This window comes from Myotis nattereri, assembly GCF_964212035.1.
Source record: "Myotis nattereri genome assembly, chromosome: 3".
In the NCBI taxonomy this organism is placed as follows: domain Eukaryota; kingdom Metazoa; phylum Chordata; class Mammalia; order Chiroptera; family Vespertilionidae; genus Myotis; species Myotis nattereri.
The window spans coordinates 3564763-3706615 of NC_138077.1; the positions used below are offsets into that span (position 1 = coordinate 3564763).

The 141853-nt window shown below is 51.6% G+C and overlaps 3 protein-coding genes across 3 annotated transcripts; 2 read left to right on the forward strand and 1 right to left on the reverse strand.

Annotated features, from left to right (window-relative positions):
- Positions 1-280: 280 nt before the first annotated feature.
- On the forward strand, positions 281-49031 carry MORC3 (MORC family CW-type zinc finger 3). Its single transcript, XM_081086437.1, has 17 exons — positions 281-412; positions 16862-16934; positions 17936-18068; positions 18978-19192; positions 19730-19877; positions 21588-21735; positions 25374-25502; positions 25713-25832; positions 28816-28913; positions 34918-35022; positions 37031-37153; positions 37258-37332; positions 38488-38533; positions 39957-40114; positions 43851-44748; positions 45818-45975; positions 47553-49031. The coding sequence occupies exons 1-17, from the start codon at positions 374-376 to the stop codon at positions 47704-47706; spliced, it is 2820 nt and encodes a 939-aa protein (XP_080942563.1). The 5' UTR covers positions 281-373; the 3' UTR covers positions 47707-49031.
- Positions 49032-53954: 4923 nt separating this feature from the next.
- Positions 53955-76977, forward strand: CHAF1B (chromatin assembly factor 1 subunit B; the record flags this gene model as incomplete). Its single annotated transcript, XM_081088092.1, has 13 exons — positions 53955-54080; positions 54744-54876; positions 58108-58225; positions 58566-58669; positions 65183-65279; positions 67151-67235; positions 69356-69449; positions 70583-70652; positions 70970-71061; positions 72416-72569; positions 72745-73167; positions 74777-74865; positions 75599-76977. 13 exons carry the CDS (start codon positions 53955-53957, stop codon positions 75730-75732), a joined length of 1719 nt encoding a protein of 572 aa, XP_080944218.1. The 3' UTR covers positions 75733-76977.
- A 13321-nt stretch (positions 76978-90298) lies between these two features.
- On the reverse strand, positions 90299-91009 carry CLDN14 (claudin 14; the record flags this gene model as incomplete). The annotated part of the gene is made up of 1 exon (XM_081085723.1): positions 90299-91009. One exon carries the CDS (start codon positions 91007-91009, stop codon positions 90299-90301), a length of 711 nt encoding a protein of 236 aa, XP_080941849.1.
- Positions 91010-141853: the final 50844 nt, after the last annotated feature.

Sequence of the window (141853 nt, forward strand, 5' to 3'; positions counted from 1 at the left end):
GCAAAGTCTTCATTTCGTGACTAAGCCTTCAAGTCACGTGGACACTGGCGGGCACGGAAGGGCTCTCTGTGCAATTCGGGTCTGGCGGGTCAAGGCCTTGGGTGCATCCCGAGGGCCACCAGCGCCCATCGCGCCGGGCTTCGAGCTCAGGCCCCTCCAGCCTCCAGGTCCGGGTCACGCCCGCCCGCCTTCCCCGCCCGCCGGTTCCTCTTTCCCGCACTCAGCGCGCCGGTGCCCGCGGGCGGAAGTGCGTGGGCGGGACGCCCGCCGCCCCGCCCCGGAAGTGGGCGGACCCCGCGCGCTCACCGCCGTCCCCGCGGCTTCCCTCCCAGTCGCGCTGCGGCGGAGGCCGGCCCAGGCTGTGCAGCTCAAGATGGCGGCGCCGTGTCCCAGCGGGATCCGCCTCAGCGCGGTGAGCAGCGCGAGGGGTGGAGCGGCCGCGTCCCAGGAGGGCGGGCGGGCGGGCGAGGGGGGGCCGCAGTGGGCGGTGGCGACTCGTCGGCCCGGCGGCTGGGGCCGCGCCAGGGTCGGGGGACGGGGCCGGCGTCTCGGTCCCGCCGGCGGAGCGCTCGGCGGCGGGCAGGGCCCGGCCGGCGCGTCCCGGGCTGCGTCCCGCGTCCGCCGGGTTAGGTTTCTGTTTTGCGCCCGAGGCTCTGGGGCGGGTCCGGCCGCGGCCCCACCTCCCGGCTCGGCCCTGGCGGGCTGGCCGCGGTGTCCAACGGCGAGGCCCCGGCGGCCGACTCGCCCGCCCCGGATCGCGGGGCCCCCGACCCTGCCCGGCCGGCGGCCCGCGGGCCCTGAGGGTGGGGGACGGGGACGGGGACGGCGGGCTGCGGGCGAGGGACGGGGACGGCGGGCCGCGGCCAGAAACGCCGGCGGCCTGGACCTCCTGGCGGCGCCGGAGCGAGTCTTCCCGACGCGGTGGGATTCCTCGCTTCCCCGCAGGGCAGCCCCGGGGCCGAGGCCCAGGCCATCCCGCCGCTCCTCCTCCTCCTGCCCCGGCCCCTGCGGCGCGTCTGTTTTGGGCTCTTGAAACCCTGCAGCGTTTTCTGCGTCCGGGAGTCGAGATCGCAGGGAGCGGCCACACACTGTGAATTGAAATTTCACTTCCTAAAACGTGGGCGTGGCTTTCCTACCTGCTTATCCCCCCAAAAAAGTTGGGGGTATTTTTTACGCCGACGGGGGCCTCCTGCTAAGAGGCTGCGGGCGGCCGGACGATGGCTGCCCCGGCCCCTCTCCGTCCAGGGCTGGCGCGGCCGCAGCCAGGGCCCCGCGCCCCCCTCTCCGCCACCCTCTGCGCGGCCCTGGCATCGCCCGGCCCGGTGCCGGGGGAAGTGGCATCTTTGCATCTCCTTGACTGCTGGTGAAGTGGAAAGTTTTCATGTTTCACTTTTTGGTTGTTTTTGAAAAAGAACTTTCCTTTGCCAGTTGTCCTGTTTCCTTTTTCATTTCTTCCTTTTTTTTCCTTTTTCTTTTTTATTTGGGGGGTGGGTGGGTGGGTGAGGTGGGGGGGGGTTAATCTATTGATTCCAAAGCGTTCTTTACATGTTCCTTTGGTTACATAACTGGCTTACTGTATGCGGTAGCACTGACTTGTGCGCCTGTAGAGAGAAACTTTATTCTTTCTTCCGATTGGCTTTGGACTTTATTTGCTAGTTGTTCATCCCACACCTGGGGGAATCCGGGCAGATTCGACTGCTTTGCAGTTAGCCTCAGGTAGTGTATAAGTCTGATCTCATCGAGTTTAACATCCGTGACTCAGTGAATTGTCCCACCCCACCCCACCCCACCCTCTTAACGAATGGAGCCAAATTCAGGCCCAGAAACCTGTGATGGGGGAAAGCAGCGAGCGAGCTGGTTTTTCCCGTGTGTGCACTTGGGTTCTCTCCCCTCTCCTCCCGTGTGTGTAGCTGTGTCTGCCCTTCAAGATTGAGGTAAGGAAGAAAGCAGAGATACAGGTCAAAACCGCCTTCAGAGGCCCCTATTGTTGCCGGCTGTCTGGGCGAAGCAGCTGTCCACGTGCTAATTCTCTCTTTTGTGCGTAATATGGGCTGTTTGGAGCCTCACTGATGGGGAGTCTCCCATCTGCAGCTTCTGGACTGCCTCCACCCGCCTTGTTGCTTTAGGACGGGAATTGGCAAACTACAGCTTATGGGCCAAATCCAGCCTGCCACCTGTTTTTGTGTGGCCCAAGAGCTAAGAGTGATTCGTAAACCGTTACCAAAAAAATACAATAAAATAAAAAAGAATATTTCATACTGTATAAAAGTTGCGTGAAATGGACATTTCAGTTCCCATTCGTAAGTCTCATTGGCATATAGCCATCTTCATTCATTTATGTCTAGCTCTCAAAGGCTTGCATTAGGAGAGGGTCTCATGCCCAAACCGGTTTGGCTCAGTGGATAGAGCGTCGGCCTCCGGACTGAAAGGTCCCCGGTTTGATTCCGGTCAAGGGCATGTACCTGGGTTGCGGGCACATCCCCAGTGGGGAGTGTGCAAGAGGCAGCTGATCGATGTTTCTCTCTCATCGATGTTTCTAACTCTCTATCTCTCTCCCTTCCTCTCTGTAAAAAATCAATAAAATATATTTTTTTTAAAAAAGGAGAGGGTCTCGGAATATGTCAGAAGCCCTGAGGCACAGAGGGTGAACCATAATGTATTCAGATCTTTAGAAAAATCACTTAGTAATTTAGGAGAGCCTGGAATGGAATGTGGAGTGACAAGGACTTACTGAAATATTTGCCTTTTGCTTCCCTATTTCTAAGTAAAATGCTTATTCCATTTTGTTGTTTTCCAGAAATCCAGCTGTGTGTTTAGTTGACACACTTTTCATCTCCCATCCTTCCCATGCTCGTATGTCTCTTTCTTTGGTTGAATTACTGTATGATTTATCACTCTTGTTATTGTTCACTAATGAATCAGCCAGAAATAGGGTCGTGCATTCTTTGCTTGTACAGCTTTTTGTTTTCCCTGAAGTTAATAATTGATTTGTATTAGTTTGCTTAGTTTTCTCTGTATTGATTGATCGATCACTTTTTCATTCAAACTTTCAGAGAACTGAGAAATCTCTTCTAGGTGTGGTCAAGGCACCCCAATATTTTGTCAGTTTTATTGGTTCAGCTGTGATTTGGGGACTTCCCTTTACCATTTTCTAGAAATTTCCTTCCCCTTTTTGTTGTGTCTGCCTCCTCCATATTCCTTTTTTGAGGTTTTCTCCCTTGGTGAGCACAGTATCTTAGTGACAGAGAGCAAGGGGCTCTGGAGCCACCTGCCTGAGTCCAAATCCTGACTGACAACTGGAAAATGACCCTGGGCAAGTTACGTCAGTTAACCTCTTTGTGCTTGAGTTTCCAGTCTGAAGTGTGGGAAAAATAATCTTACTCTCCTCGTAGTGTCATTTTAAAAATTATGTGAGCTGCCAGGCCGGTGTTGCTCAGTGGTTGAGTGTTGTCGCCTGGACCAAGAGATCCCAGGTTCAGTTCCCAGTTGGGGCACATCACATGCCTGGCTTTCGTGCTCAATCCCCAGCAGGGCGGGTGCAGGAGGCAGCTGATTCATGTTAATGCCACAATGTTTCTCTCCCCTTATCCCTCTAAAAACAAAAATAAGAAAAAAAAGAAAATTAAGTGAGTACATGTATATAAAGGGCATGTGCATGCTGTACTCAGACAATATTGCTTTTTGAAATTTGAATATATATTTTTTATTGATTTTTAAAGAGGAAAGGAGAGGGAGAGCTAGAAACATCAATGATGAGAGAGAATCATTGATTGGCTGCCTCCTGCACACCTCACACTGGGGATCGAGCCTGCAACCTGGGCATGTGCCCTGACTGGGTATTGAATTTGACTCCTGGTTTATAGGTTGATGTTCAACCACTGAGCCATGCAGTATTTGCTATTTTGTTACTGGTAGTGGTGGAGCCAATCCATCCTTCCAAAAACAAGTTTCCTAAGAACAGAGTGCATGGGAAGAAAAAAAATGTTTTTGAGGTTAAAAACAACAACTTTATTGTTGAGAATTTTACAGATGCCTCCCGTTATTCCTTTCATTGCTTCCTTCCACCTTGTTCCTGCCCCACCCCAGGCATTTACCACCCTATTGACTGTGTCCATAGGTAACGCATATTCTATATAATAAAAGCCTAATATGCAAATTGTCCCCTTGGGCGGTCATTCGACTGGGAGTTCAACCGCTCGCTATGACGCGTGCTGACCACCAGAGGGGTGGTGCAAAGCATGGTGGGCGTTAGCGACAAGGCGCTGGTAGCGGGTGGCAGTGGAGGCACTGCTGGCCCCAATGGGCCCCAATGAGAGTGGGACCGTGGTGGGATGGTGGAGCAGGTGAGTGGGCGGTGCCAGGCCAAGGTGGGTGCAAGCGGGGGCCCGATCCCCGCAGGCCACCCCAAGGGACCCCACCCATGCACAGTGCACACCTGGCCTTTAGTATGCATATAAGTGCTTTGTTTAATTTCTCCCTGCCCTCCCTCCAAGATTCATCAATCTGTTCCATGTTTCCATGCTTCTGGTTCTATTTTATTCATCAGTTTATTTTTTCATTTATTTTGACTTTTAGATTGAATTGTTGATACGTATTTATTGCAATTTTGTTCATATTTCTTTTTCTTCCTCTTCCTCCCCCTCCTCCTCTCCTTAAAGAATACCCTTCAACATTTCATGTAATTCTGGTTTGGTGTGGATGAATTCCTTTAGCTTTTTCTTGTCTGTGAAGCTCTTTATCTGACCTTCAACTCTAAATGAGAGGTTTGCTGTGTAGAATAATCTTGGGTGTAGGTCCGTGCTATTTATCACTTTTGAGTATTTCTTGCCACTCCCTTCTGGCCTGCAAAGTTTCTGTTGAAAAATCTGACAGTCTTTTGGGTACTCCCTTGTAACTAACTGACTGCTTTTCTTTTGCTACTTTTAAGATTCTGTCTTTTGTCCTTGGCATTTTAATTATGATATGTGTTGGTGTGGGCCTCTCTGGGTTACTCTTGTTTGGGACCTTCTGTGCTTCCTGGACTTGTAAGTCTGTTTCTTTCACCAGGTAGGGGAAGTTTTCTGTCATTATTTCTTCCAATAAGTCTTCAATATCTTTCTCTTCTCGTTCTGGCACTCCCATAATATGAATGTTGTTACACTTAAAGTTGTCTCAGAGGCTCCTTATACTACCTTCAAATTTTTGGATTCTTTTTTCTTTTTAAAATATATTTTATTGGTTTTAGAGAGGAAGGGAGAGAGAGATGGAAATATCAGTGATGAGAGAGAATCACTGATTGGCTGCCTCCTGCACGCCCCCTACTGGGGATCTAGCTGGCAACCCAGGCACTTGCCTCTGGCGGGAATCGAACCTGGGACCCTTCAGTCTGTAGGCGGATGCTCTGTCCACTGAGCCAAACCAGGTAGGGCTGGATTGTTTTTTGCTTGCTTATATTTGTTGGTTTGATTCTCGAAATCCTTTACTGTTGAATCTATGGAAATTATTCTTTATTTCAGTTAGTGTGTGCTTAATTTCTGACTGGTCCTTTTTTATGTCTTTGACATTCTCACTAAGATTCTTGATAGTCTTCCTAAGTTCCTTGAAGCTCTTATTAAGATCCTTGAGCATCCTGGCCATTGTTTTAACTCCGTATCCAGTAGTTTGCTTGTTTCTGTTTCTTTCATTTGTGACATGTTTGTGCATTTTGGCTGCTTCCCTATGTGTGTTTCTGTGTATTAAGAAGAGCTGCTATGTCTTCTTGAGTTGGTAGAGTGGCCTTGTGTAGTAGGTGTCTTGTAGGGCCCAGCAGCTCAGCCTCCCCAGTCACTTGAGCTGGACACTTGAGGTGTGCCCCTGTGTGGGCTGTGTGCTGGGCCTTGATTGCTGTTTGCCTCTTTGGGAGGAATCGACCTCCCGGCCAATTGGCTATGAGGACCAGCTGGAACTACAGTGGAAGAGCAGCTCTGCAGGAGACAACCAAGTGGAGCAGCAGGCCTTGCTTCAATGGGGCTCTGGTGCTCACTGAATCTGCCCCTTGAGTGTGTTGCTTGTGGATGTGTAGAGTGGTAATCTGCTATGGTCTGAAGCTGTCCATTAAGTGCAGTGACTCTGGGGCCTCCCGGCATGTGCAAAGTCAGCCACTGGCTGGGGCCACCCAACAGGAGCTACAGAGAGGTCTGCAGAGGCTGCTACTTGTATTAGGCTTGTTAAGTGCCCAGGCAAGGCAGGCTGGTGCTAGTGCTGGGTCTTGAGTCTATTATTGATAGGTTTGGGGCATGCTGTTTGTTTGAGAGATTTTAGCAGTCTGAAGCCTGAGCGAGGACAGGCCTTTCATAGGGAAAAGCTGCTATAGTCGCCTTGGATGGGGCTGCATATTGGATGGGGTGGGGTCTCAGGGAATCACTAGACCAGAGTGAATATTGTGATCCAGGCTAATGGGGATTCAGGTATGGCTGCCGGTCAGCTGTGCAAAGGGGGAGGTTTCAGCATAGGAACAGTCATCCCTGTTTGTAAGAAAGCTGCTCCTGAGTTCTTACCCTGATGCTAGACAATCCAGTTCCTCCCTGAATGTCCCTGATTCCTTTCAAGCCACTGTCCCAATTCTGGAGCTCAGAGGTAGCGAGTTCATGTAAGTTCATGCATCAGCCCTTTAAGAGGAACACCTGGGTCTCCAGCAGCCCCTGTCACTCAGTCACAATCACCACTAGTTTTTACAGCCCAAAGTTAGGGGGACTTCTTTTCCCAGCTCGGAAGGCTGGGGGGCTGGTGTGGGGCTGGGACCCATGTGCTTCATGGGCAGGGGAAGAGGGTACTCCGCAGCAGAGATATCCCTCCCAATTAAAAAATGACACACATGGGTGTCAGACCAGCCAGTTCCATGCCTTTGCCCCTCCTACCAGTCTCGATATACAGTGGGGCCTTGACTTACGAGTGTCCCGACTAACAAGTTTTTTGAGATACGAGCTGTCTCTCGGCCGATTTTTTGCTTTGAGTTGCGAGCTAAAATTCGGGTTATGAGCCAGCTTTAGATACCCCACCGCTAGTTGGCGCAGCGAACGTCACAGTGAACGCCACAACATCAGCCCAGCATCCTGTCTCACTTGTTCACTTTAAGCGATTTGACATACGAATAATTTGAGTTACGAGCTCTGTCATGGAACGAATTAAACTCGTAAGTCAAGGCCCCACTGTACTTTCTTCTTTACTTCTGTAGTTGTAAGACTTCCATTTAGCCAGCTTTCAGGTAGTTCTGAATGCTGGTTGTTCTGTATTTCAGTTGTAATTTTGATGTGGTTGTGGGAGACTGTGAGTACCGGCATTTGCCTAGGCTGCCATCAAGAAAATATTCTAATGTCTGCTGATGATTAGCCTTCTGCTTATATTTCTAAGTGAGACACTATCAAAAGGTGACTGAAAAATGATCATACCTGAGTAGAGTTAGCCCTTTGGTGGGCTTCAGTGTTGGGTGATCAGATAGGAAGGAGCCAACTTTTTGTTGGGGCACTCTATGTCAGTATCTATAGACACTACAAAATGGAAATGTTAGACTATACAATAAGTATGTTTAAAATAAAAAATTTTTTTTACAATTTTTAAAAAGTGAGAACAATAACAAAATCATATCCAGAAAGTACAACTGTAAAAGAAGCCAGTAGAACTTTTAGAAGTCATTCTGTTTTCTGGAGAGGACCTTTACATTTAGTCTCCTGCTCCTGATGGCTAGCCTTCCTGGAAGCTAAGCAGGGGAAAAGAGATAGAAGTACCACATTGATCATTTTGTTGGCTTGGTTTTTATTTGTTTACTATTGTGGTAAAATACACATAACAAAATTTGCCATCTTAACCATTTTTAAGTTTACAGTTCAGTAGTGTTAAGTACATTCACATTATTGTGCAACCAGTCTCCAAAATTCTCTCTATCTTGCAAAAATTAACCTCTTCTATCTGCTACAAAATGACTCTCTGTTCCCCTTTTCCTCAGCCCCTGACAACCACCATTCTACTTGCTGTGAATTTGACTACTTTAGGAACCTCATATAAATGGAATCATAAGTATTTGACTTTTTGTGATTGGCTTATTTAACTCAGCTTTTGTGAATAGTGCTGCTATGAACATGGGTGTACAAATACCTTTTTAAGACTCTGCTTTCAGTATTTTTCAATATATTCTCAAAAATGGAATTGCTGGATTATATGGTAATCCTATATTCAATTTTTTGAGGACCCTCCATAGTGGCTGCACCATTTTATGTTCCCTCAAAGAGTGCACAGGAGTTTGTTTCTCCACATCCTCCGCAGCACTTATGTTCTGATTTTGTTGTGTTTGTTAAGAGTACTTAGTTTTTTTTTTTGTTTGTTTGTTTTTTTTTAAAATATATTTTATTGATTTCTTACAGAGAGGAAGGGAGAGAGATAGAGAGTCAGAAACATCGATGAGAGAGAAACATCGATCAGCTGCCTCCTGCACATCCCCTACTGGGGATGTGCCCGCAACCCAGGTACATGCCCTTGACCGGAATCGAACCCGGGACCCTTCAGTCCGCAGGCCGACGCTCTATCCACTGAGCCAAACCGGTTTCGGCAAGAGTACTTAGTTTTTTACTTTTGTGTTTTCACTTTCCATTTCCCAAGTGATTAGTGTGCTGTGAGCATCTTTTCACCTGTGCTTAGTGGCCATTTGTATCCCATCTTTGGAGAAATAGCCATCCAAGTCCTTTCTTTGTTTTTTTAAATTAGTTTGTTAGTTTTGTTGTTGAGAAGTAGTTCTTTATATATTCTGGATTTTAATCCCTTATTAGATACTTGAGCAAGTCAGCAAACAGTCCAGATATTTTATCCCATTCTTTAGGTTGTTTTTTCCACTGTTGATTTTGTCCTTTGATATACATGAAACGGAATTTTTGGACTGGAACTCGGATTCTCTGTTCGCCAGAGTCAAAGAATGAATCCTCGGACAGAGAATAGTATAGCAAAGGTGGAGACTTACTGAAGAACAAGTACAGACTCCCCCATGGGGGGAGGGAAAGAGTCCCACAGAATGGACTCCCACGTGGGGAGGGGGAAAAGGGTCCCACCGACTTCCTGTTTCCATGGTTTATAAAGGCTGTAGTTTCTGTGTCCTGATATCCCCTCTGATTGGCCCCTACCCCCCTTTTTGGTTTGGTCACTATAGCAACTCTTGAACTCAAAGGTCAACCACTTGGGACAGTGATGCCCTCCTTCCTCATTGTTCTTTTCTTTCTGGGCTTTCTTCCTTCTTTATTTTGTAAATATTGACCTTTTAGGCTACTTCCAGCTTCTTTGTCTTATGTACTAGTAAATGCAACTGTTGCTTTCTTGTGTTATGGAGATATACCTGTTGCTGCTTCCTTGTCTTATGGAAATTAATGGCACCGGGCTTCCTTGTGTTATGGAAATATACCTTCTCCCAGTCTGTAGCCCTATGATTTTTCCATGGACCCCAATTCTAAAAATTCCCTGCATAAGCCTGCATATATTCCCCTAAAATTCCTGTTTCATACATAGTACAGTCTAATTTATTTTTTCCACTTGCCTCCTGTGCTTTGGTGGTGTATCCAAGAAATCATTGCCAAATCCATTGTCATGAAACTCCCCCCCCCCCCCCCCCCATTCCTTCTAAGTTTTATAATTTAAGCTCTGATGTTTAGGTCTTTGATCAGTTTTGAGTTAACTTTTGTATATGGTGTAAGGCAATGATGGTGAACCTATGACACGCGAACTCATTTTTTTGGTTGATTTTTCTTTCTTAAATGGGATTTAAATATATAAAATAAATATCAAAAATATAAATCTTTGTTTTACTATGTTTGCAAATATCAAAAAATTTCTATATGTGACACGGCACCAGAGTTAAGTTAGGGTTTTTCAAAATGCTGACACGCCGAGCTCAAAAGATTCGCCATCACTGGTGTAAGGAAGGGTACAAATAACTTCATTCTTTTGCATGTGGATATTCTGCTTCCCGCCTATATTTGTTGAAAAGATTTCTTTTCCTCCCCCCAGTGAAATGATCATTAAAATTTTTAGGAAAATCATTTGACTATATGTGTGTGTGTGTGTGTGTGTGTGTGTGTGTGTGTGTGTATGAAGGTTTATTTTTGGGCTTTTTGCTGACTTGCTCTTAACATCTGTTTTGAGTTGTGCCTGAGCCTGCCATCATCAATTTCTCCAGAGGACACACTCCAGTCTTTTACAAGGTTGCCTAGGGTAGTTGCAAGGCTGCTCAGGGTACAAGAAGGATCTCAGGGAATCTTAACTGATTCTTGTGAAGACTTTCAACCTATCTTGTTTTCAGATAGCCTCTAGTACAGTGGTTCTCAACCTTCCTAATGCCATGACCCTTTAATACAGTTCCTCATGTTGTGGTGACCCCCAACCATAAAATTATTTGTTGCTACTTCATAACTGTAATTTTGCTACTGTTATGAATTATAATGTAAATATCTGATATGCAGGATGTATTTTCTTTTTTTTTAATTGTTTTATTGCTTAAAGTATTAGAGTATTATATATGTCTCCTTTTTTTTTCTCCCCTTGACCCTCCCCTAGCCTCCATGCCCCCCAGTGTCTTGTGTCCATTGATTATCCTCGTATGCATGCATACAAGTCCTTTGGTTGATCTCTTCTTACTCTGCCCCCCACCCCTCAACCCTCCCCAGCCTTCCTGCTGTAGTTTGACAGTCTGTTCGATGTTGCTCTGCCTCTGTATCTGTTTTTACTCATCAGTTTATAATGGTATTAATTATCCATAAATGAGTGAGATCATGTGGTATTCTTTCATTGACTGACTTATTTCACTTAGCATAATGCTCTCCAGTTCCATCCATGCTGTCGCAAATGGTAAGAATTCCTTCTTTTTTTTTTTTTTTTAATAATTGAGATTTAAAAAAATATATATTTTATTGATTTTTTATAGAGAGGAAGGGAGAGGGATAGAGAGTTAGAAACATCAATCAGCTGCCTCCTGCACACCCCCCACTGGGGATGTGCCTGCAACCAAGGTACATGCCCTTGACTGGAATCGAACCCGCTACCCTTAAGTCCGCAGGCCGACGCTCTATCCACTGAGCCAAACCGGTTTCGGCCACTTGATGTCTTTTGATTGGAGCATTTAGTCCATTTATGTTTAAAGTTGTTATTGAAAGGTACTTGTTTGTAGCCATTTCTATTTTTTGTGCCTGTTTTCTTTCTTAGCTTTTTATTTCTTCTTTTTACACCAGTCCCTTTAGCATTGCTGGCTTGGTGGTGATAAACTCCCTTAACCTTTTTTTGTCTGTGAAGCTTCTTATTTCCCCTTCAATTTTGAATGATAGCCTTGCTGGATAGAGTATTCTTGAATTCAGTCCTTTGCTTTGCATCACTTTGTAAATTTCCGTCCATTCTTTTCTGGCCTGATGTGTTTCTGTTGAGAAATCATTTGACAATCTAATGGGAGATCCCTTGTATGTAACTTTCTGTCTCTTTCTTGCAGCCTTTAAGATTCTCTCTTTGTCCTGAACATTTGCCATGGTAATTATGATGTGTGTTGGCGTGGGTCTTTTCGGGTTCATCTTGTTTGGGATTCTCTGTGGTTGTGTGACTTTTTTCTTCCCCACCTCAGGGAAGTTTTCTGATATTATTTCTTCCAATAGGTTTTCTAACCCTTGCTCCTCTTTCTGTTGCTCTGGCACCCCTATTATTCATAAGTTGTTTTGTTTCATGCTGTCCCATAGCTCCCTTAGGCTCTCCTCCTGTCTTTTCATTATTTTCTCCAATTGCAGTTCAGTTTGGGTGTGTTTTATTTCCCTGTCTTCTAATTCTCTAATTCGGTCCTCTGCTTCTTCTAGTCTACTGTTGAAACTTTCAATGGTGTTTTTTATTGCAGCTATATCACTCTTCATTTCTTCTTGGTTCTTACATATGTTATTGATTTTTTTTCATCCCTTACATAAGTTGTTGATTTTTTTCCTCCATCTGGTTTATGCACTCTAGGACCCTTAATATGAATTCTTTTTCTGATATGTTGCATGCTTCTGTTTCACTTAGCTGCTTTTCTGGCGAGTCCTCCTCTTCTTTCTTTTGGGGGTTTCTTTGTCTACCCATCTTTGATCTCACTGACAGATCTAGATGTTGAGTGGTTCAGTGGCTGCTCCTTGGGTGGCTGTTGCTCCTCGGGCTGCGGTTGCTCCTCAGGCGGTTGTCGTTGTAGTAGTTGCTCCTCAGTTGGCAACATCTCCTCTGGTGGGTGCTGTTCACAGCCATGGTGGCTCCTCTGGCTGGTGCGGGGAGGCTTCTCACACAGCTGCTGTTCCTCAGACAGAGGGTGTGCTGATCACAAGGCTGCTGTTCCTTGGATGGAGGCGGGCTACACGCAGCTGCTGTTCCTTGAACTGGGGTGGACTCCTCACGTGGCTGCTGTTCCTTGAATGGGGGCTGGCTGCACGCTGCTGTTGTTCCTCTGGTGTGGTGGGCTGCTTGTGGGGCTACTGCTCCTTGGACTTGGACAGGTTGATTGCAAGCCTGCTCCTCCTTGAATGGGGGTGGGCTGCTTGCACGGCTGCTGCTCTTTGGACTGAAGTGAGCTGCACGCGTCGCTGCTCCTCCTCTCCAGGTATCTGGTTATGTGGCTTGCTCTCTAGCACTTTAGCCAGACAGGATAAAATTCACCTTAACAAGACATGACTCAAGGGGAACAAAGCATGAATGTACTCACGACACCGATAACCCCTATGTAAGTGACCACCTGAGAAAAGAGAATTAGGGGAGAGAAAAGAGAGTACAAATGATATCTAAGAGAGAGAGGAAAAAAAAAAGGAAAAAAAAAAGGAGAGAAAAGAAAAAGGAAAATACATATATATACACACACACACACACACACACACACACACGGAGAAAACACCACAGAACCAATAGATAAACCAAACAAATACAAACACCAAACACCCAGTAAAGAGGGTGGGGGCAGAATCTGTAGAGGATATATTTTCATTCTTACAAATTGAACATAATTAGAGCATAGTGATCAATCACAAAAACAATATGTAATTATATATTTAATATGTGTTTTCCGATGGTCTTAGGCAACCTCTGTGAAAGGGTCATTCAACCCCCATAGGGGTCGCGACCCCCAGGTTGAGAACCACTGCTCTAGTACCTTTGATTCTGAAGGCACCAAAGTCTAATTCCTAAGTTTTCTAAGGTTCTTTCAAGGTTCCTGGCCTTCTTCTTTTTGGGTTTCTTATCTCCTGCTTCAGATTTTTCTCTTTCCAGGTTATTAAGTCAGTTAAGATTTCTAATTTCCAAACTACTGACTTTTGTCTACTATTAATTCATTTTGTTCTTCTGGGTTTATGTTTTTTTTCTCCTTCATTAGAGAGCAGATTCAGGACAGAGAGAGGTAAATGCTTTCTGTGTGTTCAGGTTTGTGTGTTTAAAAGTTGTATATTTAAATTATTTAGCCCAGCTGATGTTGCTCAGGGGTTGAGCATTGCCCATGTACCAAGAGTTCATCGGTTCAATTTCCAGTCAGGGTGAATGCCCGGGTTGCTGGCTTGATTCTCCAATAGGGGGAGTGCAGGAGTCAGCTGATCAATGATGTTTCTCTCTCATTGATGTTTCTACCTCTCTATCCCTCTTCCTTTCTCCCTAAAAATCAATACAAATATAAAAAAAATTATTTCAAGTTTGTGACTATTGATTTAAAAAGAAATCTGTGATCTTCATAGCATCTCATTTATGTGTGCGCGTGTGCACACCTTTTTTGGAAATCACTTTTTAAATGTCTAGTGATCTAAAGGGATATCTATGTTGTAGGGTGATGTCTTTTACCTAGTACTTAGAGGGGTGGGTGTCACATTTTCTCCTGGTGGATTGAAGTGTTATTTTAGATGTTGTACCAGATATTCCACAAATAACGACCTGGGGGGTCCTGTGCTGCCTGGTTGGGGCCATGTCTGCAAAGTAATTCTGCAGGTTTTGTAAGCTGGGCTGCTCTACAACCAGGCACGCAGTTGAAGGCCTGCCTCTTTTTGCACATCTTCATGTTATACTTTTTTTTTTTTAATACCTAGAGACCAGACCAAAACAGACAAACTTTGCATTAGGCAGATTCCCTCCTTCCTGTCTCCTTTTATTGAGGGGGTGGGAGGCTCAGTGTGTGCTTCTCTTCTGCCAAATCTACCCCAGAGTCGCCATTAAAACCGAAACCCTGTGTTTCCTTAAGCACCTCAATCTAACCTCCAGTGCATCTCCATTTTAAAATTTTAGTTTTGTTCATAATCTTACCTTCTTTACTTGAGATCCTTGAGGGTTTTCCTTATTTTTACAACTTAGTGGTGCCTTTAAAGGAATACTTTTTTTTTTTTTAATTCCAGAGAGGAAGGGAGAGGGAGAGAGAAACATCCATGATGAGAGAGAATCATGGATCAGGTGCCTTCTGCACGCCTCCTACTGGGGATTCAGCCCACAACCTGGGCATGTGCCCTGACCAGGAATTGAACCTGGGACCCTTAAATCCAAGGGCTGACTCTCTATCCACTGAGCCAAACTGGTCAGGGTTTAAAGGAATACATTTTTAAAACACTTATAATACTTATGTTCTAGATATTCTAAGCATTTACAAATAGTAAGTTATTTAATTCTTCTTAACAATCTTGTAAGCTGATACTGTTAACCTCATTTTTACAACTTGAGGCACAGAGGTTAAGTTTACTGCCCAGGATCATACACTTAATACATTCCACATCATGGTCTGCGTGTTAAACTGCGGCTTTGGCTGTTCAAGTGGTTTTCTTTCCAGTTAGTATCAAAAATAGTTGAAAACAATTGCTGTGTTTCAGTACCCAAAAACCAACTCTTTAACATTCATTGTTTCTCACTGATGCTTTCTTTGCTTTGCTCTCCTGGGACTCTTCTCAGTAACCATTTGTACTGTGTCAGTTTGGAGCCTGTGTATACGATGAAGTCCTTAAATGAAATTTGACATTCCTACCGTCCCACTATGCCATACATCTAAAATCAAAGAGTATTGCAACATGGGCCCAAATACCACATTGCTAACTCCAGATTTCATACCTGACAGAAATGCATGAAATAGAGGCAAACCCTAAGGGTTCATGGTGGTTGATTAATCATTTTCTTCTTTGGAAGCTAAAGGTTCTATACCCTAATGCCATGTCCCATAGTAAGATGTAGAAAGGTGGAGCAATATGCCATTGAAAAATAATAAATTGTAGAATGACAATTGAGCAGGAAGCGGGGGACTGTGAGTGCTGGCGCATTCTCAGGTAGGTTAATTGGAGAAGAGGCTTCTTGTGCAAGATGGAAGTCTGGACATTGATTTTCATGAAGGGCTCTCTGTGATGTGTGCTTTCAAAAGTCTGATTGCTTATATCCCTCATTGCATGGATGCATGCTACAGCAAATCCAAATTACACAGCCTCCAGCTGGAATACCATTTCTCACATGTGTACTTCAACCTAATGCTGGACGAGTTCTTGGGGATTATCCAAAACCTAGTGTGGACAGAGAAAGGCAGACCTCTCTCTGACACCTTGTGGCCGATTTAATTTATAATCGAATCACATTTCTAGGGCTCTTCATAGGAAACACTTGAAGTGCCTTCTTTTTTCCCTTAAATATGATAGAATCTGTTCACAATGAATGCATAAAGTCCTCCTTGCATGAAAAGTCTCTGCATGTTGAAGTATTCAAGCCTCAGCCTTTTAAAGCATTTGTGCGTGTTTATACATTTGATATTTACATTACTCAGCCATGTAGAGATCCCTATTCGTGAGGTTGATTGGCATATTCTTTCATACTTTACTAATGTGAATTAAATCAAACATAAAATCATTGGAAGTCAAGAAGGTTTGTTGCATTTGAACATTGTTTAAAGGATTTATAGATGTACCTGGTACACTACTGCCATAGTACTATGATGACTTTTCAAGAGACCACCAGAAAAGCTGTTGATTAAAAAGCAAAGCTAAGTTTATTAGGTCTAAGGGCCCTAAGTAGAAAACACCCCGTTGACACAGCCTTAGTTGTGTCACAGTAGCGAGAGTAGGGAGCGTTGGCTGGGTGATTTTGAGGTAGGTCTTGCAAGGTTGGTAACTCTGGGATTAGGCAATTTATGATGTCATGACTTTGGATTGGTGGATATTAGAGGGCAAGGGTTTTGAGGAAAGTCTTGATGAGTAAACTTGATGATTAACAGACTTATCTTCCAGGAATCTTATCTTCTAGGTAATATTTTTCAGGTATATCCTGAAAGAAGCAGCTAAGTTATTTTTACTGGGACTCAGTGTTTAATGAAAGGACAGAAAATTACACTGGTTTTGTTAAACAAACAAAAAATTCTCATGGCCGAAAGCTTTTCTAAAAGAAAGGGTTTGTTGAGCCAAATGCCAGCTAGAAAAGGTCTAGGCCCTGGGGCAGGAAGTCTAAATCACCAGCAGCAGGCCAGGTGGAGAAGGCGGACCTGTCACAGTCCTGGAGGTGATGGGCGCTATGTTTTGGGAAAGACAGATGCAAGTTGTTTTGAAAGAATTTACATTGGCTACAGATAAAAGGGTGGGGTGGGAAAGGTGGGGCCAGTCCCGGGGGGCGTGCACAGCTGTAAGGAAGAGATGCTGACCGCTTGCGATTGGTTGTGGGAAACGGTCCTGAAAGTTCATGCATTCGAATGCTGTGGGGTCTGGCGGTCACTGTAGAAGTTGATGCGAATGCGAGCTGTCTGTTGTGAGTTGGCCCACAGGTCCTGACTGGTTACTTTCACTCTCTTGCTCACTGTATTTTATTAGAACCTCAGAATTTTTCTCTCAGTTTCTGTTCCTAAAAGTAAGACCTGAATTAATTTACATGACTCATGGGTTTTTTCCAGCTTTGCCCGAAGTTTTTACATACCAATTCTACTAGTCACACTTGGCCATTCAGTGCAGTTGCTGAATTAATAGGTATGTAAAATTTTCATATGTAACCTATTACTTGCAATTGAAGTTTTAAAAAAACTTTTCATTGAAAAATATTACATAAGTGTGCTTTATTAAAAACAACAAATATATCTTGAATAATAACACTATGGGTAAAAGTTACCTAGCATGACAGTTACTCAAATGGATGTCAGATTAGTCAGATTAATCACTGTTCAACTTTCCTATACTATTATTGTGAAAGTATTTTAATTCACTAAGTTCATAAAGCATTTATGTTGAAAATATTTTTATTCTGATTATAAAATAACTAGATCTATAACAAAAATAGTAATATGTTTTTAATAGTTGGGAAGGATATTTTCCCCAATGATTTTTAGAGAGAGTGGAAGGGTTGGGGAGAGACAGAGAGACAGAAACTTGAGTGTGAGAGAGGGGGAATCAAGCCTGCAACGGAGATATGTGCCCTTGTCTGGAATTTAACCCGAAACCCTTCAGCCATAGGCCAATGCTCTAACTACTGAGCAAAACCAGCTAGGTCTGGTATCATAGTTTTTTAGCAAAAAGAACACCATTTGGGGCCTGTGGTTTTCTTTTTAACTATTGAAAAGAGACACAATTTGAAGAACGCGGCAGAACGTAAACCTTTATCTGTGCTTAGCAGAAAAAGTGTCCCTTCTATATCTGCTCTAGTGCTAGCTGACACCAGCTCTTAGCTTCCCTGTGATATATGGCCAGGCTGGTCTTTGGGCAGAAGGCCTTCCCTTGATTATCTCTGTAGGAAGTGATTCCACTTGCTCTCTGAATGGAGGGCTTCAGAAAGAGTTAATTCTGTAATAGCCATGAGCGATATATAGCAGGGTACAATGTTGTAGTTTTATGTTTTTAAATCTCACAAGTTCTTAACATTTCAACTTTTTAAATGTCCTTAAAATATGTTATTCTGTTGCTTGTTAAAAGATTGTTCTGAACTAGTTGCGTTTTTAAAAATGCAAACACAAAATTTCTCAAATTTTGTTTCTCAGATAATGCATACGATCCCGATGTGAATGCTAAACAGATATGGATTGACAAAACAGTGATAAATAGGCACATATGCTTAACGTTCACTGATAATGGGAATGGTATGACTTCAGACAAATTACATAAAATGCTAAGGTATGTGAAAGTGTCACACTTCTTAAAATCATTGCTTTTACCTAGTTCAAGGGTTTCATGTGTTGTATTCTTGCCCATAGTTTTTGTTTTTTAAGAACTCGCAGTGTGCTCTATTCTCTTAAGTTTTCCTTCATTTCTACTGTTAGGTTATTAGGCAATCCCTACCATTTTTCTCATCATTCCCCTCATGTCCGACTTAATCTAGAATTCCACCGTTTATAGAGCTATAGCACATTGGTGTCAGTTATTTATACTTTAGGGTAAATTAGTTTTAACCAGTATTTCCAATGAAACTTACCACTTTGGGAGGGGACGGTAATTTTAAAGGGATCCTTTAGAGGATGAGGAAGCAGCATAAAAGAGTCAAGGGCTTTGGGTTCTAGGGTCACAGTATTGGATGTCAGTATGAAGCCAAATGCCCCTGAAATGGAAACGAAAATACTTAGCACAGGTGCAGGGTAGAGGGAGAATTTGGTAGTAGAGGTCTTACTGTTCCTCAAATACTCCTTATGCTGCCAAAAAGTCAAGGCCACCCCATCAGTAACCATACTACCAAGTCTTGGTGAGAACAAGAGAGTCAACCACACCTACAGGAGAGATTTCAGGGGGTGCAATTTCAAGGGCCCAGGGATCCGAATTATAACTTGGCCATTTGCCAGCATGTGCCAGGCCACATGCTCCTGTTTGGCGTGTGTGATCCTTAAACACCCCTATGATGTAGACTGCGTTTCCTTCATTTCAGAGATCGGAAAACATGCCAAGGCAGATTAGCAGTTACTTGCCCAAGATTATAGATCTAGAAAGGATGAGGCCAGCATACAAAACTAGGCTCTTTACCTATTATAGTTTTTGAATTAAAAACATGAAGATTATACATATTTATTTTTAAAATCTTTCTTTTCTTTTTAGCTTTGGCTTCAGTGACAAAGTCACCGTGAATGGTCATGTCCCAGTTGGATTGTATGGGAATGGTTTCAAGTCAGGTTCTATGCGTTTGGGTAAAGATGCAATTGTTTTTACCAAAAATGGAGAAACCATGAGTGTGGGCCTCTTGTCTCAGACCTACTTGGAAGCCATACAAGCAGAACATGTTGTTGTTCCAATAGTGGCCTTCAACCAACACCATATCCTTTGGATTTTGAAATAGAAGTGATGTAGAAACTCTGAAGAAATAATGTGAACCATTCTATCCTTTTGCCTTCCTCCATTTTCTTCTATTCTAGCTCCTATTCCTGTCCCTGCCTCTACCTTATGTCTGTGGCTAAGTGTTGTCCCCCTGTTCTCTGCTGGAATTTTGCCATGGAAGTCCTTAGCTGTTAGGCAGTTGCATTTCATGTTGAGCTTCTGTACCCTTCCTCTTTATTTCAGACTTACTGTGCTCTAGTGAGACGTGGTCTGGCTTGAAAATTTCACTAATTACCATGACAAATAAGATATGTTTAGGAAAATATCCTCTGTATAACCACATTTCAAATATTGGAACCATTACATTAGTTAGGGGTAATAAACTTGCTCATACTTCATCCTGGGTATTCATTTGAATTTAGACTGCCACTTTAAAACTTAGGAAATAATTTAGGAAGTAGTTTTTCTGTTGTTTGAATTGGTTTTCATATCGCACTTGTGGAAAATACGTTATTGGTCTTTAACTTATGATATACGTCAGATGATTAATTTAGCGGAATCAGAGGCAAGCCTGGCTGCAATTCTGAAGCATTCTCTGTTTCCCACGGAGCAGAGTTTACTAGCAGAGCTGGATGCTATCATAGGGAAGAAGGGGACGAGGATCATCATTTGGAACCTTAGGAGGTAAGTATAGACCACTGAAAGTTGTTAACCATTGAGGAGGTAAAGTGCATGTGCAGGAGTGATTGTATGACATTCATCCCTGGATTGTACAGAGTAGAAGTGCATTGGAAGGGGCTTATTTTTTGGTTCAGTTCATGATTTCTTTTCCAAGGGTGTTTTATTGAGGCCACTTTAGCTTCAATTTTAAATAGTTTCATATTAAAAATAAATTTCCTAGCCTTGAGGTTTAGTCTCTATAGCACTCTATTCTTACTGTTATTCACCCTCTCCTCAAAACAAATAAATGAGACAATAGAAACCCAGCTATTAAAAGAGAAATCTTTGTCCATTTAATCCATTACTTAAAGCTAAGCATGACTTAGCATCTGGTGAGAAAAAATATTGATGAGACTTGTGTTGCTGAAATTGTAATTTTTTGTCCTTGTAGTGAGAATAAGAACCTTTACAAATAAAAGTTTTTAAAGGTTAGGATGAATATGTAATATTGAGATATCTAACACATATAGAACCAGAGGAATAAAGCACAAATAATGGTGAACTAAAAATATGTTAAATCTTGTGCTTTTCTGACCTCCTGTATTCCCTTTTTTTCTTTTTTCTTTTTCTTCCCTGTACCTCCCCACGTTTTTTTTTTTTTTTCATTTTAAACTTTCTTATTTTAAGATGATTGCAATTCATGTTCAATTGTAAGAATAATGACAGATCTCATGCATCACTTACCTAGTTTCCTCCAATGGGAACATCTCGCAAAACTGTAGACACTGTTACAGGCATTATACAGGATATTTTTATTACTACAGGGGTTTCCTCAAGTTGCCCTGTTATGTCCACAGCCGTTCTCTCCTTCATCCTCGGCGACCTCTAATTCTCCTTATCTATAGCTTTGTCATTTCAAGCATGTTGATAAAAGGAATCATAGTGTGAAACCACTTATTTCTTTCATTCAGCATAAATCTCTGGAGATTCATGCAGGTTCTTGTGTGGCAGTAGTTTGCTTCCTTTTTCTTGCTGAGTAGTAGCCCATGTGGAGGGAGCACAGGGTGTCTAACCAGGCACCTGTTGAAGGCCATCTGGGTTGTTTACAGATGTTGGCCATTACAGATAAGCTCTAGACCAGTGGTTCTCAACCTGTGGGTCGCGACCCCTTTGGTGGTCGAACGACCCTTTCACAGGGGTCGCCTAAGACCATCCTGCATATCAGATATTTACATGATGATTCATAACAGTAGCAACATTACAGTTATGAAGTAGCAACGAAAATAATTTTATGGTTGGGTCACAACATGAGGGACTGTATTTAAAGGGCCAGAAGGTTGGGAACCACTGCTCTAGACCTTCCTGGACAGATTTTTGCGGGAATATAGTCTGCGTTTTCTACAGGGAACGACCAGCAGTGTGTAATTGACGGGTCATAGGGAGTTGCATGTTTAGTTTTTTAGGACACGGCCAGAATGTTTTTCAAAGTAGCTCCACCATTTGACCTTCCCACTAGCAATGTGTGTGAATAAAGGTTTTATTTATTTTTTTATTTTCTTAGATTCCTCTTCTTTCATTTTATTTCTTGCTTCCCCCCCCCCCCCCCCCCACACACACACACCACTATAGTGCCTACCGTGTAAGTAGGTGTTTTGTTTGGTTAAGTAGTAGTATTTCCTTGCTTATCTTGTTATGAAGTTAAAATTTTGTTCCTTCAAAAAATTAATTTTACAGCTATAAAAGTGCAACAGAGTTTGATTTTGAGAAGGATAAATATGACATCAGAATTCCAGAAGATTTAGATGAGATAACAGGGAAGAAAGGGTACAAGAAACAAGAGAGGATGGACCAAATTGCCCCAGAAAGCGACTATTCCCTGAGGGTATGTATCCAGGCCCCGTAGAAGTGAGAAAAGCATCAAATAGTGGAAGATACGTTGCGCACTTGTTACAAATGCTACCATTGATTCTGAATGCAATATCTCAGACATGTGCCAACATGAGCACACTGGTGGTTTTATTTGCTTATAAATAATTTTTAATTGTGAAGTCATCAGGTCTAACAGTGTTTGTCAGTCTCTCACTATGTAGTTAAATTATTTAAATTGGATATAATGGAATAAGTATCCTATCTAATAAAAGACAAAAAGGGTAATCGACCATACCTTCGCTACACTTCCCATTGGCTAATCAGAGCGATATGCAAATTAACCGCCAACCAAGATGGTGGCCGGCAGCCACGCAGCTGAAGTGAGCAGGAGGCTTGCTTGCTCCAGTGATGGAGGAAGCCAAGGTTCCCCACCTGCTGAGGCCTGGCTCTGAGCTCTGAAAGCAACTAAGTTTCAATTATAGAAGCTAAACAAACCCCAGAATAAAAAGAAAAAAAGGAGAGGCTGGAAGCTTCAGTCGCTGGCCAGCCTGAAAACGGCCCTCAGCCCCTCACCCAGACTGGCCAGGCACCTCAATGGGGACCCCCACCCTAAAGGGGGTGTGGCCAGCCTGAAAACAGCCATCAGCCCCTCATCCAGGCTGGCCAGGCACCCCAGTGGGGACCCCCACCCTGAAAGGGGTGTGACCAGCTGCAGACAGGCATCAGCCCGTCATCCAGGCTGGCCAGGCACCCAAGCAGGACCCCCACCCTGATCCGGGACACCCTTCAGGGCAAATCAGCCAGCCCTCACCCGTGCACCAGGCCTCTATCCTGGATAGTAAAAGGGTAATATGCAAACTGATCCTAACAGCAGGAAGACTGGGAATGACTGGTCACTATGACACACACTGACCACTAGGGGGCAGACGCTCAATGCAAGAGCTGCCCTCTGGTGGTCAGTGTGCTTCCACATGGGGGAGCTCTGTTCAGCCACAAGCCAGGCTGACGGCTGTCAGTACAGCGATGGTGGTGGGAACCTCTCCTGCCTCCTCAGCAGCGCTAAGGATGTCTGACTGCAGCTTAGGCCTGCTCCCCGCTGGCAAGTGAACATCCTCCGAGGAATCCCAGACTGCGAGAGGGATGTCTGATTGCCAGCTTAGGCCCAATCCCCCGGGGAGCAGGCCTAAGCCAGCAGGTGGTCATACCCTGAGGGGTCCCGGACTGCGAGAGGGCACAGGCCTGGCTGAGGGACCCTCCCCCCCCATGCACAAATTTTTGTGCACTGGGCCTCTAGTATCCTATAATGGCCATATTGATTAATCAATCAAAAATACAAAATTCAGAGTTTCATTTTTATAAAATTTAAAATACTCTAGAATACACACACATCTTAAAACAATAAATTATGTATAGACTAGAGATAATGTACATTAATATAATTTTGTGATACATATATCTGAAAAATGATCTGAGAAATGGTTATGTTTTTGAGATTGAGGAAATTAATATTTCAGTATAACAATCCTATATAATAAAAGCCTAATATGCAAGTTGACAGACTGGCGGAACGACCGGCCGCTATGACGCACACTGACCACCAGGGGGGAGTCGCTCAATGCAGGACCTTCCCTCAGCCCGGCTAAGGCGGGTGCCAGTGGGGGCCCCCTGATCGCCTCACTGGTCGCCCTGCAGAGGGAGGTGACTGGCGGGGGGGGGGGGCGCGGAGCTGGCGAGCGGGTGGTGCCAGGCCAGCCCAGGTGGGTGCCAGAGGGAACCCCCTGATCGACCCATCGTTTGCCCCGAAGATTGGCCCTCATCGCTGGCCAGTTTTAGGGATCCTACCTGTGCACAGATTTCGTGCACCGGGCCTTTAGTATATTGATACAATAAGTTAAAGTTTCTTAGTCACTGTAATAAGATACATCAAATTGTTCCCTTTATTTTTGTGCTGCAGTGATTCCATAACTCCAAGTTGAAGGATCCATTGGACGTTTGTGGGGAGCCGAAACCCTATATCGGCTCCCCACAGACGTTTACAAGTTTATCATATAGCTTTTCGTTAATTAAAAGGGCAGCGATAACTATTATTTTATATACCACAATGTGTTCTTGAAGTATCTCCTAATGGTTAAGAAAATCTTGCTAAAATATGAAGTGTCTATAGGCAGCCAGAGCAGATGGTATGGTTTTAGTGTATCACGAGTACAATGTTTTAAAATATCATTAATGAATTTTATAAATGACAGAACACCACTAATTTTGAAATCAGGAGACGGGAAAAAAGTAAGCCCTGACTGGTGTGGCTCAGTTGGAGTGGCATCCTGTGCACTATTCACCATCCCATTCCTGGTCAGGACACATACCTAGGTGCAGGTTTGATCCCTAGTTGGGGAGAGTATGAGAGGTAACTGATTGGTGTATCTCTCTCACATTGAAGTCTCTCTCTTTCTCTTTGTCCCTCTCTAAAAATCAAATTTTAAAAAGAGTAAGAAAAAGTTCAAATTTTAGTTTTACGTTGAACCTTTGGTCTGTCCTTGACTTCATTTCTTTTGGAGATTTCTGGTACCTTGGAGGTAGACACACAAGAGCATATTTTAAACATTTTTAGGATGCAAAACTTGTCAAGGTTCTAAAATAAACTTTTATGCATTAAGAATTTAGAACACATTTAGTTGACTACTGATTGTTACAGCCCACTTTATTTTTTATTTTTATTTTTTAAATATACTTTATTGATTTCAGGGAGAAGGAGGGAGAGACAGAGAGAGATAGAAACATCAATGATGAGAGAGAATCATTGTTTGGCTGCCTCCTGCATGCCCCCTACTGGAGGTTGAGCCCACAACCTGGGCATTTGCCCTTGACTGGAATTGAACCCGTGACCCTTCAGTCTGTAGGCTGATACTCTATCCACTGAGCCAGACCAGCTGGGGCTACAATTCACTTTTGAAAAAGTACTATGCTTGTCTATTCTGTATGTTGGTTTATTATTTACAACTAGAGGCCCAATGCACGATATTCGTGCATGGGTAGGTTGCCTGGCCGGTGATCTGGGATGATCTGTGGGGTGATGGGGGGGGGGGCGCCCTGCTGGCACCTGCCTTGGCTGGCCTGGGGCCTGTAGGCTAGGGGCAGCTCCTGAGTTGAGCGTCTGCCCCCTGGTGGTCAGTGTGCATCATAGTGTTCGTCATTCTGTTGTGCAGTTGATTTGCATATTAGGCTTTTATTATATCGGATTTTTCCTTTTCAAACTTGGAACTGTCCCTTTCATTATGTTTATTTTTGTCTAAATAAAACTTGTTGTTTTTAAAACTATAACCATATATGTAGTTGACAGAAGAGTCAGAAAATGTACATGTATACATTTTTAAAAATTGATGTGAGATCATACCATACATCCTGTTTTGTAACTTTTTCACTTAACATATCAACATAGGTCAATAGATTGTTTTCTGCAAATCATTTTTACCGGCTATAATACACTGAGTATTTTTAGTGAAAAGTATATATAGTGCATATTATTTTACTGAAGAGTTAATGGTCCTTTAGGAAGTAAGGTGGCAGCTGCTTTTTAAATGCATGTGTAAGTCGTGTTGAACAAATCTATAGATAATTATTTCAAAAAAAACATAGTGTTTGGTGTCTTTTCAGGCTTACTGCAGTATATTATATCTAAAGCCAAGAATGCAGATCATCTTACGTGGACAGAAAGTGAAGACACAACTAGTCTCGAAGAGTCTTGCTTACATTGAACATGATGTTTATCGACCAAAATTTTTAGTATCCTTTGTTTTCCTTTTTATGGTGTCGTATAGAGCTGTTTTAGTTGTGTGCTCCCCACCACTTTTCCTCCTCTTCTCCTCATACTGATTCTGAACTTGTCTAACTGTGCCCTTTTTTTTGTACTTTGGGACTCAATAATTAATGAAATAGAAAGGATGACTCCAAGGGAGGAAGGTGGTGTGTTCAGAATTTTCCTTAACATTTAAGACGAAAACAGTGAAAATTACTTTTGGATTCAACTGCAAAAATAAAGAACATTATGGGATAATGATGTATCATAAAAACAGACTCATCAAAGCTTATGAAAAAGTTGGATATCAGTTAAAGGTAAGCAGGAAATGTCTTTCATAAGTTAGGATAACTTATTGGGTCAGATGTGAAATTGTACACTTTCTGCCTAATGACTTAAATGTCAGTGTTTTAATAGCGTTGGTATGGCTTTTGAACTTAGAATGCTGTGATATTAATTTCTGATTTGATCCTAAGTAATGTTATGAGGGGGACAGAATATTGTGTCTCTGTTTTACAGATGAGGAAACGGGCTAAGTAACATGCCCTAGACCTAACCATGCAGATCTTTTGATGCATTTGGATCTGGATCCCTGCTTACTTCCTGCTGGAATGAAATTGGTTGCTTTTAACTAGTGCTGACTCAATAACCTGAAAATCAGTCTCTGGTAGGTGATTTACTTTTTTGGAGTTAGTTCCTAAATAAAATAGAGCCTTCCTCCTAAGCCATAGCCATTGTAGAGTTCAGTTTAGGGCGATGGACATTGTCCCATGTCGTTCTGTTTATCCTTTACCTGTTTTCACAGAAAGGTGTGTTGTTGTTTTTGGTGTGTGTGTGACTTCAGTGATCAATTCGGAAAGTCATTTTTTTAAAGGTTTTAAGTCTAGACATGTTTTGTTCTCTAATTCTATGACTTTCATTTTCAGTTTCTATTTCATTCTGAATTCTTTGTAAAATTATGTGAACTCTACATAGTATGATAGTATGGGTTTAACTTGAATGTTATTCAACGGGTGTGTCTCTGTATTACATATTTTCATGGCACAAGCTCAGAATTTTTATAAAAGTAAATGAATGTCGGTCTCTTTATATCCACTAAGTTTCTGAATTTTACTGGTAATTGGAAATGCATTTTTGCTAATAGGCCTTAGTTACCAAGTGCTTTGGGATTCAAAAGAAATAATAGTATTTGCCACAGAATGTAAATTCTTTTTATCATTTACCACTTACGAATTTGACTTAAGAGACATAGCCCTTTTCCCACCCAGTTAAATTTGCATATGTGTAATTTCTGATTATGCTTGACCCTGTACAAAATAAGCTTTAACACCAACTTTTATTTTACTTTATTTCTTTAAAAAAAAAATATTTTATTGATTTTTTTTTTTTTTTAGGGAGAGTGATAGAGAGTTAGAAACATCGATTAGAGAGAAACATAAATCAGCTGCCTCCTGCACACCCCCTACTGGGGATGTGCCTGCAACCAAGGTACATGCCCTTGACTGGAGTCAAACCTGGGACCCTTTAGTCTGCAGGCTGATGCTCTATCCACTGAGCCAAACTGGTTAGGGCAGCGGTTCTCAACCTGTGGGTTGCGACCCCTTTGGGGGTCGAATGACCTTTTCACAGGGGTCGCCTAAGACCATCCTGCATATCAGATATATATATTACGATTCATAACAGTAGCAACATTACAGTTATGAAGTAGCAACGAAAATAATTTTATGGTTGGGTCACAACATGAGGAATTGTATTTAAAGGGCCAGAAGGTTGAGAACCACTGGGTTAGGGCTACAACCAACTTTTACTTTTTTTTTTTTTTTTTTTTACCAGATGATGGATTGGACCTAGTATTTGCATTGTGTGGATTTAGTAAACATGATTAAGTAGGTATCAGATAGCGGTATGATTTCCCATGCTGGATCTCAGCATAGAGAGATGATCAGACATGGAAATCAGAGAAGGCTTCTTGGAGAAAGTGGTGGTTGACATGAGTCTCTGTTGACTCCTGTGTTGGAAGTCTGGCAGCAGCTTTCCAAGCAGGGAAAGTATCTTCAGAGGAAGGAAAGAAAGGTTCTGAGACGATGTCATCACTAAGGGAGTAATTTGCTGTGCCTGCATTAGTTGACAAGTGGGAAACAGAGTAATGGGGGAGAGAGGAAGATGAGGCTGGAACTAAGGTGAAACGAACTACAGATTGAAGGGTACTGTGGTTTACAAGTGTGGGAGAGTAGAACCACTGATGGTTCTTCATTGAGTAGGATTATGCTTAGATTTATATGGCTTCATCTACAGGGTGGGGCAGTACTAGGTGTACAGTTGTTCATCTGGAAAATAATACAGTAAGTCATAAGTAATTCATAAATAATATAAAAATAAACTGTTTCTTATACTAACAACTATAAACCTACTTTTGTACCACCCTTATTATATTTATGAAAATTTTCATTTTGTAAATTATATTTTCTTTCACTTTGTAAGTGAACTTGGAAGTAAACTACAATCATGCCCGACTGGCATTGCTCAGTGGTTGAGTGTTGACTTATGAACCAGGAGGTCACAGTTCAATTCCCTGTCAGGACACGTGCCTGGGTTGTGGGCTCGATCCCCAGTGGGGGGTTATGCAGGAGGCAGCCAATCAGTGATTCTCTTTCATCATTGATGCTTTTCTCTCTCTCTCCCTCCCTCTCTGAAATCAATAAAAATGTATTAAAAAAAGTAAACTACAATCATGAACAAAATATACCTGATAATCACACATAGATAATCAGAATATGACTTGTGCTTTGAGTTCAGTATTTTAGTTAGAGTAAAAATTAAAAAATAATTTTTACTGATGTAGATTTTTATTTCATTGCCATTAACAACTGCATCTGTAACTTTGGATACATGAGTTTTTAATTTTTAAAATGCTAACTTTAAATAAACATATGGAATATTAAGTGCCGGAGCCTTTGCTTAGGCTGTGGATATAGAAATGACTCAGTTGTGGTTTCTACTGGCTAAGCAGTTGCATCCCAGCAGAGGTGGTCTTTTTTCCTTTGTATAAAATTGGGGATGATAACACTTGTCTAAATGAATACTTGACAACAGTGGATATGGTTTTGGAGGAAGGCTCTAATATACATAGGAATTAACTCCCAGAAAAGTGAATTACCTACCTGACAATGTTTTTCAGGCTAAATTTCATGAGATAAAATTTAGGAAAATATTTGGTACAAATTATAAATCTTTATGGAGGGTAATTATATTGGGCATCATGTCTTATGCTTAAAATGCCAATTTCATTTTCTTTTCCAGGCAAACAACATGGGTGTTGGAGTAGTGGGAATTATAGAATGTAATTTCCTAAAGCCAACTCATAATAAGCAAGATTTCGACTATACTAATGAGTACAGGTGTGTTACCTATTTAACTTTTTGCCTTTTTATATTGTATTTTGGAAATGCTTTCATAACTTTTTCTTAAGGATTTTTTTAAGTCTACGGATGTTTTTACATTGTGGGACATTAAGAAAATGGGTAGGTGAAAGGTTTGCACAGAAGACACATTTAACCGTTGTCTTTCATCCTAGAAATTGTGTCCTACAAATAGAAATATATCCTCCCATCTTTACTAATGAAATATTTCTGAGAGTCCCAGAATTTGTGGCCATTAATGTTAGTTGTAAAGTAGGGCAGCACAAACTGTCCTCATAGGCATATGTTCTGGAGTAGGATGCAAATGTCATGTAAATATTGTGGCAAAGACAAATGCCATTGGCCCTCCCCTCAAATAAAGAAAAAAAAATGAAACAGAAAATGGAAGGAAATAATAAAGGTAACAGCAAAATCAGTGAATTAAGAACCACAGATAATATAGAAAATAAATATATCACTCAGAGTTCAATCCTGAGACAGCTAACCCTGCTATCTGAACAGGGGTAATTTAATACAAGGAATTGTTAACTATGTCAGCATAAGACAAGTTCAAACCTAAAGAGAATGTTGGTAAGTTTGTTTGAGCCAACTGTGGACAGTTACCAGGAAGCAAAATCTCAGGATTGAGAAAATGCTCCAGAGAAGGGCAGTTTTGTACCTTATTTTGTACATTGCACTCTGAGGAGACTGGAGAAAGCAAAGGGGGAGGCGGGGAATGTCTGGGATGGATAACAGGTAGAAGGAATGGACTTGATGCATTTACCTTTGTGGGTGCAGGATAGGTAACAGTCAACAGTTAACACTAACAGTAACAAGGAGGGCTCTGTGGTCTCTGCTCTGGTGCAGTGATAGTGCCCTGAGGGGTCCAGGAAATAGGAAATTACTTGACATTCCAAAGGTATGTTATCCTATTTACAAAAAGACAATAGACAGGCTCCATTAAGGGTAAAGATCCACCTTTGTCAAGGAAGGTACTGGCCTAGGACACGACTACCTGCCATGACTAGTTTTTAGTTGGGGCTTTTTAATTTCAGATCTTCCTGTGTGGTTACTTTTGGTGTGTGATTTTATAAGGCTGCCATGCAGGCCTCCCCTGAGCTTTTCAGGTTTAGTGTGTAGCCCCCTTTTTTCGTCCACATCTAGAACAGTAGAAGGTGATTTCTAAAGGGGTAAAAGATAAAAAAAGAGGAACTGAAAGCCTCTAGGTTGAAAAAGAGGAAACAGTCAAGGAATTAGGAGAAGGCCCCCACCCCCTGAAGCCAGAGGTTCTGATCTCTCTGTAGAGGTTATGAGAAACATCGCAACCAGCCACCTGCTTGACCACTGCTGGCCTGTCCTGGGCCTGCTGTCACCAGGGCTGTGGTGGGCTGGAGCCGGTTTGTGAAGATGTGACTCTGCTGGAACCCGGGCCTGCTAGGACTGGTCTCCTGCCCAGGGCAGAGCGAGGTCAGGGCACCCCGGAGCTTCCCTCGAAGCTGCTGGTCCCAGCCAGGTGAGCACTGGAGCTCTGGAAGCTGCTGCACCTGGCAGGCCCCTCGCCGCTAGCCCAGCTAACATGGCTCCGGCTGGCAAAGGGCACACGCTCACAGGCCCGAGCTCTAACAGCATGGAACTGAGCAGGGAAGACTGGCTTTGAGCTGAGGGACAATAAACTGATAGTGACATAATAAAAAAGCTCGAAGTGTGTTCTTTGATAAGATTAATAGTCTGTGAGTATCTGGTAAGATTAAGGGATTAAGGCAGTAAAGGAGAAAACAGCAATTGTCAGTATCAGAAATGGAATAGAGGACAATACTCTAGGTCTACAGACACAAAAAGCATTATGAAGGGGATAGCATAATCTTTCACCAGTTTAGATGATATGAACACATTCCTGTGAAATTAAATCAATTTTTTGAAAACTTATTACATATTAAATTCAAAGATTTAGGAAAGGGGCACCCAGTCCTTTATAAACTTGCAGAACTTTGCTAGTGAACTTATGAATATGTTACAAGAGAAGAAATTGATGTCAGTCTTTCCTTATCCTATCTAATAATAGACAAACATGGCAATTGACCGTACCTTTGCTATGCCTCCCATTGGCTAATCAGTGTGATATGCAAATTAACCACCAACAAAGATGGCGGCTAATTTGCGTACTGGAGGCAGGACGGGACAGCGCGGAGCCACCATCCAGGCCCCCGTTTGCGGCCCCAGAAGCCCCAGAAGCCGCCTGATACGGTAGTAACTCTATTAGTAAGCACTCTGAAAGTCAGTGGCATAAATGCACCAATTAAAAGACAGATTATGAGGGTGAATCAAAAACAAAACCCACTTTAAATATAAAGACACATATAGATTAAAAGTAAATGAATTAAGCTGCAGCTTGCTTTGCTCAGTGGATAGAGCATTAGCCCTGAAGGGTCCCAGGTTCGATTCCAGTCAAGGGCATGTACCTCAGTCGCTGGCTTGGTCCCCAGTCCCTATCAGAGTATGTGCAGGAGGCAACCAATCAATGTGTCTGTCCCTTTCCCTTCACTCTCTCTAAAATTCAATGGAAAAATATCCTTGGGTGAAGATTAACAAAAACAAAGTAAATGAATTAAGTAACATTAAAGAGATTATAAGAAAAATATATTCCAAATTTTGTTAGTTGTATAATGGTTATGTTTAAATTATTAACACCTAAGAAATTGGGTGAAGGGTACATGTAATATGCTGTAGTATTTTATAGTTTTTTTTTACATGTATGAGATTATTTCAAATTAAAATATTAAAAAATTAAAAATTAATAAAATATTAATTGAAATGTATCTGCATTACATGAAAAATCTAATTGCTTCTAGGATAACTTATTAAATTGTGCTAAAATTTACAAGGGTTCAATTAAAAAATATCTTAATTCTAAGTGCAATTATAAGCACTTATCTGAAAATAAAAATTTAAAGAAGTGAATTTAAAGAAGGGATTAGCCAAAGAAAATATATGCACAACCCATGGACACAGACAACAGTATGGTGATGGCCAGCGAGAAGTGGGGGGGGGGCAAGAGCTGGGTAAAGGGGGCAAAAGGGGGGAAATAGGGACATCCTATATAATCCTATATAATAATAATAATAAAAGGCTAATATGCACATTGACTGAACGGCAGAATGACCGGTTGCTATGATGCGCACTGGCCACCAGGGGGCAGACGTTCAATGCAGGAGCTTCCCCCTGGTGGTCAGTGCACTTCCATATGGGGACTGGCACTCAGCCAGAAGCTGGCTCATGGCTGGCCAGCGCAGTGGTGGTGGCAGGAGCCTCTCCCACCTCCGTGGCAGCACTAAGAATGTCCAACTAACGGTTTAGACCCGATCCCTTGGGGGCCTAAGCCTTTAGTCGGACATCCCCTGAGTGCTCCCTGGCTGCCAGAAGGATGTCTGACTGCAAGCTTAGGCCCGATCCCTCCAGGGAGTGGGCCTAAGTCGACAGGTGGACATCCCCCAAGGGGTCCTGGACTGCGAATGGGTGCAGACCGGGCTGAGGGGGATCCCCCCACCCCGAGTGCACAAATTTTTGTGCACCGGGCCTCTAGTCAAGATATAAAAATCTTAATAACAAATCCCATCCGCTGAAATGTAAAAAGTATGATACATTTAACCCAAGTGGATGTATTGCTAGATGCCACGGGTGGTTTTTAATATTCAAAATTCAATGTTACTCATCACACTGATGCTAAAAAAGAAAACTCCGATAGCTATTTTCATAGGTACAGAAAAATCAATTGATAAAACCACACCCATTTGTGATTTAGAAAAAGGAACATTTACAAAACCATTAACAGAAAGGGCATAGTAACAGTAGTTATTTACAAATAATAGTACAGAGTATTTACAGGAAGAGCAGGCATCATTTCTAGTGGTGAATAATCAATAGCTACTCCCCCATCCCCCCGGAGTGAGAGTGAGATAAAGACATCAGTTATGTACAATTGTTTTAGAGGAAACCAATAAGGCAAGAAAAAGAAATGAAAGTTAGGAGGGTTGGGAAGGAATAAATAAAACTTTTCTGCAGATGATAATATGTAGAAAGTCCAAAATTATCTGTAATTGGAATTAATAAAGGAACAAGTGATATGTATTCTAAAGTTGCTGGGTAAGAAGTATTCAGAAATCATTGTGTACTAGCAACAGGTAAACAACATGATATTTTAAAAAAAATCAGTAAGATCATCATAAAAAGATGATCCTACTTTAGAGGAAATCAAATACACAAAGACCTCGACACACTGAAAACCACAAAATATTGTGGAGTGAAATTTAAGACTTAAGTAAGTAGGTATACTACGTTCAAGAATTGGAACACTGGGTATTATGAAATGTCAGTTTTTCTCCAAAATAATTAAATGCAATTTCAGTTTTATAAAGAACCAAAAAACCCAGCAGGTGTGTTTGTGTGTTGATATATTGATAGGCTTAATCTAAACTTTAAGTTGACCATTAGAAGACTGAAAACAGTTAAGACAGGCATTAAAGAACAACAAAGCAAGAAGACTCACACTACTAAATAACACTTAGAAAGCCATAGTAGCTAAGAAAGCGGGTGTTAATGAAAGGGTAGATAGTCCAGTGAAATGGAGTAGAGAAGTCAAAAAACAACCCCCACTTTCATACAGATGGTCATCTGCTGTGGCAAAGGTTGCATTTGAGTGTAGTAAGAATGATCATCTTTCCAAAAGAGACCAGTTCAGTTGGCTGGCTGTACAGATAAAATGAACTTTAATTCCTGCCTCTCAAATGAAGAAGGCCAGTTCTTAGATGGATTGTAGACCTAAATGAGAACGGCAAAACCAAAATGGAAACAAGCATACTTTTATAATCTTTAGTTAGGCAGGTTTTTTAAACAAGATGCAAAAAGCTTCCATCGTAATGGGCAAAAGTGGATAAATATTTACAGTGAAGAAAACACAGCAAATGTTGGCAAGTTGTAGGGCAGTTGGAGCTCTCATTGTACATTGCTGCGGGATGTAAAACTGTTTGTTGATCATTTTTGAAAACTAATAGGCTGTGAAGTAAATGCCCACCCCATGACCCTGCAGTTCCTCTCCTAGGTATACTCTGAACAGAATTCGGTGCAGTCTCATGGACTGAGGAGTAGAGGTGATGAGAAAAAGAGACGAGGAAGAATTGTGCCTTTAGTCTTATTTATTTCAGTAGGTCCCATTGATTTTAACATCTTATTATGGGGCTTGGGGTGGTGAACACACAGTGCAATAAACACATGATGTATTATACCAGTGGTTCTCAACCTTCCTAATGCTGTGACCCTTTAATACAGTTCCTCATGTTGTGGTGACCCCCAGCCATAAAATTATTTTTGTTGCTACTTCATAACTGTAATTTTTCTACTGTTATGAATCGTAATGTAAATATCTGAAATGCAGGATGTATTTTCAGGAGTCATGACCCACAGGTTGAGAACCGCTGTATTATACAATTGTTCACCTGCAACCTATGTAATTTTAATAACCAATGTCACACCAATAAACTCAATTAAGAAAAGACATCTTACTGTGGGAGAAGTGCAAGTCTTTAATTGTGGGACAGAAGCTATTTGAAATAGACTTCCTGGGAATGATTGCATACTTTCATACACCAAAAGTGTGAGTTTGATTTGAATTGAAGCTTGGACAGTTGGAATTGAAATTCAGTGGTTCTCCCCATGATTGGTTGGCCGCATTCTTTCACAACAGGGGACCCAACGTATTACATTGTGTCTTCCTTCCTAGAGGACCCTCGCTCTGCACTCGTAACTTAAAAAAGTCCTTTCTACAAAATTGCTGTTACATTGAGTGTTTTTTATTAACTGTACTTTTAGGGGTCCTTCGTCCCTACTCCCTACCCACCCCCCCACCAGTGTTCACCTGATCATTGCTAGGTTGTGCTTTCTCTGTGTTTGACAAAGATTTAATCTTTATTATTATTTTTTTCTTAAATTGGTTTCATAATTTACTTTTCAGGCTTACAATACTAGCACTGGGAGATAAACTGAATGATTATTGGAATGAAATGAAAGTGAAGAAAAATGCAGAATATCCTCTAAATTTGCCTGTTGAAGATATACAGTAAGTGTGCATTAAAAAAGTTTACCCTCTCTACTATCAAGATGTAATATTGGAGGGTACATTGATTGTACAGTGTTTACAGTTGACTCTAACCCAAAGTAAGGACTAAATTCTATAATTTAGATCAGCATACCATAAAATGACTTGATGATAGGCCCTGGGGAGGTAAGCTCAGTTTGTTAGAGCTTTGTCCCTGTATGACAAGGTTTTCGGTTCTCTCCCCAGTCAGGGCACATTCAAGGGGCAATAGTGAATGCAGAAATAAGTGGAACAATGACATGTTTCCCTCCCACCCTTTCTCCCTCTCTGTCTTTCTAAAAATAAACATTTTAGAATAGTGAACTAATGAATATATACATTTATAGGTAGTCACAAAAGATGGATGAAACAGTTTTTACCCATGTGTTGTGTTATCATCTCATAAACCAGACTTGAGTTTGGAATCTAGTTTTGCTGCTTAAGTAACCAAGTGACATTGAATTTCTTACTTAGCCTCTTATAAGCTTCAATTTTTGCCTAGAATTGTAAGAATCCTATATATTAAAAGGGTAATATGCAAATTGATCCTAACAGCAGAACGACTGGGAATGACTAGTCACTATGGCACACTGTTACCACCATGGGGCAGGTGCTCAATGCAGGAGCTGCCCCCTAGTGGTCAGTGTGCTTCCACAGGGGGAGCTCTGCTCAGCCACAAGCCAGGCTGACGGCTGCCAGCACAGCAGTGGTGGTGGGAGCCTCTCCCGCCGCCTCAGCAGCGCTAAGGATGTCTGGCTGCAGCTTAGACCTGCTCCCCGCTGGCAAGAGAACATCCTCCGAGGAATCTCAGACTGCGAGAGGGCACAGGCCGGGCTGAGGGACTCCCCCCAAATGCACAAATTTTTGTGCACCAGGCCTCTAGTTAAAAGATATGATGCCTGACAAACGCTCAGAAACACACTGGCACATAGTAATAATGCTGTGCATGAGTACTGCTGTGTATTGTGTGTACCGATGGGAAGAAGTTCAAGATGTATAATGAAAAAACAAAGATACAACTCTGTATTAATTTCCCATTTATTTTGTGTGTGTCTCTATACACATGCAATAATGTCACCTCCTGAAATTGGTTTATATTTTCTTCGCAAACTTCTGGACTGTTTGAAGTCTCATATGACTGTAAATGCATTTTTTTTTAAACTATATTTAAAAAGTTACAGGCATTAAGGTGAAGTCTTCATATGTCAAATGAGTCTATATCAGTATATCAGGGGTGGGCAAACTTTTTGACTCGAGGGCCACAGTGGGTTCTTAAACTGGACCGGAGGGCCGGAACAAAAGCATGGATGGAGTGTTTGTGTGAACTAATATAAATTCAAAGTAAACATCATTACATAAAAGGGTACGGTCTTTTTTTTTTTTTAGTTTTATTCATTTCAAACCGCCCGGATTCGGCCCGTGGGCCGTAGTTTGCCCACGGCTGGTCTATATCAATTTTTTATAGGATCAGTGTAATTTTTAAATGATAAAAGTAAGGAAGTACTTTAAAACTGAAAGAATATATAAATTTTAAGTTCATAGATGGGCTATAATAGAGGATAAAAATGAAATACAATTATAAAAAATTGCTTAAACTGTAGTAATACAACTTGTCTGGTTTTCTGTACCCGGTGATTTATTTTGCTAATAAATATACTAGATTTGACATTGCAGGTACTAACTATAAATTTCAGAGCAAGATATTTGAAATATTTTAGGTTTGAGTTTTATTATCATGGAGCAAGTTTAATAGTATGCTATTAAATAATACATTTAAGTCATTTTGCTAAATTGGTCTGTATTTTTATCCTTTTGAAGGTAATCAAAATTGTTTTGGTTTAACTTGGTGTACACAATAATAGATGCTATAAGTTTTTAGGGATAGAATTAAATAATAGAGGCATTTTATGATGGAAATGATACAGATAAGCTAATGGAAGTGTATTTAGCATCCATGTTTCCATGCTAATACTTTGTTTTTTTATTATAGGAAACGTCCTGATCAGACGTGGGTTCAATGTGATTCCTGTCTAAAGTGGCGAAAGTTACCAGATGGGATAGATCAACTCCCAGAAAAATGGTATTGCTCCAATAACCCTGACCCACAGTTCAGGTACCAGATAGTTGGGAGTGTCCATTTTGGAAAGGAGGAAATCCTGTTCAAGGTGTATGACTAAGCACTGCTGACCTGTTCTTCACTGTGATTTTTCTGACTAGAAACTGTGATGTTCCAGAAGAACCTGAAGATGAGGATTTGGTGCATCCGACTTATGAAAAAACCTACAAAAAGAGGTGAGAGCGGCACTGATTTGCAGTGGGAAAATAATTAACACCCAAAACCTCAACAGTGATGTGTCTGCAGTATTTGCTGATTTGAACAGCAGTGGGGGTTAGGGGCGCCGACCAACCCCCCCACACCTTACTCCTGCTGTCAAAAATCTGCCTACAACTTAAGTGGCCTTCTGTGCACATGGTTGGTTGAATCTGCAGATGCGACACCCAGGGATACAGAAATCTGACTGTATTTCTGGAGAAAAAGTCCGAGTTTAGGAGTACCTGCACGGCTCTGACCCTTGTTCAGGGGTTGATTGTACAGCCACAAAGATTATGACCGAAGGAATGATTTTGTTGTGGGGTACATAACAGCAAGTGCTTTTTAAAAAAAGTTTATGCTGTGGATACCCGCTCTTTTTATCATTCCTGTTTATTGCTGCCCTATGTACAAGATAGTTAGCATACAGAATAGTTTGTCTTTTGGGGCCACACACAGATGCATCATAAGTGAATGCTACCCTGTATGAGCTTATAGTCTAACAGGGAAGGTGAGATGTGAATATTACCACTTAGAAGATAACAAGTACCATGCAAGGCACGATCTAGTCCTGTTGGGAAGGCCATAAGAAAGATCACTTCTGGCCCCAGGATGGAGAGGGCGACATGGATCAGGAAAATTCATGAAGGACATTTTTGTAAGAGGCCTTGAAGGGAGGATGAATGTACAGGGCACAATGATTTGTTGACTCAACTAGAGGAAATACGTGAGTGAGCATGTGGAAATGGAGGTGGGCTGGGGGCGCTAGGTAACGAGTGATGTGGGTCAGCCTTGGTGAACTTAGACTGATGTGCTGCACACGGAAGGCAGAGTTCACCAAGAACTTTCTGGAAGTTTTGATTTATGGAGCACGGTTTAAATCCAGCAGGACGGAGGTAGACAGACCAGTGGAGGCCTGTGTGGTACTCCCATTCCGAGGCCCGTAAACAGTGGGGAGGGCGGGCAAGCGGAGGCCCCGGGCCCGAGGGTGGAAGGGGTTCCCTGCCTCACGCACCACTGATTCCAGTGTGCACACCCAGGGACTTGGGAGTGAGATGGCAAGTCTCTTTGCAAGACAGAATTGAACAATAATGGCGAAGTAGATTTAAATACGTTTTTCATTTTTTTTTTTTAAGAGACAAGGACAAATACAGGATCAGACAGCTGGAAAGGCTCCCTCAGGTAATGAAGCCTCCCGTTTGATGGCTGGGCCTTATGTTGGGGAGGGAGTAATTTATCAAAAATTTGTTGTTGTTGTTAATCCTCACATGAGAATATTTTTCCCATTGATTTTTTTTTTTTTTTTTTACTGTAGTTGCCCGGGGGGTGGGGGGGGTGGGGGGGGTGGGGGGGGGATAGAAACATCGATTGGTTGCCTCACAGACCTTAAACCAGGCTCTTGACAGGTGATCGAACCCAAGACCCTTCAGTCCGAGGGCCGACTCTCTAACCACTGAGGCCAACCAGCTAGGGCACAGATATTTTTAAAGCTTAGGAGTTGCATACAAATGGAAGTGATCTTGTTCTTTCAGTTCACATATTTCTCTTTTCTTGTACCCCTCCTTGCCCTCTTTCCAACCCTGACTTCTTAACCCAACAACTTCAAACTGTCCCCCCCCCCCAATTTTTTTTTTTTAAAGAGAGGAAGGGAAAGGGAGATTGAAACATCACCAATGAGAGACAAACATTGATGGAACGATCACTTGACTGCATCCTGCACGCCTCCAACTGGGGATTGATCCCGAAACCCGGGCATGTGCCTTGACCAGGAATTGGCGACCTCTTGGGTTGATGCTCAACCACTGAGCCACACTGGCTGTGCTGAGCTGTTCAGTTTTATTATTTAGTTGGGCATCTTCTGCGGAAAGGCAGACATTCTTTTTAGAACCCTGTTGCTAGGCAGTCAAGGAAAAGTACGCAGGAACACCCAGGAGCTAGGTTCCAGTGCTAACCTGGACCGAAGCTGTGGGGTTCTCTCCCTCTTTGCTGAGCACTCTCCCTGCCCCTTTCTTTCTTTCTGATTGCTCACTGGTGTGAGGAGCCTGTTCTGAGTATGTGACAGGGGGTCCTACTTGTGTGGGAAGTTTTGGTCTGCTGCAGATGTGTGTGTTTGCTTATAATTATGTTGAAATGTTTTCTTGTATAAAGCTTAGGATTTGGGGTTGAGAACAGAACTCGTGGGGCGGTAAGAATAGTGGGCTTGTTTTTAAAGGCAGTATCTTTATGACTATTTTTAACTTATTTCTCTTAGAAAAAAGTTATTATATCTCGGTAAGTTCTATATATAGTACAGGGCCAAGAAATCTTTTCTGTAAAAGTCCTGATAGTAAATGTTTTGGGCTTTGTGGACTACATATAGTCTCTGTTGCATAGTTTTCATTTGTTTTGTTCACACCTTAAAAAACGTAAAACCATTCTTAGCTCACTCGCAGGATGGATGGGGCTCATTGGCCTATTGTATTTTGCTCCCTCGTGTAGCACAGGGAAGTTACAGGGTAGGATAGTTCTCAGCATCTTCTGAGTAAGGGAAAAGGGAAAATAATGTATTGTTTTGGGCCTTGCACATTAAAAGAATTCCTTTAAGAATTTTTTTCCCCTCCAACAGATTAATACTGAACTGTTGTTTTCAACAATCCCTTTGCCAAGTATTTCTCCCGTGAAGGACAGTGTTCCAAGAGGACATCTTTCAGAAGCAGCGAATACTTACGCAGCACGACTTGTAAACAACAGGGGTTCACCCCAGTCTGAGCCTGAGAGCAACAGGTCAGTGACAAAAATGTGCTTTCCATTGGGGGAGACAGTTAAACAGAGCCTTTCCTGGGCACTTGTAGGCACATCTAAGAAATTGTAGTTTAAGTGCATGTAAAAAGTCTACAGGACAAGTGACTGCTTATAGTATCCACATGTACTTATCCCATCCCACTTATGCCACCTATTTAAATCAAAAATATTAATTGTATTTATTGTGGAATTTGATCAAATTGTCACTTCTTTGAGATTTTCTATAGCATGAAATTTTCTGCTTTTTCTTTTTTTACTCCTTACCTGAGGATGTTTTTATTGATTTTCTTTTTCTTTTGAGAGAGAAAGGGGGGTTGGAAACATTGATGTGAGAGAGAAACGTCACTTGCTTGCCTCCCTTACTTGCCCTGACTGGGAATTGAACCTGCAAATTTTTGTTGTAAGGGGTGATGCTCCAACCAACTGAGCCACACTGGCCAGGGTGGTTTCTGCTTTTAGGATTATCAGTATCTAAGTAAAGGAAAAAAATAAAATAATTAACAGTATTCAGTGTAATAGAGGGCTAATATGCAAATTGTCCCCTCTACCTGGAGTTCAACCAGGGCGCGGGGCTGGCTAGCCAACCGCCTGCTGCCCCTACCCTGGCCTGCCCCGCCCCCGATCATCCCCTCCCCACCCCATCAAGTGCAATGGCCCCATCAACCCTGATCCGGGTGGGCCGCCCGGACCCCACCCCACCTGTGCACGAATCCGTGCACCAGGCCTCTAGTAATATTATAATGTCAAGTGTGACCTATACATTTTTAGCATAGCCCGGGACACTGTGTATTTTGGAGGAGTGGTTGGAGAAGGAAGGAAAGAAAGGGATGAGTGATAGTGGATTGAACGGTTAGTTCCAGCTCTTGACTGGAATGGCCCGGGAGGGCTTCGGGATGAGGTTGTACTTCGGTTGGTTCCTGAAAGCAGGACTGTGCACAGAGCCCATTCAGAGGGGATGGAATGACCAGGTGAGGAAAGATCCAGGTGAGGTGAGCGAACTGGTGGATCAGACCGACTACACTTATGTTTATTGTTGAAAGAGAAGCATTGGAACAAGGCTCTCTGAGATAATGAAGCCAGATTTTCCCAGAGGTTTTGTGACCTTCATTAAATTCTCCAAGGGATTTGTGACCTTAGGAAAGAGTAGAAATAGCTGCCTTTCTGCATATGTACATGGAGGACATGCTCTAAACAGTTTGCCCTTAACAGCCCACATTTAGGGGACTTCTTTTGGGGCTGGACTGCTACTTAACTAAAAACTTGTGTGAAGCCCTGGCTGGTTTGGCTCAGTGGATGGAGCGTCGGCCTGTGGACTGAAGGGTCCTGGGTTCGATTCCGGTCAGGGGCATGTACCTTGGTTGCGGGCACATCCCCAGTAGGAGGCGTGCAGGAGGCAGCTGATCGATGTTTCTCTCCCATTGATGTTTCTAATTCTCTATCCCTCTCCCTTCCTCTATGTACAAAAATTCAATAAAATATAATTTAAAAAAAACTTGTGTGAATTTTTTAAAACCAGTCTCCTTTGTATTCTTGGTTTTTCTTCATAAAGATGGTTCCAGACAAAGTAAGAAAAAGAAAAATCTGTAGTTTACAGAGAAAAAAATGATGGAATTTATTTTTAAAAGTGACTATCATTAAAATGGAAGCAAAGAATAGAAAGAAAATTTTCATTAATTTTAAAGCCTATACTCCTCAGATTCATAGAGTCAAAGTCTGTGGCAATGACAAAGTAGGTCTTGACAATGACAGGTTAGGAATAAGCCTGGTAAGAAAAATAATGGGGCAATGCCCTATCAACTGGTTAACTCCGGAGACCTCTGAACAGACTCAGAACTTGGAAACACCGGTTCTTCTGAAGGTGCGAACTAGGCCGAGAACAGGAGGCTTGTTTGCTCTCGTTGTGTCAGGAGGTGGGAAGGTGACCCTTCTGGAGCAGTGTTTTCTGCTGAAGGTGTCAGTGCGCCACTGTTTTGTACTGAGTGGTGAGAAATCCCTCTCCCTTCCTCCCCTCGCTGGGCTCCCGGGATAAAAGCTCTGGATGCGGAGTGTTTGAGTGCTCTTGAATCACAAGCCCAGCCCTCACTCTGCAGTAGAAAGAGATGGCCAAGGATCGCCATGTACAAACTGAGAGGGAGTGAAGAAACCATGTGACATTGACTGGGAGGTGGGTAGATGTTGGACAGGTAAGCCGCTTAGAAGGGAAGGATGAGCAGTTGGAAGGTAGAAAAAGAGATGGGAAGGTCAGCGTCTTAGTAGGGAATCTGAACACAAAGGGGAGGAAATAATGGGAGAAAGACTTCATTCCCCTCCGTACACAGCGTAATGTCTGGGAAGCACCATTCCAAGTAGCATCATGGAGGTTTTTTGTTTTTAAATATATTTCTTTATTGATTTCAGAGAGGAAGGGAGAGGGAGAGATAGAAACATCAATGATGAGAGGGAATCATTGATCCGCTGCCTCCTGCAGGCCTCCTGCTGGGGATCGAGCCCATAAACCCCGGCATGTGCCTTTGGCCAAAATCGAACCTGGGACTCTTCATTCTGCAGGCCGACGCTCTATTCACTGAGCCAAACCGGCTAGGGCATGTCATGGAGTTTTAGACATGGGGGAACAGAGCTGCTGGTAGGAGGAACAAAGTGCACAAAGGCAGGGTGAGACAGGCAGACACACTGAATGGTAGATGGAAATCAGCGATGCTTCTAAAGTTTTGAGAAAGTAACTTGCAACCTGAAAGTCTGTATGAAACCAAGCCAGTAAACACAAGAAGTAAATACATCATCATGATGCAAAATTTTACATTTTTTATGTCCTGTGTGTGCTTTCTCAAGATTTTATTAGAGTTTGTACCCCTTCGATAGAGAGTAAGCCAAGAAAGGAAGTTCTTTGTTTTTAATCCTCTTAGGATACTTTATTTATTTATTTTTTATTTCTGTGAGAGGAAGAGGGGGAAGAGATAGAAATATTGATGTCAGAAAGAAACATCGAGCCATTGCCTCCCGTATGCACCCCTACCAGGATCGTATCTGCCACCTAGGTACGTGCCCTGACTAGGAATCGAACCTTTCGGTGCATGGGATGATGTTCCAACCAACTGAGCCACCTGGCTGGGGCAGAAAATCTTTCTTAAATCAAGGAAACCTGAGGTCTGACACAGAAGGCCCAAACAGGAAACTAGTACAAATATCCCTTTAAGTGGCACAAAAAGTAATCAATTGGTGATAAATTCAGAGAAAGCTAAGGAAATGAAGAAAATGAGGCAATTTTTAATGAGGGAATATTGTTTTATATGAAAGGATAGGGCATACTGGTTTACTTAGTGGCTCACTTGACCACTGAATGTTGATACAGGTCATGATGGGCAGATGGGGATGGCAGTGCCACTCCCTGAGCTCTAGAATACAAAGGGCAGATCTGTGGTGGGTGGTGCATTCTGGGTTGGACATGGGTACCTTGAAATGCCCAGAGGACAGCAAGTGCAGAGATGTTGGCAGTGTACAGATCTGATACTTTAGACATCTCAGCAGTGTGTTCGCAGGTGTAGAGGAAGAACGTGTTCTGTACTCCGTTAACTCATTGGGTAGTACTGTGGAATAATATATCACTGCTTTAAAAAATCAGCATGAGTATTTCATCACATTTTAAGGTAGAGTAATTCAAAGCCATCTATTTTGTTCATATCTATATTTCATAACAATTTGCATGTAAAATCTTTTCCAGCATGAAACGGAGACTTCCTATTCGTTCCTCAATTTTGAATGCAAAGACTCCGAGATTGAGTAATCAAGCATTTGAAAATCCAGCTTCTAGAGAGGATGATGAAGATGTCATCATCTTAGAAGAGAACAGTACTCCCAAGCCTGCAATAGATCATCAGAATGTTGAAATGAAACCAGAACAGAGTCACATCGAGCAAAGTATGGGTGACATGCTTCAGGACGAGCCTATGGGTGACATTGAACCTTGTGACCAGACTAGTTCAACAGGAACCTTGCCATCCAGGTGTGATCAGGCAACTGCTGTGGCCACCCAGACTGAAGTCCCAGGTGTGGTGGTTAAAAAGGAAGAAACGATTGAAGATGACATCAATACAAGAAACGATACAGCTGCACTGCCATCCTGTGTGGAAGCTGAAGGGAAGCCACAGGAAATGCAGGAGACCTTTGATAAAGCTGTGGGTGATGCTGGGTGCCGGGTAAATGAACTGAGAAATGAGCTGCTGCTAGTTACCCAAGAAAAAGAAGATTATAAAAGACAATGTCATATGTTTACTGACCAAATCAGGCAGTTACAACAGAGGATACTGGAAATGAATGACAAATACGTGAAGAAGGAAACCTGCCATCAATCTACCGAAACCGATGCTGTGTATTTACTTGAAAGCATTAATGGCCAGTCTGAGAGTCTAGACCACGTGGCATCTCAGTACCGGCAAGCTCTGGACGAAATAGAAAGGCTGAAGAAACAGTGCAGCGCTTCGCAGCACGTGAAGCACGAATGCAGTCAGTGTTCCAATAGTGAGAGTAAAAGTGAGATGGACGAAATGGTCATGCAGCTGGATGATGTGTTTAGACAGCTGGACAAATGCACTGTCGAGAGGGACCAGTATAAAAGTGAGGTGAGTTCTATCACTCAGCTTCCTGGTGGTCATGGGAATCCAGGGCCATCTCGGCCTGAGACCACTGCCAGCTGCCGGATTGGAACACATCGCTTAGTACGAATTTCCGCTCATTGCATGTCACTGTCCTGGTTCTCCACTGAGGATTAGGCCTGGGGCATATGGAAATGTGTGGGGTAGTTTTGGTTCTTAAACTGTCTGGAGATAGATGGGCACTGCTGGGACTCAGCGGTGGTGGCTGGTCTGGTAATGTCCTGTAGTGCACAGGACATTGCTGGGTTCCTTTGCTTCACAGCGTGCAGTTGTGGTCTGAGCTGGCTTTTCAGGCCCAGCCATCATGTAGCTAACATTCCAAGCAGAAGGAAAGAGGAGGAGGCTGTTGCTGAAAGTTGTATATTCCATCTGTTGGGACTTAAGGTACCTGGCTAATGGGTGCCTTGGACCTGCAGACTGTTTGGGGGTTCTTTACTGAGGAAAAAGGAGATTTTAGGATCAGGAGCTAAGTAGTGGCCTCTGCACTGCCCCCAGGTCAAACTTGGTAGCTCCTTTTTAAAGAACATCTATTTTATGTATCATATTTACGTGGTGTTTGAACGGAGGGTTTTTCTCTGCTAAATAAAGTTTGGAAACAACAGTACTGCCTGCTCCTGGAGATACTGCTGACATAACTTCTGCTGACATAACTGCTCAGTCAGACTTTCATCTTCGTGTTACTGGTTTAGGAGCTAGATGTCATCGATCAAAGTCAGTCTAAGCTTCCTGTTATAACTTAGAGCGGGAAGTGTGCTCGAACAGAAGCCTCTGTGACATCAACGTCACGTAGGCATTTTAATCTTGGTTTCTGAGTTTTTAGGAAGCATATGTTTTTAGTAAGTTGTAATGGACATTTTGTTTCCTTTCAATGTAAAAAGGTGGAAAAATGAAATTAAACACTGAAAGCTATTGGGGGTTTTGTCTAATTTTTTTGGTGGTAATTTTCATCAAGCAGGTTTTCTACATTTCTTAGCTTAAATTTGTGCTTTGATATCAGTATTTCTAAATTTTATAGTAAATTTAATTTTCTTGTCAGGTTGAATTACTGCAAATAGAGAAATCACAGATTCGTTCACAGTGTGAAGAACTGAAAACTGAAATTGAACAATTAAAATCTGCAAGTCAACAAAGAGGAACAGATGTTTCAACTTCAAGTAACATCGAGGAGTCTGTAAATTATGCTGATGGGGAAAGGTAATTTCAGTTGAGGCACTTTGCTGCGCTCAGTTCTGGTTAGCGAGATACTAATTTGCTATCACACATCTAACAGCTACTCTAAGCAGCTATTGACTGCTGTGATCCCAACATGGTGATAGATAAGAGAGAAAAGGAGTGCATGTTATCACCCTTCCCTTCAGAGATGAACAGTTTAGGTTCAACTTATGTGAAATAGGAGTTCCGAAGGACTAGCTTGTGATTGGTCAGGGTGGTTTGGAATGTTTGATTTCTCTTACTTTTGTATTTGGCACCATTACTTTATGGTCTGCCATCCTCATTTTACTACTATGTGCCTTCCCCCATCTTAACTTTTAGGAAATGCCACCGTCATTAAAAATTGCCATAGTACAGGTGATTATTAGGAAGAAGTTCTGTGAAAATCAGAAAACAGCAAATGAATGATTACCCCCACCCTATCTCAGTCAGGTATAAAATGGAACTGGGTTTCCGTTTCGATTTGTTTTGTTTTTGAGAGTGGAGAAGTTAGGTGGGAGGGGGGACAGTGTTGGTGCTGTGTTGATGGTATACCATTCATAAATAAGACATGAAGGGCTAATATGATAGGACTTCAGAGCTAAAAGGTACCGTTGAGAAATAATCTACTACCCTCACTTGACCATCAATTATATTATTACTTTGTTTTCTAGCTTAAGTTTTTAAAGAACTTCACTGAGTCTGTTCGTGGAAATAGAAACAATAGAGTGCTGCACATGAGCATGGAGGGAAAGGGCTCAGGGAAAAGTCCCCACTGGTGTTTCTCAGACCACCCGCATCCATGTGCTGGTAGAAGTGCAGGTGGTTGGCCGCAGTGCAGTGTGATAAACTGCACACGGAAGCAGGATCCCAGATGCCTCTGGCGCACTAACCTCTGAGTGACTCATGATGTTTTATTTATTTATTTTGTAAGCCTCACCTGGGGATATTTTTTTCCATTGCTTGTAGAGAGAGTGGAAGGGAAGGGAGGGGGGAGGGGAGAGTGAAAGAGAGAGACATCGAAGTGAGACAGACACATTGGCTTCCTGTAAATGCATTTAAAAAATAGGTAGTCGGTGCTCTTCAGCATGAAGTCTTGCATTTTAAAAAGCCTTGTTTAACATTCATTAACCCAATGTTTTATGAGCGTCTTTGACCACAGAATCATTTCTCCTCTCACACAGCGATGATACCTCATAGAACATGTGTGAGGGAACAGTTCTGTCTACTTTCTTCAAAGGCAGCTGAAAGTCAGAGATGCACTCTTATTTTAGACCAGCCAGGCTTCTTACTGTATGTCACTGTTTTCTAGGTGATAAGTTATATATTTTACCAGTCCATGTTTTCTCCAGTCTCAAGTCAAAATTGTAAAAGTTGGAGCCAAAGAGCCACTAGTGTTATGAAACACTACTGACCGCCAATAGATACGTAATTATTACATTGCGTTATGAGTGATTAAATTAGCAGATTAATTTCCCCTAAAATATTAAGCCCTACATAGCTGTTAAATTGTATTGCAGTGTTCATCTAATAAACGTAATAGTTGTTTCTTTAAATAAGTGTAATATTTGTATTTGCAGCTTCAAACTGCGATCTCTCCGAGTTAATGTGGGACAACTGCTGGCCATGATTGTACCTGACCTCGATCTTCAGCAAGTGAATTATGATGTTGATGTCGTTGATGAGATTTTAGGACAAGTTGTCGAACAAATGAGTGAAATCAGTAGTTCTTAAAGTCTATATGATTCGATATAATAAAACTATTTGCTCAGTCCTTTTGGTTGTACAGCTTTCAAAATGTAAATAATTTTGTTTTATAGATATAATAGGTGACAGACTGAAGAACCATAATCTTTATCCTATGCATTCAAATGTGGCCACAAATGTGTGGACACATTATCACACTGTTTGAAATGCCTGTGAATCATTGATATTGAGCAGCTGAATAGCTAACTCATGTTTCTGTTTTAAAATGTAAATATTTGTAATTAAGTCTGCACATATTTTTTTATTGCCCTAAAGGACATAAGTGTTTTTCACCAAGAGGTTTTCAGGTTGCTCCTAACCTTTGTGCAATCTTTTCTGGTTTCCCAAAGTGTATTTTTATCTGAACCGAGTGAGGGCTGTGCCATACATAAATGCAAATGGAAATGCTACCTTTCATTTTCTTACAGAGAAGTTTAAATAGGCATTTGTAAAAAATGGATTAATACTCATGATAAGTTGTAAGTGAATTGAGCATTAACTTTCCTTTTCTATAAATGCTTATCTCCTGAAATATTTTTTTCCTGAAAATAAGGTAAGCAGAAACTCTCCATCCACTTTGCCGGGATATTTTCATGCTGAGATTGCCAATCATCGTTAAAGTGTTTTTATACAACAAGGAAATAATCTTTAGTATAAAAAATTATCAAGTATATTAACTGTGTGACCATGTTTACTTTTAAGCCCATTTTTGGCTGCTTAGCATGGAGTGGGCACAATAATTGCTAATATTTCTTTTAATGAAATTTCCTGTGCAGCCTTTTTTATAGGATCACTACAGGTTAAGTGAGTTGGGGAAGACAATCTTTCTCGAACAATACTGCATACCTTTCATTGTATTACGAACCTAAGTGTTCTATGTCCTGGAGTTAAGCAACAAATTGCCATATGATTATGGTATCACATGCCATTAAATTGCTTTTCTTGGTCCCTTGTTTTGTGCAATTTTAAAGAGATGACTTTCTATTAAGTTTAACTGTGTATATATAATTAATTTCCCACAACTAAAATGTGCATTATTTTTTCCAAAGTTTTATCATTGCTATTTATTTTTACTTTTTCTGAACATTCAATACATGTTCTTTTTTTGTATGTATGTTTAATTACATATCTGTCACATAGAATATAAAATTTTTACTGTACATTAAGTTCTAGAAAAAGCAAATAAATGAAGATTGTTTTATTTGCTTGATAAAGTAATTGAAAGTGTATTTTTGGTATGAAGCTGGTTTTCTGTCACAATTGTATCTGCCCCAAACTTAAAAGTTCTTATAATAAAATAAAAATATATATGATGGCTAATTCTTCAGATATTACTTTTAAAGAATTCTGTATTCAAATTATATTTTGAAAACTAAAATTGTGTTCACTAAGGACCCTAAAGTTGAGCACATTTTACTACAGTTCTGTTTGGAAGACCCGGCTGTTTCCGTAGACTCTGAGACTGAGCTCCTGCTGAGGGAGTGTAAGCATGAGTGCTTATGGTTACACTCGGGAAGGAACGCTTTCTGTGTCTAACCATCCAGTCTGAAGAAACTGTTTAAATGGCAGCAGTCTAAGTTTGTGAGTATTTATGTAGCCATTCTTTCTGGAATTTGCTATTTTTTCCTTTTGGTAAGCTATATTCTTGCAAAAAATATATTTTATGGATATTATTTGGCTTTTAATGGGGAAGTATTGGTATATTTTTCACCTTTTAAGAAAATACTGCTAAGATAGGGTTCTTTTGAAAATATGGCTAACAGGTTTTTGTGTTTTTTTTTTTTTAAATATATTTTATTGAGTTTTTACAGAGAGGAAAGGAGAGAGATAGAGAGTTAGAAACATCGATGAGAGAGAAACATCGACCAGCTGCCTCCTGCACACTCCCCACTGGGGATGTGCCCGCAACCCAGGTACATGCCCTTGACCGGAATCGAACCTGGGACCTTTCAGTCCGCAGGCCGACGCTCTATCCACTGAGCCAAACCGGTTTCGGCTTTTGTGTTTTTTTTTAACCGCTCCAGTCAATCAACAAAAGAGCGACTTTAGTGAGGCCTCAGGGTCACAGGAGTCAGGCAGAAGGCCGCCTGTGGGCTGTGGAGGTGGTTGGAGGGGCCTTACTCAGCCTTCTGGGGTGCAGGTTGTTGGTGTGGCCGCACTTCCTGAGGCGGTTAACAGCAGGGGGTTCAGGCGGGCGGGCGGAACACTTGCTGATCATTTTGTTGCAGTGGTACTTGTGCGCGAGCTAGTGGAGGGAGGCTCTGATGCTGGCACCCGCAGACGAGGCGCCAAGTGCAGGGTGGGCTCTGTGACTGTTGTCATCAGAGTTCGGCGGTCCTCCAGCTGTTTGCCCACGTGGATTTTAGCTTTGACATTCTCAGTGATGTCACTGGGCTCGACCTCAAGGACAGTGGCCTCACCAGTCAGGGCCTTCACAAAGATCTGCATCTCTGCGTTGGGGACGCTGCCTGGCTGCCTCATTGAAGAGAGAGAGGCTAACGAGTTTGACCGAGAGCAACGTGGACTCTCATGGCATATTTCCCATTTAGGTAGAGTTACCTACCTTTTTTGTTAAATTACATTTGTAAAAGGCTAGTGTAGGAGGGCAGTGTTGCTTATACTAATTAAAAACAGCATGAGAAGGTAGTCCACAATCCCAACAAAGACCCACTTTAGTCAGCTAAGGCTACAAAATCAGTGAAAGCTATGAGTTGACACAGCAGGCTGCAGTGGCGTGTCATGTAGATGTCCATCACCTGGGCCCCACGTTCCCGTGCAGAGGCTGCTGATGACGGCACATGGTCCAGATGCTTGATTCTTGCTGTCACACAGCCCATTAGGTCATTAGTTGTCATTGAGGAGTGATTAAGATGGCTTATACTGGTGGTTCGCACCCCCAGCGGCATATTAGAACCACCTGGGGAGTCCTGTAGACTCCCGGTCCAGGCTGCACCCCATATTAAGTCAGAGTCTTTGGGATTGGACCAGATATCAGTAGTTTTTAAGGCCTCCCAGTAAGCCATCAGAGCCAAGAACCATTCATTTGTACCCGACAGGACCATTTGCAAACGTTGAACGTGGGTGGTTCCTGAAACAAACTCGGGACCAGCGTGGCCACTTTCTCACTGGGATGTGTGAGGAGGGGAAGGGGGAACAGTCGGAACTGGAACAGAATGGTAGAGTGGAAAGACTTCCTCACCACCTCCCTAAGGGGTAACCACCATTGTGTTTTGTATGTCTTTCCAGAAAATAGTTGCACACATATAAATGCGTCCAGTTTATATTTAAGTTTTTATCTTTACATTAGATACATATTTGTATCAAATTCAAACAAATTGCTCCTAATGCTCATTTATTTCTCGTCCCTTGCAAGACATTATAAAAAAGGTTATGGGAATTAAAGACACCACACACACTTTTTCAAGTATGTCCAGAGTGTAAGTCCCAAATCTTTTAGAAGCCAATATATAAAGAACAAACCTCAATATTTGTTCGCAAAAGGATAAAGAGACCTGGTTGATTTCAGTGCCATGACATCCAGGGAGAAAGAGGAGGGGATGTGGGGGTGGGAGAGTCACCTGGGGGAGGCTTTCTTCCAGGCTGCACAGGGTAGCATTCCTTTTGCAAAATCCCTTGGCCTGCAAAACTTCCAGGCCATTGCCCACCCATCCTTTCCCATCACAGGTCCCACTGCTCCCACTCTGCTCTGTTGCCACTGTGATATTCTTTAGCGCGAGTCCTCACTTCCCAGCTGCTTACCCCAAACTCTACCACCTGAAGCCTTTAAATGCCCCTTCTCTTCAGACTTCCTTGGAGCCTTCACATCCGAAATAACCTTGTCCTTGGGACTGTAAGAATGAAAGAACAGAACAGGACTGATAGCTGTGTCCTTATCCCCTCTTCCAAGAAAAAGCCGCAGAATGTATCAGTTACTCGGCTTGTCCTTATCTCGGCCAATGGGAAAGCGGGGGAAACTAGCCCAAGGCTAAGAGTATGCTAGCCACCCCCCTGTCTGTGTAACCAGACCCTAGATGCACCCTGCCCTTGCGTCACTAGCCCCGGCCCTCACTCAACCAACCGGAATCGGCCAAATCAGTGGTCAGAGGGTGCCCCCACCCCCTGACCCCAAGCCCTATAAATTCTTTGTTGCCTTGGGACTCGGGCTCTCTCTTCAATCCAGTAATGGAGCGGGGGGTGGGGGGGTGGGGGGGTGGGGACCATGTCCCGGGCTTGAATAAGAGACTCTATGCTTTTGCATGGGACTCGGCTCCCTGGTGGTCTGTCTTGGGGGATCTTGAAATCTGGGCATAACAAGAGCACGTGGTTTCGTTCACTTATCTATTTAAATTTATCTCAGAGAGGAAGGGAGAGGGAGAAACATCAATGAGAGAGACTCATTGAAGGGCTGCCTCCTGCACGACCCCTACTGGGGGTCGAGCCCAAAACCCCTGCATGTGCCCTTGGACCGGAATCGAACCCAGGACCCTTCAGTCCGCGGGCCGAAGCTCTACCCACGGAACCAAACCAGCTAGGGCCACTTTACCTTTTTATTATAATTCCTTGCGTACATGACTACAGGATGTCGAGGACAGTCTTTTATTGATTGAAATTCTAGAGACCGAGACAGGGCCCGAGACAGGTTACAGCTCAAAAGCCCGCTGCCCCAGGGAAAGACGGGAGTCTTGGGCGGGTCTGGGAGGTCCGGTCCTGCAGGGCTGCTCCTTCCTCCTCTTACCGCCTGTGCGTTTCCCGAGGGTAGGCCTTGGCGTCAGCTTGCGGCCCAGCGTGGCCCATGTGCTGGGATGGTTGCTAGAAGAATGAACCCACAAGGGAAGAAGAGATGAACGAATGAATGGACGACTCGCTCAACCTCCCGCCGCGGGAGCGCTCCGCGGAGCCGGCGGGAGCTGGCCCTGATTGGACGGCTCCGCGGCGCAGGGCCACCACGCTCGGCGCCCGGGGGGCGGGGCGCCCTGCAGCCCCTCCCACGGGGGCGGGGCCTGTGGCGCGCGGGAAGCGGAGCGCGCGCTGGAGCCGCTGAATGACCGGGTCCCTGTAGGTGAGTTCTCCGCGCAGCGGGCTCCCGCGTCCCCGGGGGTCTCTGAACCGGCCGCGCCGGCCGGGCAGGGGCGAGAGGCTCCCGCTGAGGGCCGGCGGCGGGGACAGGGATGCCTCCGGAGCGGCGCGCGTTCGGGCGGCCGGTTCCCGCCCAGGCCCCGGCCCCGGCCCGGGCCCCGCGGTCTCCTCCCCGCCGGGCCAGGTCTCGGCTACCCGGGCGTGCTGCCTGGGGAGGGGGTCCCCTGGCCCCGGAGGCCCCGTCCCCGGGAGCAGGGTTCCCTCGCGGCCCTGGCCCCTTCCTTTTGCAGCCCCCGGGCAGCCCCCTCTCCCGGATAGTCCCCTCCTCCTGGGGGCTCCTCCTCCTGGGAGCTCCCTTCACCAGGCGGCTAGGCTCCTGGGAAGTGGGGTTCCCTCGCTGGCCCCTCTGGCTCCCTCTGCGCGCCCCAATCGCCACTAAGCGGGGGCGGGGGCACAGCCCGCGGGCCTCCTGATTTTCTCTGCCTGCGTGTTCCATTTTGCTTTTCCAAGTAGCAGGAGAACAAACCTAGCAGCCAGGGCTCAACAGAGCATTTAAAAAAAATATTTTTATTGATTTCAGAGAGAGAGAGAGAGAGAGAGAGAAACATCAATGATGAGAGAATCACCGATCGGCTGCCTCCTGCACCCTCCTTGCTGGGCATGGAGCCCCCAACCCAGGCATGTGCCCTTGACTGGAATCGAACCTGGACCCTTCCGTCCACAGGCCAACAACGCTCTATCCACTGAGCCAAACCGGCTAGGGCTCAACAGAGCACTTTAGGTGCAACTTGCAAGGTGTGTCAGGACATACTCGCATGTTTTCCAGTACAGCGTGCATTAAAAAAAAAAAATTGTTGATTGATTTGAGAGAGAGAGGAAGGAAGAGAGAGACCGAGGGAGAAACATGATTTGTTCCACTTATTCTGACCATCATTGGTTGCTTCTTGGATGTGCCCTGACCTGCGACCCTGCGGGCCACCTTGGTGTATGTATCGGGACGATGCTGTAGCAGCCTGAGCTGCCAGCGTGCATTTTCCGTGGTTAGGACGCCTGGCTCATAACAAGTGTTCCGATTCCCAGCTCTCCTCTTCAGTTCATCACCACCGGTCTTCAGCTTTCCTCTGTCTTTGGAACAGGAACGCTGCCCGCGACTCGGGAGGATGAAGGTCATCACTTGCGAGATCGCCTGGCACAACAAGGAGCCGGTGTACAGCCTGGACTTCCAGCACGGCGCGGCCGGGAGGGTCCACAGGCTGGCGTCCGCGGGCGTGGACACCGCCGTGAGGGTCAGTCGGGGAGTGGCAAGCACAGGGAGCCCCGCTGAGGCAGCATTCTCCAGGCTTCCATTTAAAGCTGGTGCCAGCCAACTCCGTACTTCCTCATCTAGCCCAGAGGGACGCACTCTCAGGGCCGGGGGGGTGGGGGGGGGACAAGGAAACCGAAAGAAGCCGCCTTCTCCTTGGGTCAGATTAAGGGGACTTGATCCCTGTGCTTTTAGAACCCGAGCCAGGTCCCCATCGGGGACCAGTCTGGACTAGAACGAGGCCGGAGGGAGGACACTCAGCAATGGGACTGTGGGCTTATGGCTCAGACACAAGTTCCTTCCTTTTTTTTTTTTTTAAATATATTTTATTGATTTTTTACAGAGAGGAAGGGAGAGAGATAGAGAGTTAGAAACATCGAGCAGCTGCCTCCTGCACATCTCCCACTGGGGATGTGCCCGCAACCCTGGTACATGCCCTTGACCGTAATCGAACCTGGGACCCTCCAGTTCGCATGCTGACGCTCTATCCACTGAGCCAAACCGGCTTCGGCAAGTTCCTTCCTTTTATGTTTCAAAAGAAAAGCTACGTCGTCTTCCTGAACATAAGCAGAGGGTTATTTCAGTGCGCGGAGCAGGGCAGGTGCTCGCTCTGGGTGGCTCTGGATGCGTGTTTTGGTGTCCACAGGTCTGGAAGGTGGAAAAAGGACCGGACGGGAAGGCCATTGTTGAATTTTTGTCCAATCTGGCCCGCCACACCAAAGCCGTCAATGTCGTGCGCTTCTCTCCAAACGGGGAGGTTTTAGCTTCCGGAGGAGACGGTGAGTGTCGCACTTCAAGGTTCTTCAGAGGCCACGTGTCCGTGTGTCTCCTGTCAAACCCTGAGGCGTGAGCCCAGTAAGGCTTGTTTACGTTAGAGGTTGCTGGACCCGTCCATCTTTCCTTTATGTTCTGGGGCGCACGAGCAGATGGGGGCAGCAAACGTAAACTATCTGAGAAGACCCCTCTGGAAATGCCTCCTTGGCCACGCGCTCCCTCTGGGCTGGCGTGGAGACAGTAGGAGGTGTTTCCCATTCTGACGGGGTCTCCTGGCCCTGTGCTGGCCTGGCTTCACTGTTAGTGTAGAATGTATAAGTGATCACAGTCTGTCCCATGTTTCTGTATAATTAGTTAATTAATTGGCTTAGGGCAGCGGTTCTCAACCTGTGGGTCGCGACCCCTTTGGGGGTCGAACGACCCTTTCACAGGGGTCGCCTAAGACCATCGGAAAACACATGTATAATTACATATTGTTTTTGTGATTAATCATTATGTTCAATTTGTCACAATGAAATTGGGGGTCACCACAACATGAGGAACTGTACTAAAGGGTCGCAGCATTGGGAAGGTTAAGAACCACTGGCTTAGGGGGTATTGTTCACATGGCCCTCTAACGTGTTTGTTTCATGGAAGTAGGTTGATTTACATTTTCTGCTTGTGCTTCTTGGCATAAAACATGTCCCACGACCTGAAGAAAAGCCTGGAGGCTTTGGCTAGTTAAAAAGGAGAAAGACTTATTCAAGGGTCTTACAGTTTACCCCCTGGGAACACAGGCAAAAACCCAGAAGTGCTCCATAAAGGAAAGAAAAGTTCAATTTTTCTTATGGTCAAAAGTACATTCTTAAGAATTGTCAGTCCTGCATTCTTAGCCCTGGGATTCGTCCAGGACGGTCACCAGTCAGGTGTCGGGGAGGATGATGGGTGCCAGGTGGGCTCGAGGGTGGGCACCAGGGGTTTGATCCCATCTAGTGGTCTGGGGAATGGGTGTCAGGTGCTGGACACTGAGCCCTTCAGAGGGCAGTCAGGGTTATCTGGAGGCCTGGTGTCTGTCCAGGGGCATATCTGGGCACTGGATCTGGACTGGAAAGTTCAGAAAGTTTAAGTTCCCAGGCCAGTTAGAACAAGAATGGAATCTTTCCTCCGGCCTCAACCTTCATAATGGGAATGATTTTAGCAGTTTGGTTAAAATGACTCCATCCTATATAATAAAAGCCTGGGCAGAACGACCAGTCGCTATGACACGCAATGACCACCAGGGGGCAGACACTCAATGCAGGAACTGCCCCCTGGTGGTCAGTGTGCTACCACAGTGGGAGTGCCACTCAGCTGACCAGGATGAGCTGCTGTGCTGTGAACCCGGGCAAACAGGCAGGAACCTGGGCTGCGATTATTGCCTCCTCACCCTAGGCTCCTCCTCCTCGCTCCCTGCTGCCTCCTCTGGACACCCACAGGCCACACCGTGCTGCCATTGGGCTTGCAGAGCTGACCCTGGAGGCTGGGAGGCGGTTTCGTGGCCGCCGTGGGACTGAGGCCTACTCCATCACCTCTGTTGTCCCTGGGCCCGGCCCGATCGGGTCCCCTGGAGAGGCGAGTGCTCCGGCTCCATGGAAGATGCCAGACCAGGGAGCAGCCGCTCAGAGGGAGGGTCCACAGCCGCTCGGCTGACCTGGATGAGTGCTCCCACAGTGTGCCGATCCCCACAGGCCACGCCCCCCACCAGTGCACGAATCCCGTGCACCGGGCCTCTATATATTTCCTATCTCTACTCAAACTATACAAAAAAAGTAAATCTTTTTACCATGCTTTAACACTAGAACAGTCTAGAAGCCAGTGCAAAATAAAACAGAAATCTCAGACTTTGCTTGCAGGAGGAAAAGAGACCTGGTTGGTAAATTCAGTGGCCATGTGTCCTGAGTGTGGGTAGAGAGGGGAAGGGTGGTGAGTGGGAGCGCCCCCTGGCGGGACTGGCCGGCAGTCTGCTGTGAGGTTGCCCCGGGCGGCAAAGCCCTCTGGCCCTGGAGGCCCAGGCACCTGCTGTTGGCAAGTGGAGTGTGTCCTCATGTTGGGGCGCATCTCTGCTCAAGCGAGCTCCCGGGATCCAGTCATAGGAGGGGAATGCCCCCTTCCCTGGCCTCTGTGGGCCGTTCTCCGAGGGAAGCCGTGTCTGGGCGGGAGGTAATGTGGTGAGCGTGACTCAGAATGCGGGTGGTTAGGGACCGGACGATCGATGACGTCAGGCTAATGTATGAGATGCGTGCATGATATGACTAGCTGACATGCGGGCTTACCCGGGCGGGGCGTGGAGCTGTAAGTGCTTTATGCATGTTGACTCATTTAATCCTCCCAACAACCCCCCTGTTATTATCCCCATTTTATTTTCTCTTTCTTTTTTAATCCTCTCCTGAAGATATTTTCCCTTTGATTTTAGAGAGCGTGGAAGAGAGAGGGAAAGAGAGAGAAACACTGATGTGAGGGAACCACATCGATTGGTTGCCTCTTGCACGAGCCCGACCAAGGCCCGGGCCAGAGAGGAGCCTGTAACTGAGGTGCGTGCCCTTGACCAGAATCGAACCTGTGATCCTTTGGTCCACAGGCCGATGCTCTGTCCACTGAGCCATACCTGCTAGGGCTATTGCCCCCAGTTTACAAGTGGGGAATTGAGGCCTCAGGTGACTTGCTAAAGGTTGCACAGCTAGGAAACATTTGCCATCCCTGGTGTTGGTGGCTCTTCGTTGCTGGTTGTTTTTTTTTTCCTTTTAATTTACTTAAAATTTTTATTTATTGACTTGAGAGAGAGACAAAGAGAGAGAGAGACATTTGTTCCTCTTATTGATGATTCATTGTTTGATGCATACCCGTATGTGACCTGACTGGGGATGGAACCTGCAACCCTGCATATGGGGAGCACGCCGTAACCGACGGAGCCATCCCACCAGCGCGGGTTTCTTTTTACTCGGTTGTTTCTCGGCTCTGCCTTTTGGGTTGTTAGTCGCTCTGCAGTGGTGATTGGCCCGCCAGGGGACCCTTCTGTTGAAGGCGACTTGTCTAGCTCTGATCTGGTATGAGTTTGATCTTGGGGTTTTAGCTCAGAAGGCAAACCTGTTTTCCCCTCAGCATTCTTAGAAGTAAATGCTCGTGGCCGTAGCTGAACAAGGTACCTGTTATTTAATAGCCTGAAACCCGGGAGCGCAGGGCAAGCGGTACAGCAGGCTTGTCCCCGTTAATCCCGCCAGATGCGGTCATTCTGCTGTGGAAGGTGAACGACAGCAAGGAGCCCGAGCAGGTGGCCTTCCAGGACGAGGACGAGGCGGAGCTGAACAAGGAGAACTGGACGGTGGTGAAGACGCTGAGGTGCCGGGGGCGGGGCTGGTCCTCCCCGAGGGCTGCATTCAGCTGACAATGCGCTCTGACTTTTGTATCTCCCTTGAAACTTTTCCGTATGCAAGACAGAAATAAGAGAATGGTTTTAAAAGAGAAAAGCATGATTAAAATGGATTTCCTGAGTTTCTGCTAACAAGTAAAGCGAATCAGTTTTAAAGACAGATATCCTTGGATGTGGTCGGTCATGGCTGTAGCTCACATAGTCCCAGCGGCAGTTTCTAACATCCCATTCTAACGTGTGGTGCCTGGGTCTGCCTTTAAACTTCTTGTCCTCTTTCTCTCCTTTCCCCCGTCCCCCTCTGGATTCCAGGGGCCACCTAGAAGATGTGTACGATATCTGCTGGGCCACCGATGGCAATTTGATGGCTTCCGCCTCTGTGGACAACACGGCCATCATCTGGGACGTCAGTAAAGGTAGCTGATACGCATTTGTTATTATCTGGGGAGGAACATCCTACGTGTCTACAAAGCCTAACCTGCTTTATCTTTAAAGGCATCAGACGCGTTTCTTTAAGGAGCGAAAACGAGTTGGGGATTAGCGCAGGTGCCGTGTATCCAGCTCAGTTTGAGGGTCCCGGGCAGGAAGCCTGGGTTTAGGGTGGTGCCCTGAGTGCCTGGTGCCGAGCAAGGTAGGTGCCCCGTGCCCGGGAGGCAGCCTTGGAGGGACAGCTGACCCCTGCCCTCATGGTGCTTAGCTCTGGGGAACTCTTCATTCAGGGGCGTTCCCTGCTCCGTGTTGATAGGCAGGACCAAGGTTCCATTTCAGGAGGTGAAGGCACCTTGCTGCCTTTAAAAAAAAAATAGTATTTCTATTGATTTCAGAGAGGAAGGGAGAGAGAGATAGAAACATCAATGATGAGAGAGAATCACTGGTCAGCTGCCTCCTACACGCCCCACACTCGGGATCGAGCCTGCAACCCGGGCCTGTGCCCTTACCGGGAATCGAACTTGGTGCAAGGGTTGATGCTCAACCACTGAGCCATGCCAGCCAGGGCCTCACTGCTTTGAAAGAACCTATTCTCTAGTTGGGGATGCAGTAGACACGTGAGAAGTTACCTGCCGGGGTTCTTGTTCCTGCATCAAGAAGTGTTCAGGAATCTGGAGAAGGCTGTGCGTAGATTAAATAGGAGTCGAGACGAAGTATAATTTTGAAAGGCAATTGGGGGTCAGAGGAGCCTAGTTTAAAGGAAACTAAGATCTAAGTTCTCGTCTCAGGACCCCATGCTTTTTATTAACACATTTGTCCTGAGGCGAGGCAGAGATATACACTTCAAAGGGTAGGGTTTTCATATACAGAGGCATTGTCAGAATGGAAGAATTAGCCTATGGCTGTTCAGGTGTTTGGCCAGTAGGAGGCAATAACATGTAGATTAAGATGCCCTGAGCTGTCTGGCAGCCAAGCAATCATCCCTTTTCAGGTTTGGGGAAATGCCTTCAGCCATTCCCAACAGGTGACTACATGTGTGATTCACCCCTTGTTAAGTCCCTAAGTTCCATCAACCTTTTTTTTTTTAATATATATTTTATTGAATTTTTACAGAGAGGAAGGGAGAGAGATAGAGAGTCAGAACCATCGATGAGAGAGAAACATCGATCAGCCGCCTCCTGCACATCCCCCACTGGGGATGTGCCCGCAACCCAGGTACACGCCCCTGACCGGAATCGAACCTGGGACCCTTCAGTCCGCAGGCCGACGCTCTATCCATTGAGCCAAACCGGTTTTGGCTTTTTTTTTTTCTTTTTTTTTTTCCCATCAACCTTTTGATGAAACTCTTGCAATTATGACATGCTAGAATTGGTTTCTGGCAGTTATCCTATCTAATAAAAGAGAAACATGGTAATTGACGTACGACCACTACCCTTCCCATTGGCTAATAAGGGAGATAGGCAAATTAACTGCCAGCCAAGATGGCGGCCAGCAGCCAGGCAGCTTGAAACTAACATGAGGCTTGCTTGCTTCAGTGACAGAGGACTCCAACGTTCCCCGCCTGCCGCTGCCGGCCTCTAAACTGCAACTCTAAGCAACTGTGTAACAAATATAGAAGCTAAACAAAACCCCAGAAACCTGCTTTAGTCCACTGGGCTTCAGCCAGCAGATTCGCAACATTGTAAGCAAAGGCCAGAAACCTACTTTCAGCAGCGGAGGCCTAAGAGCTGGAGCCAAGCCTCAAAGCTAAAGCTGGCCCAGAATAAAAAAAAAAAAAAGAAAAAAGGAGCGGTTGGGAGCTTCAGTCACCCCCAGCCTGAAAACAGGCCTCAGCCCCTCACCCAGACTGGCCAGGCACCCCAGTGGGGATCCCCACCCTGAAGGGTGTGTCACCAGCTGCAAACAGCCATCATCCCCTCACCCAGGCTGGCCAGGCACCCCAGTGGGGACCCCCACCCTGATCCAGGACACCCTTCAGGGCAAACAAGCCGGCACCCATCAGTGCACCAGGCCTCTACCCTATATAGTAAAAGGGTAATATGGCTCCCAGCACCAGGATCAGTGGAGCCGCGAGGCCTCCCGGCACCGGGATCAGCGTGACAGGGGGCAGCGCCCAAACCCCCTGATCGCCCTGCGGCTCTGTGTGTGACAGGGGGCGGGGCCACAACCTCCCTATCCACCCTGCTCTGTTCGTGACAGGGGAAGGCGCCCCACCCCCCTGATCAGCCCTGCTCTGTGCCTGATACGGGGGAGCTCCCCAACCCCCTGATCGCCCTACGGCTCTGTGTGTGACAGCTTGTGGCGCCCCAACCCCCTGATCAGCCCTGCTCTGTGTGTGACGGTGCGGCGCCCCAACCCCCCCCCACCCCCCTACAGGCCCTGCTCTGTGTGTGACAGGGTAGAGCCATAACCTCCCCATCGGCCCTGCCCTGAGTGTGAGAGTGGCGGCGCCCCAACCCCCTGATGGGCCCTGCTCTGTGCGTGACAGGGTACAGAGCCCCAACCCCCCTGATGGGTCCTGCTCTGTGAGTGACACGGGGAAGTGCCCCAACCCCCTGATTGGCCCTGCTCTGTGCGTGATAGGGGGTGGCACCGCAACCTCCCCATCGACCCTGCCTTGAGTGTGACAGGGGGCGGTGCCCCAACCCCCCAATCGGCCCTACCCTGAGCGTGACTGAGGGTGGCATCACAACCTCCCAATCTCCCTGCTCTTTGCATGACAGGGGGCGGCGCCCCAACTCCCCAATCGGCCCTGCTCTGAGCCCGACCAGGGGCTGCACCTAGGGATTGGGCCTGCCCTCTGTCACCGGGAGCAGGCCTAAGCCAGCAGGTCATTATCTCCTGAGGGGTCCCAGACTGCGAGAGGGCACAGGCCGGGCTGAGGGACCCCCCTCCACCCCGAGTGCACAAATTTTTGTGCACCGGGCCTCTAGTTTATATTAATAAAAGGGTAATATGCTAATTAGGGAGGATGTCCTTCCAGACAAAGCCATAGCAGCTGCAAGGGCCGAGGGAGCTCAGATCGGGCCAAGGCTGTGCTGGCTGTGAGGGCCAAGGCCCTGTCCAGCGCCGTGGTCCTTTTTGCAGAGACCGTGGGAGAAGGTGGCAGTTAGGCAGTTACGGGGATCGGGCAGGGGGTGAGAGCAGTTAGGCAGTTAGAGGGATCAGGCTGGCAGGGGAGAACAGTTAGGCAGTTAAGGGGGTCAGGCTGGCAGGGGAGAGCAGTTAGGGGCATCAGGCCGGCAGAGGGTTAGGGGGATCAGGCAGGCAGGCAGGTGAGTGGTTAGGAGCCAGTGGTTCCAGATTGCAAGAGGGATCCTGGATTGGAGAGGGTGCAGGCCTGGCTGAGGGATCCCCCCCACCCCCCTATGCACGAATTTCATGCACCAGGTGTCTAATAGGAATATAAAGAGCAATGAAAGCCACAGCTCAGTAGCAGCTGATACCTAGTCCTGCAGTCCTTCACTCAGGCGTGATGTTTTCTCCCAGCCTCTTCCTCCCTTTCCCGTCGTGCAGGCTGGTGTGATTCTCCTGCCGCCACAGTCCCCTTCCATCCCCTCTGCACCAGCTGCTCTTTTATCTGGGTGCTGTCAGCTACCCCATCCTCTAGCTTGCCTCGCTCGATCATCCCCTGTCTCCGTCACGCTCTTTCTAATGGACGACGAGTGCCACTTCTTCTCATCCCCAAATCTGACCCTTGTCCTGGACAGTCCTGCCAGCGCCCCGGTAATGAACTTGAACATGCCAGCATGCCGGGCACTGTCGCAGGTGCTGGGAGAGTACACGAACAAGGTGGCAGCCTCCTACTGGGGTGTCAGGTAGTAGAGGCGTTGTAGGGTCGGGGAGTGGAGGTCATTCGGGAAGGCTCAGCACGGGGGGTTTGAACAGAGGCTTGAATGAATTTGGGCAGCAAGCGGGGTGCGTTATTTTGGGAAGAGCATTCCAGCTGTGGGAACAGCAAGTGCAGAGGCTCTGTGTGTGGAGGAAATGGACTGTACAGGAGGCGGGGTGGGGTGGGCTGGGCTGGGGGACTGAGGGTGGAGCGGGGAGGGGCCCGGCCACAGCCTTCTGTGACCCATGGTGCCGAAGGGTTTTGAGCAGAGAATAAGGGGATTTTAAAAAGACGCCTCCAGGTGGCATGTGGCAAATCGGTCCTAGGAGGACACAGGTGGGAGCGAGGGACGCTGTCAGTGGTGCAGGAGTGATTCAGGGGGTGACAGTGCTAGGCTGGGTGCTAGTGATGGAAGGGGGTGGCAGGGTTGGGTTGGGACATACTTTGTAGAAAGAGCTGACAGGGTTTGATGCATTGGCTGTAACTCCGAGCTTTTTGACAACCAGGTGAGTATTGGAGCCATTTCCTGAGCTGGACCGCGGGGGTGGGCGTGGAGGTGGAAGTTGAGGGGGGCTGAGGAGCAGGCTTAGCAGGAAGTGTGGGAATCAGGGTTACGTCTCAGACCTCTGTCTTATGTGGGTAAAGGTGTGTTTTTTTAAAAAAAATATGTAACATAGGCAACTTATTTAAAGTCAATATTTTAAAAAATTTTATTTTTCCTGGTTTCAGAGAGGAAGGGAGAGGGAGAGGGAGAGAGAGATAGAAACATCAATGATGAGAATCATTGATCGGCTGCCTCCTGCACACCCCACACTGGGGATCGAGCCTGCAACCCAGGCATGTGCCCTGACCAGGAATCAAACCATGACCTCCTGGTTCACAGGTCGATGCTCACCCACTGAGCCACACCGGCTGGGCCAGTCGGTGCATTTTTATTTAAGGAATTCCTTATGTGCTGATTCCTGCTGCCGCCCAGCGCCTTGGCCCCTCTGTAGTCTGAGTCCTGTCTTCACGAGAGCACGCGGTCCCAGCTGTCACATCCCGTCAGTGTCAGGTCTTTTAGCTGCTCCACCACTGACATCTGAAGCCCAGGGCCCACTCTCCCGTCATAGCCGTCTCCTTCAGGCCCCAACACCTTTTCTTTTTCCCGGAGCCTCGGTCTGAGCCCTGTTTCCTGGCCTGGTAGCCCCGGCCCCGTGCTCCCCCAGGGGCTGTTCATCAACACTCACTTCCCTCGGCCCTTTCCTTCCATCCTTCCCACCAAGACAAACCCCAGGCCGGATCGGGGTGACAGTCTCAGGTCCCAGTCCCAGGCTGAGCGCAGCTGGTGTAACACCTGCCACCCTGCAGACTGGGCCACTCCCCATCATCCTCACCAGCCGCAGGGGTTTTTTATTATGGCCCCACCTGGGAGTCGGATTCCACTCCTGTTCTCCCCAAACCCCACAGGTCTCCTTGTGCCCCCTTCGTCACCCTGGTCCCCGACATCTCAGCAGACTGCCTGGACAGAGTTTAAGGAAGGAGCGGGGGAGTTAGCCTGAAGCATGCACATTGTACATGGGTAGGCGCTGGCAGCTGTGGGGGCCAGCTTTGTGGGTGGTGGGGAGGGGACCCGCAGCAAAGAGGGCTGGGGGTTGAATGGCAGAGGGCTGGGGGCATGGCAGAGGGCTGGGGACATGGCAGAGGGCTGGGGGATGAATGGGAGAGGGCTGGGGGGATGGCAGAGGGCTGGACGGATGAATGGCAGAGGGCTGAGGGGAGGAGCAGGGAAGGCACCTCAGAGAACTGAGTCCTGGTGCTCCTAGCATGGCCAAGGCTTCATGACTTCCTCTCTCTTCAGGTCGTCTTTGTGTGTGTCTGGTTTTCCTTCTACCTCCCACCCCCAGTCCCTGTCCATCCCTGCCAGTGCTGCTCGGGTTAAGGCCTCTCGCTCACCTAGTCTACCCTCACCTCCTAACCAGGGGCACTCCCCATGGTCTTTTCAAAACCTCAGTTTTGCCCTGGCCAGTTTCTCAGTGGTTAGAGCATCGGCCTGCCGACCGAAGGGTCTCGGGTTCGATTCCAGTCAAGGGCACGTATCTGGGTTGCGGGCTCGATCCCCAGCCCCAGTGGGGGCACGTGTGGGAGGGAACTGGTGGATGTCTCTCACATCAGTGTTTCTGTCTGTCTCTCCCCCTCTTCCATTCTCTCTAAAAAACCAATGGGAAAATACATGGGTGAGGATTAACAAACAAAACGCCAAAAGCCCCCTCAGGTTCATCCTTACCACCAGGTCACTCCCTCTTGGTGCTCCTCTTAGCCGCACCGTGAGTGCCCGGGGCCTTTTCCTGTCGCCCACCCCCTTCCTCCTCATCTTGTCAGTTTGGCCCTTTACCTTCCCCCTGGCAGTCCGCAGCCACTGCCATGGCTCCCTCTCCCCGTGCGTCTGCTTAGTCCACCTCCTTTCCCTTCACTGGCCCCTTCGCCCTGCCTGGTCCCGCCACCGGCTCTGAGCGCTTGGGGATGGGGCTTTGCAGGACCTGTGTGGCCCGGGTCTGACCCAGTGTTGGGGGCAGTCCCCCTGCCGCCTGCTGAAGGCAGAGCAGTGTCAGGACCATGACACTGACTGCAGTGTCCACGCTGGTGCGGGAGTAGGTCTTGGTTATGCTGTTGTGTGCTTCTCTCGTAGGACAGAAGATCTCGATTTTTAATGAACATAAAAGTTATGTACAAGGAGTTACCTGGGATCCTTTGGGCCAATATATTGCGACCCTGAGCTGTGATCGGTACGTGAGTATTGGACGAATTGTCTTTATATCTGTTTACTTAAAAATTTCTGCAGAGGTATTTTATCACAACTTAGCCAATATAAGCCATGGTCCTAGCTTTGGTTCTTTGAGTCTCAATTTCATAGAAAGAATTTATTTGTTATTCTTTCAACATAAGAAACATTGGAAACTAATTTGGGCAAGTGCCTTACATGAAGTTAGCATCATGTAAGTCTATGGAATGGGTGGATGTCATAGGTTGATGCTCATCCGCTGAGCCACGCTGGCCGGGCTAGGTGAATGAATGCAGAAAGAGCTTGGAATTAGATCTGAATTTCATGGGCAACTTTTAAAGAAAAGATCTTTTATGATAACTACTAGAGGTGGGGTCCCTCGACCTGGCCTGTGCCCTCTCGCAATCTGGGACCCCTCGGGGGATGTTGGAGAACTGGTTTCAGCCTGATCCCCGCAGGCCAGGCTGAGGGACCCCACCAGTGCACGAATCCGTGCACCGGGCCTCTAATATGCATATAAGATCTTTGGTTAATCTCTTCCTGTCCTCCCCTTACCCCTTTCCCTCTGAGATTCATCAGTCTGTTCCATGTTTTCATGCCTGTGGTTTCTGCTCCTGTGTTGAGCGTCTGCCCCCCTGGTGGTCAGTGCATGTCATAGCTGCCGGCCAATCAGCCAGTCGCTTAGGCTTTTATATATATAGACTAGAGGCCCAGTGCATGAAATTCGTGCATGGGGGGACAGGTCCCTCAGCCGGGCCTGCACCCCCTCCAATCTGGGATCCCTCTCGCAATCCAGGACCGTTGGCTCCTAACTGCTCACCTGCCTGCCTGTCTGATCGCCCCTAACTGCTCTTTCCTGCTGGCTGATCGCCCTTAACTGCTCTCCCCTGCCGGCCTAATCGTCCCTAGCTGCTCTCCCCTGCCAGCCTAATCGCCCCTAACTGCTCTCCCCTGCTGGCTGATCGCCCCTAACTGCTCTCCCCTGCCGGCCTGATCGCCCCTAACTGCCTCTGCCTTGGCCCCCACCACCGTGGCTTTGTCAGGAAGGACTTCTGGTCTAATTAGCATATTGCCCTTTTATTAGTATAGATGACTTAGCTGAGGTACCAATGGTAGGGCTGGATATTGGTTTCCTTTTGTTGCCACTGCAGCGATTTTAAGGAGACTGTTTAATATAAAAGTAAACTCTTGTCCCTTTGGAAAGGAAGACCTACTGCCATGTTTACTTGTGAATCGCATTGAGTTGTGTCCTTGGAACAAAGAATTTTTTTTAAAATCAGGAGTTCCAGGCATATTACTCATCAGTCCAAATGGCCCTTTTCAATATTTACTGACTACTTTTCATCATAGCAGGTCTCATTTCAGGTGCCTGGGAATGAGAGTAAGTGGGGAGCTGGTGTGTGTTTCCCTGGAATCTGCTGTTATGTTGCAGGTGTCACTGGTTTCCCGCTCTGTGTGGGCTCCGGCCGGCAGGAGGCCCTGGTTAGCCAGTGGGACCCTCTGAGTTACCAGCCTGCAGTTGGCCTGTGGTGCTTTTCTTCCTCTTGCCAATCCCTGAGGACCAGGCTGTTCCACGAGAATAAACCCCACGGTTTATTCTGGCCTGGGAAACGAGGCCTGGCCGAGGGAAGGCCTTCCCGGGGGAGCCGGGACCTTCCGTGAGAAATGAAATGATGCCTGTCTGCACCGTGTCAGTGACAGCGTCAGGCTGCTGACACCTGCTCCTCTCTCAAGGGCTCGGTCAAGGGGACGTCACCGTGAACGGCTTCGCAGGCCACAGATTGCCTAGGCCACCCTCCGAGGGGGTGACAGTGTTTCTGTGAGAGACACAGTTCATTGCCAGAAGAGCGAGACCGGACTTTCCTTTCCCTTTAGGACCCTGAGGGTGTACAGCACACAGAAGAAGCGCGTGGCTTTCAACGTCTCTAAGATGCTGGCGGGTGTGGGCGCCGAGGGAGAGGTAGGTAGGAGATGCCCGGGCTTTGCGTGGCAGCCGCGATGCAGTGGAGCGGAGGCAAGTCTGAGCTCCTCCGTGCCTTGCAGCTTAATCAGTCTCAGCGACACCTGAACCCCAGTGAGGGTTCCCCTTGGGCAGTCGGGGCCCGGCTAGTGTGGTGGGCCGGCCTGTCTGGCGCCAGGGGAGCCGATGATGGAGGCTAGTGATTTCCAACCAGGCTGCTCGTGGAGTCACCAGGAAAGCATTAAAAACTACGGGGGTCTGGCCTCCACCCCAAAGCTGGGCTCACCCAGCCGGAGACGGGCAGGCCTCCGGATTCCGAGGTGTGGACTCCGAGGTGTGGATTCGAGGTGTGGACTCCGAGGTGTGGATTCCGAGGTGTGGACTCCGAGGTGTGGATTCGAGGTGTGGATTCCGAGGTGTGGACTCCGAGGTGTGGATTCGAGGTGTGGATTCTGAGGTGTGGACTCCGAGGTGTGGATCCTGAGGTGTGGACTCCGAGGTGTGGATTCCGAGGTGTGGACTCCGAGGTGTGGATTCGAGGTGTGGATTCGAGGTGTGGATTCCGAGGTGTGGATCCTGAGGTGTGGACTCCGAGGTGTGGATTCCGAGGTGTGGACTCCGAGGTGTGGATTCGAGGTGTGGATTCTGAGGTGTGGACTCCGAGGTGTGGATTCCGAGGTGTGGATTCGAGGTGTGGACTCCGAGGTGTGGATTCTGAGGTGTGGATTCCGAGGTGTGGATTCGAGGTGTGGATTCCGAGGTGTGGATTCCGAGGTGTGGATTCGAGGTGTGGATTCGAGGTGTGGATTCCGAGGTGTGGATTCCGAGGTGTGGATTCCGAGGTGTGGATTCGAGGTGTGGATTCCGAGGTGTGGATTCGAGGTGTGGATTCCGAGGTGTGGATTCCGAGGTGTGGATTCGAGGTGTGGATTCTGAGGTGTGGATTCGAGGTGTGGATTCCGAGGTGTGGATTCCGAGGTGTGGATTCCGAGGTGTGGATTCGAGGTGTGGATTCCGAGGTGTGGATTCGAGGTGTGGATTCTGAGGTGTGGATTCCGAGGTGTGGATTCCGAGGTGTGGATTCCGAGGTGTGGATTCGAGGTGTGGATTCCGAGGTGTGGATTCCGAGGTGTGGATTCCGAGGTGTGGATTCCGAGGTGTGGATTCCGAGGTGTGGATTCGAGGTGTGGATTCCGAGGTGTGGATTCCGAGGTGTGGATTCCGAGGTGTGGATTCCGAGGTGTGGCGTGGGTGGGGCACGCTGGTTGGAGGACCCCGGCACGAGGTGCGGAGGCCGGTGGGTCGGGGCGGCTGGCCCGGCAGCAGGCAGTGCAGACAGCATCTTGGCAGGAAGATGGAGGATCTGGGCGCAGAGAGCAGGGACCGGTCATCGGGCGGCTCAGGAACAGGAGGGATTTCGACCTTAGGAAGAACTGGCGAATTAAGAGAGGTCCTAGTCCTGCAGGAACGGAGGCTGCGGAAGCAGGCGCTCCCGCAAAAGGGAGCCAGCCAGTCGGTTATCGGCACAAAACGGACCGGGCGCCGTCCAGGCCTAGGGGGCAGGTGACGGCCGCGTGGGCCGTGGCTGGCGGTGCGGCGGTCACGCGCTTTGGGAAGCGAGGGTGATGCTTCCCCGGGTTCCTGGAACTAACGCCCCGATGTTCCTGAAGTGGGGGCGCATGCAGCCCTTCTACAGGGAGCTCGAGAAGGGTGGTTCGGAAAGATCTGGCTGCCAGTTTAATGATCACTACATCCTTTTAACAAAGCATTTATTCAGGTGGAAATTCTCAGTTACACACGGACAGCAAGCAGAGGGCTCGGTCACCCTCTTGCTTTTCCCCAGTCTCATCCCCACACAAACCAGTTACTCACACACATGTGCACACACATGCACGCACACATGTGCACACCCGGGCCCCCGCGCACACGTGCACACACAAGCTTTCCTGAACAAAAGGGCGATCCGTTCGTGGCTGAGTACTCTCGCAGTCCCACGGGAGTATTGGATTGGTGATAGGTTGTTTCGGTTCTATTGATGATCGTCATAATGAATGGTCGCATGGGAGGCAACGGTGAGCCTTTCTGGGGGGCTGGGGTGACGCTGACACTCTGTGCCTCAGGCCAGGAGTTACCGGATGTTTCACGACGACAGCATGAAGTCGTTCTTCCGGAGACTGAGCTTCACTCCCGACGGCTCCCTGCTGCTCACCCCAGGTGCGTGGAGCCGGGCTCACGGGTGGGTGCAGGGCGGGCCCGCGTGTCGCCTCCGGGAGTGCCAGTGTCACATAGAAGGTGTGGGTTAGAATAAGGCGAAAATTGGAGAAAGTATAAGAGGAGGGAACCCAAGGAGGGTGGGAGAGGTGGAAAAAGAAAGCGTTAGTTGCTGTGCAAGATCTCTTTCATGAGTAGTTGACTAAGAAAAGCAAAATAAGGAAAAGTCTAAATAACACCCCATTTTATAAAGTAAACTAAAGCCCGCTATGTGTGTATATATGGTTGTCACGGTTACGTGAGTCTGGAGGGAATGCAGGGCTGGTGAGGTGTTTGTCAGAGTGGATCCTGGGGGTGGAAGGATGGGGCGAGATGCTGCTGCCCTCCTGGTGGATACGCAGTGGTCACATGTGAGAGAATGTGTGCGTGTGCGCGTGTGTGCATGTGCGCATGCGTGTGTGTGCGCGCGCGCGCGCGCGCACGCTCATGCAGCAGGAGAAGACAAGGAGACGTGTCCAAGAGCAGCCGTGTCTGCAGGTCGCTCTCTGCCGGGTCTGGCTGTGCCAAGTGTGGCCTGGGGAGAGCCAAACTGTGTGTTCGTTGTTGGCAGCATCTAGAACACACTGTCTCTGCTTAGAGCAACTTTAAAAAAATATATATATATATGTATATGTGTGTGTATATATATATATATATATATATATATATTGATATCAGAGAGTGGAGATGTCAGTGGGGCGAGCCAGAGCAGGTCAGCTCTGCAGGGCTGGGGTTTCGGCAGAGGGCTGTCTCCTGGCAGCTCCTGGCTCCGTCAGGCAGACGGGAAGAGGCCAGTCTCAGCCCTCGGACTGGACGGCAGCTGAGGTCGGGAAGCAGGCACAGAGCTTTATGTTCTTCCTGCCCTGGCCTGGGCAAGGCTCCGGGCGGCTGTGCCTTCAGGTGGCTGTGCCCTCAGGTGAGAGGAAGGTGGGTGGAGCCAGTGTGAGGCTGAGCCCAGGTGTGCGAAGGTTTGTATTTGTCCCGATCGCACACCCTGTCCAGGGAGTCCACCTCTTGGGAAAATGACTTTAAACCAGAATTGGCTGCCTTGGGTTTGCTGGTGGACAGTTTAATAACAGTGCCTCCCTGCCTCCCAGCCGGATGCGTGGAGTCTGGCGAAAATGTAACCAACACCACGTACCTCTTCTCCAGGAAGAACCTGAAAAGGTGAGCGCCTGAAGGACTGTCGGGGACGTCGGCCCTCTCTCTGCTTTTGTTGAGCATGGCCTCTCTAACCCAGCGGTTCTCAACCTGTGGGTCGCGACCCCTTTGGGGATCAAACAACCCTTTCACAGGGGCCGCCTAAGACCATCGGAAAACACATACATAATTACATATTGTTTCTGTGATTAATCACTATGCTTTAATTATGTTTAATTTGTCACAATGAAATTGGGGGTCACCACTACATGAGGAACTGTATTAAAGGGTCGCGGCATTAGGAAGGTTGAGAACCACTGCTCTAACCCATGATTCGCCTCCAGGCCTGTGGCGCATCTCCCATGTCCCGGAAAAGCCACGCTTGCTGTCCGCTGCTGCCCCGTCTACTTTGAGTTGAGACCGGAGGTGGAAACAGGTACATCAGAACCCAGTGGTGTCTCCTGTCAGGCAGGTCACCAGGGTGGGTGGGGTTTGGGTTTTAGTCGCGGAAAGGTGGGCATGTGGGTTTGGCTCAGTTTGGTTACTCAGAGGAGTTGGAACAGAGACTGATGTTACCAAACTGTGTATCCATTGTTGGCAGCATCTAGAACACACTGTCTTTGTTTAGGGCAACTTAAAAAAGAAATATATATATATATATATATATATATATATATATATATATATAGATGATAGATAGATAGCAGAGAGAGAGAAGCATCACTAATGAGAGAGAATGATTGATAGGTTGCCTTCTGCACGCACCCTATTGGGGACCAAGCCCACAACTCGGGCATGTGCCCAGACTGGGAATTGAACCATGACCTCTTGGTTCCTGGGTTGATGCTCAACCACTGAGCCACACTGGCTGGGCGTCTCTTTCCTGTTCTTGCTTGGGCCTCGGGTTGCTTCCCTACCCGCGTGCACCGGCCAGTGCTCAGCTCAGACGACGGGCCCCGTAGGTCCCTGCTGCAGCCTGGAGCCTCGCTCTAGCCCCACAGCTCAGGGCACGTGCGGGCACTGCCGGCTCCCCTCCCTCTGCTGGGCCTGGAGACCAGGCGGTGAGCTGAGGCTGCGGCAGCACATCATGCCTTTACTTCCCACCGCTTGGGGGTCGCTGGCCTTCACTGCTGCTGGGCAGTCAGTATCTTAAGAAGTCGGAGGCTAAATTGGGGCCCTGTTGCTCCAAGGCTGGAAGTGGGAGCTGTTTTTCACTCTCTAAGTCTTATGCGAGTGAATATAATGAACCGGAAAGAGCATGAAAACATCACTTGATACAATGTTTCCATGTGACCCTGTATTTCCTTATCAGAAATGCTCTTCCTTTTGCACCTCGGTGCCCGGGATTCTTGGATCCTGTCATGTGTCATTGGTTCACGCATAGTTCTCGTTCATTCATGCATCTATATATATAAAAGCCTAAACGACCGTTACTGCTGAATGACTGGAATGACCGGTCACTATGACGTGCACTGACCACCAGGTGGCAGACACTCAATGCAGGAGCTGCCCCATGGTGGTCAGTGCGCTTCCACAGCCAACCTCCCTTGGCCGGCAGCCGGCCAACCTCCCACGGTCCCTCTCCCCTCCTCCACCACCCCTGCACGAGTTCGTGCACCGGGCCTCTAGTTCGTATATAAAATAATAGAAAGACCTAAATCCCTTTGCACGTCATTAGAGGAATTACATCCCAGATGTCCCGGGGAGAGGGCTCGTGGCGGGAGTTGATGGTTCCTGCGGGCGCCTGGCTGGTGCTGGTGTCACTGTCCTTCCTGCCCCGTGTCCTGCAGACGGGCCGGCCCCGGGGCCGCTGGTGCGCCTGCCCTACCGCGTGGTGTTCGCCGTGGCTTCCGAGGACTCCGTGCTCTTCTACGACACCCAGCAGCTCTTCCCTTTCGGCTACGTGTCCAACATCCACTACCACACCCTGAGCGACATCTCCTGGTGAGTGGCCGGGCTGGGAAGGGGGCGCGGCAGCGCACAGACGGGGTCTCGGCCGCGTTTTCCCTGCAGAGGACGCTGCGGCCTGGCCTCACTTCGTTTCTAACTACAGTGAGAGCGGGACGAGGGCCGCAGACTTGGTAAAACTTAACCCTTTTCTCCTGCTCTGGGGTCAAAGGTCCAGCGATGGGGCCTTCCTGGCCATTTCCTCCACCGATGGCTACTGCTCCTTCGTGACGTTTGAGAAGGGTGAGCTTGGAGCACCTTTCAAAGGGAAGCCGGATCTGAGCACGAGAACTCCTGAGACGGCGAAGAAAACCAAGCGTCAGACCCAACAGGAGTCCTCGCCGGGACCCCGGCTGGGGGAGGGCACCCCCGCCAGCAGAATCCCCGACCCCGGCAGCCCCTGCCCAGCACCCGCTCCGGGGAAGCCGTCCGCAGCCCCAGCGCCCAAGGACTCGCCCTCCACGGCTGCCACCGCCAGGGGCGCGGCGCCCAGGCCCTCGGAGGAGAAGAGCCCGCCCAGCAGTCAGACCCCAAAAGCGCCCCCGCCCCGGAGAGTCACCCTGCACACCCTGCAGGCCTGGAGCAAGACACCCCGGTAAGGACCGGATGGAGGTGCCAGGGCCCCTGTCAGCAGGCGAAGTGCCGGCAGCACGATTCTGCTGCTCCAGAGTTTTCTTTCTTTAAAATATGTTTTTATTGATTTCAGAGAGGAAGGGAGAGGGAGAGAGAAACATCAGTGATGGGAGGGAATCATTGGTTAGCTGCCTTATGCACGCCCCCTGCTGGGGATCGGGCCTACAAGCTGGGCATGTGCCCTGACTGGGCATGTGCCAGGGCCCTTCAGCCCAAGGGCCGATGCTCTAGCCACTGAACCACACCAGCCAGGGCTCCAGAGGTTTCTTAACCTCATTCCGAGCGCCCCCTCCTGGCTCACACACCTGCGGGGTCCCCACTTCCTACCTGTGGCACAGGTGTGGCTCCACCCGCAGGCCGGGACTGTCCGCGTTCACTCCCCTTCCCCGGTGCCTTCCTCTCCAGCCCGACCCGGAAAGCCCGGCCCCCAGAGCACACCCGGCCTGGGGCCTCTGACCCACCTTCCTCTGGACGCCCGGACACTGCTCCCCGGGGACACTTGTGTCTTCCATCAGCCCTTCTCTCTGTCACACGTCACATTCGGGCCGGGGTTTCGTTTCTGCTGTTCCCCGTGAGGTGTGAGCCCCTCTGGCCCAGCACAGTGGCGGGCACTGCGCGGTGGTGGGCGCCTTGAGGTGTCTTGCCGCCAGCAGACGGCGCCTGGTGAGCTGGGAGCCTGTCGGCCGGCAGAGCATCCCGGTGGCACAGTGGTGTGTGCCCCGGTTCTCATCAGGCAGCCGCAGATCGGCCCGAGGTCCCGCCGCCGCTGCAGAGAGGACCGCGCCCGCCCTTGACCCCCTGACCCCCTAACCCCCAGCCCCCAGCAGCTGTGCTGCCCGGTTTCCTCCCTGGACGTCGGGGAAGTTACCTCCCTGCTCCATCTGCTGCCTGCTCACCGGTGTCCCACCTCCCGGCCTTCTAGACAGACTGCACCCTCTGTCTAGAGCAGACTCCTGGGGGCCGCTGGGCCGGGGGTGGGGGTGACAGAAGGTGCTGGAAGCACTGGGGCGGCTCTCTGCCGTGCTCACTCACATGACTTCGCTGGTGGGCCCACTGCGGGGTTTAGGGGTGTCCGGCCCCGAGTCGGGTCTCTGCAGACCGGCAATGCTTGGTTTCTCTTCTGTGTGTTTTTGGGGCGGAGGGGAAGGTGTTCTGTGAAATATTTGGGGTATTTACGTTTTCCCCACTTAGTGTCTTGCAAGCGTCTTGCAGTTGTTAATTTTGAAAAAGGAATAGTTGTTGGACAGTGAGGTTGTGGGTTTTAGAAAGAACGGCCTGTAGGGGAAGCCTTCTGAGCAGGGCTGGGCGCACACTGGTGGCCGGCTGAGGGGTAAGCTGGCGTCAGGGCGGTGGCGACGTCAGGGCTGTGGTGATGTCAGCGCTGTGGTGACGTCACGTGACCAGCGTGATCCTTGGTCACTAAGCCCGCGGGCGTGTCTCCGTGCATATAAATGCCTTGCGTGACATGACCAGCTGCTACCTCAGGCGCCTCTGGGTGGTTTTGGAATGTGCTGGCAGACACAGTTCCTACCACACGGATTCACCATGCGCCCCTCCCTTCTCCGAACCAGGAGAGTGACCGTGATGCCCTTGAAGACGGACGCCCCGAATTCTGCGCCAGACGGTGTGGTTTCCGCCGCGCCCACGGAGGTCCAGCCAGGTGAGGGATCTGGTCCTGGTTCCATGTCCTTGAGGGCAGAATATCTTCCCTTTTGTTCTTTTGGAAATGAACGTCCGCTAATTTTACATCGGTTCTGAGAAAGCGAGGATGCACCTGACCTGGCCCCCCCTGCAGACTCACTGGCCTGTTTATTCTCGGGGTTCCCCGGGAACACAGGGGGCTGGGTGCTGCCAGCAGGGGGTGCTGGGGTGCCTCTCAGCCTCGGCGCTGCTCACACGCTGGGCAGGTCAAGCTTGGTGGTGGGGCTGTCCTGTGTGGCAGGGTGTTCATTAGCACCCCCAGATGTTCCCGTCCCCCACTCCTGACACTCTAACCTGTCACCAGCTCGCCCGCTGTCCTGGGAGGCACAGTGGCCCCTGGGGTTGAGATCCACTGGTATAGACTCTCCATTCTAGGCACATAGGACCTTGCCAGGCAGTTTACTCCTTGTCTGGGCACAGAATTTTAAAATATATATATATTTTTATTGATTTCAGAGAGGAAGGGAGAGGGAGAGAAAGATAGAAACATCAGTGATGAGAGAGAAGCATCGATCACTTGCCCTCTGCACGCCCCACACTGGGGACCAAGCCTGCAACCCGGGCATGTGCCCTTGACCGGAATCGAACCCTTCAGTCCTCAGGCCAATGCTCTCTTCATTGAGCCAGACCAGCCAGGGCCAGGATGTGTTGTGTAGCATCAGCTCTTAACTTAAGCCTTGCTTACTTGGCAGCCTTGTCGGTGAACGCTTCAGAGCCGTCTGGAGACGTGCAGGTCAGCCCCCCGGAGCGGAAGCGGCCCAGGCTCGCAGAGGACAGAGGCAGCGCCCAGGGGATGGAGCCGGGGGGAGACCTGGCTTGTGCTTGAAGGCTGCACGGCTGGGGACTCCCATCGCTCGGGGAAGGGCCGACGACCCCAGGTCGGGGCGTCAGAGGAGCCTGGTGGGCCCCCAACCTGATTCCTGGACCAAGTTGCACGTGGCCGGTGTCCCCCAGCGAAGGGTCTGCTCCTGCCTTCGCGTGAGTTTGCCTGAGACGTGGACATGTCACCAGCCCAGCCCCCCCCGACACGTTTCTGGAGCTGGACCCGTCGAACATTATCCGGTGTGAACACCAGTCACTCCTCCCTGAAACCCTGCGGAAGTGAGACCCTCACGGGGGCCTGGTGAATGCCGGGTGTCCGAATGGTTATTAGATTTCCCTTGTACATAGTGGGTTAGCTTTTGGCAGTTTGTTCTATTTGCGTTCTGATTTTAAAGGTAATAATGCTCGTTCTAAACAGTTAGTAAACCGGCGTGAAGGGGAAAAGCAGTTGGGGGTAGGGAGCTTCGTCCTCCCACCCCTGCTTTGGCATAAAGACTGTTTTATTCTTTTTAAGGAGAGAGGTGAGATTTTACTTGAGATACAATTTGGTATCCAAATAGGTTAACTTTTTAGGTTGATTTTTCAAAGAAGAAAAAGTAACTTAGTGATTTGCGCCTGTGCCTCTGCTTTTACCGTCCAGGGTGAGGGTGGGAGGGTGAGGGCAGGGGTGGGGTGGGCGTGACAGGTCTCTGTTTCTGCTGGGGAGACTGTGAAGTGGGGCTGTGGCTGCAGGAGGCACGGGGTGGGTGCCCAGCGGCGGCCCACACGTGGCAGGTGGCACCCCGCTGAGGAGCTGGCGCTGAGAAGAGCTGTCACCGGGAATGTCTGTCAGGGCCTGATGCCTGTCACTTTGGCGTGATGAACGCGAGGCACGCAGATGAGGGTGCTGGCCCCGGGGCTGCCTTCTCCTCGGGTGACCTCAGCGTGAATGTGGGTGAGGGGCCAGGAGCTGCCCACCAGTCTTGGACAAGGGCTAGGAGAGGCTCTTCAACTCAAGTCAGCAGCAGCAAAGAAAAGTCAGCCCAGCAGCTGGTGACTCAGTGGTTAGAGCGCCGGCCTGTGGACCAGGGGGTTGCAGGCTCAATCCCAGCCCTGGTCAGAGCACATGCGGGAGGCAACCGATTGATGTGCCTCTCACATTGATGATTCTCTCTCTCTCTCCCTCCTGCCCTTCCTCTCGCTCTTCCTCCTTCCTCCCTTCCACTCTCTAAAAATAAATGGAAAAAATATCTGAGCCATGCCGGCCGGGCTAGTCATGTCTGTGTTGACCAGTGGTTCTCAAGCTTAGCTGCACATTGAGGTCCCTCGAGGAATTGATACCTGGGTTCTTCCCAGCCCCTCCCGGGACTCTGACGTGCAGCCGCTGCTGGGGATGGGAGAGGAGAGGCCTCCGTGGGGATGGGGAGGAGGAGAGGCCTCCGTGGGGATGGGGAGGAGGAGAGGCCTCCGTGGGGATGGGGAGGAGGAGAGGCCTCCGTGGGGATGAGAGAGGAGAGGTCTCCGTGGGGATGGGGAGGAGGAGAGGCCTCCGTGGGGATGGGAGAGGAGGAGAGGCCTCCGTGGGGATGGGGAGGAGGAGAGGCCTCCGTGGGGATGGGGAGGAGGAGAGGCCTCCGTGGGGATGGGAGAGGAGAGGCCTCCGTGGGGATGGGGAGGAGGAGAGGCCTCCGTGGGGATGTGGAGGAGGAGAGGCCTCCGTGGGGATGGGAGAGGAGAGGCCTCCGTGGGGATGGGGAGGAGGAGAGGCCTCCGTGGGGATGGGGAGGAGGAGAGGCCTCCGTGGGGATGGGAGAGGAGAGGCCTCCGTGGGGATGGGGAGGAGGAGAGGCCTCCGTGGGGATGGGAGAGGAGAGGCCTCCGTGGGGATGGGGAGGAGGAGAGGTCTCCGTGGGGATGGGAGAGGAGAGGCCTCCGTGGGGATGGGAGAGGAGAGGCCTCCGTGGGGATGGGAGAGGAGAGGCCTCCGTGGGATTGGGAGAGGAGAGGCCTCCGTGGGGATGGGGAGGAGGAGAGGCCTCCGTGGGGATGGGAGAGGAGAGGCCTCCGTGGGATTGGGAGAGGAGAGGCCTCCGTGGGGATGGGAGAGGAGAGGCCTCCGTGGGGATGGGGAGGAGGAGAGGCCTCCGTGGGGATGGGGAGGAGGAGAGGCCTCCGTGGGGATGGGGAGGAGGAGAGGCCTCCGTGGGGATGGGAGAGGAGAGGCCTCCGTGGGGATGGGGAGGAGGAGAGGCCTCCATGGGGATGGGAGAGGAGAGGCCTCCGTGGAGATGTTCTGTCCGGAAAGCTTTCTGCTGCTCTCTGCTTCATCGGACGGATGGGATGGGAGAGCTCGTCCGGGCTCCAGGCTGAAGGGGTGACAGGCAGGTGTGCTGCCCGCTCTCAGGGGAAAGGTCGCCTTCAGCGTCCCGTGGCTGGAGGGACGCCTCTGGGCCGACAGGACCCACGGTGGGTCCCGTGTTCTCGGGGGCACCCCGTGGGGGAGCACATGTGGTCCTCACGTCTGTCTCTGCAGCAGGAATGGACGGTGCGGGCACCTGCAGCCGATGGACCTGTTTGTAGGTGGGACTCCTTGCCGCTCATGGCCACCTGGGACGAGAATGACCGTGTCTCAGGCAAAGCCCAGGCGGGAACCGTGTCCCGCCCCCACCGCCTGTCCCCACCGCTGGTCACTGGGAGCCTTGGGCACGGCCCGCTGCGGCCCTGCCGTGCCCTCCGGTGGCCGCGTGGGTAGGACTCAGCGCGGATCTGGCCGGACGGGGTTGGTCGTCTGGCGCAGTGTGGCTGGTCTCCGGCGGCCCTTCTGTGGGTGGGAGTCCCTGCTGCTAGGTGGCCAGGAGCAGGTGCGGTTGGGCAGACGTCTGGGAGGACCGGACTGTGTCCCCGGAGCCTGGGAGTGTGACTTGGGGGCCAGGGCCTACCCCCTCCCCCCCCCCCAGCCTGCGTCTGAAGGAGGAAAGCCGTGGGGCTGTGGGGGCAGCGAGGGTGAAGCTGCCGCACACACGGGCCCCACAGGGTGGGGGCCCCAGGGGGTGACCGGGCCTGGGCCACCAGGAAGGGCCTCAAGCAGGCGTCCACGAGGACGGGCACCTCAGCGGAGGTCAGGGTGGCTCCCCCGTCGCCCCCCCTCCTGCCCCCTTGAAAGCATATCTGCTGTGACCAGTGCGTGGGCCCTTCCTACCAAAACAGTGCCGGTCCTGGGCTCGGAAAGCTTCAAGTGGGCGGGGGGGGAGGGGGGGAGCATGGCGCCCACCCTCGAGCCTGGGGTTCCGGGCCTCCCGCAGCTCCCCTCTGTGTTACTTTGCTGTGTTTCGATCTGCTCACTCCCACCTGGTGCATGTGTGTGTCCGTCTGTCTGTCTGTGTCTTAGAGACAGACAGACCTCGGACAGATCAACTTCATCTGAAGGTCGTTTATAGCTCCAAACACTTGGACCTCGCCCCCTTCACAGGACAGAGATGAGAGGGGGTTAATTGGTTGTGGGTAAGCCAGATCCACTTCCCTCCGTGCACACGCACGCACATGCACATGCACACACGTGTACACATGCGCCTCCGCACTCTTGTGGCCGCTAGGTGGCACTGTCCCCACAGGATCTGCCCAGGAGTAGGGTGTCCTGTGTTTGAAGGCTCTGCAGGCTGCTCAGCACCTCCTCCTCCTCCGAGGGGGTCTGTATCCTCGTCATCCTCGGCCGGCGTGGCCGTGGCCGTGGTCGCAGCCCCTGGTGGCCACACCTGGAGGGCAGTCCTGCCTGCGTCAGCACCGACATGGGCAGCAGAGGGTGCTCATAGGGTCGCTTGTAGAGCCCTATTTCCCCCCAAGTTTTGGCTCTGAGAGGCCCGTGAAGCCGCAGTACCGTCCCTTTAAGAGCTGTGGAAACAAATGCTCAGTAATGATGTGGGGTCGATGCCACCTGCTCTTTTTTAAAAAATATTTTTAAAATATTAAAACTGATTTTAGAGCGAGGAAAGGAGGGGGAGAGAAACATCGACCGGCTGCTGTGAGCACTCACGTCACAGCCCGGCATGTGCCCTGACCAGGAATAGGACCGGTGACCTTCCCGTGCAGGGGACGGTCTACCTGCCGCCGGCCAGGGCCCGCCTCCTTAACACTCAGAACGACCCGCTGTCTCCACAGAACGTGCGCTGGGAAAGGCATTTCCAGGCCGTAACACGTCTGGAATGACGCTGGGTGGGGTCCCTCCGCCCTCGGCCAGCTCCCTCGGCAGGTCTGAGAACCGCATGCTTGGGGGTGGGGGTGGGGGTGGGGGTTGAATCGCTGGGTCAGCCTCCAGGCCTGCCCTTCCTCCACAGCCCCTCTTCCCTCTCCGCCTCCTCCCAGCCGCAGCACGCCTCACCGGTGGGGTTTTACAAATAAAATAAACCCGGCTCCCGTCTGTGCTCTGTCCAGGCCCCGTAACCAGCTATGGGCGAGGGAGACACCAGCCAGGCCATGCTCTTAACAGACACTCAGGGGCAGTCAGCGCTGAACTGATTGGCGAGAGGTCAAATCTGGAGGATGCATCTGACAGGCTGTGTTCGGAGTTTACTAATTTCATGATAAATATCTGTAATCTGCTGCCCAAGAGAGGCAAGATCTCGAAGAAAACCTTGCCGCCTGCTGCACGGTCCCTGCTCCCACCTGAAGTTATGGGAAGGGGTTGATGCTGTCTTTTTGGAGCCAGTTCCACAGCTGGTTCCTCACTGTTCCAGCGAAGTGATGAATTTCAGTTCCTAGTGGAGTGAGTACTCGAGTAAGTCACTAGGGGGCGACAGTGCTAACCCTTAATTCTGTCAAATTTATTAACTAAGTTTATGTATTTTTAATGATAGGATATTAAACCCCATTGTTATGAAAGTATTTGCAATACATTTTTCTGTTTATTCCTTTCTATATAATTAAATGCTATTTATTTATTTTGAATTTTTTAAAAAAATATATTTGATTGTTTTTTTACAGAGAGGAAGGGAGAGAGATAGAGAGTCAGAAACATCAATGAAAGAGAAACATCGATCAGCTGCCTCCTGCACATCTCCTACTGGGGGTGTGCCCGCAACCCAGGTACATGCCGTTGACTGGAATCGAACCCGGGACCCTTCAGTCTGCAGGCCAACTCTCTACCACTGAGCCAAACCAGTTTCGGCTATTTTGAAATTTTTAAAAAGAATTCTTTATTGTTGAAAGTATTACATATGTCCCCCCCCCTTGACCCCCTCCAGCTATTAAATGCTATTTTGTCATCCCGATGAGTTATGAATCCACATCATATTCTGAATCAGAGCACTCCAGAGAACGTCACATACATGTAGCTAGGAGTGAAAGGTGTCTATGCTCAGTGTAGTCAAAGGTAGAATGAGTTTGAAGAAGCTAACCTCAAAAAGCTAACCCCCTTTATTAATTTTTAAATTAATTAGCAACAAATATATCCACTGTGCCTCATGACCATACAAAGATACATGGACTAAGGTTTGCTGCAATATTTTGAGATGGAAAACAAGACTGGAAGTCACCTGTCTACCAGCAGGTGGACTGAATGACAATACGACTGTGCAGGGGTGACATGCGGCGGCTGGCTGGACCTATGTGGGCTGCTGGGCCGCAGCGTGGAGGGTGGGTTGTGGGAGAAATGGCAGTGAAGGGCTCCTGCAATAGTCTAGGCTGGGGTGGGCCTGGGCCAGAACGCTGGCACTGGGAAGAGAGGGGTGGGCACATGTGAGTGATTTGAGATTAAGATGGCAATGCAGCCTGGCCGGTGTGGCTCAGTGGTTGAGCATTGACCTATGAGCAAGCAGGTCACAGTTCAATTCCCGATCAGGGCACATGCCCGGGTTGCGGACTCGATCCCCAGCGTGGGGTGTGCAGGAGGCAGCCGATCCATGATTCTTGTTGATGTTCCTATCCCTCTCACTTTCTGAAATCAATTGAAATATATATATTTAAAATGACAACTACAGTACGGAGGTCAGAAGGAAGAAACGTCCAGTGTAAGCTAAGCCTGGGGTGTGGTGTACAGCTTGGTGACTATGGTTAACTACCGAACCGTGTATTTGAACGTTGCTAAGAGAGTAGATCTTAAAAGTTTTCATCACAAGAACAAAGTTAACACCCATCCGCACGCAGTTACTAAACTGATGGTGGGCGTCGTTTCGCAGATCTACATCTGCAGATCGGCATGTCGTACGATGAATGGGCACCATTATGTCAGCTATATCTCAGACTGGAAACCAGACGGCAGCTGCAGGATTCCGACTCGTTGCTGTGGCAGCTGTGGTGGCTGGACTCTTGATGGGAGACCTGGCATCACGGTTGGGGGGGTGCTAGGATCTGAGCCTCGGAGCGGGAAGCAGCCAGGCGGGCGGGTGGCTCATGTCTGCCCCATTTCCCGTAACCCAGAAGAGGGGACCGAGGGCCACGCTTGTGTGCAAGGGCAGATGCCGGATTTGCTTCCAGGAAAACAGCCCCAGGCCCGGGCTCCTTCCCTGCACCCCCAGTTCTGCCCTATAACCCACCCCCTCCTCATGCAGGGACACTGCGTCGCTGCTTCCTCTCACCCCGCCTCTGCTGGGACCCTTCCAGCGACGGGGGCTCACCACTTGGCGGGGATGCCTCCTCCATCGCCACGTAACCGAGGCGGCCCGTTCTCCCAGGAGTGGCATCACCCCAGCCCTGTGTGTCCCCTGAGCCACACATGTGGCCTGCACCCCCTTTCCAGCATTTCAGATGATCCCACCCCCTCCGTCCGGGCTTTCTCTTGCAGGCTGAATGCGCTGCAGGGAGGGCAGGGCCCCGTGTGAGTCGCCAGACCACGGCCCCGCCTGGGGGTGGCCAGGCCCTGCGCGTGCGTCACCGCTGGCTTTCACCCCGAAGGCCAGGCCTCGGCCTCGCGGGTCCTGCTTCCTGGCGGATGACGCAGACGGAGAAACAGCCCGCGGCCTGTGCAAAAGGCAAGACCCAGACGGTGCTGGGGAAATGGACTATGAGCCGGGGCTGGGGGCGGGGCCGGGGCACCCACATGCTCTGCCACCCGCCCGCTGGCCTTTGCTTGTCTGGGTCGCTGTCGTGTGCTTGCTGACCGTCACCCATCTTCCCCTCCCGGCTCCATCCACTTACCACCTGCTGACCCATCAACCACCACCCTCCTAGCCACCCATCTCCTCCCCCCCCCCCCGGCTCCATCCACTTGCCACCTGCTGACCCATCACCCACCACCCTCCTAGCCACTCATCTTCCCCCCCCCCGGCTCCATCCACTTACCACCAGCTGACCCATCACCCACCACCCTCCTAAGTCACCCATCTTCCCCTCCCGGCTCCATCCACTTACCACCAGCTACCCATCACCCACCACCCTCCTAGCCACTCATCTTCCCCCCCCCCCCCCCCGGCTCCATCCACTTACCACCAGCTGACCCATCACCCACCACCCTCCTGGTCACCCATCTTCCCCTCCCGGCTCCATCCACTTGCCACTTGCTGACCCATCACCCACCACCCTCCTAAGTCACCCATCTTCCCCTCCCGGCTCCATCCACTTGCCACCAGCTACCCGCTGACGCGCGTCCACCATCCACACCCCTCACTCACCCTCCCGCCCATTATCCATCCCTGCGCCTGGGGCTGCTCAGGTGACCGTTGGCACTAATGTTGAGGCAGGAGCAGTAGTTGGCTTGGGGCAGTTCTCATTTCTTAAAAAAATATATTTTTATTGATTTCAGAGAGGAAGAGATTTCAGAGAGAGAAATAGAAACACCAATGGTGAGAGAATCATTGATCGGCTGCCTCCTGCACGCCCCACACTGGGGATCGAGCCCGCAACCCGGGCCTGTGCCCTGACTGGGAATCGAACTGTGACCTCCCGGTTCATAGGTCGATGCTCAACCACTGAGTCACACCGGCCAGGCCAGGGCAGTTCTCATTTGAGGCCCCCTAAGGCAGTGATGGCGAACCTTTTGAGCTTGGCGTGTCAGCATTTTGAAAAACCCTAACTTAACTCTGGTGCCGTGTCACATATAGAAATGTTTTGGTATTTGCAACCATAGTAAAACAAAGACTTATATTTTTGATATTTATTTTATATATTTAAATGCCATTTAACAAAGAAAAATCAACCAAAAAAATGAGTTCGCGTGTCACCTCTGACACACGTGTCATAGGTTCGCCATCACTGCCCTAAGGTGAGGCTACACGCATTCAAAACAAGGAGGAGATTTCTGAGGTTCCCCTGCGGGACTCACAGGTTTGGGGGCGAGGAGGCCCTGGCCCAGCCACAGCTCTGCTTCTCCCAACATCGGCCGGTGGATCTGTCCGCGCCCCCGGGATTCTGGGCTAGAACCTCTCCCACCCTCAGAGAGATGGCATCTCACGGGGCCCGTGGAGCTGCTCCCGGCACCCCCCTTCCCCTGGCCCCCCAGATGAAATGAAAGGGGTTGGAGCCGCCGTGTGGAGAGTTGCCTGGGAGTCAGAGCTGCTCTGTCGAGCGCCCTCCTCGGAGGAAATCTGAGCCCGTGTCTGAGTCCCCCTGAGCCACCACCTGCTGTCGGGGGTCCAGCCGGAGACTCGGGACCTGCCGGCAGAGGCTGAGCCTCTGGGCACAGACGCTGCTTCGGGGGCTCCCCGCCCCACAGCTCACGCAGGCTGGGGGGGCGCTGGCCGCGTGCCGGAGCCGGGAGCGGACGGGCCATTTCCTCGGTGCCTGGACATAAGGATGAGGCACCTGGGGTTTCACTGGCACCCGCTCCGCTCATCCTGGGAGAGTCCGTGCCAAGCAGATGCCATGGCTCGGGGCAGGGGTTCGAGGGCCCGAGTCCCAGCGAGAGGGGACAGGGCTCTCCCTGCGGGGCCTCCGCGGCTCCCCAACACCTGCCAGGCTCAGCGCCGGCTGCTCGATGCTAGTCCTCTGGCCTAAACGAGCTGTTTCCCAAACTCAAAAGCACCTCGTGGGAGGGTTGCCTGCTCGGCCCGGCAGGTCCGTTTCCTCCCGCCCAGCGAGCCCACATCCCGCCACCCCCCATGGCCTTGCGGGGTCCCTGTGGAGAAACTGTGCTTTTGAGATAAAACGCAGCGCCGCGAGAGGAAGTAACTGATCGCATGGTTCACAGGTTGGTGCTCACTCTTTTCTTTTTCTTTTTAAAAAAATCTATTTTATTGAGTTTTACAGAGAGGGATAGAGAGGGATAGAGAGTTAGAAACATCGATGAGAGAGAAACATAGCTCAGCTGTCTCCTGCACACCCCCCACTGGGGATATGCCCGCAACCAAGGTACATGCCCTTGACCGGAATCGAACCTGGGACCCTTCAGTCTGCAGGCCGACGCTCTATCCACTGAGCCAAACCGGTTAGGGCAGCCCTTTTCTTTAAAAAGTAATCAAGTTATTTTGTGGGCTTTCTACTTTGTTTTTCAAAAACAAACTAAATCTTGAGTTTGTTATCAATTCTTCTGTCTCCCCGCCCCCCACTCGCTCCTGCTTTTTGTTAATCCTCACCCAAGGATATTTGTTTCTGTTGATGTTTTTAGAGAGAATGGAAAGGAGGGAGGTAGAGAGGTAGAGGTAGAGAGAGAGACACACCTATTGGTTGCCTCCTGCGCGTGCCCTGGCTGGGGACGGGGATCGAACCTGCCCCTGCCGGGCACTCCCTCCCGGAACCCTCTCCCTCGGCCCCGGGACCCCAAGGCTCCAGTCTGCTCGCTGCTTGTTCTGTGCATCTCTCTGCTCTTCCCTCCCGGACCCAGGTCGCTGCCCTGGACTTCCTTCCTTTCCTTGCCTGGTGATTTCATCTAGTCTAGGATTTAAAAAAATTTTAAAATATATTTTTATTGATTTCAGGGGCAGGTACATGTCCTTGACCAGACACTCTAACCACTGAGCCACCGGCCAGGGCTCCCGCCTTGTTTTCGTTAGGAGTTGCGTTAGTTTTTCTCTGTTTCCCCTTCGGATGCTCGGTTCGTGTTCGCGGCCGCGTTTAAGGATGTGACCATTACATTGCCTTCAGCTGTGACCCCTCCCCGCAGGGTCTGCTATATAATATCCTCATTATTGTAATTTCCCAGATCAACTGCTGTTCTAGTTTGATTTCCTCTTTGAAACAAGAAAAAAACAGAGGTTGCTTTTTTTCATTTCCGACGGGTTGGGTATTAATTTTTTTGTTTGCTTCGACTTTATTATTTTTAGTTTTATTGTAGCTTTAGAAGGTGGTTTCTATTTCAGTTCCTGGGATTTATTGGGGTTTGCTTTGTGATCTAATACGTTATGAAACTGCGCAAGTCCTCCTTGTGTTTGAAAAGACCCTGCCCTGTGTTTTCTCTTTCTGTTCAGAGCACGGCATGAGATGAGCATGTGTGAGGTCAGCCTTGCTCGTCCTGCGTCTCTTTCCTGCTCTCGCGCCTGACTTGATAGGGACGGAGCGAAGGAGCTGGGGTCTTACTGTTACTGCTTCGGCCGGTTCCCCAGGTCGTGAGCGATGTCTTTACGTCGTACGTTGTAACAGTCATCACGACGCAGTGGCCCTGGTCTGTGACTTCCCGAGTTCCCATCGTTTCTCTCAGATTAATCCGACACGCCTTCACTCGGGAGCAGGGGTGGGCTCTGTGCACCGGACGGAAGGCGCGCCCTGCACTGTCGCCTCCCTTTCAGCTTTCGCCAAGGCCCCGGCCTGTTTCCCATAGCGGGGACCCCGGGTGCCAGGAGGCCTGGCTTTTCCATGCAGCTGTGGCCCTGGGGAGCTCTGTGCTCCTGGGTTAAACTCCATCAACTAAGTCATCTGTACAGTACGTGGGGAGTTGCATGTCTGAAGGGAATTCGTGGTGGTGCCTTCTGTAAACCACAGGCCACTGGTTGAGCTGCTGAGTGCAAGGCCGTGGGGATGAGAGTGACTCGGACAGGAAGGTTCATAGTCTGGGGGGAAGAGACACTTGTAAAGCGTGACTTACAAGGAAAACAAACCCAAATACCCCAGTTATTAGTGTCTGTCGGGATAAACGATTATAGACTGAATAGAGCTGTGTAACTACCACCCAAGTCAAGAGAGGGAACTTTACCAGCACCCAGTCGCCCCCAGTACCCCTCCCCATTACCAACATGATGGCACCAGTTTAGACCCTTCTTCCGGGAAGTAATACTTGTAGTTGCCTCACCTCCTTGTCAGCACTTGATACCGTCAGCCTTTCACATTTTAGCCATCTTAGTGGACATGTGTCGGTACCTCATTGTGGTTTCAATCAGCACCAGGTTCTATTTTATTTAAATTTTTTGGTTGATCTTCACCCGAGGATATTTTCCCACTGATTTTGAGAGAGAGTGGAAGGGAGGCGGAGTGACAGAGAGAGAAACATCGATATGAGAGACACGTTGATAGGTTGCTTCCCGTGTGCCCCCTCACCAAGCCTGGTGATGGAGCCTGCAATCAAGGTACGTAACCTTGACCGGAATCTAACCCAGATCCCTCCAGTCCACGGCTGACACTCTATCCCCCCGAGCAACACCGCGAGGGCACCAGATTCGATTTTAGAGAAACGAAGCCGTTGACATTCTCCTGCCTGGCCTTACAGAGAAGCTCAGACGTGAATGTTGAACTTCCCAGCAGAAGAGTCTGTGGAGTGAGGGATGGAGAGGAGGTGAGCCCTCCCTCTGAGGGTCATCTGAGGGGAGGGCTGGGACCAGGTCCTGCCCGGGTTCTAGGATCCCAGGTGTGGCCCTGCGCTCCCATCCCCACCAACTCTTCCCTGTCCTGGGGCCGGCCGCCTGCTGCCTCCTGTCCGTCTGTCTGTCTGTCTGTCCGTGCCCAGCAAGGTCCCAGGTGTGCTCCGAGGGAGGCACCTGTCCAAGCCACTCGACCCAAACCCTGCTGCTTTCCTGGCCTTGAGTCCTGCCTTCTCGCTGTTGGTTATGCTGGATGGAAATGCAGGCAAATGCTTTATTTTGGAAAAACGCCTGGGATGACTGACAAAAGGCAGCAGTGGATGCTGGGGGCAGGGTGGGAGGGGGTGTGCAGGAAGTGGTGGGCTGCCTGGTGGGCGGAGAGCTCCAGCTGTCAATCATTTACCCTGCAGGGGTGGCAGGGGGGGAGCTGGGAGGAAGGGATGGAAGTGTGTGCTGTGCTGAGCTTTCCTGGGGCAAAGCTGCAGAGCCAGAGGGGTGAGGAGGACACGGTGATCTGCTCCCTGGGGCTGGGCCCCCCTCCAGATTTATGGGGCGACCTCATTGGGCCTTTCCCTGGGCAGGAAATGGGCTGTTTGCTAATGCCCTTCCCCTGCCCCACACACCTGCAAAAGCAAGTTGGTAGTATTTTAAAATCATTTATTAGAATAAAATGTCTGTGTTTTCCTTTGGATAGTTGCCCAGTAATTGGCTTTGTGCTTTTTGAATCAAGAAATGGCTTCAAATATATAGAAACTCAGATTTCAGCCTCTCTCTCTCACACACACACACACACACACACACACACACACTCACACACACACACTCTCTCTCTCTCACACACACACACATACACACACACACACTCTCACACACACTCACACACACACACACATACACACTCACACACACACATACATACACACTCACATACATACACACACACTCACATACATACACACACACTCACATACACTCACACACTCTCACACACACATACATACACACTCACACTCACACACATACACTCACACACTCACACTCACTCACATACTCACACTCACACTCACACTCAGAGTCACACACACACACACTCACATACATACTCACACACACACACTCACACTCACACACACACTCACACACACACTCACATACATACACTCACACACACACACACACATACACACTCAGGTCTCCTCTAAGGTGAGAAACGGGTGAGGAAACCATAGGAAGTGTGGGGCATGGGCAGCTTTTTAAATCCCAGAATCGTAGTTAAAGCTGATTTACTTGTCATTTCCCGGGGCTTCCTCTGCTTGTCCTGCCCACCCCTCCCCACCCATCCCCGCCCCCCGCCCGCCTTGCACAGAGCACTGCCACTTCTGGTCACATTTGTCTACAGTAGGTGTTTCCTGCAGAAGAAGGTGCCATGGTTGGCCTTGGCTCTTGGCCTTGGTTGAGCAGGTCCCTCCAGGCCCTCGCCCTCCTCTGACCACGCAGTGACAGGGAGGCTCCCGGCTGACCCCCAGCCCAGGGTCCCTGGGCACAGGGAGCTGCTGGGGGACCTGTCACTCCTTTCCCCAGGGCAGCCAGGTGGTCCGACTGCGTGTGCCCAGCAGCAGCCCTCCAGGTTGGTCACTGTTCACCCGGCACAGGAGGGGAGGGGCCCTGCTGATCAAGGGGCCCAGGTTTCTTCTGGCTTCAGGAAGGAGCTGAGCTTTCCTGGGCGAAGCTGCAGAGCACATACATGCACCCTCAGGGCACATCATGGGCATGTGAGCGTGTGTGTGCGTGCATGAGAAAGTGTGTGTGTGTGAGCGTGTGTGTGTGCGTGTGTGAGCATGAGAGTGTGTGTGCATGTGTGTGTGTGTGAGAGCATTTACAGCTCTGACATGTGAGCTGGGTCACGGCCAGTCGGCATCCTCAGGTCTTGAAGCAGCCAGACCTCAGCTGCCCTCCCAGCGGTCCTCCTGCTCACAGGACAGTCAGCAGCCCTGGTGCCTGTGCTGACGGGTAGCCCGTGACACCCTGTGGGGCCGGGGAGTGCGAGCGCTCCTCACGGCTCCTCGCCAGCGCCCGAGGGCCAGGCCACCTGCACGGCCCATTCCCCTCTGACCTGCCCCCGGCCTGGAGGGCCCGCTGCTCGGGGACTGTCTTTACTTGGTGACTTAGGGTGCGTGTCTCCACCCAGGACGCCGGGGCTGCCTGCGGCCGTGGGCTGAGCCAGGACTCGGCACCTGTTGGGATGGGTGCTGCTCGAGCATTTTTTTTTAAATTAATGTTTTCTATTGATTTTATAGAGAGAAGAGGGAGAGGGAGAGAGAGAGAGAGAGAGAGAGAAACATCCATGAGAGAGAAACATCAACACGACTCGGCTACCTCCCGCATGTCCCCAGCTGGGGACCGAGCCTGAACCCGGGCCTGTGCCCTGACCTCTTGGCACATGGGTTGACGCTCAGCCACTGAGCCACACCGGCCGGGCGTGTTTTGGATGAAGACGCCCGGGCTCCTGTGATGCCCCTGCCAGGCGTGGCCCTGCCTCTCCTGGGCGATTCCAGGGCTTTCCGGGGCGGAGCCCCACAGAGCGCCCGGCTCCCAGCGCCTCGGCGAACAGAAGCGGAGACTATGCGTTTCAGAAACAACCACAGCCAACAGGTTTATTCCCGTCCTGCAGACAAATCCACGGACCAACCCCCACGGTGCTCTTGCCTCGGCTGCCTTCACGTCACCCACATAAATACGTGGGATAAATACAAAGCCAGGAGGACTTCTGTAGTCTTTGGTATAACAGCGTTTCTGCTCTCACTTCCCTTCTCCCGGTTCCCAGCCCAGCACGCCCACGTGCTGCCTTTGGGCACAGAAGCAGCCCAGACGTAAACTTAGTGCCCGGGTCCTGGGTGCCCGGCCCCCCGGGCTCAGGGAGGCGCAGGCCCTGGGGTCTCACACGTAGTCGTTGAGCCGGTACCCGCTGTGCGAGGCCGAGGTGACCGAGGGCGCCCGGTTGTCCTTGTAAGCGGCGGGCGGCCGGTAGGAGGGCGCCGTGGCGGTGGCGGCCTGGGGCGGGGCCGGGTAGGGCCTGGAGGGGGCCTCGTCCAGGCAGGACAGGCAGAGCAGGGTGCCGCCGATGAGCGCCAGGGACGAGGAGATGAAGCCGAGGTACAGGGCCTGCCCGATCTCGAACTTCATGCTGCTGGGCAGCAGCGGGTTGTAGAAGTTCTGCACCACGTCGTGGGTGGTCCAGGCCACGGCCACCATGCAGAGCAGGCCGGCCAGGATGAAGAGCGCGCCGCCCAGCACGGCACACGTGGCCTTGGTCGGCGTGCCCTTGGCGCAGCGTGTGCACTTCAGGCCCACCACGGAGCACGCGCAGGCTGCGCCCGCCAGCAGGCAGGAGATGACCATGAGCGCGCGGGCCGCCTGCAGGTCCTGGGGCAGTGCCAGCAGCGAGCGGTAGATCTGGCACTGGTAGATGCCCGTGCTGTGCCACACGCACTCCATCCACAGCCCCTTCAGGTAGGACACGGCCGTCAGGATGTTGGTGCCCACGTGTGCTGTCCGGCGCCAGTGTGGCAGGATGGTGGTGATGAGCGTGCCCACCATGCCCAGGAAGCTGAGCAGGAAGCCCAGCAGCTGCACGGCCATGCTCGCCATGGCCCCGCCGGGCAGGGGCTGTGCTTACTCAGGCGCCCGCAGGGGTCCTAAGGGAGCGGAGGATAGGAGAGAGAGGAAACAGTTAAATGTCATCTTGGTGCATGTATTTCTGCCACGGAAGCCGAGTTTCCATAGGCAGTTGGCATGACAATATATTTTATTTATTTACTAGTGGCCTGGTGCATGAATTTGGGCACATTCAAAGGAAATTAATTAGAAATATTTTAATATTGGGCTCCCTCCTCTCTGGTTCTGTAGCTTGGCAGCTCCTGCCCCTTGGTGGTCAGTGCATGTCGTATGTACTTGTGGGGAGCTGATATAGGGTTAAGCCTCGGACTGACCAGTTGGCAAAGTCACAAACAATTCCCAGCTTAGAGGGCACAGTCCTCTTAGCATAATTAGACTTGACCTTATGAGGCTCTCTAGCTCTTATCTGGGAAGCTAATGGGCTGAGGGAAGTGCAGGAAGTGGCCAAAACAAGTGAAACTCACAAGAACTGTGTAACTAATGGAAACCACTACCTTGTTTACCTCTCACTATAAAATAAAGGCTCAGCTTGCCTTGGCATCTTTCTCTGTGGCCTCAGCCAGGCACAGGGAAGATCCATGGAGACTAAGGAAAGCTAGAGAGTTCTGAATGCTGTCTCTGTGTAAAACATTCTTCGCCGACTCCGTCCACACCTTTGGGAGCCCCTGGACCGCTGGGGCTGGCCCCCGGCATGTACCGGCTGGTTGGATGATGAGATGGTCACTCAGCCTTTTATATGTATAGACTAGAGGCCTGGTGCACGAATTTGTGCACAGGTGGGGTCTGGCCGGCCTGCCCTGATTGGGGCCCTGATCAGGGTGGGTGGGGGCCAATTTTGGGTGGGGCCGGCTGTGGGGAGGGGCTGCGGGCGGTTGGCTGGCTGGCCCAAACTCCTGGTTGAACTCCAGGTCAAGGGGACAGTTAGCATAGTAGCCTTTTATTATATAGGACTAGAGGCCCAGTGCACGAAATTCATGCACTGATAGGGTCCCTAGTGGCTGCCAGCTGCCGGCCAGGTACTCCCTCCCTTTCCCCGGCCAGCTCTGCCCCCTGGTCAAACTCCCAGATGAACTCCCAGTTGAGGGGACAATTTGCATACTATGCATTTATTATATAGGATAGATTTTTAAAAATGCATTTTAACTGATTTCAGAGAGGAAGGGAGAGAGAGAGAGATATATATAGAAATATCAATGATGAGAGAGAATTATTGATGGGCTGCCTCCTGCACGCCCCCTACTGGGGATCAAGCCCACAACCTGGGCATGTGCCCCGCCCGAGGATGGAACAGTGACCTGGTTCATAGGTCGATGCTCATCCACTGAGCCATGCCCGCCGGGATTTAAACATTCACAGACAGCGTCAATGTCTCCGCACTGTGGGAGGCAGACCTGGGCTCTGCCCTGGTGAACAAACAAGCCAGGTAACAACAAAGCGACGAGGTGCCCAGAGGACGTCTGTGGTCTGGTGGGGGGTGGGGCTACCCCCTGCCCCCAGTCAAGGGAGGAGGACTGGTTTATGGGAGTCTGGGTATTAATGGGGGGCGATGACTGCTACTTCAGGAACCAGGAGGGGCTATTTCTAACGTTGTAAATGACCGTTTGCTTAGGACCCGGTTTTCTCACACAAACGGTCTGCTGATTGGCCCCAGCTTTTGGCTGCGAGGCTGCGTCCTTTAGGGTCTTCCCTGCACTTGGCGGGCGCGCTCCGTGTGGGTGCTGGGTCAGGGCTGGGAGCCCCCCAATCCCTCTGCTGTCCTCGGTCACAGCGGGGAGGAGTGGGGCCCACAGAGGAGGGGCTCTGATGTGCGGGCAGAGCTGCTGCCCAACCTGCCTGATGCCCTGGCACCAACAGAGCCGACACCACGGTGCCTGTTCCGGGGCCTGAGCGAGGCCTGGCGCCTGCCAGCTCGGGCAAGGCTGCCGGCTCACTCATTCCCGCAGCAACCCAGCGAAGCAGCTGCCGTTCGTTTCTACGCAGGGAAACCGGCTGCAAGGGGTGGACATTCTAGGCCCGGCCTGCTAGCACCGTCCGTGATTATCTCCTCCCTCAGACGCTGTTTTCCTCCGCTCAGCAGGCCTGACGTCAGGGGAGGCTGGGGTGGGTCTAGGTGTCATCAGTGCGTTCTCCTCCCCGGGAACTTCTCCGACGGCCTTGGCCCACCGCGGGTTCCGTGGGGAGGTGACAGCGCCCTGGGGCTGGGGCCTGAGAGGTGGCCCGGGCAGGGGGCTTGCAGCACGGAAAGCAGGACAGTCCCAGGCAGTCAGGACGGTTGGCTCCCTGGGAGCCTGGAGGCTGCGGACTCCTCCGAACGCCTCTGAGGCCTGCCTGGTTGTCTCTGGCCGGTGGCCACACAGGCCGTCCCCCGTCAGGACATGCTGCGGCTTCTCCCAGCCCTTGCTTGTCAAGGTCAACCTCGTTAAGTGCACGGATGCTCAGGGGTTCGGCCTAAACACGGAGACTGCTTGACCCCGTGAGTCTAGGGAGGGGACGGGTTATGGGAGTCTGTGTTTATGGGGGGCGAGGACTGCGACTTCAGGAACCAGGAGGGGCTATTTCTAAATGTGCGCTAGAAGGCCTTGCTGATTTAAGAAGTGAGTGTTAATGAGCCCCCTCCCAGCCACCACCCGTCCCCGCCCCTTCCCCAGGAGTCCCACGCGGCTGCTCCTGGCATCAGGTCATGATTCAGCTTCCCAGCAAACACTTTGGAGCCATTGGATGGAAAAACAACTTTGAAGGAATGAATTGAGTTGGAAACCACATAAAACTCTTATCTGGCCCTAGCTGACTTGGCTCAGTGGATAGAGCGTCAGCCTGGGGACTGAGGGGTCCCAGGTTTGATTCCGACCAAGGGCACATGCCTGGGTTGCGGGCTTGGTCCCCAGTAGGGGGCGTGCAGGAGGCAGCCGATCAATGATTCTCTTTCATCATTGATGTTTCCATCTCTCCTTCTCCCTTCCTCTCTGAAATCAATAAAGAAATATATTTAAAAAACACCCCACTCATCTCTGGGCGGAAGGCGCCCGGCGTGGCCTCGCAGGAGGGGCAGGCAGTGCTCGCATTGGCTCCACGGCCTGGCGGTGGTGGTGGTAGGGGGGCTTGGCTTCGCCTGGGGGCTTCCCTTTGCCTGCAGACACCTGTGTGTGCTCATGGAAGCCCTGGCTAGAGAGATGTGGGTCCAAGACAAACCGGGTTCCAGGACTCAGGTTCCGAAGGGCGGGCGGCTGTAAGGAGACCTGGCATTCCAGGAGTACGTGGTGGGTGTTGCCTTTGGGCTCAAGAAGCCCCCAAAGCAGGATCCTGGGGGGGCAGCGTGGGGCGTGGGGCCTGAGCGGTTCCGGGCAGCGTTGCCACCCGCTGCTGCTGGAGGCTGAGCCTGCGGGCCCTGGGGGCGGGGCAGGAAGGCGGGGGTGGGGGTGGGGGGAGTCTCGAGAAAAGCCTGTCTCACCGCCCAGACTGTGCAGCCGAACCTCCCAGGAAAGCCTCCCGCTCGGCATTTTCTGAACTTATTTGACCGGAGACACCCTCCCCGACTTCCCCAAGGGAGGACCTGAGGTCGGATCGCCGTGGCCAGTGGACTTGGCCCTGCAAGCCCACGGAGGGTTAATGGGGCGAGGCTGAGAGGGCTGCTAAGAAGAGAGAGAGTTTGACTTTTGGGGGGTGAACGGCCTCCCATAGGAGGGCCAGCAGGATGCTCCGATTTGCCCCCGAAAGGGGCTCGGAAACACCAGGCGGTAAAGTAACGTGAACGCCTGCCGGGCGGCCGGGGAAGTGGCCACACCTGCTCTCCCCAGAGCCATCGGCTTCGTGAGCACCACAGAACGCTCTGCCTTGCTCCTCCCTCTGGTGTTCAAAGGCAAGAATTAAAACACAAAACCGGCCCTGCGGCCCTTGGTGAGCTCCGGCCCCTGCCCGGCTCGCCTGCCTCCCAACCCGGCATCGTCTCAGCAGCAGCCCGTGGGGCAGCCGGGCCGGGACCAGGGACAGGCGGGCGGCCTGCCCGGCCCTGCTCCTGCTTTCTTACTGTCCAGGGCCCCTCACCCCGTTACAATAGGGCTTTCCTCGGGGCACATGGCTCCCTGCTCTCTCCCACCCGCACCTGAAGGTGGGGTCAGACCCGGGGCCGGAGCAGGCACGTCACCCAGGGGACACAGGGCACAGCCAGGCGCCTTGGAAGTTTCTAGAGCCCCCGGGCCCTCCTGTCTGGGTGAAGCGTGGCTGACTTGGCCACTCGCGCCTCGTTTCAGCTCGGCTCAACAGTGGGAGCAGGTTGAGGGCCCTTGGGCACCGGGTCCTCACACCACGCCTGCCCCCGGCTCCTGGCGTGGCCGTGGGTCCCTGCGGGGTCAGCCGGAATGTTGTTTCCTGGAGGGTGATCGGGACCGTGAAGGGCTGCCTTAGAGGGACGTGGTCCTCGGATCTTGTAAGAACGCGGCGTTGCCTCTACTTTGATGTTCAGCAATTTAAGAACATGTCTGGCTCAGAGCACTCTTGGCCACCCGCCTCCCCCCCCCGCCCCCCACCGGCCCCCACTAAGCCGGACGGCCTCTCCATGGCTCATTAGGACTTTCCTAAACGCGGGAATCTGAGGACCAAGAGTAGCCTCAAGGGAGGTTTGGACTCACCTAAAGGAGACACATGAGCAGAACCGCCCGACAGGGGAAAGAAAGTTACTTCTATGCTCTATCGGAATGAACTGGCTCCCACCAGTCACTCCTAAGTACATGCCGTGTTTCATAACAAGACACTGTGGTTCTGAATGACGCACAGGGACCCTCTCTCCCAGAATCTCACTCCCGAGGCGCTATTCCAGCCCATCTCCTCACGCAGGTGTGTGTGAATTGCGAGCAAGTGAAATCCATTTCCTATTCGTTTAGGACGGGCCGTCCTGTGGGCGTTCCGGCTCTGAAAATGAAGTTTCCTTCGTGCATATCCCAAACTTCCTGCAACGTTCCCTGGGTTACTTTCCAGACGGGCAGGCGTCTGTGTTTTGAACAGACGAGGGCTTCTGTGCCATGCACACGGGGCGCGGAGGAGCTGGGAGGAGTTCGGCATTAGCCGCTATCAGAGAGAGGCCGAGACAGAACACTGACATGACTAACTTATCACTGACTGGGAGTCGGGGCTCGCTCGTGTCGATCAGGAGAACGAATGGGAAAGCTCTTGCCCAAATCTTATACGCACGACAATTTATAGGTTAAAAGTTGGCCCTCTGTTTTGGACGAGTAAAGAAAAATCCATTTTTCATAACAAGCCCTGGTTTGGGGAAAAGCCGGGTGAATGCGCATGAAAGCGCGGGATGCGGATCCGTGCTCGGGGGCCATTCGCAGTTCAGCGGGATGGAGCGGGCCCCTGATTTAGTGGGAACTGCGGGCTCAGTTACCACAGCCATTAAATCCCTGCACCGTTTCCCGGGAGACATCATCCCTTGCGTTCCAAGTCCCCCGGTTTCATTAGGACCCATTAAAAAGGCAGTCGATCGACATGTAAAAATGAACGATTGGGTTTCATTTAATGAGCGACGAGGGTGCCTGGGCATCGCTGCTTTTCCTGCCGGCCGACCGTTACGTCGGCGGGCGGTGTCGTATTTCATTTTTCAAGGCACAGGAGACTGGAAACTTGCCCCAAGAAAAAGATTAGGAAAGTAAAAAACAAACACACACGCACCTGCCCAACTGGCGTGGCTCCGTGGTTGAGCATCGACCTATGAATCAGGAGGTCACAGTTCGATTCCCGGTCAGGGCACATATCCGGGTTGCAGGCTCAACCCCCAGTAGGGGGCGTGCAGGAGGCAGCCAATCAATGATTCTCTCTCATCATGGATGAATACGGGAAGGGGGTCCCCTCAGAAAGGCAATGAGGGGCCTGGGGGCTGCGAGGCGGTCACGGAAAACAACACGTCCCCATGTGCCGAGTGCGAGGGCAGCGTCCGGGCAGCGGCCGAGCACCCAGAGGAGGAGGGTCTGGAAGCCCCTCTGTCCTTGGGAAAACTCAAGGGCAAGTGCCAACTGCAGGGAGCAACCCAGACAGCGAACCTGCCTGGGCTCCTCCAGGCTGGGAAAGCACACAGACCCGGGGCCCCCCGAGTCCGGGCGGGGCTCCGCCGTGCGCACGGGCCGGGCTGCCCGGGACTCCTCCGACCAGGCAGATGTCTGGTTTCCTGAGCTCCACGGTCCTGGTTTCCGGTTCTGGTTTCCGAGACCATCAACCCCAGGTCCGGTGCAGCCAGGCTTGGGGGAGCGGCTCTCGCTGGGACCCAGTGGAGCCCACGGGGCCTCCCGCAGGCACTTACATCGAAATGAAAATGGAAACGAGCGACAGGCACGTCCCAGCGGCGCTGCCAGCCCCGTGGATGAGAGAACCAGGCCCTGGGGTTCGTCCGATTGTGAAAATGACACAACCGAGCGCCGGACGGAAATACGTCGCGGTGACGGAAAATGGGGCGTCAGATGAAAGCCGGGATTTCCTCAGGCTCTGGAATGCCGTGAGAGTGAGGTTTGTGCGCATTCTCTGTACACGCGGCCTTTCAGCCAGGGGCACAGAGCCGTTAACATTAACGATAAGAGTAAAACCACAGCGAGGCGACTCCGGGCCAGACGCCCTGGCGGCGATGGTGGGTGCAGAGAACAGGGTGGTTTCCAGATGCATTTGAAGGGCGGCTGGCAGGGCCTGTGACGGCTGAGCTGGGTGGGGAGCCAGGTGTCAGTCATGCTCTGGGGTTTCTGTCTTGGGCCACTAACTGGAGGTAAGGAGTTGCCGTCTTGAGAGTGAAGACAGTGGGAGGGGGGAGGGTTAGGGTTTGGAGGGTGAAGGATGGGAAAGAGTTTCATTTCGCAGACACCAATCAGAGAGCACGTATGCACCCCTATGTGCATGGCAGCGGGTTGGTCACAGCCAGGATCTGGGAGCAGCTCGGCGCTCATCAGTAAATGCGTAAAAAAGAAAGCTGGGCACATTTACACCATCCGCACTCCTGGGTCATAAAAAAGAAGAAAATGTTACTCTTTTTTAGAAGTATTTTTATTTTTATTGCTTTCAGAGAAGAAGGGAGAGAGAGAGAGAGAGAGAGAGAGAGAGAGAGAGAGAGAGAGAGAGAAACATCAATGATGAGAGAGAATCTTTGATCAGCTGCCTCCTGCACGCCCCCTACTGGGGATCGAGCCCACAACCTGGGCATGTGTCCTTGATCAGAATCGAACCAGGGACCCTTCAGTCCACAGGGCAATGCTCTATCCACTGAGCCAAACCAGCCAGGGCGGAAATCTTACTCTTTGCAACAGCATGGAAGGACCTGGAGAGTATTATGCTAAGTGAAATAAGCCAGTCAGAGAGAGACAAGCACCATATGATCTCACTCATATGTGGAATCTAATGAACGAAATAAAGAGAAAAACAAAATAGAAACAGGCATGGATACGTGCACAGACTGGCAGCTGTCAGAGGGGTGGGGAGCGGGACTGGATGAAGGAAGGGGAAGGGATCCCCTAAAGAACATACATGCATGGCCCATGGACACAGACAACAGTGTGGTGAGGGCCAAGGGAGGGGGAGGGGGAGCTGGATGGAGGCGGACAAGGGGACAGCTGTAATAGTGTCAACAATGAAAATAAAGTAAAAAAAGAGTTTCATTTTGGACACGAGTTTGCATGGCCCCCACCACCCACGGGGGGCACCACCGCTGTACAGCGACGTGCAGAGGTCAAGGTCGGGCCTGAGGGAGTCCCCTGGGGACCCAGCAGCACGGAGATGGGACTGAAAGCCCGAGATGGAGCCCGCGGGAGTGTCCACAGGGAAGGCAGGAGCCACAGACAGATTCCAGAACCCTCCAACCCCGAGGTCGTGACAGGGAGGGGGCGGGAGGAGGCAGCCCAGAGGGAGAGAGGCAAGAGGCAAACAGTGCCAAGTCGGAGAGAGTGATGCCCGGTGTCAGGCCAGGGCATCAGATAAACATGTCACCGGAGCACGGAGACACCGCCGCGGGCTCAGCGCCGGGAGGGGAGCTGGAGCCCTTGATGCGAGGTTTCGGTGGAGAGATGGGAACGGGTTCAAGAGAGAATCGGGGCTCAGGAGGGAACGAGCCGGAGAACTCTTTCCAGGGCTGGGACCATCACGGGGAGCCAGGACACGAAGCAAGAGCTGTGGGATGGGGGTTCTTAACCTGGGGCCCAGGGGCCTTGGACTTCAGGGACCTGTCCACTGGGTGGGAGGAGAGTTGTGTGTTTTATTCCTCCTCTTCTCGCGGAGAACAAGCATCTCCTTGGATTGTGAAGAGAGGCAGCCGCCGCGGCCATGTGACCGGTGCCCCCGCCTTTATCACCGACAGAAGCCACCGAGAGCGTGCGTGTCAGGCTCCGACACCCGGAGAGGCCGTGTGCCCCGACGCTACTTCGAAAGCATGGCGGTGGGGGAGCCCCCGGGGGCCTGCATGTGACGCCGCAATAGACAGGCGCACACAGTCCTGGGAGCAGATGGTTTAAACATGTTGATAATTGCACTTCAGCTGTTGGTCATGGGCTCCTTTATGGCCCCGGGATCCGGGTACACCTGTGAGAGGCTTGTTTGGAGAAGGGACGCTGGGCTTCACCAGGTTGCCAAAGGCATCCCAGCAAGAACACCCCGTCCAGCAATCCGCACCAGGGCCCAGCCACCCCGAGAGCGAACAGGAGCTGGGCGGCTGGGGACGCGGCCGGGAGGGGCTTTGCTGCTCTGCTGCTGTCTGGGCGGGGAGGGGAGCCGTGTGCCTCTGGAGGTGACGCTGAAGAGATGTGCTCGGTGGGGGACAGCGGGGACCGGGGTGCCCAGCTCAGACCAGGCGCCCGCGGCTCCTTCCAGAGCAGGAGGGCCGGGCAGGGAGCCCGGGGTGAGGCAGTGGGCGCGTGCGTGGCCTCGACGGTCCCAGTCTTCCCAGGGGGACGTGTTTATGGGGCCCGACGAGGAACCCGAGTTTCTTCCTTGTTGCAGATTCTCAGCAGATGCTTCAAGGCCTCGATCCTTCATCGATCCCTCACGCCGACGGGAAGTCAAGCCCAGGAAGCGTAAGAGACTTGCAAACAGATGGCGTCAGACACGAACAGAGGCCGCTTCGCATCTGAGCAGTGTGGGGCCAGCGGCAGCTTCCGTGGCTCACCTGGCTGTCTGCACCTCACAGCTGCTTCCCGGAGCCGTGAGCCCCGTGAGCTCCGTGGGAAGGACACCCGCAGAGGCGAGGCCCACACACGGAGCCGCATCCCCGGTACCGGAAGTCGGATCCGGGTCCTCTGAAGCGACTCTGGCCCCTGGGCCGGGCCCACACAGAGAGCCAAGATGCTGGGAGAATGCGGGATGGGGCTCTCCTCTGGTTCCAAGACTTCAAAGCTAAACCCAGTGATTAAGAGATTTTTGCCCTTAAAAACGGCAGGCACTAAATCCTCGGTGGGAATGTGCAGCCCAAGCAGTGCCCGGCGGGGCTCCAAGGTTGGGGGGCCCTGTCAGGGCACTAATCCTGGTCCCTTTCTACTTTGCCTGTGGCCCCCCTGCAGGCTTGGGCCTCCCTGCCGGTCCTGGGGCGGCCGCAGCAGCTGTTGGGTGTGAGGGGCCCAAGGTCACGGCTGGAGGATTAACTCCCAGATCGGATGGCCTGGGATTTCCTGTCCTCAGGACCGTGTTTTACCTTAAGGGAGGTCTGTAAGCTTCCCACCCTGCTCCCAGCCGGTGTGTGTGTGTGTGTGTGTGTGTGTGTGTGTGTGTGTGTCCTAGCCGGTGTGTGTCTCCCAGCCGACATGTGTGTGTCCCAGCCGGTGTGTGTGTGTGAGTGTGTGTGTGAGTGTGTGTGTGTGTGTGTGAGTGTGTGTGTCTCCCAGCCAACATGTGTGTGTCCCAGCCGGTGTGTGTGTGTGTGTGTGTGAGAGTGTGTGTGTGTGTCCCAGCTGGTGTGTATGATTGTGTGTGTGTGTGTGAGTGTGTGTGTGTGTCCCAGCTGGTGTGTATGATTGTGTGTGTGTGTGAGAGAGTGTGTGTGTGTGTGAGTGTGTGTGTGTGTCCCAGCTGGTGTGTATGATTGTGTGTGTGTGTGTGTGAGTGTGTGTGTGTGTGTGTCCCAGCCGGTGTGTGTGTGTGTGTGTGTGTGTGTGTGTGAGTGTGTGAGTGTGTGTGTGTGTCCCAGCTGGTGTGTATGATTGTGTGTGCACCACGTTGGGGCAGGGTGGCGGGGCGGGGGGACAGGCTCCCAAGTCTGAAGCTCTGACCATTCACGGGGCACAGCGGGGCAGTGCCGACCAGCTCCCCAAGATCATGGTCTCACAACACTCGCAGGTCGGCCCTTGCTCCCAGCCCGAGGCCTGGCCCGCGATGGCCGAGCTCTGCCCAAACACCCAGCGCCAGCTCCCAGCCCTCCCGGCTCCTCAGGAGCCCCGCTGCCTTCTCACCCTCTGCGTGGGGTCCCCCAGGGCCCCCCAGGCCCAGCGCCACTGCCTGTCTGCAGAGCGGGTGTGATGACCGCGGGTCCGGGAGGGTGCTCGCCGCCCACAGCCCTGAAAGTGACTGTCAGCCCCAAACCTCCCAGCTCGCAGCCTCCCCCAAACTCACACGCAGAGGTCAGAGGTCGCTGGGTCTCGTGGGCCTCACCCGCCCCCTCCCGCGACCGGCCTGGCCCGTGGGGAAGCAGGAAGCGGTGCCTCTGTCCTCCTCTCCCTCGGGCTGGGAGGAGCGCGTCTGGACAGTGACTGTGCCGGGCACACGTGCCATTTGGTGGGTGGTTAACGGCCCCCAGCACCACATGGCAGGCGGGCCGCGCAGGCATTCAGCATCGACCAGAAACGTCATTCCTGCGCGTTGGGAATGCTGAGCCGTCTGTGCAGACATCTCCCGAGACACCTCGGCGACCCCCAGGGCCGCGGGAGAAGCCTTGTCGCCCAGGCTGCACCGAAGGCCTCCACGGTCCAGCCAGCCCATCGCACTGGGTCCATGGGCTGCGCAACCCCTTCTGGGTCCGGGCTCATGGCTCCCCAGGTTTCAGGCTCCATCCCGGTAGGGGGTGTGCAGGAGGCAGCTGATCTTTCTCCTTCTCTCCCTCTCCCTCTTTCTAAAAATCAATAAACAATATATTTTAAATGGGACTACATCAAACTAAAAAGTTTTTGTACAGCAAAGGGAAACCATCAACAAAATGAAAAGACAGCCCACTGAGTGGGAGACGGTATTTGCCAAAGATACATCCAACAGGGGCTCCTATCCAAACCTTATAAAGAACTCATGCAACCTAACACCAAAACCCAAACAATTCAACTAAAAAATGGGGAGAGGACCTGAAAAGACACTTCTCCAAAGAGGACAGACAGACGGCCAATAGATACACGAAAAGATGCTCATTGTCACTAATTTCCAGAGAAATGCAAATTAAAGCCACAGTAAGACATTACATCACACCTGTCAGAATGGCTGTCGTCAATAAATCAGCAAACAACACGTGCTGGCGAGGGTGTGGGAAAGGGAGCCCTCCTGCACTGCAGTGGGAGTGCAGACGGGGGCAGCCCTGTGTGAATCAGTGTGGAGCTTCCTCAAAAAATTAAAAATGGAACTGCCTCTGACTCTGCAATTTCACTTCTGGGTACTTATCTAAAGAAACCTCAAACACCAATTTGAAAGCATATATGCACCCCTATGTTCACCGTAGCATTATTTACAATAGCCAAGCTATGGAAGCAGCCCAAGTGCCCATAAATAAGCAAGTGGATAAAATAAAAAGCTTGATATATATATGTATATATAATGAAATACTACTCAGGCATAAAAGAGAACGAAATCTTGCCATTTGAGACAGCAAGGACGGACCTAGATGGTATTATGCTATGTGAAATAAGTCACCCAGAGAAAGACAAATACCATATGATTTCACTTAGCCTATATGATAAAACCCTAATGTGCTAAGTGTAACCATGTGTTCCACCGTTCGACTGGTCGCTATGACGTGCACTGACCAACAGGGGGCAAATGCTCCAACGGGTAGGTAGCTTGCTGCTGGGGTCCGGCCGATCGGGACTGGGCGAGACGGGCTGGACACGCCCTGCAGCCCTCCCGCCTCCTTCCCTGGCCAGCCGGCCCTGATCGGCCCCAGACTGGGTGAGACAGCCCCAACTGGCCCCGATCGGGACTGGGCGAGTCGGGCCGGACATGCCCTGGAGGAATCCACGCACCGGGCCTCGAGCATTTTAATAACTAAGTAGGTGCCAGGTGGGCACTGGAAATATCGGGGGTCACTTTGTAAAGAATATGACTGTCTAACCACCATGCCGCATACCTGGAACTGTTACCAAAGAATGTTGCATGTAGACTGCAATTGAAAAGTAAATTTTAATGAGAGAGAGAGAGAGAGAGAGAGAGAGAGAGAGAGAGAGAGAGAGAGAAAGGGAGGGAGAGAGAGAAAGGTAGATTCCAGGGCCCTGATCCAGACCTACTGAATCAGGATTTGAGGAGGTGGGTCTGGAACTTGTGTTTTATGTCAGCCCGGCCCCAGGCTGGGTGAATCAAGTTGAAAATCACGGATCCAGACACGTGGACAATAAATATCGATTCTAGATGGGCCGCTGGAGTCGAAGACAAGCCGGTGACTCACTGCGGCTCAGAGAGCCAGCGGGGCAAAGCCAAACGATGCGTGCGTCCTAGCGACCATCCGCTGCGAGGGCTGCTTGTCTCCGGGGCAGAGCGACAACCTCACCAGATGGGGGCTGATGGGGCGTCTGGGGGTCTCCTGAGTGACCGGCGGCAGTCAGAGCCCAGAAGCCCGCCCAGCCTCTGACATCCCCGAGTTCCCGTGCGGTCCCCCGGGCGGAGAGTAGGGGGCGCTATCCGTTTGCAATGTTTGTTTGCTGTTGGAAGCACCTCAGGGCAAGCAGGATAGGTTCACAGTGGTGTTCGACTTGGCCTCGCTGCTAAGTTCCTGCTTCTTAGCCGGTTTATTTCAAGTTAGCACACGGCCCGTACCCAGGAGCCCAGCACCCGTCTAACCGAATCGGAGGCGGGCAAATGACAGGGAACGCTGGGGGACGGATCGCGCTCCCCCATGCTGCCCTCTCGGCCTGGAGCTGACCCGGGGTCAGGGTGCACGATGGGTTGCCTGGGGCTGTGCAGCCTCCACCTCCCGCTGCAGCCCAGTGATGCCTGGGCACCGTGACCATCCAGCCCCTCCAGACCACAACAGGGTCTGAGGGATGATTTCCCAGTAAGGCCATCTATTCCTGTTTTTGTTGTTGCTGTTAATCCTCATCTGAGAATATTTTTCCATTGACTTTTAGAGAGAGTGGAAGGGAGGGGAGAGACAGAGAAACATCGATGTGAGAGAAACACATTGATTGGTTGCCTCCTGCACGCACCCTGACCAGGGCTAGGGATGGAGCCTGCAACCGAGGTACATGCCCTTGACCGGAATCAAACTCAGGACCCTTCAGTCCTTGGGCTGACGCTCTGTCCACTGAGCCAAACCAACTAGGGCCAATCTATTCCATTTTTTAGCTCCTATTTCATTTTATTGTCTTTTTGAAAATTCAACTACCTCTCAGCAGCAAATCACTGACCCCTTTCAAACGTTTACTCTCATGGTCCAACAGCAACCGTGTTGCATTTTAATAATCGTCATCTCTGTGCAGTGCCTTCATTCCATCGCTTGGTCCAATCCCCGCAGATACCTGCACCCTACGCAGGGGGCCTTCCTAGGGCCCGCTCCGCGAGGAGCAAACAGCTGAGGGCGGTCAGCGAGTCGCCCAGGTGACCAGCTGATAGGTGAGGAGCGGGGATGGCAGTCAGCGCCCCGGTCTCAGGGGCGGGCCTGCTCTCCACCTGGTGGCCACCCAGGGCCGGAACTTTCTTCCCTGCTGTGAAGGACAGGGCCGTGGTGGCCGAGGGCCGAGCGGGTTCACCCAGGCAGCCCTGTTGACGCGGCCCGTCTCCAGGTGTGTGAGCCACACGGAAGTGAGGCGAGGTCCCGGTTTCTAGTGACACATCTGCCGGGAGGTCCTGTCCACGACACACTTCTCTCTCACAGAAGTGAAAAGTCCTCTGTGTGGGTGGAGGCACAGACGCAGATCCGGTCGGGACACAGCCGGGCCTTTGGGAGTTGGCCGCCGTCCTCTGACCCAGGCGGCCACGCTCACAGGCCTGGGTGTCGGTGGAACCTGGACGGGTGGGGCTGAGACGAGTGAACCTGGGTGGGGACTTCTGGGCTTCAGGGAACGGCCAGGACAACCACGTCTCCTTCCCGAGGGCTCCCTCCCGCATTTCCTGCCCTGTTGACATGGACGCAGCCTCCTGCCCCACCCCACAGGGTCATCACCCCAGTACAGTGGTCAGCAAACTCCTTAGTCAACCGAGCCAAATATCAACAGGACAACGATTGAAATTTCTTTTGAGAGCCAAATTTTTTAAACTTAAACTATATAGGTAGGTGCATTGTTATTAGCTTAATTAGGGTCCTCCTAAGCTGGCCTTTGCTAAAAAGGTCCTCAACCTGATGGAGGTACGTTCACGGAGGTCGACCCCTTCCAACTCTCCCATCCACACTCGTCTTGTATTCTTGTTTCGTCTATCTCCTTTCGTTCATCCTCTCTATATGTCCAAACCATCTCAACATACCTTTCTCCATCCTCGACACTACATCTTCTTTCACTCCACAACGTTCCCTAAAATTAACTTAATAAACTTCACTTAAAGTTTTAAGTCAACTTCGCCCTGTACGTGCACGCCCGCACGTGGTATTTTGTGGAAGAGCCACACTCAAGGGGCCAAAGAGCCGCATGTGGCTCGCGAGCCGCGGTATGCCGACCACTGCCCTAGTCGATCAACAGCCATTGCAGGCTGTTCATCTCTCTTATCAGCAGCCTGGGCCTCGGTCAAAGGACCCGTAATTTCTCTATTTGAAGGGACACACCGCAGACTCCGGCCGTTCGGACCTGGGTAGGGGCTGTTTTGGTGGAAGAGGAAATCTGGTGAGAATATTTTAGGACATTGTTACTCAGGTGTGAGAGCACTGGATAGAAAAGACGTCCTAGAATTTTAAAAGTCCTGTGATTGGTTAAATCCAAGGAACTCAAAAGGGGCCAAGCTATTGTTTAAACACGGATCCCAGGACTCGACCTTGCACCCACAGCTGTTGAGGCTGCGTGCAGCAGTCTGGAAGGGCTAATGGTCTAGGCTTCCTTGATGTGCTGGACAATCTCCTGCCCTTTCCCAGTGAGCTGAGAGCAGGAGGAAGACCAGGCCAGCGTGGCTCAGTGGTTGAGCACTGACCTATGAACCAAGAGGTTCAATTCCCAGGTCAGGGCACATGCCTAGGTTGTGGGCTCCATCCCCAATGTGGGTGTGCAGGAGGCAGCCAATCAGTGATTCTCTCTCATCATCAATGCATACAAAGCAGGTGATCCATAAATAATGAATTCCTAAGTGAACATCCTACAAAATTCCTTATCAAAGATCATATTTTGATGAAACTAAGATGTCAACAATTGTAAGACAAAGTATCACTGAGAAAAAAAAACATGCCATGTCACATGTTACAAGCCGCATCCCAATTTAAAAAATGTTCAAAGCAGGAAAAATAACCTGAGTCTTATAATCGATGAAATCCAGCACTTGAAAATGACTATATTGTCATTTTCTGTCTAGTCCACTCCAACTGTCATATCACCAACGTCCGCTAGATGCCGCTGTGACCTGATACTTCAGGTTCCAAAAGGAAATCTGAAAACCAGTTTCCTAAGTCTTTAAACTTGCAGTAGTGAGCCCCTTTCACAGACAAAAGACAAAAAACCCCTGCTTTCAGGAGCTGTTGCTCATTATTTTCCTTGTATGGAGGCCTATCCGAAGTATCTCCCAAGGTGTAAAGCTGTTTAAAAAGTGAACTGAGCCAAACCGGTGTGGCTCAGTGGGTAGAGCGTCGGCCTGCGGACTGAAAGGTCCCAGGCTCCATTCCGGTCGAGGGCACGTACCTGGGTTGCGGGCACATCCCCAGTGGGAGGTGTGCAGGAGGCAGCTGGTCGATGTTTCTCTCTCATCGATGTTTCTAACTCTCTATCTCTCTCCCTTCCTCTCTTTAAAATATCAATAAAATATATATTTTTAAAAAGTGAACGGAGACGGTTGAATGGTTGATGCAATAGAAAAAGTGCTATCACCTCCCTTTCAGCCACACGCCCAGTTTCACACGTGGCTCGTCTGCAGCGGGTTAGAGAGAAGGGACAGGAAAGAGAAGGCTGATGTCCACTTAGATCAAATAAACAGGGAAACCCGCGGAAAGAGACCACGTCGTCCAGGCCGAAGACAGCGACCACGGTCCCTGCACACGGCTCCTGCCCGGGACCCGGCCGCTGGGCGCGAGGGGCCCTGGCAGAGCGCGGGGCTTCAGCCCAAGCTCAGTGGGCGCTGGGCACCGACCAGGGCCTCCGGGCGGAAACCTGACCACGTTCCCTGGTGGATGAGACTCGCTCCCCCGGCGAAGTGAGAGGCGCAGGGCCCACGGGAAGCGGAACTCTGGCTGCGCATGGGGCGGGCCACACAGACCGCCCCTCTCCGGGGAGAGCAGGACCGGAGAGCAGGCCCTTCGAAGCTTGGATCGCAAAGGACGGATTAATCCTGTCGCGTAAATCCAACAAAAAGAAACCGGGCTTGCATTTTGTACGTCTTTTTTCCTTATTTCGTTCTCTAGCAGCTGCATATTTCTAGCATTGTACAAAAGCACGGGTCCATACGAGACGGGATTTTTTGAAAGTAGCCTTTCACCCAGAGTGGGGGGAGCATTGCAGGAGGCCTGCCCTGAGCTGTGGGGGAGCGAACCCCGGAGCGAGGACCGTACGAACCCCTCCCTGTAGTAATTTCCAAGTGGACGACATAGGAAAGGCCGAACGACAGAGCAGTTTGTGAAGGACGGGGTGACTGGAGGGGGAAGGAATCCTAAGAACAGCTCACGTCGGGGAGCCCCAGCCTCTCACCTGAGAACACCCCCCCCGCCCGCTCATCAACACTCAGAGACCCTGTGCCATCACCCCCAGCCGCTCCCCTTGCCCAACACACACACACACACACACACACACACACACACACACACACTGGGACAGGATGGATTCATGTGGCCGCAGTGAAAAGAAAAACACACACACACACACACACACACACACACACACACACACACACACCGGGACAGGATGGATTCATGTGGCCGCAGTGAAAAGAAAATATTGCCCCAATCGGATAGGTTTAGCTTCAGAAGAGAAAAGCAGGGGGCTGTCCATAACTGCACCCTTCCTGGCTGGGCCGCCCCCACGGCGGGCCTGGGTGTGGGGGACTCCTCACGCGCCCCGACTTCCATTTTCCGATACCTGAGTTGGCCACTTGCTTTTTCTAGAAGATGCCCGGTGGCACTACCTGCTGTTGGGCTCTTGTGTTCGGAAGCAATTGGGCGATAATGGTCGAAATGTGAATTGTGGACGCTCTTCAACCCTCGGCTGGAAAGTCATCCCTTCGTTACACTCTCTGAAGCAAGCAAAGGCACACGCCACAGAACAGCCAGTCCGCACGGACTATTCGTGGGGGGGACACTGGGTGAAAGCTCAGCGCCCCTCACTAAGAGGCTAGTTAGGTGGCGGCCCCCGTGCGATTGAATAGTTCGCGCCATTGGAAGGTTAAATGCGCCCCCAGGCGCCGATGCGGAGGGGTCCGGGCTCGGGGCTCAGTGAGGCCCCGTCTGTGTGAGAAGGAAGCAGATGCCCCTGGTCGGGCAGAGAGCCCGTCAGAAGCTCTGTATGTAGGAGCTGCTCACAGTGTCGCCTCTAGGAACTGGAGCTCAGGGTCAAGGCTGGGGAGAAGCACTTTCATTTCTAATATCACTCCCTTCTAGACCATTTTGACTTTTATTGATTTCAGAGAGAGAGAGAGGGCGAGCTAGAAACATCCGCGATGAGAGGGAATCACGGACCGGCTGCCCCCTGCACGCCCCACACTGGGGATGGAGCCCACAACGCCGGCATGTGCCCCGACCGGGTCCTGGTTCATGGCTCAACGCTCAACCACTGAGCCACACTGGCCTGGCACCATTTTGATTTTTTAAGTAAAACTATTCATTCATTAATTATGGAACAAAGTGCATATTGCGAAGCATCAAAACTTACAAGAAATGGCAACAGCGGTCAGCCAGTTGAAAGTAAGGACCTGAACCGGGGGAGGGGCGGAGGGGGGGCGGTATAAAATAGTTGTGCTCTAAGGTCAAGAGACGCGGAAAAGAGAAGCCACCGCTCCTGGACCGCTCTCACCCGCAGTGAGTGTTGTTAGCAGCGGGCAGCCCCACCTCAGGGGGCCCGGGGCTCAGCGGGGGGAGCTGCGGGCACCCCGGGTTCCGGGCATCCTGGCCTGCCTGGGTGTCTCACTGCCGCGTGGGACGGGGCGGGGTGGGGGTGACACTGGGTAGGAAAGCCGATAGGACAGGGTCCTGGCCCCGCTCATCACGGAGGGAGGGTCTTGCCACCAGGGTGCTGCCGCCTCCCACACAGGAACACACGCGTCCTGTGCACGCCCACCGCGCAGTGTGACTCGTGAGGGTGCCACTGGTCAAGGAGACATTCTTCTTAAAAGTGATGTGGTGTGATCACTACCCCCCCCACTGCACCCTCCGTCCATGGGCGCGGAGGCGGCTCCCTGTCCCCCGGGGCCTCCAGCACAGCCTGTGCTGTAAACGCTCCGAGAACAGGCGTTTCCAGGGCTGTCCGGAGGTGGGTGTGTGCAAAACACGGCTCACTCCAGCGGGGCCTTCCTTCCTGCCACGTATTTCGCGTTCTGGGTAACAGTTTGGCCATCGTTACGTGGAAAGGGGTTCGGGTGGTCACTCGGGACTCAAAGGGACGAAGGAAGACGATCATGCTGGATGCGAGGACCCACTCCGGGCGGCTCAAGGAAGGGGGGGGCGCAGGGGAAGTGCGGGAGCCACGGGGACATGGGGGACAGCTGGGAACCTGGGCATCGCACCGAGTGTCACAGCAGCACCTCGAGCCCGGGGAGATGACCGAGGGCTTGTGCAAGGGGCGCCAGGGAAGAAGCCAGAATTAACCTTCCCCAACTTCCTGCGCCTCCGAGTCATGGCCCCTCTGACAGGTTGGGAGGCCTCAGGCCCCGGGAGGGGTGGGGGGGGGGGGCGAGAGGCACAGGGCCACCCCCTGCTGGATGCCGAGGCTCCTGCCTCTCAGTGCACTGGGAAGAAACCACACTTCCTTTCAGCCAGGAGAGCCAGCTAAGGCCTAGCGCCCCAGAAACCACTGCGGAGGCCCAGGCCTCAGTCTCCCCCAGGCTCCCCTCAGGAGAAGCATCCTGGGAGGGAGGGCACAGCTGCACGGGGGCCGGGAGGGGGAGGGCACAGCTGCACAGGGGCCGGGAGGGGGAGGGCACAGCTGCACAGGGGCCGGGAGGGGGAGGGCACAGCTGCACAGGGGCCGGGAGGGGGAGGGCACAGCTGCACAGGGGCCGGGAGGGGGAGGGCACAGCTGCACGGGGGCCGGGAGGGGGAGGGCACAGCTGCACAGGGGCCGGGAGGGGGAGGGCACAGCTGCACGGGGGCCGGGAGGGGGAGGGCACAGCTGCACGGGGGCCGGGAGGGGGAGGGCACAGCTGCACAGGGGCCGGGAGGGGGAGGGCACAGCTGCACAGGGGCCGGGAGGGGGAGGGCACAGCTGCACAGGGGCCGGGAGGGGGAGGGCACAGCTGCACGGGGGCCGGGAGGGGGAGGGCACAGCTGCACAGGGGCCGGGAGGGGGAGGGCACAGCTGCACGGGGGCCGGGAGGGGGAGGGCACAGCTGCACGGGGGCCGGGAGGGGGAGGGCACAGCTGCACAGGGGCCGGGAGGGGGAGGGCACAGCTGCACGGGGGCCGGAGAGGGAGGGCACAGCTGCACGGGGGCCGGGAGGGGGAGGGCACAGCTGCACGGGGGCCGGGAGGGGGAGGGCACAGCTGCACGGGGGCTGGGAGGGGGAGGGCACAGCTGCACGGGGGCCGGGAGGGGGAGGGCACAGCTGCACAGGGGCCGGGAGGGGGAGGGCACAGCTGCACAGGGGCCGGGAGGGGGAGGGCACAGCTGCACGGGGGCCGGAGAGGGAGGGCACAGCTGCACGGGGGCCGGGAGGGGGAGGGCACAGCTGCACGGGGGCTGGGAGGGGGAGGGCACAGCTGCACGGGGGCCGGGAGGGGGAGGGCACAGCTGCACGGGGGCCGGGAGGGGGAGGGCACAGCTGCACGGGGGCCGGGAGGGGGAGGGCACAGCTGCACGGGGGCCGGGAGGGGGAGGGCACAGCTGCACGGGGGGGGGGGGCCGGGAGGGGGAGGGCACAGCTGCACGGGGGCCGGGAGGGGGAGGGCACAGCTGCACGGGGGCCGGGAGGGGGAGGGCACAGCTGCACGGGGGCCGGGAGGGGGAGGGCACAGCTGCACAGCCGGGACTTAGGGTTGAGGGACATTGCCTCTGATAGCGGGGCTTTCGTTTTGCTGTGAGGAGACTGACAATTTCAACCAGAAATGAATCCTCTGGAGGTCGGGGAGCGATGGAGGCGCCCCATCCCCGGCCTTTCCTCCTGTTGGGCCCTGTGTGTCTTCAGGGCTCTCAGCCCTTCGTCTCAGTACACCCTGAGCAGATATTTAAGAAGCAGCGGTGAGCTCAGTGGCAGGCTGTCCTCCTGTCTCCGCACGCCCTGGGCACGGCTGCTGCGTTGGCCGCGTTGCCTCCGACTTCCCAGGGGAGCAGGAGGGACTGGGCCCTGCCGCAGACACACAGTGTCCCCGCGGGTCGCAGATGCCCCCCCTTCCTGGAGGGATTGGAACCCACACCCAGAGCCCGGTGGCGGGTGGCCGGCGGGGGCTGGGCCTCCTCGCCCTCCAGGGCAGTGAGCACAGCTCAGGCTCCGCCGGGCCCAGCACTGCTGAGCTCCTGGACGGTGCTCCCCCCGCTACGGCCCCCCCGCAGCCAGACTGGAAATTCCGGAAAAGCCAAGGTACCTGCCCGCTGAGGCAGCGCTGCAAACGTCTGTCCTTTGGGCCAGTTCAGTTCCAACTAGCAGCTAGAGTAATAATTACAACGACGCATGTTTACAGATTTAAACGAATGAATCCCTTGGCGTCCTCCGTTTTGACGGGAGCGCCTTCTACCCACCTCATACATCAGGAGAACGGGGGGCCATGTGGTCCGGCTGGGCTGGGTGGTCGCTGGTGTCGGCAGGAGAGCGGAGACCTGGGCGTGCACAGTCCTGGGCGGCTGGGCCTGCGTCCAGACGGCTGGGCCTCGCACCCCCTAGGAAGGTAACACATGGAAATTGAGGTGGACCAGACCCTCACCTACGAGGAGCAGTTGGCTCTGGTGAGGAGGGTGGTCCCGGGCCCAGCCTGGGCCTGTTTCTCTGGGAGAGACGGGCTTGGCCAGAAGGAAAACCCTTTGCCCGGGACCGTTTGGCCCCTCTCTAATCACCAGCTAAAACAGAATATTCCGCAGAGAGAACCCTCTTGAAAGAAAACCCCAAGGGGCTGGGCAGGTGTCATCTTTCCCTTTTGACTCCCAGGGTCTGCAGCCATATATATCTATAGTAATAAAGGGTAATATGCTAATTAGACCAGACATCTTTCAGATGACCTTCCGACAAAGCCAAGATGGCGGGGGCCGAGACAGAGGTGGTTAGGGGCAATCAGGCTGACAGGGGAGAGCAGTTAGGGGTGATCAGCCCAGCAGGGGAGAGCAGTTAGGGGCGATCAGGCAGGCGGGCAGATTAGTTAGGGGAGATCAGGCAGGCAGGCAGGTGAGTGGTTAGGAGCCAGTGGTCCTGGATTGTGAGAGGTTATGTCTGACTGCCTGTTTTGGCCCTGCAGGATTGGGCCTAAACCGGCAGTTAGACACCCCCAAGGGGTCCCAGATTGGAAAGGTACAAGCCGGGGTGAGGGACACCCCCCCCCCCCCGCATGAATTTCATGCACCGGGCCTCTAGTATCCTATATAATAAAGAGCTAATATGCTAATTAGACCGAACAGCTGTCTGGATGACCTTCTGGATGAAGCTGGGGCTGCGAGGGCTAGCCGGGGCAGCTGAGGCTGTGAGGACCAAGCTCCTTGCACAAATTTTGTGCACTGGGCCTCTAGTATATATATAAAACCCAAGGTTGGTCTGAAAAAGTATTTGTCTACAGGAACACCCACAGGGGTGCTGGGGACCCCAGTGCCAGCGCATGGGGTGGAGCCTGCATGGGAAGCCCCCGCCGGCCCCCTGAGGTGTGCTCCAACCTATTTATACAAATCCTCTTAACTGTTGTTGACAGGAGGTTTTCTAGGTTTTCTCCCGATTCTATCTTTTTCATCTGCCGGCAATATTTTCTCAACAAAACAGGGTGAGGGCTGGCCAGTGTGGCTCAGTGGTTGAGCGTGGACCCATGAACCAGGAGGTCAGGGTTTGATTCCCATCAGGGCACATGCCAGGTTTGGGGGCTGGATCTCCAGTGTGGGCGTGCAGGAGGCAGCTGATCGAAGATTCTCTCTCATCATTGCTACTTCTGCCCCTCTCTCCCTCTCCCTTCCTCTCTCTGAAATAAAACAACAACACAACAAAAATAGGGTGAGGTAGTGGGTTTAGGGGGGAGGACGAAGGGTAACCAAGGTCGTTAAAGGTCACGGCTCTTTCAAGGTAAGGAGGGTGGCAGAAACAGAGGGAGGCAGACTGGGGACCTTCCGACCCGACAGAGGAAGACAGTATACAGGCCTGCAAGACAGCAAAGAGGCGCAGGCTGGTCCCCAGAGGGAACTGCTCGTGTCTCCCGCCAGCGAGCAGCTCTGCCAGGCCTGGTCCCTTCGGCCTGGATCAAGGCGATGACCACCCTGTTCGGAAGCACAGCCTCCTACCGCAATGGATTTCCCCTCTCAGCCCGCAATCGGCATTGACCTGGGCTTCATTGCATATCGTCCAATTGTTCATAGGCGGGCGCCCCAGTTCCCCAATTCGCCTGTAGACTCCTTAGTGGCAGGGACCAGAGTTTCCATAATCAACATTAATTAAATCGATTGAGCGGAATGTTTCCCCTTGCGTGTTATCAGCCGAGGGACGCAAACTAATTCCAGTCTCGTTCCTATTGCTTGATTCCCTTTCGTCGGCCCAGGTTGCCTGTCGAGGTCCACAGTTTGAAGTCGTCCCCAGCGCAGAGAGCGCATCTGGGCGGCAGGTGTTGGCGTCCTTGCTCCCGCACAACGGGAATGTTCCGGCTACTGCAGGAAGCCGGGCAGATGCAGAAGTACAAGGAGCCCACCAAGGCCCGAGATGACATGCATGGGCGCTATCAACAGGTCCGAACACCGGCATCTGCTTACAGGGTGATTGCCCCGAGTCTGGTTGTCTGTTTTGAGGTGATAGCCGCATATTGAAGTAATTTCTCCCCACCAGAGGGTCTAGAAGGGGCTCAGTTGTACTCTGTTTTATGTAGGTTTGGCTGCCTCAGGAAGCCTGGAGAGGGTGATTAATAGCGTGTGTGTAGGCATACGGGTGGCGGTTCCAGCTCCGCAGTCTGTGAACACCATTAGTAGCCCTTACAATGGTTCTGCAGGAAGCACAGGCTGCTACTAACGCGGCCCCGTGCTCCCAGGTGGGCCAGACAATGAGATAATGCGTAACCGTGAGTATCCCAAGCTCTCGGGCTACTTGCTCTGGGGGACTGAGGCCGGGCCCATCCCGAACCCAGAAAACATTGCCAAGGGAACAGTGGGAACTGGGCAGCTCGCCCTGGCTAGCAGATTGACTCGTCACGGTGTCGACAGACAAAAGAGCGACACACTGATGGACTGCGGTGCCGGGTCCCTCCTGACTCGGAGAAGGGCTCCGCCCCTGGCGGTCGGGAGCGCTGAGACAGCATCCATGTGGGACGGGGAGAGACTCTTCCCGTCAGTAACTGTGCATTGACTTTCACTTTGTAGGAAAATGTGTATCAAGTGTCAGGAGATGGAAGCTGTGCCCTCAGGATGTTTATAACCAGCCGGGGGAGAAGGCAGGGGACTGAAAAGCTCGCTGGGCTGCAGAGGAATGGGCTACCCACCCAGTGGGTAACACTCAGCCGCTCCAGTAAATGAAGTGGGTCTGTGAGTACTGAGAGCGGAGTGGGACAGTGTGACCATGTGCACATGCGCGAAGGCCGGAGGGGACAGGCCGGAGGGGACAGGCCGAGAGAGACACAGTCTCCTTCTGGGAGGGCAGTGAAGGGCACCTCCATAGTTTTACGCCACACGCTTCTGTGTAGAAGGAATTACTTAGGACAGGAAAGTATTTATGTTTCTTATGTAAAAAAGGGAAAGAGTGAAAAGTATAACAACAAAGCAAGTACGTGAGAGAGACGAAGGGTGACGCCCAAGGTGAGTGTGGTGACCTCACAGACTCTGCACCCCCTCCCCTTCTGCTTGTCTTCAGAACCCAGTTTTGCTCAGAGAGAGGGGAAGGTGGGACTGGGGTGATTTCTTATGTAACCTGGGGGTGGCTGGTTCCCTCGTGGGCTCTGGACACCAGTCCGCGAGGGGAGATATGGCTTCCTCTCCTGGTCTCGCCTCCAGCTTGAAGTCAGTCCCCCTCTCACTTCTTGGAGCGGAGCCGAGCCAAGGAAGGTTACTCCTAAATCACACACTCTGGGGGTGGGGGTGAGAAACCCAGCCCAGCTTTCAGACTGGTCTGTGGAAAAGTGATGTGAAGGTGCTTCCGTGACTAAACACATTCAACTCAAACCTCATTAAAAATGTTTCCCGAGTCACACCCCTGAGGATGGTTATTGTATGAAACAAGCGAACAAAGACAACACACCGTTGTTGGCGAGGATGTGGGGACGTTGGAATGCCGTGGGCACTGCTGGTGGGCACCGCCACTGTGGAAAACAGTATGGAGAGCCCTCAGAAAAATTTAACACGGAAATACCGTAAGATCTAGCAATTCCGCTCCTCAATATATGCCCGAAGAACTGAAAGGAGGGACTCGCATCCTTGAACATCAGTGTTCATCGCAGCACCGCTCACTGTAGCCATACGATGGAAAAATGTCCACTGATGGGTGATGGGTAAACAGTGTGGCCCACACACCCACTGGAATGTTAGTGAGGCTTAAAAGGAGGGCAGTTCTGACAGATACAACGACACGGCTGACCCTTGGAAGCATGCTGAGTTCCTTAACGTTAGCCAGTCGTGAAAGGACAAATACGGAATCATTCCACTCAGACGAGCTACCCAGGATAGTCAAGTTCACGGAGACAGGAAGTTGGGTGGTGGTTGTCAGGGGTTGGAGAGGGAGGAATAGGGAGCTATTTCTTAATATTTGGGATGATGCAAAAGTACAGCAACCCGAATGCACTTAATGTCACCGAATTCTACACTGAAAATGGGAAGAATGGCAATTTTATGTTACATGCATTTTACCGCAACTTTAAAATCTGAACATTCTAAATGTTTAAAAAGCTGTAATAAAAATATAAACATTCAGATGCTCAAAAACACACTCAGCGCTCTCCCATGGAGACCATCTGCGTGTTAGTTGGGCTTCCTCTTGCTTTCCCTTCGTGCCCACCTGGGAATCAGGCTTCTCCGGCAAGTCCCCGAGTTTGCATTTTTTTTTTTTTTTTGCAGATATGCCAGTGGTTAGGTTAGGAAGTTTGTCTCCTGCATGGCTCTTGTAAAAATTCAGGTTTGCTTTCTCCACTCCCACAAACTTGTGGGAGAATAGCTGTAACCTGCCCTGTCACAGCCCTGAGAGCCCGTTGGTTAAAGATACCTTGTGACACGCTCTGCCATGATGATGTATTTGTCATTTACTGGAAGTGTTTTATGCTTCTTGTCTGACTTTGATATTTATGAATAAGGATATAAATCACCCTACATACGTCAGTGGCTCTGCTTTGGAACAGAAACTTCCTTCTCTCTCCTCGTTCAAAGCATCTGGACAGTTTAATCAAAGAGAGTCTCGACACAGCCATCTGGCCCTTCCCTTGATTTTTATATTCATCAAAATTCACAAATGTTACCCATTTGAACCCGTAACATAAAATTTTACTAATAAAACACCATTTGTTCCAAACGGAGTTTCTATAAGATTCAAATTCCAAGACGTTTTTGCTGATAAAAAAAATTACTGTGTTTGTTCAAATCCCCATTTGGTTCAATTCAGTGAACATTGATTCAAGCCTTTTTGTTCAGTTATTAGCTGAACATGCAGCGAGTTTGCAGGGGATGAAAAGTAAGAGAGTTCAATTTAGATGGTCTGCAGGCTAAGGATGGTTTTTATATTTTAAATGTTTGAAAATATCAAAAGAAGTAATATTTTATGACACATGAAAAAGTATATGGGATTTGAATTTGTGCCCATAAATAGTCTCATTGGAACTCAGCCACATCTACTCATTTGTGTAGTAACGAAGGCTGATTTTGCCCCATCACTGCAGAGCTCAGTGGTTCCTACAGAGACTCAAGGCCAAAATATTTACTATTTGGCCCTTTCCAGGGAAAGGCTGCCCCGCCTCCCCCTTAGTTAGACAATGGCTGTGTGACTGTGAAGTGCGAATGGCGAGAAGACGACCATTCATTTGGACGTAGCCAACATTTGGCAACGTTTCCACAGTCAGTCAATCCGGTTCAGTGTTTTCTCATTCTGGGCAAAACCGGCCCCGAGAGGGCGTTCAGGAATGTGTGGGCACAGCTCTTATTGTTACAATGATAGGGACGCCATGGTTGTTGACTGGACAGGGCTTCAGGGTGTTAGACATCCAGCAGGTGCGGGCCAGCCCAGCGCTGCGGGAACTGCCCAGCCTCTCAGGGGCACATCCATTGGTAAAGGGGGATCCAGACAGTTACGGGGATGGTTCATTTCGAGGGGCGACTTGATTGGCCCAAAGTGCCAGACATTTAGTCAAACATTCTTCTTCGGATTTTGAGGAAAGCAGATGGCCCTCCATCGTGTGGGTGGGCCTCACCCACGCAGCTGAAGGCCACATAAAACAAAGACCGACATGCCTGACAAGAAGGGGTTTTGCCAGCAGACGGCTTTTGGACCCAAAATGGAACTTCTGAGTCTCCACTCTGCCTAACCTGCAGAACTTGGACTTGCCACATCACCAGACTCATGTGAGTACATTCCTTAAAATAAATCTCTCACTCTCTGCCTCTCCCTACACACACACACACACACACACACACACCTTGTATGTTCTGCTTCTGACTAATACACTTACCCAAATTTTCCACTTTCTGTTCTGAAAGTGGTTTTCAGTCTACCTATTACCGTGCTCTTCACATTTCACCCTTTCTCAAATTTCAAAAAATTTATAATGAGATAAAATGCAAATTCCATCTTAACGAAGGATAAAGACTTTCACACTCCTGCACCCAGGACTTTAACTCAATCACTGTAGAGGCTCTTGGAACAAGCGTGTGTTGAGCACCAGTGACACGTTTGAGAGACGCGGTTGGGGTGTCGCTCAAAGCTAAGCTACCGTCTCTGTCCGCGTTCACCCAAGACGGGGGAGGAGACTGCCAGGCGCCTGAATGCCAGGTGCTGCTGAGAAGCCAGCAGAGAGGCCAAAGCAGGGGCTGTGCTGCGAGGAGGGGAACGTCATCCAACCAACACGGCCTCGGCACCAGCAAAACCCGCTTTTATTTTTCTCCTTTTCCCTTCTGGGCTGTTTCTCTCCAGTTCAGAACAAGTGAAAGCAGTAAGCTCTCTGGTCCGGAGTCTCACCCCTCAGCTCCACCACCTTGGCCCCGAGGACAGGCCTCCCCTAGCGCCCCTGCTCAGAAGAGAGGTCCTGCCCACCCTGGTCCATGCCCAGCTTACCTGGATGGAGCTACTTTTTTTCTTTTTAAGACTTTCTTGTGTCACTTTAAAACATACATGTTTTTACTGATTTCAGAGGAAAGGAGAGGGGGAGAGAGAAACATCAACGATGAGAGAGAATCATTGGTCGGCTGCCTCCTGCACGCCCCCCACTGGGGATGGAGCCCGCACTGGGGATGGGCATGTGTTCTGACCAGAAAGGAGCCATGACCGCCTGCTTCATAGGTCAGCGCTCAATCACTGAGCCACACCGACCGGGCTTGGGTTATTTTTTTATCACCGAAAGTAACTGTGCTATTACGTTCTCATTGTAAAGGTGTAAACCAGATGGTAGCAAAGAGAGTAAAATTCGCAGTCTCCTGCGACCCCACTCCCACCTCCTCATCTCATTCTTTACTGCAACGAAAACCTCTCGCAGGCCCAGCCTTCTCTCTGGCCGCCAGGGAAGGACCCCGAGGCCGAGGACTGGCCGAGCAGCTCCTTCCCGCTTCCACCCACTCCGCCGGGACTTTTAAGAGAGTTCGCCGTGTACAGACTCGTGCGAGGACACCTGGCTCAGACAGGAGCCACGGGCACCAGGGACCGGATCGGTTTCCCGGGGCCGCCGTGACAAAGGACCACGGAGAGGAGGCTTTCAACACAGAAAGGCGCTTCCTCACAGCTGCAGGCGGCGCCGGGGCTCCGGGCGTGGAGGGCCGTTCTCCCTCCCGGCGCTCGCTCGGGGAGGAGCCCTGCGGCCTCCCCTGCTGCTGGGGAGGCAGCCGCAGGCCATGGCATTCCCTGGCATTCCGGGACCTGCAGATCCTTCGCTCCAATCTCTGCCTCTGTTGTCACGTGGTCACGGACATGTGTCCTGTGTCTGTGTGTCCAAATTTCACTCTAAGGTAAGGGTGCCGGTCAATGGACTAGGACCCACTCCACCCCAGTCCGCCCTCAACCTGACGCCGTGGGCAAAGACCCTACGTCCACATTGGCAGGTATCGGGGTTAAGACTAAACCTCTCTTTCCAGGGGACACAGTTCAACCCACAGCAGATGCAGACTTCATACGTGTAAACAGCCCACCAGGAGCCACTGTGACCTCACGTGAAACACCAACTCAGACCTGTGCAGCCCCCACCCCCCATGTGCCCGGGTGCTCTCAGGGAGCTCTGTGGTCCCGGACAGAGAATCAACCCGGCCGCCACCTCCATCGCCCTGAGGCGCTGGGCAGCAGTGAGCCGTCTGTTGCTTGGACACCACCCTCTGTTCGGCCGGAGCAGGCTCCCGGCCCCGCAGGCCTTTGTACCAGCTCAGGCGCTGCACCTCGAGGGGCTGTGCAGAGCCTGCGGCTGGAGTGGCAGCAGCCTGCGGGGAGGCCAGACTTTCTCGCAAAGCTGTCATTTCAGACAGGAAGAAAAAAATCCACTTTTTTTTTTTTTTTTTTTTTGTAGGTGCTGAGTATCGAAGAAACTTGGCTCTGGCCACAGAATGTGGAGAGCAGGGCTGTTTTGTACGGATCAGATTCTTTTCCAACCACCAGGCCGCCAGCGGCTCCTGGCAGCATCTGACTCCCCATGGCCGTGGCCAGGGATCGCTCAGAAAAAGCAGGGGGATCACCTGGCCCTGGAATCTTCCTGGGGAGAGTGAAGAGGGGGAGGGAGAACGAAGGGGGGTGTTTCTAGCGAGGTTTCCGTGCTCCTGGCTCACAGACACGGGCCAGGAGGAGTGAGTGGCCTACACACACCCGCTTAGTCCAAAACACAGCCTCAGACACACCGTCTCGTAAGGAGAGCCGCACAGGCCTCCATTCTGAGTGTTCCCATGGCAAAGGCAGGCTTTCCCAGCATTCCAAGCAAACCCTCGCATTGAGTCGGGGAGGGGGCCTGGAATTTTGGGGGCCAAGGAAATAGATCCCACGCATCAGAGGTGCCTCTATGTGGGCGGATGTCTTGGGAGCAAGGAGCGAGACCTGAATTTGCAGATCGCTGTGGGGTGGGGGCTGGCATGCAGACTGGAGAGGGCAGACTGACCCTGGCCCATAGATGCTGGCTGATGGGGGAGCAGCAGGGCAAGGAGTCAGGAGGCATTTACCATACCCACGTCCTGCTCCTCACTTCTCAAGGAAAATGTCAGCATTGTTGGAGGCTAGTTAGTGTTGGGGAATGGTTAGTGTTGGGGAAGGGTTAGTGTGGGGAAGGGTTAGTGATGGGGAAGGGTTAGTGATGGGGAAGGGTTAGTGTTGGGAAGGGTTACTGTTGGGGAAGGGTTAGTGTTGGGAAGGGTTAGTGTGGGGAAGGGTTAGTGTTGGGGAAGGGTTAGTGTGGGGAAAGGTTAGTGTGGGGAAGGGTTAGTGATGGGGAAGGGTTAGTGATGGGGAAGGGTTAGTGTGGGGAAGGGTTAGTGTTGGGAAGGGTTACTGTTGGGGAAGGGTTAGTGTTGGGAAGGGTTAGTGTTGGGGAAGGGTTAGTGTGGGGAAGGGTTAGTGTTGGGAAGGGTTACTGTTGGGGAAGGGTTAGTGTTGGGAAGGGTTACTGTTGGGGAAGGGTTAGTGTTGGGAAGGGTTAGTGTGGGGAAGGGTTAGTGTTGGGGAAGGGTTAGTGTGGGGAAGGGTTAGTGATGGGGAAGGGTTAGTGATGGGGAAGGGTTAGTGTGGGGAAGGGTTAGTGTTGGGGAAGGGTTAGTGTTGGGGAAGGGTTAGTGATGGGAAGGGTTACTGTTGGGGAAGGGTTAGTGTGGGGAAGGGTTAGTGTGGGGAAGGGTTAGTGATGGGGAAGGGTTAGTGATGGGGAAGGGTTGGTGTGGGGAAGGGTTAGTGTTGGGAAGGGTTACTGTTGGGGAAGGGTTAGTGTTGGGAAGGGTTAGTGTGGGGAAGGGTTAGTGTTGGGGAAGGGTTAGTGTGGGGAAGGGTTAGTGTGGGGAAGGGTTAGTGTTGGGAAGGGTTACTGTTGGGGAAGGGTTAGTGTTGGGAAGGGTTAGTGTTGGGGAAGGGTTAGTGTGGGGAAGGGTTAGTGTTGGGAAGGGTTACTGTTGGGGAAGGGTTAGTGTGGGGTAGGGTTAGTGTTGGGGAAGGGTTAGTGTGGGGAAGGGTTAGTGGTGGGGTAGGGTTAGTGTGGGGAAGGGTTAGTGTGGGGAAGGGTTAGTGTGGGGAAGGGTTAGTGTTGGGGAAGGGTTAGTGGTGGGGAAGGGTTAGTGTTGGGAAGGGTTAGTGTGGGGAAGGGTTAGTGTTGGGGAAGGGTTAGTGTGGGGAAGGGTTAGTGATGGGGAAGGGTTAGTGATGGGGAAGGGTTAGTGTGGGGAAGGGTTAGTGTTGGGAAGGGTTACTGTTGGGGAAGGGTTAGTGTTGGGAAGGGTTAGTGTTGGGGAAGGGTTAGTGTGGGGAAGGGTTAGTGTTGGGAAGGGTTACTGTTGGGGAAGGGTTAGTGTTGGGAAGGGTTACTGTTGGGGAAGGGTTAGTGTTGGGAAGGGTTAGTGTGGGGAAGGGTTAGTGTTGGGGAAGGGTTAGTGTTGGGAAGGGTTACTGTTGGGGAAGGGTTAGTGTTGGGAAGGGTTACTGTTGGGGAAGGGTTAGTGTTGGGAAGGGTTAGTGTGGGGAAGGGTTACTGTTGGGGAAGGGTTAGTGTTGGGAAGGGTTACTGTTGGGGAAGGGTTAGTGTTGGGAAGGGTTAGTGTGGGGAAGGGTTACTGTTGGGGAAGGGTTAGTGTTGGGAAGGGTTACTGTTGGGGAAGGGTTAGTGTTGGGAAGGGTTAGTGTGGGGAAGGGTTACTGTTGGGGAAGGGTTACTGTTGGGGAAGGGTTAGTGTTGGGAAGGGTTAGTGTGGGGAAGGGTTACTGTTGGGGAAGGGTTAGTGTTGGGAAGGGTTACTGTTGGGGAAGGGTTAGTGTTGGGAAGGGTTAGTGTGGGGAAGGGTTAGTGTGGGGAAGGGTTAGTGTTGGGGAAGGGTTAGTGTTGGGAAGGGTTACTGTTGGGGAAGGGTTAGTGTTGGGAAGGGTTACTGTTGGGGAAGGGTTAGTGTTGGGAAGGGTTAGTGTGGGGAAGGGTTACTGTTGGGGAAGGGTTAGTGTTGGGAAGGGTTACTGTTGGGGAAGGGTTAGTGTTGGGAAGGGTTAGTGTGGGGAAGGGTTACTGTTGGGGAAGGGTTAGTGTGGGGAAGGGTTAGTGTTGGGAAGGGTTAGTGTGGGGAAGGGTTAGTGTGGGGAAGGGTTAGTGATGGGAAGGGTTACTGTTGGGGAAGGGTTAGTGTTGGGAAGGGTTAGTGTGGGGAAGGGTTAGTGTTGGGGAAGGGTTAGTGTGGGGAAGGGTTAGTGTGGGGAAGGGTTAGTGATGGGGAAGGGTTAGTGATGGGGAAGGGTTAGTGTGGGGAAGGGTTAGTGTTGGGAAGGGTTACTGTTGGGGAAGGGTTAGTGTTGGGAAGGGTTAGTGTGGGGAAGGGTTAGTGTTGGGGAAGGGTTAGTGTGAGGAAGGGTTAGTGTGGGGAAGGGTTAGTGATGGGGAAGGGTTAGTGATGGGGAAGGGTTAGTGTGGGGAAGGGTTAGTGATGGGGAAGGGTTAGTGATGGGGAAGGGTTAGTGTGGGGAAGGGTTAGTGTTGGGAAGGGTTACTGTTGGGGAAGGGTTAGTGTTGGGAAGGGTTAGTGTTGGGGAAGGGTTAGTGTGGGGAAGGGTTAGTGTTGGGAAGGGTTAGTGTTGGGGAAGGGTTAGTGTTGGGAAGGGTTACTGTTGGGGAAGGGTTAGTGTGGGGTAGGGTTAGTGTTGGGGAAGGGTTAGTGTGGGGAAGGGTTAGTGGTGGGGTAGGGTTAGTGTGGGAAAGGGTTAGTGGTGGGGTAGGGTTAGTGTTGGGAAGGGTTACTGTTGGGGAAGGGTTAGTGTGGGGTAGGGTTAGTGTGGGGAAGGGTTAGTGTGGGGAAGGGTTAGTGTTGGGGAAGGGTTAGTGGTGGGGAAGGGTCAGTGTTGGGGAAGGGTCAGTGTTTAATATGTAAAGGCCAGAGGGGACACCAGGCCTCAGCCTGGAGAATCTCCTACCGATTGCAAAGTGCCAGCCAACAATCCCCATTAAATTCTTACGCTGCTTATCCCGGCCTTCACTTTTTAGAGGCCGGGTATGTCAGGCAAAATCTTCACATGCCTCTCTGAGGATTTCACTTACTCCCAAGCTCAGATAATAGCAGGCTCGCTGGCACCTACGCGTATTATGAAATTCATCTCCTTTTCACGTCCAATATAGTCAGGCAGCCACACCCTACGCCCAGCCGGTCTGGCCTTCGTTTCCCCAAATTCAGGCCCCACTTCATGTAGAAAACGTGTAATTGCCCCGGTCGGCTGGGAGCCTGTCAGGAACTAAGTGAGTCAGCCCGAGGGGGAGTGACTGCCGCTCCACTTGAGCATCCCGCCTTGGCACCGGCGCCTCCTTGTCCTCACTTGTTAACTCGGGGAGACAGCTCGCTGGGCTGGGCAGGGAGGGGGGCTCCGGGGGGAGGGGTCTGGCAGAGCCCCGAGGAGCAGAGCCCAGAGCTCCCCGCCCCACCCAGCCCCTGGGAGGCAGGAGTGCAGTCCTGCCATCTGTCCGCTGCCCAGGTCTCCTCCCCTCCGACGGCAGGAGGGTGATGTATGCTCCTTGCAGAGCACAGGATGCAGATGCGCGGGGGAGGGCGACCAGAGGCCGTGCTGCACGGTGCCTCTGTCCCGGGCTCCACACATAAATTACAGACCACAACTTCAAACCCGGGGGCGAGTATTGACATGTCTCCCTTTCCCAAACTTTGGTCTTTTGTGCTCAAGGTCAATGGGCGAGGCGTGTAGCTTTCACCCCAAGATGACCTCGCGTCCTATTTCCGGCAGTGCCCGGTGCCGGCAAACAGGATGCCTGTCTTGGTGACCAGGCCACAAGCAGGACCTGCCTCCACGGCCCTGGCACCGGCAGGCACAGAGCCCCCAGTGCTCCCGCCTGGTCTTTCCTGGGAGCAGGAGGCGTGTGACAAGGGCAGGGGGGTGAGGTGGTGAGCACAGGGGCAGGCAGGCGTCTGTGCCATTCAGAGACCAAGCCCGCGACCGGGCAGGGCACCGAGCGAGCGGGGACCGTCCCCTGCCCCGTTCTGCCTGGCGGCCCTCACTGTCCTGCGTGAGCCTCCCCCACATGCTCTGGCCCTGCCGGCCCCAGGGAGCCGGAGCTAGCCCAGAGCGGCCAGGACCCCCGCCGGCAGGAAGGCGACCTCCCACTTGTGCAGAGCGGGAGATGCCTTCAGATGACAGGCCGGCTTTCTGCACGGCCTGCTGTGCTGCTCCCGGTTCCACAGAGCACTCCCCCACCTCTTGAACTGCCTCTGGCACAGGTAAGTGTGTGTGTGTGTGTGTGTGTGTGTGTCCGTGTTAGAAGGAACATTCTTCTTTTTTTAAAAAAAATAAAATTCTTTTTTGTTAATCCTCACCTGAGGATTTTTTGCCCATGGATTTTTAGAGAGCGTGGAAGAGAGGGGGAGAGACAGAGACACATCAATGTGAGAGGAACACATGGATTGGCTGCCTCCTGCACGAGCCCCAGCCAGAGGCCGGGCCGGGGAGGAGCCTACAACCGAGGTACATGCCCTTGACCGGAATCAGACCTGGGACCCTTTGGTCCTCAGGCCGACGCTCTATCCACTGAGTCAAACCAGCTAGAGTTTTGTTTCTTTTGAATTTTTTTAAAAGGAAGAGAGAGGGAGGGAAGGAAGGAGGGAGAGGGGGAGAGAGAGAGAGAGAGAGAGAGAGAGAGAGAGAGAGAGAGAGAGATATCAATGACGAGAGAGAATCATTGACCAGCTGCCTCCTGCACGCCCCACACTGGGGATTGAGCCTGACACCCGGGCATGTGCCCTGACCGGAATGGAACCGTGACCTCCTGGTTCATAGGTCGACGCTCAGCCACTGAGCCACGCCGGCCGGGCCAGCAGGAGCGTTCTGCAATCTACATTTGGTGGGTGACTGTGTACACCCAGAGGTTTGCAAATGGGGATGACACCCAGGACTTAAACCTTAATGACTATGAAAATAACCGGAGAGGCCTCCCCGTTTAGGTGGAAGGTGAACTGGGCACCGTCCCACAGGACGAACGGTAGGGGACTCCCATCACGTGACCGCCTGCCCTGAGACGGGCTAGCCCCGCTGCCCCTGGGACCTGGTGCAGCACCACAGGACACGGAGCTGTGGCCCCACCCCGGCCTGCCTGGCCTCCGGGAGGGAGCACAGGGCCCCGCAGACCCGCCCGCTGCGGGGCAGGCTCCCGGCAGCGTCATCGGCTGGAACTGGATCCGCATGAGGGAGACGGGGGTCAGTTTCGGTGAGAAGCCGGCCCCTCCCGGCAGGTGGCTTCAGGTGGCCGGGGTGGGGCCCCGCAGGCGGCAGCGGGATTATGTGTCAGGAGCCGCTGGACGGGGCCGCGGGGGCGAGGCAGGTGGGTATGCGAGTGTGACATCAGGCTCCGCCATGGTCACTTCCCGGCGGCCGTGGCTCTGGTTAGGACGGGAACAGGGCCCGTGCGGAGACGTCCTGCCCAGGTCCGTGCACCGGGCCAGGCACACGGGGCTCTGTGCCCAGGCCGCGTGAGCCAGGGCCCGGGAACGCACATCTCTCTCCACGGTGCCTGGAAGCAGGTGCCTGTTGCTCGGCCCTCGCTCGGCTGCCGGGCCACCCGCCCCACCCGGAGTTCTGGGCCCTTCCAGAGCCTTCTCCATCCCCTGCTGCCCAGGGGAGCTGCTCTGGGACCTTTACCCACGGAGCCGACCCTCCACCCGTGCAGGCGCTCTGTGAAAATGCCCGTCATGTCGCCCGGGGAGGAGGCCACACCACCCAACCCCCAGTTCGGCACCGACTCCCTAGGCAGCCCCCCTCCCGTGACCTCAGACACATTAGAGGGAAACCCAATGTCAGAGCGTGTGGTGGTGCCTGGAGGCAGCCTGCAGCGCCCTGGGGGGCAGAGGCTGTCCGCTGCAGTGCGCCCAAGGCGTCAGGGAGGAGGGACCAGCAGGCTGCGTGGAGGACATGCCCTGGGGGATGAGGAGGCCAAGGTCAATGGCGGGAGAAAGAGGAGGCGCTGGGCCAGGGGAGTAGCATGGTGATCAGGATGGAGGCTGAGGGTCAGGGAGGGAGGCTGTGGGTCAGGGAGGGAGGCTGGGGGTCAGGGAGGGAGGCTGAGGGTCAGGGAGGGAGGCTGAGGGTCAGGGAGGGAGGCTGGGGGTCAGGGAGGGAGGCTGGGGGTCAGGGAGGGAGGCTGGGGGTCAGGGATGGAGGCTGGGGGTCAGGGAGGGAGGCTGAGGGTCAGGGAGGGAGGCTGAGGGTCAGGGAGGGAGGCTGGGGGTCAGGGAGGGAGGCTGAGGGTCAGGAAGGGAGGCTGGGGGTCAGGAAGGGAGGCTGAGGGTCAGGGAGGGAGGCTGGGGGTCAGGGAGGGAGGCTGGGGGTCAGGGAGGGAGGCTGGGGGTCAGGGATGGAGGCTGGGGGTCAGGGAGGGAGGCTGAGGGTCAGGGAGGGAGGCTGGGGGTCAGGGAGGGAGGCTGGGGGTCAGGGAGGGAGGCTGAGGGTCAGGAAGGGAGGCTGGGGGTCAGGAAGGGAGGCTGAGGGTCAGGGAGGGAGGCTGGGGGTCAGGAAGGGAGGCTGGGGGTCAGGGAGGGAGGCTGGGGGTCAGGGAGGGAGGCTGGGGGTCAGGGAGGGAGGCTGAGGGTCAGGGAGGGAGGCTGAGGGTCAGGGAGGGAGGCTGAGGGTCAGGGAGGGAGGCTGGGGGTCAGGGAGGGAGGCTGGGGGTCAGGGAGGGAGGCTGAGGGTCAGGGAGGGAGGCTGAGGGTCAGGAAGGGAGGCTGGGGGTCAGGGAGGGAGGCTGGGGGTCAGGGAGGGAGGCTGAGGGTCAGGGAGGGAGGCTGGGGGTCAGGGAGGGAGGCTGAGGGTCAGGGAGGGAGGCTGAGGGTCAGGGAGGGAGGCTGGGGGTCAGGGAGGGAGGCTGGGGGTCAGGAAGGGAGGCTGAGGGTCAGGGAGGGAGGCTGAGGGTCAGGGAGGGAGGCTGGGGGTCAGGGAGGGAGGCTGAGGGTCAGGGAGGGAGGCTGAGGGTCAGGAAGGGAGGCTGAGGGTCAGGGAGGGAGGCTGGGGGTCAGGGAGTGAGGCTGTGGGTCAGGAAGGGAGGCTGGGGGTCAGGGAGGGAGGCTGAGGGTCAGGGAGGGATGTTGAGGGTCAGGAAGGGAGGCTGGGGGTCAGGAAGGGAGCCAGACTGGGGGGAGGGGGGGCTTTGGAAACTCAGCTTAGTCTTCCAATAGTGACTTCCCAAGCAGGCAAGTGGCAGGCTGGGAAGGGTGGGGACGGGCCTGGCCGGCACTGTGGGGTGCCCTCTGGGAGGTATCGGCACCCCCAGTGAAGCCCCCAACAAGCTCAGAGCCCCCAGCTGCACGAGGCTCCTGCAGGGGAAGGCGAGGCTGCGGGGATGGGGCCAAGGAGCCTCGGGCACCGTTGGTTCCCTGGGGGGAACTGCTGCTAAGAGATTATTGCACCTTCAGCAGGGGAGCTGGGCCCCTCCCGGCCAGGATCCATCGTGGGCCCAGCAGCGTGGCCTCTGGGCCGGAGGGAAGGGGGCACGTTCACTTCTGGCCTGTGTCCACTTTTCCTCACCTCAGGTCCCCAAAGACTCCTGCCCGACACTGTGGGGTGCCCTCTGGGAGGTGCCTTCCTCCTTCCCAGAGCACCGATTTTGGAGTTGGAGGAAACCTATATGGAGATCATTAAGTTCAGCGGTTGGCAAACTTTCCCTGTCATGAGCCAGATGTAAATATTTTAGGCTTTGTGGGCCACACGGTCCATCTCAACTGCTCAACTCTGCCGCTGTCCTGTGAAAGCAGCCCTGATGGATGATACGGGAGCAAATGGCGGGCCTGTGTGCCAATAAAACTTTATTTACTAGAACAGGCAGAGGGCCGGTCCTGGCCACTGGGTCAGAGTTTGCTGAGCTCTCATCTCGTGTCCAATATCCTCATTTTGCAGACGATGAAGCTGAGCTCCAGAGAGGTGAACTTAACAACACAGCGCCCAGAGCCGGGACAGAGCCCAGGAAGCCAGCTCCCACCTCAGCTGCCTTAGCCACCCCGGCTCCTTCCTCCCGGCCATGGGGTCCTGGGGCAGACGCAGACCTGAGAGTCCCGCAGGACCTGTCGGGGTGTTTGTGCTTTCAGTGACGTAGAGAAAATAAAAACAGATAAAGGACTTTATTATTGTTATTAGTATTATTTTGTTGTTAATCGTCACCTGAGGATATTTCCCATTCATTTTTAGAGAGAATGGAAGGGAGGGAGAGAGACAGAGAGAAACAGGGATGTGAGAGAGACACACCGATCGGTTGCCTCCCACATGCATCCCCAACTGGAACAGGGGATCGAGCCTGCAATTGAGTCATGTGCCCTTGACTGGAATCGAACCCGGGATCCTTCAGTCCTTGGGCCGATGCTCTATCCACTGAGCCAAACCAGCCAGGGTTATTATTATTTTTAAAAATACGTTCATTCAATTCAACTTCAAATCCTGGTAGGCAACTACTGGAACTTCAGGCTCGTGAGGTTGGCCCAGTAATAGCACCTTAGGCAAACTTCACTCCGGTTTAATTATGACTCATCTTTCCTGGGGCCTCACCATTCCCCCCGGAGAGCCTAGGCCGGCTCACGCCTGGCGCGGGGCCGCCGTGCCCACCTCCTGAGTCACGGGACTTGGCGGGGAAAGCCTTACCTCCAAGGTCCCCCATAATGCCAGTTGTGCTCCGTAGTAAGAGCCTCTTATCATTGTCACTACCAACCGCAGGTGCCGTGCGCCCCAAATCAGAAGAAAGCAAACGCTTTCAGGGGAAAGCTTGGGGGTCCGTGCGGACGGGTCCAGCGCTGGGCGCTCAACTGTCCTTCCTCTCGGACGTGATCATTTCACATATTCCGGTCACACTGTCAGCACGTCAGACCTAAAATATTACACGTGGAATAATGACAAATTGCCAACATCTCAACACCATCTTTTGATTAATGGGTCGTTCCTCAGAGATGGATCAGTTTGTTTGATTTGCTTCCGTGGAGTGACGAATGGCTATTTTAAAAATACTCAGCTCCGGCGTTCCCCCCACGAGATAATTTCTCCGCCTCGTGCGGCCTGGCCACGAAAATTGGACTTTATTGCCTGCCGGCCAAGCGTGAACGGCGCTCCCCGAGGGGCAGGGCCGGCCCCGACGCCGTGGCTTCGTGTTTCCACGCGGATCCGCTGCCGTGTGCGTCCAGCGGCTTCGCCAGGTGGCCGGCAGCCTCGCAGCGACATTTCCCGCTTCCTGCCTTTACTCCCTGACGGGAAATAACGTGGCAGGAATTCCCGTTCCGGGTAATATGCGGCTGCAGCCTTGTTGTGCTCCTGAAAGACGAACGGCTTATTGGGCAACCGTTTCTTAACTCTCCAGGGAGAGGCAGGACAGACGGCCGGCCACGGAGTCCGCAGGAGAGGGGAGGCGCCCTTGCTAAGATATTCATCAGGACATCAAGTTTAAGTTCCTAATTCTTGCTCTTATTTTCTTTTTCTTAGAGGGAAAAACCCTGATTTTTTCTGCTTAAAACATCTAAGCTCAAGGTTTTTTAAAAATATATTTTATTGATTTTTTTTACATAGAGGAAGGGAGAGGGATAGAGAGTTAGAAACACCGATGAGAGAAATATTGATTCAGCTGCCTCCTGCACACTCCCTACTGGGGATGCACCTGCAACCAAGGTACATGCCCTTGACCGGAATCGAACCTGGGACTCTTCAGTCCTAAGGCTGATGCTCTATCCACGGAGCCAAACCACCTAGGGCCACCCTTGGGTTTTATTTTTTATTTTTTTTAATTAAATCTTTATTGTTCAGATTATTACATTTGTTCCTCTTTTTTCCCCCCCATAACTCCCCTCCTCCCAGTTCCCGCCCCACCCTCCGCCCTCACTCCCCACCCACTGTCCTCATCCATAGGTGCACGATTTTTGTCCAGTCTCTTCCTGCATCTCCCACACCCCTTTCCCCCCCAAGAATAGTCAGTCCATTCCCTTTCTATGTCCCTGATTCTATTATAATCACCAGTTCATTCTGTTCATCAGATTATTTATTCACTTGATTCTTAGATTCACTTGTTGATAGATGCATATTTGTTGTTCATAATTTGTATCTTTACCTTTTTCTTCCTCTTCCTCTTCTTAAAGGATACCTTTCAGCATTTCATATAATCATGGTTTGGTGGTGATGAACTCCTTTAGCTTTTCCTTATCTGTGAAGCTCTTTATCTGACCTTCAATTCTGAATGATAGCTTTGCTGGATAAAGTAATCTTGGTTGTAGGTTCTTGGTATTCATCACTTTGAATATTTCTTGCCACTCCCTTCTGGCCTGCAAAGTTTCTGTTGAGAAATCCGCTGACATTCGTATGGGTATTCCCTTGTAGGTAACTGAGTTTCTTTCTCTTGCTGTTTTTGAGATTCTCTCTTTATCTTTTGCTCTTGGCATTTTAATGATGATGTGTCTTGGTGTGGTCCTCTTTGGATTCCTTTTGTTTGGGGTTCTCCGTGCTTCTTGGACCTGTAAGTCCATTTCTTTCACCAGGTGGGGGAAGTTTTCTGTCATTATTTCTTCAAATAGGTTTTCAATATCTTGCTCTCTCTCATCTTCTGGCACCCCTATAATTCTAATGTTGGTACGCTTGAAGCTGTCCCAGAGGCTCCTTACACTATCCTCGCATTTTTGGATTCTTTTTTCATTCCGCCCCTCCGGTTGGGTGTTTTTTGCTTCCTCGCATTTCAAATCATTGACTTGATTCTTGCGCTCCTCTGGTCTGCTGTCGGGAGTCTGTATAATATTCGTTATTTCAGTCCGTGTATGCTTAATTTCTAGTTGGTTCCCCAACATAACATCGAGGGTCTCATTAGTTTTCTTGTAGATCTCATTAAGTTTATCGGCGGCTTCTAAACAGTTCTTGAGAGACCTTAAAAGTGTGGTTCTGAACTCTATATCTTCCATTGACAATTTTGTCCTGTTTCTTTGTCTCCGCATTTTGTTATGCTTCCTTGGTGCACCCCCTAGTGGTCTTTGTGCGCAGTCTTATAGTTAAACCTTGATTGCTGTAGCTAATACCAGGGAGGGTTTGACCTCCAGGCCAAGTGGCTATGAGAATCAGCTGTGTCTGCAGTGAGAGAACTTCTGTCCTCTAGGGAGGTGCTAATCTAGCCTTTGCCTGAGGCTATCCGGCAAATGCCTCTGTGCAGGGCTTGGGCGGGGCGGGTCGCACAGGATCAACAGGGTGGGCCGGAGAGAGCAGTTATGGCAGCTCTCAGTCCTGTCCCCAGGGGCTCTGCCTCTCTGAGTCCCAGCGACTGCTGCAAACCTCGGAGAGAAAGCTGCACTCGCTCTGACCGAAGCCAGACAGTCCCGCTTCTCCCGTTTGAGTCTGGGTCCCTAAAGACTCGCCTGTATCTGGAGCTCAGAGTCTGCAACTCCCTCCCGATTGAAAACGCCAACCGCGCCCTCCTCCGCCAGCCCGCTCGGCGCACTCTGCACCTCAGAATTTGACTTCAGCACTGCGCCTCCTCTGAGTGTCCGTATGCGTTTCTCTTTCCTCCTAGTTGTAGGACTTCCACTCAGCCAGCGTTCCTGTGGTTCTGGGTGATGTCCATTCCGTCTTTTAGTTTCACTTTTGAAGTAGTTGTTCAAGGCAGCAACCTCCGGTGTTAACCTATGCTGCCATCTTGGTTCTCCCCCACCCTTGGGTTTTAACTTCTCTCTTTGATCTCACCCTTGGAGATAATTTTATTTTCCCCTGTAATTATAGTTAAAGATGAGCAAGTAAAAATGATAACCTTATTCCTAAAGTATCTATACTAATAAAAGCCTAGGTGGCCCTCGCACCCTCACGTCATCACAAGATGGCTGCCCCACATCATCACAAGATGGCCACCCCCATGTGATCACAAGATGGTCGGCAGGGGAAGGCAGTTGGGGGCGACCAGGCCAGCAGGGGAGCAGTTAGGGGGCTATCAGGCTGGCAGGCGAGTGGTTAGGAGCCAGCAGTCCTGGATTGTGAGAGGGATGTCCAACTGCCGGGTTAGGCCCACAGGGATTGGGCCTAAACCGTCAGTTGGACATCCCCCAAGGGGTCCCAGATTGGAGAGGGTGCAGGCTGGGCTGAGGGACACCCCTCCCCCCACAGTGCACAAATTTCGTGCACCGGGCCTCTAGTGCCTAAATAAAACTACCATGTCTTCAACCCTTCTTAGGTGCCAGGCAGTGTGGTAAGTGCTGTCCTTTGGGGCGAGGACTATCTATTATAACCTCCCTTTTCCACGGAAGGCACGTGAGGCTGGAGAGGAAACCAGCCTGAACCACACCTCTGACTTCAAGCTTCTCACTTCTGTGACGGAGAAAGCTGAGTGCCGGGCCGGGCACCTGTTGTTCCTGGGACATTCCAGCCTTCGCTTCTCAATGAGAAGGCAGCCCAGGGACGTCCCAGCTGCTGCTCTTCCCACTGGGATGTGGTCTCCTCCAGCCCGGGTCCCGCTGGCCGGCAGAGCTAAGGAGTGTGGCTGGTCCCCAGCCCATCGCTGGAGCCTGGAGAATGTGGGTCTCCGGAGCTGTCTGTCCACGCGGTCCCTGCCCTGGAGACAGCGGCTCGCCCTGGGCCCCATTGGCTGGCTGGCCGATGGATTTTGCTCAGTAAAATAATCTGCATGTTGGAGGCTGCAGAAGGTTCTGGGGGGAAGCAGCGGAAGTTTCTGGAAATGGCTTCCTCCCTCCTCCACGCCCCCGCCCCCATCTCTACCACTGGCGGAACCAGCTCAGAGTGAGCTGCCACCTTGCCATGCCCCGCCCCCCCGCACTCAGAAGGGAGGTCGCCTGCCCGGCAGTTCCCCCATCAGTAGCTCGAGCCTTTTATAAACTCATTTGTATTCATCCAGATGCTGTTTTGGCTACAGAGACATGCGTCCTCCTCGCTAGAATTACAAATAACTTGAGCAGAACTCCGCAGGCAAGACACATTTCTTGCGTTCGAACGGATGTATCTTTCCATACAAGGGTTTTCTTAAATCGCGCCCCCCCATCTGTACATACATCGGACGGTGGTTTTAACAGAGAGGGGGCACGGCTGGCTTGGCTCCTGCACCCCACTCCCACCTCCCGGCAGGTGAAAACCCAAATCCTCGTGCCAGACATGCCCCTCGCCAGCCGGTGCGAGCTCACAAGGAACGGAGCACTACGGACATTTTCCATAACCTTCTCCCTTCTCCCTTATTTGTACTCGTTAGTCTGAAAAATCAGCGCCACCTAATATGCGAAACATGAGACATGGAAAATTTTCCATAATATTCTTCTTATTCCTCATTTACACACGTCAGTCTAAGATCGGCATTACCAGCCCGGCCGGCGTGGCTCAGTGGCTGAGCGTCGACCTATGAACCAGGAGGTCAGGGTTCGATTCCTGGTCGGGGCACATGCCCGGTTGTGGCTCGATCCCCAGTGTGGGACGTGCAGGAGGCAGCTGATCGATGCTTCTCTCTCATCATCGATGTTTCTATCTTTCTCCCTCTCCCTTCCTCTCTGAAATCAGTAAAATATATTTTACAAATGAAATCGGCATTACTGGACACAGGGAAGGAATGGAATGAAGGCAATGCTGACTGCGGCACAGTGTCCACGTCCCGGGGACCGGGGCTGGCTGGGCCCTGGCTCTGCTCCCGCCCGGACCGCACAGCGCACTCCCGGGGATACAACCCCAGGGGCGGGGGGGGGGGGGCGGGCCTGGAGAGGAGGCCAGAAGGGTGAGCATCTCCATGGTTACTGTATGCCCCCTCCCCGCTTCAGTTGCAGATTAAGTCGCTGCTCCAGGACTCAGCTGCAGGGCAGGTGTGGGAGGATGCATTTTCTTTATTTTAGAAAAACAAGCCCTCCGCGGTCAGGACAGCAGCCCCGTGGGAAGCTGGTTTGCAGGTCTCCTTTCAGCCACAGGTTGTGCTCTGCGAACAGGGCAGCATCCAGGAGACTGCCCAGGGAAAAGGAGTGTGGGGGTCTCTGAGGGGGCGGCCCCCCGCAACACTGCCTCTCTCTGTCCCCACCTCACACAGCAGTTTCCCCAGACAAGCACAGGTGCCCCGCTCGGGCAGGCCAACCAGCCTTTACTGAGCACCTACTGCGTGCCAGGCAGTGCCCAGGGGCGCAGGGAAGGTCAGCAGACATCACGGGGGTGCCTGCCCCACAGAGGAGCCAGCTGTGGAAACGAGGGAGGGGCCAGGCCAGGCGCCCAGAGGTGCCGTGTGGCCTGTGAATGACTGTGAGCTGGAGACAAGGCCCAGCTGACTCACGAAGAGCGCTGTACCCCCCAGCCCCCCTTAACTGCCTAAAGCATTTAGACCGGGACCTGTGCCAGGACGAGAGCTGTCACCAGAGGGAACTTGCTACATCAGAAGGATGCATGTGCGTGTCACTGCGCGGCGGATGCTCACCAAGCACCTGCCCTCCTCCTCTCCTGGGAGGGTCCTCCTCCGTGAAGTCCCAGACCCTCCCCTCTGCTCCAGAGCTCAGGGTGCACACCAGCCTCTATTCCTAATGCCAGCGCCTCTCACGGCTGGGCGGGGGGGGGGGTGAGGGGAGGACGGGGGGCGCGTACGCACAAAATGAAATCTGTGTTTCTCCTGTGAATCTGTCTCAGTCGATTCATCCAGAGGCCACCAAGGGCCCTAGAGGGAAACCTTTGCTCCCCAACACAAGCATTTACGAGGTTAAGGTTTGGGTTACGATAAGGCCATATGATCATACAAACCTGATTCAGCCAAATCCAAGTGCGAACAGATACAAGCGCAGGTTACAGAGGGAGGGGAGGAGGAGGGATTCTGACAGAGGCAGAGGCAGGGAGAGGCCCCAGCACAGCTGACAGGGCTCTGAAGAATAAACAGGTGGGACAGGGCCACTATTCCAAACAGCAGGAGGTGGTACACCGGGCGGAGTCAAGGAGGACAGCCTGGAGGAGGGGAGATGGGAGACCATAGCAAATCCTTGAACAGCACAAATAAAGAAATAAGGGCTACAGCTCCACAAATGAACACAAAAGAACTCCAAGACAGACTGTTGACTAAAAAAAAAACAAGATGAGAAACAAATTACATTAACCGCCCCCCACTAAAAACAATGTGATAGCTATCTATATAAAAGCCTAAGTGACCGTTGGACTATCCGACCGTCCAGCCGGTAGCTATGACACGCACTGACCACCAGGGGGCAGACGCTCAATGCACAGACATGGAAACATGGAACAGACAGATGAATCTCAGAGGGAAGAGGGGAAGGTGGAAGGTGGGAAGAGATTAACTGAAGATTTTATATGCATACTAGAGGCCCGGTGCACGGATTCATGCACCAGTGGGGTCCCTCAGCCTGGCCTGTGGGGATCGGGCCAAAATCGGCAGTCTGACATCCCCTGAGGGGTCCTGGATTGAGAGAGGGCACAGGCCAGGCTGAGGGACCCCCACTGGGCCTCTAGTGTGCATATGTCTGTAAATGCAGTTTTAAAGGTCTCTATAATGCATATACCCTGAACTATAGAGTCTCTATGAGGGGCAGGAGGAAATGAGGCTTGAGGGTGGGGGCCAGGGTGGACTTTAGCTTTTTTTCCTTTAATTTTTTTTTTTTATGAATTAAGGAGACTATAGTCTGTATTACCTAGGTAATGAGAACATATTTTTACATTTAATCAATAATCTATTTACCTTTCATTGTAACACGTGGCACTTAAGGGCATTACATTATGTCTGTCTCTGTCTAGGCTTGGTATTTCAAAGTCAAATGGATTCTGAATTTGAATCAGAATTACTGGTGCATAAAACCTAGAGCTCACTGCAGAGGAAATGTGGCTTTCTCTGGGCTTTTTGTTTATGGGCACAGGAAGAGGCAGGGAAAATAATTTATGGGAAAGTCGTTGTCTTTACGTTTTCCAGGAAGCCATGAAAATGACATTAAAATGGCTTTTTTTCAAAAAACTTCACTCGCTCAACCATAAAAACGCGTTCCCTGCACAGGAGACACGTCCCAGCAATGCCTGAGTGGAACCCACTAGCAACTGGGTCAGGACCCAGCGAGTTAGTTCTGCCCAGCGGTACCTTGACAGCCGACCTCAGGAGCCAGGACTTTTATCAGGAAGACAGAACACGAGTCTTAAAAAGTGTGCTTCCAACTTATTTTGAAAGTGAGATTCTAATCCAGGTCTTGCAGGACCTCTTATTCAAAAGCAAATTGGTGGCGTTGAATAAAAAAAACCACAAAAACACACACAAAGGCTTCTTTGGAAAATATGGTGAGAAAGAGAAATCAGTCTTTGGACTAAAGAAAACATGGAAGTTCGATGGGAAATGGATTTGTGCCGAAAGGATTCCCCCCCATGTCTCTGTGCAGCTGGCGCTCGGACCCTATGAAGTCGCTGTGCCACCTACCAGATGCCTCATCTCCCCACCCTGTCTTGGTGACGACACCGTGTGTCCCCAGCTATCTGGCCCTTTGAGTCACCACACCCCTGTTTGGTTCAGGTCTATTTGCGAGACCCTCGGCGCCGCTCCTGAAATGCTGAGCCAGAAAGCAGGTCACTTCAGCGGGGGCTGCGATTCCCGAGCTCAGCCACCCTCTGCCCAGTGAGCACACTCGGGGGGCCGGGGTGACCCGCGAGGCTCCGCCGGGCAGGACTGCACATCTGGCCGCACCTCCCACCAGCGAGTGGGAAGGAGCCGGGCACAGAGTCCAGCTGGACAGAGAAACAGGACAGTGAGCGCGGGAGGGGCCTGCTGTGTCGCCCTGCCGTGGAGGGGAGCCCAGCACAGTCTCCCGTTCGGCACCAGATCGCCGCGGGGGCGTGCCCGCGAGCCAGGCTCTGTGGCCGCGTGGGAAGATGCTCTCGGCTTACCATCGTGAACTGAACTTCTGTGCCCCGCACCCACCTCTGAGCTATCACTGAGGCTTTCAAATCATGGTTACGAAGCCCCGGCTGGTGTGGCTCAGTGGATAGAGTGTCGGCCTGCAGACCAAAGGGTCCCGGGTTCGATTCTGGTCAAGGGCATGTACCTTGGTTCCAGTCTCCTCCCCGGCCTGGGCCCTGGTTGGAGCTCATGCAGGATAACCCATCGATGTGTGTCTCACATCGATGTTTCTCTGTCTTTCCCTCTCTCTTCCACTCTCTCTAAAAACCAATGGAAAAATACCCTCGGGGGAGGAGTAACAACAATCACAATGGTTACAGGGGCGCTGTGCCAACGTGGGAAACACTGGTGTAGACTGAGCCAGGGACCGAGCAGACCACGGCAGCTGCGCGCTGTGGGAATAAGCGGCGAACCCTGGCCTGCAGGCGCCCGGCCGGCCGAGCCGGGAAAACGGCAGCAGTTCAGTTTCCTGGGGGAAGAGTTTCATCTAAACAATCCCATCTATTCATGGGAACGGGCAATTTTACACATATTCACCAAGTTATACCAACGACACCAATCCTCCCCGAGGCGGAATCCGGCTTTTCGGGAACCGGGCGTCCTGGGGCGGGGCGGGTGGGACTGCGACTCGGGGCTGCCTGGGAGAGCTGTGACCGAGCGCAGGACAGTGTGGGAGCCCGCGTGCTCCGGGCCCCTCCACGCACGCTCCTGCTTTACCGCAAATGCCGAGAGAGGCTGGCGACCGAGGCCCCGGCACCTTCCCCCCCCACCCCCCCCCGGAAAGCACGGTGCACAGCCGCCTCCCCAGCCTGCCCCCCCCAACCTACACCAGCTCCTCTGCTGTGTCTGCCATCCAGCTCACGCGCCCCATTTTCACGGCGCTTCCCAGCCCGGCGTGTGCTCGCCCCTCTTCCAACACTCATGGGTCAATAGCATGAGAGGATCCAGCAGCATCGGCCCAGACACCGCAAGGAGTGACCCCCCCAGCCCCCCCAGCAACGCAGGACGGAGCTCTCGCCGGCGGGGGGAGGGCGGGGGCAGCGAGCGTGGTCTCACTGCAGTGACAGCCTTGGGAGCGGGCTCTGTGCCGACAACAGACTTTGTCCAAAGCGGGGCAGCGGGGCGTTGGCTCGCATACACCGGCCGCGGAAAAGCGCGTCCTATAAACAAACGGCACCTCTGTGAGGCTCCGCGGGGAGCCGTGGGAAAAGCACCTGCAGCCACGCTCAGCGAGAAGGACCGTGCAGAGCTGTATGCAGGTTATGATGATAAATGTGAAAGGTGCCTCTAGAGGCGGGAAAGGAGGACAAAGGCAGATGCGTGTTAATACACATGCATCTGAATATGAGCGCATGTGTGACCGCAAGTTCGTGTGGGAGGAATAGATGGTGCGACAGAGACGGGTGGGGTCCCCGGGCAGCTCTGAGCCTCAGGGGGTGAGATCCTGACTTAACCACAGCTTCTCTGTTTACAGACGCACAGCTCTTCTGTGACCCTGTGTGTGCGTGTGTGCATGTGTGTGTGTGTGTGTGTGTGTGAGCTAGTTGCAGACTTCCTAAGATATGTTAATAAATCTCTCTCACACACACACACACACACACACCTCCTCTGACCTGGAAACTCTGGCTTCATTTGCCTGGGAAGCACACCTCAGACAACAGCGCGTCCAGACCTCGGTCATGGGCCAGTGACATCGACACCAACTCCTTTGCCGCTGCCTCCGGGTCAGCAGCAACCCCTGTGACAGGGACCCCTCTGCCATCACTCCTGCTTCCTGGGACCCCCGGGCGGGCGCTGTGGGCTCCTGGGCCGAGCCTGCACCGGATCCCACCCTGAATGCCCCCGAGGCTGGGAGGAAAGGAACCCCTCTGGCCACGCCTGGATGGTCACGCGCTGGGAACCCCGACTCACCCCTCCTGGGAGCTTCGCAGCAGCTCATGGCCGCTCACCATCGATCGCAGCTGCGGCGCTCGCTCCTGTGCCCCTGGGAGCCGCCTGAGCCTGGAGCCGCCTGAGCCTGGGCCTCGGTGGCCCAAGGGTGGCCTTGCAGAGCAGAGCGACCGACTGCGCGGGATGAATAATTGACGCATTGGAATGGAATTACCAACGAGGTTCCGGCCGCCCGCAGGCCACACCTGTCCTTGTCCCGGCTGCCTCTCCCCGGGGGACTGGTCTCCGCAGAAACCACACGGGTGCCAGCACCGGGCACCGCCTCCTGGCTGGGAACACACCCACACGCTCCTGTTTCAGGCTCAGGCTCATTAGCACCCCCTGGCAGGTGCCCTCCGCCCGGCAGGAGGGGTGTGAAAACCCCAGCAGGCGGCCACGTGCCCCCACCCCTCCACAGAGGGCGGAGGGACCACCGGCTGGGGCTGGGGCTGGCTCTGGAGTGGAGGGAGCCCCAATTTCCAGAGAGCAAGTGCTGCTCCTCCATTTCCAGGCATTTTCCCAGCAGATATTTAGAGCACCCACCAGGTGCCAGCTCAATGCGATGGGGGATGGGGGTGGGGAGGCTGCAGCATTCGTGGGGTGGGGGGGGAGGCAGTAAGGAAACCACAGTGCGGGGTGGGGGTGGGCAGAGCGAGGGGACGTCCTGCGAGAGGCTCAGGCGATGCCCTTCCCCGCGCTGTGCGTAGACTCACATGGTTTAGTGACGCGCAGTGGCCTGCGGGCGCTCTCACCACGCTGTGACCGGAGCTCTCTGTGGGGTCAGCGCAGCAGCCTGCCACGCGGACCGCATTGTGCCGTTTTACAGAGTGCGCTGAGGCCCTGGCCCCAGGCCCCAGAGCAGCGGACGGTCCGGCTGGGACGTGCACCCCGCCGCCGGCTCCAGGCCCCACCCTGACCGCTGTGCTATCACGGGTGCTCTACCCTCCTCTTTCCCGCACGCGAGGCGAGGCCGCAGCCATCCACACGCACGAAGCACTTGGGGGAAGCGGAGGACCCCCCGTGACACGCTGCTCCTCCTGGTTCTGGCTCACACGTCCCGTGGGTCCCTAACGTGGGCGTGAGGCCGCGTGATTCTCGGGCCGTTTGCCAGGCGAGGAAGCCGAGCCGCCAGGGGCCGCCCAGCGCCTGCAGCGGGGCCTGTGTCCTGGTGCCGTCCGCCGTGCTGAGCTGGCCCTGCTCTGGCTGGGACGCGGTGGCTGGGCTTCAGTTCGGGGACCCCGTGGGTGACACTCGAGAAGACAGGAGCCACACCGTTCCCGCCTCCCGCCTCCGCCAACCAGGTTTCCATGACATGGGCGGGCGCTGCCTGCTAGCCAGGTGGGTGGTGGGTGCCCCCAGGACCCCATGGGAGACGGCAGGATGGCACCTGCCCTGACAGGTCGTCGCCCTGGGCCCATTCTGCTGCCATCCCCCCATCTTTTGTTGTTGTTGTTAATCCTCACCTGAGGATATTTTTTTTCCAGTGATTTTTAGAGAGAGTGGAAGGGAGGGAGGGGGTGAGGAAAGAGAGCGAGAGAAACATTGATGTGAGAGAGACACATCGATTGGTTGCCTCCCAACTAACCTGCAACCCAGGTACATGCCCTTGATGGGGAACTGAACCCAAGACCCTTCAGTGCGAAGGCCGATGGACGCTCTAACCACTGAGCCATGCCAGCCAGTGGGGACCCCCCCCCCTTTCTTTTAAATATATTTTTATTGATTTCAGAGAGGAAGGGAGAGGGAGAGAGAATCAATGATCGCTGCCTCCTGCACACCCCACACTGGGGGTCGAGCCTGCACTCAGGCACGTGCCCTCACCCGAATTCAACCGTGACCTCTGGTTCCTAGGTCGATGCTCAACCCCTGAGCCACGCCGCCCCCTTTCTTGAGGCGGACAGCACTGAGAACAAGGGCCTGTCCCTGAGTGAGGGGTGCCAGGGAACCCAGCCCGAGAGCGGAACCAGGGGGCCCACACTCCTGGGCACCCAGACCCCACCCACAGAGTGGATGTTGTCAGATCCCGGGTCCCCGAGAAGTATTAGCCCCGGAGGCTGACGTTCTCCCAGGCCCGGCCAGGCAGCCCTGCCTCCACGACCTGGCTCTCCCAGGAGGGCCAGGGGGCTGGGGTGGGGATTCGGCCTGAGCAG

Bases quoted from the DNA above. Each gene is read 5' to 3' on its own strand.
- MORC3 (XM_081086437.1), top strand. From the start codon at position 374: ATGGCGGCGCCGTGTCCCAGCGGGATCCGCCTCAGCGCG. The intron at 413-16,861 runs GTGAGCAGCGCG...GGTTTTTTCCAG, and splicing joins GCGGGATCCGCCTCAGCGCG to CTTTGCCCGAAGTTTTTACA. The intron at 19,193-19,729 runs ATATCCTTTGGA...CTTATGATATAC, and splicing joins AGTGGCCTTCAACCAACACC to GTCAGATGATTAATTTAGCG.